General features: G+C 33.2%; 6 protein-coding genes and 2 long non-coding RNA genes across 8 annotated transcripts; 4 read left to right on the top strand and 4 right to left on the bottom strand.

The window, feature by feature from the left end:
• Positions 1–2754: 2754 nt before the first annotated feature.
• On the bottom strand, positions 2755–28278 carry LOC133173875 (uncharacterized). The gene is made up of 18 exons (XM_061308945.1): positions 28036–28278; positions 27544–27623; positions 27289–27431; positions 24990–25038; positions 24822–24841; positions 16213–16261; positions 16026–16036; positions 15885–15933; positions 15572–15582; positions 10841–10889; positions 7344–7363; positions 7093–7162; positions 6854–6876; positions 6592–6655; positions 4095–4775; positions 3929–4002; positions 3789–3846; positions 2755–2932 (listed from the first exon to the last, which is right to left on the bottom strand). The coding sequence occupies exons 2-18, from the start codon at positions 27608–27610 to the stop codon at positions 2904–2906; spliced, it is 1467 nt and encodes a 488-aa protein (XP_061164929.1). The 5' UTR covers positions 27611–27623; positions 28036–28278; the 3' UTR covers positions 2755–2903.
• A 4594-nt stretch (positions 28279–32872) lies between these two features.
• Positions 32873–41978, bottom strand: LOC133173874 (uncharacterized). The gene is made up of 16 exons (XM_061308944.1): positions 41776–41978; positions 40684–40946; positions 40459–40507; positions 39789–39811; positions 39616–39664; positions 39490–39500; positions 38784–38835; positions 38492–38502; positions 37234–37282; positions 37000–37031; positions 36851–36902; positions 35669–35700; positions 35501–35549; positions 34386–34411; positions 34086–34134; positions 32873–33984 (listed from the first exon to the last, which is right to left on the bottom strand). Exons 1-16 carry the CDS (start codon positions 41876–41878, stop codon positions 33515–33517), a joined length of 1320 nt encoding a protein of 439 aa, XP_061164928.1. The 5' UTR covers positions 41879–41978; the 3' UTR covers positions 32873–33514.
• A 5299-nt stretch (positions 41979–47277) lies between these two features.
• Positions 47278–49366, top strand: LOC133173432 (uncharacterized). Its single transcript, XR_009719045.1, has 3 exons — positions 47278–47363; positions 49132–49182; positions 49304–49366. It is a non-coding gene; the product is annotated as an uncharacterized LOC133173432 (long non-coding RNA).
• A 4307-nt stretch (positions 49367–53673) lies between these two features.
• Positions 53674–54114, top strand: LOC133173375 (uncharacterized). The gene is made up of 3 exons (XR_009719035.1): positions 53674–53724; positions 53951–53986; positions 54076–54114. It is a non-coding gene; the product is annotated as an uncharacterized LOC133173375 (long non-coding RNA).
• Positions 54115–54119: 5 nt separating this feature from the next.
• Positions 54120–64816, top strand: LOC133173873 (myosin-11-like). The gene is made up of 15 exons (XM_061308943.1): positions 54120–54130; positions 54488–54550; positions 55081–55146; positions 55259–55318; positions 56113–56217; positions 58681–58731; positions 59484–59561; positions 59879–59929; positions 61471–61557; positions 61954–62004; positions 62172–62243; positions 62393–62594; positions 63148–63237; positions 64270–64350; positions 64471–64816. Exons 1-15 carry the CDS (start codon positions 54120–54122, stop codon positions 64729–64731), a joined length of 1329 nt encoding a protein of 442 aa, XP_061164927.1. The 3' UTR covers positions 64732–64816.
• Positions 64817–75217: 10401 nt separating this feature from the next.
• LOC133173871 (uncharacterized) lies at positions 75218–81978 on the top strand. Its single transcript, XM_061308942.1, has 5 exons — positions 75218–75245; positions 77674–77842; positions 78809–78909; positions 79010–79141; positions 81206–81978. Exons 1-5 carry the CDS (start codon positions 75218–75220, stop codon positions 81976–81978), a joined length of 1203 nt encoding a protein of 400 aa, XP_061164926.1.
• Positions 81979–82258: 280 nt separating this feature from the next.
• On the bottom strand, positions 82259–91443 carry LOC133173732 (procathepsin L-like). Its single transcript, XM_061308755.1, has 8 exons — positions 91361–91443; positions 91071–91210; positions 90583–90688; positions 83824–83970; positions 83563–83680; positions 83257–83357; positions 82812–83086; positions 82259–82604 (listed from the first exon to the last, which is right to left on the bottom strand). The coding sequence occupies exons 1-8, from the start codon at positions 91361–91363 to the stop codon at positions 82505–82507; spliced, it is 990 nt and encodes a 329-aa protein (XP_061164739.1). The 5' UTR covers positions 91364–91443; the 3' UTR covers positions 82259–82504.
• Positions 91444–96336: 4893 nt separating this feature from the next.
• LOC133173730 (procathepsin L-like) lies at positions 96337–103071 on the bottom strand. The gene is made up of 8 exons (XM_061308754.1): positions 103011–103071; positions 102774–102913; positions 100500–100605; positions 98377–98523; positions 98012–98129; positions 97782–97882; positions 96881–97155; positions 96337–96443 (listed from the first exon to the last, which is right to left on the bottom strand). The coding sequence occupies exons 1-8, from the start codon at positions 103011–103013 to the stop codon at positions 96344–96346; spliced, it is 990 nt and encodes a 329-aa protein (XP_061164738.1). The 5' UTR covers positions 103014–103071; the 3' UTR covers positions 96337–96343.
• Between the last annotated feature and the right edge of the window lie 295 nt (positions 103072–103366).

The following is a 103366-nucleotide window of genomic DNA, read 5'->3' as shown; positions in this document are numbered from 1 at the left end:
TTAAATTCGTTAAAACGAATTCGACAAATTGTCATAACGAATTCATATATATATATTTTCTTTAGGCCCTGATTGTTGAATTTGATTTAACGAATTTAATTCGTTATAACAGATTTTAGAATTTGTTTAAACGAATCTAATTTGTCATAGCAAATTTTAGAATTCGTTTAAACGAATTTTATTCATTATAACAAATTTTAGAATTCGTTATAACGAATTCAACAAATTAGTTATAAGCGATTAAATTCGTTATAACGAATTCAAAGAAATTGTTATGACGAATTAAATTCGTTATAATGAATTCGACAATTCGTTATATCGAATTCAAAAAGAGATCTAGGAGAGAGAGGGAGAGTCCTCATGGAGAGAAGCAATAATTGGTCAAGGATATTCTATGAAGCACCAACCACACCAATATATTGAATCTTCAACGAAACAAACATACCCCGAAAGCGTACCACGGCTTTTAAGATAATGGCCTTATTATTAAAATAATTCAACTTTTTCCGATTCTTTCTTATTTATAAGTATCTATTATTTTATTAACTAAATGAAATGACAAATGCATGCTAAATTATAATATAAAGGAATTTTTTAAAATTCTTTTCTAAAGATTGTAACGATAGTATTCACTATATATTAAAAATAGCAAATAGTATGAAGTTCAATCAAAACATTTATTTCAAATTTATTTAATCTATGTGAAGTTATGATCTGATAAACTGAATCAAAAATGTTTTTATCAGATTATGCTCTCACGAAAAACTGGAATTTCTTTTGATCACTTTAATGTAGAGCTTTGCGCCTATATTGTGGTCCCACCCTACCCTTAGAACTATGATTTTATCAAAGTATCTGAACTACCTGAAATTTTCGATATGATTTATCATGGCCCTCCATTTCTTATCCGATTTTAACTTTAATAAATATCACGGCCCCAAATCACCCATTGGGGGAGATGAAACCGCACTACCCGAAAATTTTGCTTAATCATGACGTCCTATCAACATTATAAAAATGGGTTATTTACTACTTTATTCTACCCTATATATATTTAAGAATTGAAATGTATGTGGTATATGTACTGGGCCAGAAACGATGAAACTTGCAGGAACATTTTAAAGACCACAATTTACTCATTTTAAATCATTGTACGCACGCATCCCAATGCTGATTCAAATTTTATTCAATCACGGACCCGACAGCCACATTAAAAGATCAAATACATTAATAATTAAATAAATTACATGAGGGTATATGGGATTTAAAAAAAAGCAGTGTAACACTAAATCATATTGATATATATGCAAACATTCTCGCTTCATGTGGATTCAAGTAGGTCAGAATTAGTGATGCTGAGCTTAGGCTGAAATCATGAATCAAACTTCACATTATAATACATAGGGAAAATCTTTAAAATCTCATCCAGACCATCAGGGCTCCTTTCGAAATTTTGATTTATAACCACTATGTAGTGTGGAATCTTGTTTAGATCTTTCTTATGAGAGACTATGGAAAGGAAAAGTCTGAAGAATAGCAGAGGTAAATATGGTGAGCGTTGTGGCCTATGGGTCTCTTGTTTTCCTTTATTTTCATATGACCACGTACCACGGCCCTATTCAACCCCAAACCGTCTCAATGTTTCAATTCCCAGACCATGGTTTGATGAATTGCCAATACGCTGGAATGCTCGCATGTTAATATGACAAATCTTGATACTGCTATTTTTGACTTAAAGAGTTTTAAAGTTTTCCCTTGTAAAATTTTAAAAATCCCCAACTGTGACCTCTCCCTATCCCATGGGGTCATGTTATGAACAATATGAATCTGCAATAACTTACAATTCTTGCACTATGAATAATTATGGTCGTGCTGTATTTTGAGATTTTTTCTTAAAAATCTTTATGGATAACTGCTAGGGTGGTGCTCAGTTTTGACACAATATAACACAACTCATTGTTAAGGAATTGGAACGGTCATTTATTTAACTAATAAATGACAAAGTAATATGCCAAGAAAAACATATAAAACAGTTAAAAATACAACAAACTAAAAGCACAATACCATAATTCAATAGAGGGATTTGTGGCTTGTTAAAAATTCCAAAAATGCCACAACCCTAAAAATAGAATATAAAAAGTCATACACACAGTATTGTGACTAGAATAAACCTAAAGTTATAAGACAAGATAATTTGGCAAATTATATATATAAAAAGTGTCAAAGATGGGGTATCATCTTTTTGTAAAATTTGGATCTCCTATTGTGGATTTACACTATCCACAGAGTGTGTGTCATGTTATGAACAAATAAGAATGCATGTCAGAAAGGTTCTAAATGTTTCATCTTTGCTAGAGCAAATGTTCTTGAGAGCAAAATTTTCAACGGCTTCACCCTGTTTTTGTCTCTTGTTGATAATTTCTCTTTGGAAGGGGATGTGACCCTTTATTTGAAGACTTTGCCCAAGTATGCTATGTGCAAAGTTTATGTGAAATTGGCACAGTTGTTCTAGAAAAGAAGTTAAAATGTTACAAGTTTACACTAGTATCCGGTTTTCATTGAAACTTTGTCTAATCTATACAGTAGACTATTCCTTACTTTGGCCGTTACAGTTACATTATTATACCCTGTATATTTATTCCAAATACGATTACCACTTAGTCAGGGGATGTCCTGTCGAAGATCATTGTCCACTGCGGAGGACGAAGTGCTGTTAATAGTTTATTATGTTTGCGGATGAAATCACACGAAAAGTTTTTTCTTTTTAATTTTGTTTATTTAAAAAAATAACAGGAATAACAATTTCTTTCAATATTTAGTTATATAAAACCATAACAACTTTTTGTCATATAAATTAAACACTTCTAGACATTACTTTGTAGATGATCTTTCTTTGTAAGATTTCAAGGTATCCTTGCATCCCCTGTATTTACTAAAAAACAAAATATAGCAAAAGAATTAAATACAGATAATATTATGTGTATATCTTTAATAGAGTAAGACTAAGCTTTATACTGTAAATATGGTCCAACAAAGCAAGGGGTTAACTAATGCACACAACATAAGGATGCTTCAATACCAGCATGACTAACATAGCTCGTTGTTCTGGAGAAGAAATATTTAAACTAATTTTAACCCCAGCTAGTTTAATCCTTGGGCCCAAAACTTAAAAAAAACAGCTTCCTAAGAAAGTTTTTAATGATACTATTGATATATTGTTTTCATTTTTAAATTCATTTATTTTTATGTAAATTGTAATACCCTTTTGTAGCTCCATACTAGCCATAGTGGACATGATTTGAACAAACTTGAAGCTACAATAGGGGATCAAAGTTTTACTTTGCAATGTTTAGGAAAATATAATCTTTTTAAGATAGCAGAGCTATGCTTAGTCATCTTTTGGAAAATGCAAGCATTCCCATGTAGTGCAAGATTCAAATATGTTCAAATCCTCGCCCCTGTGAGTAGGAGTGTATTCAGAATAGGAGATCAAAGTTTTGCATAGGAATTTTTAAGGAAAAGCGCCTGTGTAACCCCTGGTAAAGTACTTCAAGTGATGCTTTACCTTGCACTGTACAAAACTTTCTATTCATGTCTCATAATAAATGGTTTTAACCCGTCTATCTTCAAGTATTGAATTCCCCATGTCCGATAATGTTTTTTGCTTAATTTGTTTTTAAAATAAACTGTTACAAAAGTAAGTCATAGAGACAAACAGACACACGTGCATCCAAACTGATCAGAGAGGCTTGCTAAGGGAAGTTAACATAGAAATACTGCATACATACCACCCATACATGTAGAAGTTACTGCGTCGAAGCAAAACTCATTCTCAAAGCATGTCAGCTAAAACAGAAAATCAAAAATAGATGTAAATCATTCTAAATGTGTGTGTGTGTGTGAGAGAGAGAGAGAGAGAGAGAAGTACCTGTCCACAGTTATCGCCTCTTCCCGCTGTATTTTGTGGAACGACTGGTCTCGGATTAAGTCCAACGTTTGACCCTTAACAAAACAATCATTAATACTTCAATTTTTAACTTAGACATCATACTGCACGAAATCATATTTTTCAGCTATATATACATGGTACTTACCAGGTGAAAGTGGCGCCCCGACACAGTTATTACCCTGGCAAACCTCCGCAATATCAGGAATGCGGATCACGTCTGCTACAGGTCCTGGTGGAATGGGCTGTTGGGGAACCGCCGGTTGCGCAGGTCTATTCTGTATAGGAGGAACTCCACCACCGGGCAGCAAATCACTTAGTGGTGGAAGAGACATCCCTGTGCCAGATTCTGATGTACCACTCAAAGCGGAAGTTCCAAAAACGCCACGTGATTGAGATTGTGGCACAGCTGCTGGTACATTATCAGTCATTGGAAACAAATCTGTGTCGGAAATAGGATTAAGATCAATAGGCCCGGAAGAACCTGGAAATGGTGAGATATCAGAAGAGGAACCAGGTCTTATTATGATTGGTGGGGGTCTTGCCCATGGCACCCTCGAACCTGACGAATCTCTGACGTTCCATCTGGAGTTAGGATCAATAGATGTCCTCGTATTTGTCTGACTGTTTGGAATAATGGATGAAAAAGGTCCATTCTGTGTGTTTCGAATTATGGGGGATATTGGTCTGTTATTTGGAACTACAGGTATTATAGACGCAGTCTCTGAATTTGGAACAAGAGGAGATATTGAACCAGTCTGCGGAAAAAGTACATTTGGTATCGTCTGCACAGGATTGACTGGGCGAACTTCGTTCGGAGTTACGGCACCTGTGTAGAAGAAAATATACCATCTTGTTTTATACGATTTATTTTCGATTTAAATATCATCATAAAGGAGGAGGGGATAGGGTTGTGAGGAATATATTATCGACGGCGACATACGCCTTATTTCCCCTCTGCAAAATTGACGACGTGTGCAGCGCAATTTTGCACACAATATCGCCGGCGACAATGTGTGCCTTGAACTTTTGAACATATTGTCGCCATTTAAATATTCTTAGCAAGCCATTCTCTGTAAGACTTAAATTTATTTGACTCTTAAACTTTTACTTTTTGGAAACATCAGGCGCAATTAAATCTTTACCCTTCAAACTTTAAGCAATGAATATTTGGTTGCTTTTCTGTTTCCTCGACAATGGGCCTTCAAATTTAAAAAAGAAATAGACATAGACATTTTTATTTCCTTGGTGTGGCTTGATGAATGGTCATGGAGTTTAATGTGTAAGAATGACATCATATTTAAAAGATGTTACGAAAAATAAATAACGAAAAAGAAACAACGAGGAATCAGCGTGAAATAGGTCGTGCATGTAACTTAAGTTACAATTAAATAAAATCTTGAAAAAAAAAATTTGTTATACCTTTAAAAATTTGTTCCTATATAAATCAATACTAATAAAAGTCTAACATTTCCAATGTTTTACTGAGTGGGCATAAAAAAATCGATGTTTGACCGCGGAGTGAGATATTGGACCGCTTGTACACGTCACATAATGGGCAGGGTCAGCTAAATCTCATTTGCATTCATTGGTGTTCGACATACATGTATGTCAAAAAATAATAATAAAATAAATAAATAAAAGGTATAACAAAACATTTATTGACTGTGTTCTCGGGCAACATGCGTTTTATTATATATTTGTTCCATAATACAGGATTTTTGCATCCCTGATATGAACACAGGCACGCGCCCTGTATTACACACCCTGTATCAGCACCCTTTATTTTACCCTTTATCACACCCTTTATTACACCTTTCCGGAACATCTCTGTATTTTTCATTCAGAGTACCTCGGATCTTTTTCTATTAATTGTTTATAAAGTTTATTTAAATTGTAAATTTTCATCAGATATTTTATGCTATTCAAAATAATTATTTGTTTAATTTATAATTATTTCATTTCTTATCACTGTATGCATTGCCTTTGGAAAAAAATAATGAGAAAGGAAATTCAACGAAAAAAAAGAACATATTCAATTATTAAGAATTAATTAATTTACAGGTTTATATATATGATTTTTTGACACTATTTTCAAATATATAATAAAAACAACAATACATGACAAAATCTGTATCACACCCAATATCAACCCTCGACCAATATCAGCCCTCTGGCCTTCGGCCCTCGGGCTGATATTGGAGTCTCGGGTTGATATAGGGTGTGATACAGATTTTGCCATGTATTATTCTCTATTTATCGACCCCTCGAACCAAACTGTTTGCCTTCGGCCTAACAGCCTCAGGCGAACAGTTTGGTTCTTGGGTCCGACAAAACGCATGTTGCCCTCGAACCCAGTCAATAAATATATAATACTGAACGAGTAAAAAGATCAAAAGAGGATTAACACCTAAAATTCTAAAACGGAATCAACAAATATAAATAACTTTCAAGAGGATTTTACGCTATGATTTACTCAGTGAACGGATAAAATCTATAGAGGTCTAACTAACGCAAGGATGATTAGATTCTATTTATTTGATAAAATTGGACAAATATTTCCTTTAGTAACATAGAAATAATTTACTATCCTGACCCTAATACTGAATATCCTCAGTATTGTTGTATCTTATATGTTATCTTACCGACAGTTAAGGCTTCTCCTGTACAATGACCATCTATACATCGGGAGTTTGGAGGACATGGTCTCTGTAAGATGAAATTATAGGGAAAGATCAAGTCAGTGCAAAGGTCCATGAAACTACATGTAGCTGTGTTGAATAGTTTTTCAGACCCCCAAAAAGTTTGAATGTAAAAAGAAAGAATTAAAAACTGTTCAAGAATATTATAACTTGAATGCATGAAATATTATGGAATCTGTTCAAAACTGTTGTTCAGTGTACTTACATCACAGGTTTGATGTGGCCTAGCTACAAAAGGAAAATTGATAAAATGAACTGTAAACTCAGTCATATGGAAACAGAAATAAAAAAAAGTATTCGAAGAGTTGTGCTGGCTTTTTCACGATATGATCGTCTTTTAGCTGTATTTAACTTGTACACACGTTGTGTTTTAGTTGAATTAGTTCCATGTAAAAAGGTTTTTCTTGAAGAAAACAGTGAGTATGGATCAGGGTATAGACGTACCATTCAAACTATCGCAGTGACAGTCACCACGGCTATCACAATGACACACGTAGCCAGGGGGACACAAGGGCTGTCAACGGAAAAAAACTAATAAGTAACGGACCGATTGGAATATTAATATAGTAACAGATAAAAAAAACAGATATAGATTTCTTTTATTTCAAAGAAGGAATTTCGCAATATTCGGTAAGTGCTACCTGACACTTTTAAATTAAAATAACAGAACAAAAACAAAGTATTATAATACATACGCTACACTGAGTACCTCCGACTGAAAGGAAAGAAATGACGTCAAATCAATTTAATTGATATGCTGAAATTCTAACATATATACGTAATATAAAATATAACTAGATAAAGTAAAATGCATATATAAAGAGGGAAAAAAAGAAAAGATTACTGAGAACCATGAATCTAAATTATTATTATTTGAATTAACACCGTGTAATGGGGCAAATGGGGGGTTACGATTATGTATCATAGGGGGTTTCAACTCCGAAGCGGAGGTTTTTCACGTGAGAAAAGTATTTTTGTAAAGATTCTTTGCTACTGAATTCTTGGAGGCCAAACAACATGCGCACGGGTTGTAAGAATGTATTGGCGTTCAATTTAGTGCAATAGTCTGTTTGAACGCGTTACGGATTTTGCTAACACCTCTGGAAAGTTCAGCAGACTGGGAAAAATTCTGGTTCGCCGACATTCTTTAACAGCAAAAAAAAAAAAAAAAAAAAGGAAACAAATAAACGGAGGTTTAAAGCCCATTTTAAAGATGATGAATAAAGGTTAATAAAAATACATCATTTGAAGACATCTTTTACTTGTAACAACTTTTATTTCTGTTAAAAATAGAAACTTTTATGGCCAAATTCAGATGCGCCTAACGGGGTTTAAAAGTTTGGCACCAAACGGGGTTTCAACTGAAGGGCTTTTTCTATGTTTAAATCCCTGGGTTTTTTTTTTAAGAATATGGATTCCCAGTCCACAAGGAAGAAGTTACTGACCATGTGGAAGGCGAGAAGTTTGTCATCTGTGTGCAAAGACACATGCAGAAATGAATGATCACTCAAAAAGCACACTGCGTCTCTTGCACAAGGAAATAAGTTTCCCTATAGTACATATAGGCAGGAGTTTTCAATGTTGCATTTGTTAAAGTCGCACAAGAGGCGAAACACCGTGAACCGCAAAGAAATATGCTTTGTTCCATTTGCAGGACTTCCTTTGGAGGAGAACTTGAACAAATGCAAGAGTGATAAACGGCCAAAAACATGTAACATGTTCATTGTGTTCAAACTCTGTTTAAGACAACATACGGTAATTATGCATTATTTACACACTGAATTGTTGACGGATTTTTCCTTTATTTCCCGATCGTGACAAGAAGTACAAGGCGGGTGTGACGGTCGGCAGCAGGGGATGCTCACTCCTCCATGGCACCTGATCCTACCTCTGATGTTTTAGAGGTCCGTGTTTGCTCTGCTCCTTATTTGTATTGCTTGAATGGACTTTTGAGCTTAAATACTGTTCGTTGTCAATATATTTCCCCCAAAACTTGGCGTTTGTTCTTGACGCAAAGGGTGTAATTTTAAATTTTCTTTTAAAACCACCAGAAAAATGTAATTTGACGGCTACAAATCCTCTATTACCAGTATATTCAAATTATTGTAAATGGTAAAGAGTATTTTTGATCCCATTTTTTTATTCTTCTGGTATGTCGACTCTCTTGGGACTCATATATGTCATGTCGCAGCTTTTTGTTGGCCTTGTAATATTGTGATTTTGCCTTTTTAAAATTACATGCAAATTTTGCTGACAAATATTGGTTTGTCTATCATTCTGTAGATCTTATATGTTCACAAATTTGATATGAAACTTTTTCTCCAGGTAGCACTTTCGCATGTCATCGTTTATGGACGCAAGGGAGGAAAATGAAGTCCTGCAAATGGAACTAAGCATAAATGTATGCAGTTCATGCTGTCGCTTTTCATGCGTCTTTAACAAATACAACATTGAACACCCATTCCTACATGTTCTATACGGTAACCTATTTCTCTGTACAAGAGACGTAATTAATTTGCCTCTTGAATAAGCATTCATATCTGCATGTGTCTTTGCACGCAGGTGACAAACTTCTCGCCTTTCACATGGTCAGTAACTTCTTCGTCGTGGACCAGGAATCCATATTCTTAAAAGAAAAAAACAGGGATTTAAACATAGAAAAAGCTCTTCAGTTGAAACCCCCTTTGGTGCAATCCGAATTTGGCCACAAAAGTTTATATTTTTAACAGAAATAAAGGTTGTTATAAGTAAAAGATGTCTTCAAATGATGTATTTTTTATTAACCTTTATTTATCATCCTTAAAATGAGCTTTAAACCTCCGGATTTTTTTTTTTTGCTATTAAAGACCACAAGTACGTTTTCCCAGTCTGTTAAACTGTCCAGAGGTGTTAGCAAAATCCGTAACGCTTTCAAACAGACTATTGCACTAAATTGAAAGTTAATACATTCCTACAACCAGTGCGCATGGTTTTTGGCTTCTAAGAATTCATTAGCAAAGAATCTTTACAAAAATACTTTTCTCGTGTGAAAAACCTCCGCTTCGGAGTTGAAACCCCTATTATACATAACCGAAACTCCACATGTTCCCCTTTACACGATGACTAAGTTGTGAAATGTTTTTTAAACAACGGTTTAATATCGGAAACCGTGATTTTATAAGTAAACTGTGCTAGAAATACTGCTCCATATTGAAAAAAGTGAATGTTGCCTAATTTCAAACACCATTAAATTACATCATTTTCTGATAAAAAAAATTACGAGTTGCATTTTATTGGAAAAAAAAGCAGCTGTCTATGATGTAAAAAAGCGTGGACTTTTATATTCTTACGTTTTAAAATGTAAATGATATTGGTAAAAATTTGTGATTTCAAATTTTCTAAAAGTTCCTTTCAGTTTTTTAGCATCTACATCTGATTTACACTATTTCGCGAATACATTGTTGTACAGTACTCCTGAAGTTTCTCCTTCACTGCTGTTAATATTTTAGTGAGGAGTAAAGAAAGAGGCTGTTAACTTAAATAAGTCGAATGTTGACATAAATATCTTGCATGTTAAAATAATTATCTTGCATGTTAACATATATAAGTCGCATGTCAACACGATTCTGTAGCAGCTTGCTTGTATGATGTCGTATACAGGCGTTAGTAAGTAAGTTTACCAACATTAAAATTAGATTCTCAAAAAAGATTGGCAACTTGCATGTTAACATAATTATTGTGCATGTTGACATAATTATCTTGCATGTTGACATGCTTCTCTCGCATGTTAACATAATTTATCTTGTATGTAGGGGGCAGAAATATGCCACCATAAAAAAATGGATTGGAAATGATAAAAATCAATGTTTAACAATATTTTCTTTTAAACAAGTAAATATTTGTTTGACGTCATTTAAATTGTAGTGGAAGCGCTCATGTGAGATAGACTATAACAATATTTATAGCGCTCATGCGAAACATTCTATAAAAATATTAAGAAAATAGTGGAAACACTCATGTGGAACAGATTTTAACTATATTTATAGTTTGTATAGATGTAGATGGATGCAAATACCTTTAAAGAAATCAAGATATTTTATAAAAACACTTATATTAAAAGAATTACAAAACGTAGAGGAATTAGTTACCCGTATAAAGAAATTGTGTTAGTTGGATTTATAAAAGACACCAGAATGATAATTGAAATACAAACCTTTTTCGCATATCCCTTTGTTACAGATTTCCCCATTCCTGCATCTAGGCTAAACAGAAAAATAAGTAGCCATTCAAGTTTCAAATGAACTATTTTTATCTATTTTATTGCCAAGTGCTTTTGACCTTTAAAGTGTAATATTGAGCCAAAATTATACAAAAGTGATTTGCCCTTGGTGTAAGATGAAATAAAAAGAAATATATAGTAAACGACACCACTTAAAATACTTGTAGATTGCATGAATCTTAACATAATAGAACAAAACTAGATGTACTGTGAGCTCACAAAATGATACCCCCGCTCCCATATGAGAATGATGACAAAGTCCCCTTTTTGCATTGGAAACTCAAATATCTGTCAGATCAGAACATAAAAAGGGGGTGCACAATCGCACTATGTAATGCAGATTCATTAAAAGTCTCATTAAATTTATTCAGTGGTTAAGGAGGAGTTGCGGATAAGAGATCTGTACTCTACATAGTATAGAAAGAATGGCAGTTTCCTTGTTTAGTTTTGGGAAACCCCAAATATATGTCCAATCAAACAGAAAAATGGCACTATATGATTAAGTTGATGAAAGTTTCATTAAATTTTATTCAGTGGTATAATAGGAGCTGCGAATAAGAGATCGGTATCCCATTGTGAGGGAAAGAATGACATTGTTCATGTTTTGCTCTTGGAAACTCCAAATATCTGTCATATCTAAATAAAAAAAATAGGAGGTGCATAATGGCACAATATAGTAAAGATTCTGTGAAAGTATCGTCAAATTTTGTTCAGTGGTATAGGAAGAATTGCGGATAAGAGATGGGTACTCCCAAGTGTTATGAACAAACGGAAGGATATACAGAATTACTATTACTGCATTGTCCCTGAACATTTTTCTTAGGAATAAACAAGAAAAACACTGTATGTAGACCTTTATATAATACAATTTTCTCAAATCCAAAAACGAATTATTTTTCATGTGTTGAGACCTTGAAATTTTTGAAAACTCTTTTTTGTTACCTTTGCATACTTAAGTTTATGTTTTACAAATTTACGGTAAAGAAGAATTTAGTGAGCTAGCAGAAGAGAATTTAAAACTAGAGGTACTGTGAGCAGTGAGCTCACAAAATGATACCCCCGCTCCTAAATGAGTATAATTGCAAAGTCCATTTTTTGCAATGGGAAAGCCCAAATATCTGTCCGATCAAAACAAAACGTAGGAGGTGCACAAATTCTGTGGAAGTACCGTTAAACTTTATTCAGTGATGTAGGAGGAGTTGCGGGTAAGAAATGAGAACCCCAGAAATTATAGAAAGACCGACAGTGTCCATGTTTTGCTATGGGAACCGGAAAATTGTGTCCAGTAAACATTGAAATAGGATGTGCACAACTGCACTGTGTAAGAAAGATTCTGTGAATGTATCATTAATTTTTATTCAGTGGTATAGGAGAAGTTGCAGAGAGCAGAGAATGGTACCGCCGATTTTATTTAAAAAAAATGGAAGTGTCTATGCTTTCCTATGGAAAACCTAAAATATGTGTCCATTCAAAAAGCAAAATAGGAGGTGCACAATTGCACTATAAGTATTAATAAAGATTCTGCGAAAATGTCATGCATTATTTTAGTGTTATATGAGGAGTTGTGGATAAGAGATGGGTACTCCCGACATTATAGGAAGAATGGCAGTTTCTATGTTTAACAGAAATATATGTCCGATCAAAAAGTAAAACAGGAGCTGCACAAAGGCACGATTCTGTAAAAATATCGTTAAATTTTATTCAGTGGTATAAGAGGAGTTGCAGACAAGAGATGGGTCCACAAACGGACGGACACCTCCATCAATAAACTCCCGCTTTTCAAACAGGGGATATAAACAAGAGGCCCATGGGCCACATCGCTCACCTGAGCACATTGGCTAGGCAAAAGCACAAATCAGTTCAGTATTGAAAAGATTACCTGGGGGTGGGGGGCTTGAATTTTAAATTACCTGATGCTTCCATGTCAATATAACAAATGGCTTGAGAATTCGAAGATTTTAAAAAAATTTCCAATATATTCCTTTGTAAAAATTTGATCCTCCATTGTGGCTCCTCCCTATCCCAGGGGTCATCATTTGAACTTGAATCTACACTACCTGAGGATGCTTCCATATCAATATGACTAAACATAGCTTTCCTGTTCTTGAGAAGAAATATTTTTTCTATATGTTCTTATGTAAAACTTTCGATCCCCGAATGGGCCCCATCCAACCCCTGGGGGTCATCATTTGAACAAAATTGAATCTACACTACCTGAGGATGCTTCCATATCAAAATGACTAATCATGGTTTGCAGTTCTTCAGAAGAAGATATTTTCCTATATATTTCTATTTAAGACTTTGATCCTCCATTGTGGCCCCATCCTACCCACGGGGGTCATGATTTGAACAAAATAGAATCTACACTACCTGAGGATGCTTCCATATAAATATGATCAATCAGGGTTTTGCTGTTCCTGAGAAGAAGATTTTTAAAATTTTTCCTATACATTTCTATGTAAAACTTTGATCCTCCATTGTGGCCCCGCCCTACCCCCGGGGGTCATGATTTGAATAAATTTGAATCTACACTACCTGAGGATGCTTCCATATAAATATGAACAATCTGGGCTTTGCTGTTCCTGAGAAGAAGATTTTTCCTATATATTTCTATGTACAACTTTGATAGTCCATTGCGGCCCTGCCCTACCCCCGGTGGTCATGATTTGAACAAATTTGAATCTACACTACCTGAGGATGCTTCCATATAAATATGACTCATCATGGCTTTGCTGTTCTTGAGAAGAAGATTTTTAAAGATTTTTTCCTATATATATATTTCTATATAAATCTTTGATCCTCCATTGTGGCCCCGCCCTACTCCCGGGGGTCATGGTTTGTACAGACTTGAATCTACACTACCTGAGGATGCTTCCATATAAATATGACTCATCATGGCTTTGCTATTCTTGAGAAGAAGATCTTTAAAGATTCTTCCTATATATTCCTATGTAAAACTTTGATCCTCCATTGTAGCCCCACCATACCCCCTGGGGTCATGATTTTAACAAATTTGAATCTACACTACCTGAAGATGCTTCCATATAAATATGACTCATCATGACTTTGCTGTTCTTGAGAAGAAGATTTTTAAAGATTTTTCCTATATATTTCTATGTAAAACTTTGATCCTCCATTGTGGCCCCGCCCTACCCCCGGGGGTCATGGTTTGTAAAGACTTGAATCTACACTAGCTGAGGATGCTTCCATATAAATATGACTCATCATGGCTTTGCTGTTCTTGAGAAGAAGATTTTTAAAGATTTTCCCTATATATTTCTATGTAAAACTTTGATCCTCCATTGTGGCCCCGCCCTACCCCCGGGGGTCATGATTTGAACAAACTTGAATCTACACTACCTGAGGATGCTTCCACATGACTTTCATCTTTCCTGGCCCTATTGTTCTTGAGAAGAAGATTTTTAAATGTTGCCATTATTTTTTCACTAATTCCTAATTATCTCCCCTTGAAAGAGGGCGTGGCCCTTCATTTGAACAAACTTGAATCCCCTTTACCCAAGGATACTTTGTGGCAAGTTTGGTTGAAATTGGCCCAGTGGTTCTTGAGAAGAAGTCGAAAATGTGAAAAGTTTACAGACAGACAGACGGACGCCGGACAAAATGTGATCAGAAAAGCTCACTTGAGCTTTCAGCTCAGGTGAGCTAAAAAGCAGAATAACACACAGAGACACGTGAAAGTGCAAGTGATGCATTTTGCAGGATACATACTAACACAAATAAAATAAGACATTTTTAGAATGCCTTCCGTGTAGAAATGTCTGATCAGTGTGTTTAGAATATTTTTCACCATCATCTCAGACATTCCACATTTAAAATTGATCTTTTTCAATATTGCTGAATAACCATTTGGTTCATGACCTTCAGCTTTGTGACTTTCAACGTTGTAAACCAGTAGAGCTCAACTTCTCCTTAGGGATACCAGAGCACAACGTTTGATGTGTGTTATGCAAATATCAATCAAGATATTGAGCGGACATTTTTCATATGTCCAAAGTAGTTTGTCCTTTGACATGGACCCAAAAATCAGTAGGGCTCATCTTCTTTTTGAGGTGGTACTAAAGTACGAAGTTTAATGTTTATCAAGCAAAGGGTTCTCAGAAGAGGTTATTGAGTGGAAATATCTCCTCATGTCCAGAGAGTTGTTTGACAGCATATTCTTAATTTCAGTTTAATCTGTGACCTTTGACCCTGTGACCGCAAATTAAATCATCTTTTTAAGTTTGTGTACCAGTATAATAAATCTGATGTATAGCAAGCAAAGGGTTTTCAAGATATTGAGCCGAAAACATTTGGTCTACCACCCGATCGATCGATATTCTTTAGAACCAACCTGGTTACCGGCAGGTGCAAGCAAATTTGCTCTCTTTTTTCTCAGGGGGGGGGGGGGCATAAAAGTACTACTAATTCTTTGAATAAAATAGGTCTAGATGTTTAAATTCTGTTATGTAGTCTAAATAAAAATCAAGGCGGGAATAACTTAATTTGAACTTACATTTTAATGAGTTCATTGTCAATTATCTGCATATTTTAATCGCAGTGCAGTAAGAAGATTTTGAATTAAAAAAAAAAATGGTTTTACTGTTCCTCTTTTACCGTTACCGTTACACAGCTTATTGTTTTTTAAATACCTGAATCAATGCTTACCTCACAGGGCTCTGTAATATAAAATCAATAGAGATTTTAAAAAGTTGTTCATAAAATAAAAAGTAAAATGCGCACATAATGACGCAAGTTTACAAAATAAAATAAAATAAAATAAAAAACTTGACGAGAAACATTTTTTCTATATATATATATATATATATATATATATATATATATATATATATATATATATATATATTATATATATATATATATATATATATATATATATATATTCCTAGCAGTGGAAAACAAATGCTTATTTAAAACAGCATCACTAAAATCATCGATATTTTACGTGAAAATTACTTACTGTCCTCGCACTTTCCATTTATGCATCGTTGACCATTTCCACAAGCAGGCTAAATTGAAAAAAAAAGAAACTTCATGAAAAGAACTACCCCATTTGACATCACATATTTCATAAACTGATATAAATGTATGAGCAACATACCCGGCAGGGCTCTGTAAGGAAAGAGAAAAAACAGAAATTAAAATTGGAATATTTAAAATTTAAGGTAATTAGAAATAAAATATGAACATTCAATATTTAGATTTTCTTAAGAAATTTTTTTTTTAGAATTATATAAATATATAAATTTAAAAAAATAAATGAATAAAAGGGACAATCTAAAACTTACCAAAATGACAGTGGCCATGGTGACAAGTCTGACTTTCTTTACAAATTGGCTAAAAATAAAAGGTAACATAAAACTCAAAACAAATCATTTTAAAGAATATCCGTCTCTCAGCTAGGAACTATAACTCTTGATATTGTTATTAATTTGTGTAAGACTCAAGCTTGAAATTGAAATCTTTTTGTACAACAATTTTCATTTTTATTCTCCTTAATACAGTCCAAGGTACACTGAAGCCTCTGGAACAGTCTTTTGAATAGTTTATATGTGATCCCCATAAAAGGACAAGAATTGATTTTTCTTGAGAAATCACATTTCCCTACTGTGGAATACTCCGTCTACTTGATCAATACATAGGGCTCACGGTGGGTGTGACCGCTCGACAAGGGATGCTTACTCATTCTGGACACCCTGTTCACGGATTTGTATTCTTTTATTGAATTTATGATTGATCACTATTCGTTATCATCACCTTTTATATTATATACAAATGCTTATTAGCATGAAAATGAATTGAAAGTGATCTTTGATATCTTGCAATGATATATGCTTTTTACATAAAGCATTATATGAGATATGAAGATGATAAACAAACTGAAACACCACATAATTATTACAAAAAAGCATGCAATTTTTTAAAATGCATATTATGCTATAAATGTTTGTTGATAAGTTTTAACTAGAGAATGCATAATTGATGTCTTTATTCACATTTCCTATAAACATATTCGAGATTTTGGTATTTCCCCAAATATAATATGATCTACTGTGATATTAAACTTTGAAGAAAATTGGGTAGAAGCACATTACTTTGTGAACTCGGTGACTTTTTTGTGAATTTACAGTTTCTTTTAAGGTATGTCATTTCTGAAATTGGTTATATCAAAGATTTTGAGAAGCATATTTTAGATATAAAGGCATATAGCATAGCTCAAAATCGCAAAGGAAATTTTGGGTTGGTGCGCATATTACTCAGTAATGGTGCAATTAATTTGACTTTTTTGCACTTAAAGCGACAGTACGGCTACAAAATGTGTGCTTTTTCATTCAAACTTACCCAATATGTCTTTAAGAAATAAGGTATAAAGTTGATGTAAGCAGTTTGAGAAACAGAAATATTCTCTACTCAAACAAAATTAACGTAATTAGAATCTGCCGGAAAGTCAAGGGTCATACGAACTGCAGCAATCTTAGATCTGTTTATTTGTACCACGTGAATTCTAAAACGGCACGTGCCTACAATGTAGAGTTTAAATATTATATACCCAACTGTTTGTCACTCAGTTTTACTGTTGAATTTATGCAATCACGTGACGGTGTGATCCGACGTTCCGGATCACCACACTGTGATTTTCTGAATCCATATCACCCCTCTCTGAAACTGATGACGTAGTACACAGATAAATGACGTTTTTACATTCTCGCGCATCAAAAAGTTCCTTGATAAAATGGTTTGTTTAATGGATAAAAGTTATGTAATTGATCCAAAAAGTTTCCTTTTATTATATTTTGCTAGTTGTTAAGGGGTATATAATAAATTTATCATTATAACAGTAACTTGATCCGAAGAGTCGTATCACGTCTCGTTGACAGGCGCGGATCATCAGATCAAACTCGACGCTTCGCGTCTCGTTTGATCTGATGATCCGCGCCTGTCAACGAGACGTGATACGACTCTTCGGATCAAGTTACTGTTATAATAATATATATTTATATATTTACATTTCCAATAAATTTTCCCTATGATTCTTTACAAAATAGAATACAGTTCATTTTCTCATGAACTACCATGGATGAGCATGAATATCTCCATTGTTACGTCATAATACCTTACTTGACGTCTAAAACTATAGTGCAAACTGTTTTGCTTTAAAAATGGCAGTTGAATGGCGTTATTTGTGGCAAATCATCAGAAAAAAAATAATGTAAATATAAGAAATGAATTTAATTTTTGAAAATTCATGAGGACATGAACTACGACGCTTCACGCCGGCATATTTCATGAAGCGCGTTAGATAATATTGATTTTATTTATTTGTCGGTTTAATAGCATATTCCTGGAGGGAAAAAAATCTCGATTATATACAACTTCTAAAAAACAAAATGAAAGAAAAACACCAGCATGATATAAAATGTTTTTAATTTGTAGGACCAACAGAAATTCTATTGTTGGAAGCATTCACAGTTATTAGTCAAAGTTACTGGTAAAATCTTTGATTTTTGGAGACTCTATCATTTGCAGTGATGACTTAGATTTTTTTTTTTTCCCGAAATAATTTGTAATACCCGCAGGGCCGCCTAATACGTCAACTAAACATGGGTAACGTCAATCAGTCATTCTACAAAAACATGACCAATTAAGATTTTTTTTATGTCGCTTACAAATTTACCGTTGTAATATCTTAACTATAAATTTAAAGGTCGATTTCAACTCTAAGACTTAACATACACACATGGTTTTGTAAATATTCACCGATATACATGCAGTTAAAGTTTTGATATGAACATAACGTAATGTTGAAAAACGTATTCCAGTGCAAATCTTAATGTCGCTTCATTTATTTACAAATTTCAAGATGAAATTTTCAGCCGTAAAATCATTCCGAATAGATTGCACTGAATGTAAAAAAAAATGTCTTTTATCCTATATAAAAAGAAATCAAACCACTTTTCGTAAAGAAATACATGGATCTCCTTTTATGCGAAATCATAAGCCTGTCGCTTAAAATCTATTAACTTCCGTACCGATTTTGTTTTAAATTTCAATCGTAGAATGCAGATTTCAAAAAGAACTGAAACTTATCTGAAAGTGACCACGGAACCTAATATCATCGATTCTAGTTGCGAGTCGGCTATTTTAGACGATTACATTTTCGACATAACAAAATGAATTAGACAAAAACAGTTGCCTCTCTTAAAAATTTAACTTCCGTAACGGTAATTCAGGAAAGTTTTTGCATTAAAGGTATAAATTTTTTTATTATTTTTGGAGCGAAATGCTTCATATTTTTGTTTAATATCCTAAAACAATCTTTGATTTTAACTATTGAAGAGAATTTTAACTTTTATTGCTGGGAATTAACTTCCGTGACGATTAACTTCCGTAACAATATTTTTCCCGAAAATTTAATTTGATTTCGGATTCATGCGAGACTTCATGAATCATACTTTAGCGTTCTTTACTGAACATCAGAAACGAAAAATTTGTCAAATTCAGCTTTATTTAAAAAATAATAAGGCTTGATGAAGCATTAACTTCCGTAACATTACCTTAAAATCAATTGTATCTTGAAATCGTTGTAAAAAGTTCACGATACTAAATGTGTGAACAACTCTTTCTTTTCAAGTTCACTGATATGTACTTTAGAGAATTATGATGTTCATTTTGCTATTTGAAACAATTATTTTTTTCATGTTTTATACTCTGAATCGGTCCATTTATCGTAGAATGACTGATGTATATCTAGGTGGAAAGTGTACAAGATCCTTATGATTTGGGAGCATTAAATTTTTGTTTTCAAATTCTTAAATTAAAAGCCCATGCACGTAATTCAATATATCGACAGGTATAAAATAATAAGATGAAGATAAATTTGATCTAGAAGTGATTTTTGGGAACGCAACTGCCGTGTACACTTTCAATAAAAAATGGACCTAAGAAAAACAACAGATAGTTTAAGGATTTTTATTTTCTTTAATTTTACTACGAGTTTAAACTGCATATTCTAAAAATAATTGCTAACATATTTGCATCATTGTGTTTACCAGTCATAACAATCAAAAATGACGTCATCGATACATAGTTCGAAACGTGCGGGTTGCGTGAAGTTTGAGGACGATTTTAGGGTATGGACGAATTTAGGGTATAGGACGATATTATAATAAATATTAGGTAAAAGCAATTTTCAAAAACAAATTATCATAACTTTCTGATAAAATAATCTAAAATAATAATCGTAAAGATTTTAGTCTGCATTCAGGCGAATTTAATAGAATTAAAAGTACAAATGTTGACGTTTTGTGTATTGGGGTCCGAGAAAGGAAAACCAACTAATCATACGTTATCAAATGTCAAACAAAATATTTTTCTGCACAGTTAAAAAAAATTAGCATTTCAAATGGCAACGATGTTTAGAAGTCAAAGATGTATTTTTATGTTGAGTTTACACTATTTTTTTTTCTTTGAAAGCGATGGAAAAATGAGAAATGATAACCTGTCGAATAGAACCTTCGAGAGCCCTGCGTGAGTGTCGCCGAGTTCCCGTTTCTTCCTTATCCAGCGATTATATTAATTCCCAAACTAAATTTTAGTCAGGAAAGTTGCTTTTTCAAGTTCTATTTTCAGTTTCTTTTTATTTTTGGTCGACTTTGTCAATGTAGCAGGCTTACCGGGCTTCCCTCTCTAACCATGCTGTTTTGTTTATGAAAACTACGCATGCGCGCATAGCATGGAATGTGGAACCCCGAACACGTTGCGATGTATATATTTACGTCCCATAAATAACTATCAATTTTAATGAAATAATCCAAATTATTTAATTGTAAAAGTTGTAATTTTCTGAAAGTTTATACATTTATGAGTAGTAAAAAAATTCCAAATCTTGTCGGAAAATTTTATCTAGTCAGTTTTTTGATGAGATGCGCCGTACTGTCACTTTAAATTTAGATAAAAACTCTAACATATACGTCACAATTAGCATTTGGAAGGTCATGTGAGAAAAAAGATTTGTAAGATCTTTCTGCATGGAATTTCAATAATTCAAAAAGCATGAGTTTTAATTTTTTACATCACTTTTATTTTTAAGAAAAACACAGGGCAAGATTTGTATTGAAACCGTACCTTGTTCTTATTGTAAAAAAATATGATATTATTTTCTGCAAAATATATTGAATAATATATCATATTCTTGGGAGAATGCTGATAAATTGCGCGCGTAAATTATTGTGTGACATTTTAGCACTTATTAAAAAAAATCATGTTTGGGGTAAAAAAAAAAATCTAACCAGACAATAAAATATTTTCTTATATCAAGCTTTTAATGAACGGGGTACTGATCGATTTAAAGCATCTACTCTTGCATTTTCAAAACATGAAATCAAAAGTTGGGCCTAGCTGTTGATTTCAATTTATAATTTTAATGTTTATTTTATCTCCACTTGTTCAATATATCTGCAATTTCTGACAAAGCATGTTAAATAATTGTGTAATATTTGTTTATAAAACATCTCTTGAAACCTACGTTGAATATCCCTAGCATATTTTAACATAAAAAATTCTCTGAGTAAAAATATGTATGACCCAAGTTCCAACATATTAAATAAAACAAACGTGTAGATTTTGAAATTTTTCTTCAAAATATCCTTTTCCCATAAGAAATACTCTCCCCTTCTTTCTTATTTATTTTATGTACAGTTTTTAACATGAATATTGTGTAATTTGCATTGTTAAATTCAGTATTGTTATAAAAATTAATTGTTATCAATAATTTTGATGAAGAGACTCTGACGCATGCGTGAGTTTAGAGAAACACCGCTTCTTTTCAGAGAGAAAAAAATTCAAGATTTCATCCAAAAAAAGTGCATTAATACAGCCAGGACATACGTAAAGAAGGTATTTAAGGTGTTTACAAACAGTATAGAGCAGTTAAATGCCGAAATATTGTGTATTATTTTAGTATTTCTGATCTAAAATTGAACAATTCGGTGAACAATAAAAGGCACGAAGACACGATTACCATTCCGTCCTATAAATAGCACAGGTAAAAGTAAGGTGAATCTGTGATGCATGAGTGAACAGTATAAACAAACATGGCGTCGGACACGTCGAACATTATTGGTGAATGTAGGTCGGTACTATATGGCGATACACTACAAGAGCAAAATGAAAGTGGAGAATTCACTATAGAAAAGTTGTACAACCTGATGAAATCCATGGGGAATACTATGAACCTAAGATTTAATCAAATAAACACAAATTTTGAACAAAAAATTTCGAACATAGAAAGTAAACTACAGAGAGTTGATGAAATGTTCGAAAAATTCATGAGTTTATCGGCAAAAGTACAGAACATAGAAAGGGAACTCCATGAAATGAACAAAACATCCAATGATTTCCAAGAAAGTCTGCAAGGGTTAAGCAATATATTTGATGGCGTAAAAGAAGATGTGTCGAATTCCAGTAAACAATTACTAGACATGAAGTCTCGCATAGAAGAAATTGAAAACGATTTCAGTAAATACAGTTTTGAAAAAGAAAAAGAAGTAAGAGAAATCACAGAGAAAAACGAACTTCTTTCGGAACAAATCACAGACCTGAGATGCCGTTCAATGAAGTATAATCTAATTTTCACAGGCATAATGGAGGTCGAAGGCGAAACACCGAGGAGGTGCTGAGAGAGTTTTTCTTCCAACAACTCAGAATCACAGATTACATAGAAATCGCCAATGTACACCGATTTGGAAGGAAACATAGGAATAAGCCACGACCTATAGTAGCAAAGTTCATATACCAACGGGAATTGGATTTTATCATGAAGTCAGCGTATAAACTGAAAAACAAACCTTTCCAAATAAATAGGCAATACCCAGATGAAATAGAACAAGCCAGGAAAACTCTATACCCTGTAATGAAAGAACTGCGACAGAATGGCGAACGAGTGAAGTTAGTGAGAGATATTTTATATGTTAATGGGCATCCATACGATCCGACCGAAGCAGAGATGGAAGCTACCACAGGATCTGTGCAAGACAAACACGGGACAGTTCGAACTCCGGGGGCCCAGGGTTTCAAAAGAAGGCGTGTAGCATCATCACCGGAATGGAAATAGGGGCACGCAGGGGACCATGTAAGAAATGTCAATTAAATGAAATAGGAGATGAATTCCATTACATATTCAATTGTACGGCAATGACACGTGAAAGAAATAAATGTTTAACACAAAAACAATTACGATTCAAAAATACAATTACATTTAGAGAAATAATGAATTCAGATAAACAGTCATTTTTAAGAAAACTGTGTATATTTATTAAAAAAATTACTAAAACGTGCTCCCCAAACTAGTAAAGACCTAAACCTATAATTGTACTATTTGTCTATCCTCATACTCACGCATGCCATATATGTGTTTTCATTTTTCATCATTGTAGTTTACATTTATATCTCGCTATACAATTGTAAAATTGTGAAGAGATCAATAAAAATTCAGTTTCAGACCAAACTTTTTCAAAAGCTCACGAATGACATACCTTAGGTGTTAATTTTCAAAACCTATAAGGAATGGGACCCTTGAATCTATTGTTCATTGGTATTTTAAGTATCATAAGTTATCAAGTGGAGTAAAGAGCTAGATATTTGAAAAAAAAAAAATCGGCGATTGCAAAGTGCATTTTAATTCGTTAATTTGTAAATACATGAACCTCTTCCTTGGAACAGTGTTAAGTTAAACATTTTTTTGACAACTTCATGACTATGGCTGGCAGGAGTGTAACTCTCAGATCACAAGAATTAGGAACATTAACAAAATTGTTTCTAAAACAAAACTTTGATTGGGGCGAATATTGGTGGTACATCTTGAAGGTATATGTGTCTGTCGCGCATGAAACTACCTTTTGTGTTTTTCAGATTATACCATGGTAAAAACTAAGTTTAACTAAGTCTTCACTCTTGTATCATGAACTGCAACCCCATGCACGTAACATAATTTGAATATAATTGCAACTTTTATCTTCGGGTGCAATGTTCATTATGAAGAGGTTTAACTAGAAAGGTACCGTAATGTATATACACTCACTGAAAAATATTTCTTCACTGGACTCCACACACTGAATCATTTTAAAAAGATTATTACTGCAGTTAGGAAAGTCGTGTAGATTCAGTTGTTAAAACTTATCATCAGAAGTGATTAACCATGATATTCAGTCAAGGAAAAACAATGCCGAGGAATATGTCTTGAAAGGCTCTTTCTATAATTTCTGATTATAGACTGTCTGCGAACAGTCATCCCAATTTTATCGATATCAAATAATTTTTTACAATTTCGAAAGAAAATTATTATACATTGAAGTTTCATCAATTTCCAAACCAGATTTAATCAGATCAGATACACGGTGTTTTAAAGTCTACGGAAATATTGAAATTTTATACAATGTGAATTTTGTCCATTGCCGTCAAGCGCTAGGGAATCCGAGTGTGACGTACAATTTGATTCCCAACGTGTACTACATATGTTATTACAGCAAGCAATTGAATCCTGAATTGATGGCCGTTTTCGTATAATGTTAAAACCCCGTAGACCATGTCATTATACTAGTTGAACACAATGGTTGCTATGAAAGCAAGTATTTATGATTTTGAGATATAATGCAAAAATGATAATTTTGGTACCGTGGGAGAAATCAAAAGAAACCAGATATTACTGCACAATTTTTTTCAACAACAATAACAAAAATGAAAGCATTATACTTAGAAGCCTGCACGGCCCTCACTTCTTGTGATGTTAAAGTTGGAATACTTACCTAGACTTAATGCGATGGAGCTATCTTTTTTTTTTTTTATCTCATATTGTACAAATTCAAATCTTCTCTCTATTTCATATATAACAGGTACTCACATTACACAGGGAGGAACCCTCTACAAAATTGAAAGAAAGGTATAATTTGGAGAGATACATGTAAACTGAGGTAATTAATGTGTATGTATTTATATTGCATTGCTTATATCTCTGCAAATATTGATTTTTCAGAATGGTTTATTAAATTTATTTTTAGGAAATCCTTACTTCTTTGACATCCTCCACCATAACATACATATCCCTCATCACAACCACCCTAAAAAATAGTATCATACGTATATACATCAATTTAATCTTCTTATTTATGGACACTCTTCTCAAATCTTGTTCTACTCAGGTATCCTTGTCATTTGCTTGTATATATTACCTAACGCATCACTAAAGCCACATTTCTGAAGAGACAATTACATTTTGACGTTTATTAACTGATGACAAGTCTTTTAACTCGGTAACCTTCGACGTTACAAGAATTTGCTCTTTAATATATGGTCTGACACGTCTTACAAACTACTGAACAGTACAGAAGAGATTAATATTCAATTATTCATCATAGAGCCTACTCCCGTCAAATTAAAGACAATTAAATAGTTTTAAACAATGATTATAAGTGTTTGATATATTATACATTATCAGTGAAGTTCTTATCAAAAAGTATTTAAAATTTATTACCAGGTATTTACATTTACAACTTTGTCGACCAAAATTGAGTTGTAAAATAAACGGCTTTATCGTTGGTAATAAATAGTCTATAATAAGGCCCAAAAAAATAATAGTCTTGTTTCCTGCTACCAGCCTGAAAAAATAGGGTAGGTAGGTAGGAAAATTATTTTATTTTATATTTTTATTTTTTTTTTTTTCAACAGCATTTTTTGGATATGAACTAATAAAAGATAAAATTAAACACGTCAGAGGTAAATATTGTCTTTCAAAATTAAATTTCTTGTCTTTTTATGCACAACTCAAGTGGTATTTTATGAAAGTCCATATTTAGAACAAGAATTTCATGAAATGCTTATTTTGTGTTAACACAGAAAACAATTACCATGACAGAACAAAGAAATTCCGGAAATTCTTGATTTTTTTTCTTCCAAAACTTAAAAAAAACTTTAGGGTCGGGTGCAAAACATAGGGTAGGTCGGGTAGCAGGAAACAAGACTATTATTTTTTTTGGCCTAATAAAAAAAAATACTAAAAGTCTGGAGAATTTTAGGCTTCAATATCTTGGCGTTTTATTTGAACGTTGAGTTTGTATTACGTATTTATAAGAGTAATTATGCCCGAAACATTCCGAATAGCGTTCAATATTGAACGCCCCGTTGTAAACAAAAATGTCGTCTGGTCAACTTTGCAAAGGCAAATTTATGATAGGTAAGATTTGTTTGACACAAAATTGAAATTATTAATTAATGATTTAGTACGTATTAGCCTCAATAAAACCTCAATAAGCAATTCAGAACGCTTGGTAGGGTCATTTGAATGATGCGATATTGAACACTTACAGGACAGACGTTAAATTTAACTACGTACTGAAAAAAATCTTATTAAAATGAGTAATTTTATTAATATAAATCAATGGGAGATGTTTTAGCTATATAATAAAGGAGTACTTGAACTTATATTGGTGAATATTGGCTCTCGCAAGCTCGTACAATTGTACAACCAACTCGTGCCAATATTCACCAATAGAAGTTCAATAACCCTGAAGTTCATTTATGCCTGCAAAGAAAAGAACATCCACGCATTGTATAAGACTGCGATAGAATCTGACAACCAAAGAGGAATATGGTTCCCCAACCCTCAAATGAATAGTGATATTGAAATTATTAGAAATAATTATTTATCGGTTTAGTAATACGAGTTTCAAACAATACTCCGAAAGAGATTTCAGTCAGCCCTTACTGCTTTTCTCAGGGTACATTGAGGAATACCGATGTATTTCCATAGTATTTAAATATATGTTTGTGTGGTCATTGTATATTAAACATTTTCAAAATACAATGTAATGAGTTCATAAACATGTATAATTGCTAATTATCAAAACTCTGCCTGTATTTCAAAAGACCTGAGTTAAATTAAACCGTCCTAATTATTTTTTGCGAAGATGGTCAAAGGTCAAGGTCAAGTGGACTGTAACGCTAGTATTTTTCATTATGTTTTATGACAAACAGTGCACATGATTAAATAGCATGGAATTACCTCTTAACTGTCAAAAATATGCTGTATATCGGCACTATGAACTATTTTGAAAAGTAGGTCAAAGAATAAGTTCAAGGGTCACAATGTCGTAACCATGGTATTTTACAAAGTCATAGTGCCAGGCAATATATGTGCAAAATATCAAATCCTTACCTCTTGCAGTTCTCAAGATAAAAGGTGTGACAGACGGACAGACAGACGTCAGGTAAAGTAATCCCTAAGTGTCGCTCTGCTCTGCAGCAACACAATTTTACAGTACTTGAATTCCTACACTATTGTATCCTAAAACAAATGAACAAATCCAACATACCGGACACGGCGATACAGGAGGAGGTACCCTCCTAGAGACGGGAGAAGGGGATTGTGCTCTCCTTGAGAATGAAGGGGGTGGCCCTGGAACTCTTGGTACTATTCTCACACGAAATGGATTATGAAAGATCCGTGTCATTACATCTTTAAAATTTCAGAAAAGAGATGTTTGTTATTAGACAAAGATCACAAATTTATATCCTGAAAATTCCTCATTTGTTAAGGTAAAGACTTCATGAAAATCCACTTATCTTACCAGCCACTGATTGTTGAGCAGAACAAATGTGAAACAGGGAAGAAAGTATGCATATTGGTAAGTACATTTGACGTTGTTAACTGAAAGATAAAATGTATAGATATAATGCCATTCCACTGCTTCTATTGCGATTTAGATTGTAATTAATATTTCTGTCATAAACTAAGTATCTTTTTTCGTCTGGCACGCAAAGACACTTCATTGGTTCTGCCATATCACAGGCAATAAACAATAGAGAGTGTACGATAATATCAATATGAGAGTGGATTCAACGTTCCTTATGATGCCACTTTATATTCATATGTTTATTTTCTACAAATCCCCAATAAATTGATATATATATATATATATATATATATATATATATATATATATATATATATATATATATATATATATATATATATATATATATATATATATATATATATATATATCTCGATGTATCTGAAAAACAATCATACTTAAGAAAACTTGGAAACAAAATCATACCTTGATGCTAATTAAAGAATAAATCCTGTGAGAGTTCCTATTATTATTATTTTGATACCTAATAACTTGTGCTATTATGACACTTCCCTTGACGTCGCGGACCGTGTAGCATTGGTGATACCGGCAATCGCCAGGAGTCGGTCATTATTTATCACAATCCACATCAATCACACGCTTCAGTTCTTTGACAAATGTCGACGTCATAGTTACGTTGTAATTATCAGCTACAACAATGGTGACCCTTGACCTCCCACATAAACATCCGGAATGAATGGTGCGAATGTGACAGAGGAGAGAAATGTTTTTTTGTACACATGGAAATATGTGATTAGAAACACTTTTTTAAAAGTACAAAGCTTCGGAGAGTTAAGATCAAGGCGTTTTCAAGAGTTCACAAGCCAGGACTTGTGTGACGCCATTCGTGGTTTCTAAAGTCTTTGACACATTAAAATAAATCAGTGGTTTACCTACGATAAACCATTGATTTAATTAAGGAAAAGGAAGTATATTATACATCAATAATTACACTTAGATATTCCCCCTAAGTTTGTATCAGGGAAACTTTCTTCCTTGAGTAAAAAAGTTGCAAATGCAATACATTATTTCAGCATGTAAAAACTGAAAATTTCCCATTGAAAATGCATATCAAACCTTTCAGATTTTTTTTGTTTTAATAACTGTGAGTATAGGTACTTACAAGGTGTAGAAAGCATAAAGTAAAGATTACTGATGTTTTGCATAAGTTTACACTAGGGAACCTGCCAATAGTACAAACAAGATATTTTTAAGCATCTAAAGAGAGACTTACAAGAACAACTGTTTAAAAATCAAATATTACGATGATCTAACTACAAGCGCCAAAATCCTTCCTAAGAACAAATTCAATTGCATGATGACTGAGTATCTTAGTTTTCAGCCTTGGGCAACATTTTTGCCTTCAGGTTCTACGACTTATTTCTTGTATGGATTTCAGTCAATAGCTATTTTGCTATACTCTGGAAGCGACCTCTTAACAAATCTGGACATTATCAACATTATTGGACATCTTATTTGTATGATTTGTACAGTGAAATATTTAGTAAGTATGTAACAAACAATTTTGTGTGTACCTTGCAATGCTCATTTAATAAACGTTCTGAATTATTTACTGTTTATAAATGTTTCATGTTAAATTTCTATTAGATTGAATATGCTGCATGATTAAAATAATTTGATTCATCTACATACTATGTTAACAAGAGGCCCATGGGCCACATCGCTCACCTGAGCACACTGGCTAGACTAAGGCACAAATCAGTTCAGTAATGAACGGGGGGGGGGGGGGGGGGCTTGAATTTTAAACTACCTGATGATGCTTTCATGTCAATATAACAAATGAATTTGTTGTACTTGAGAAGATTTTAAAAGAATTTTCCCATTTATTCCTTTGTAAAAATTTGATCCCCCATTGTAGCTCCTCCCCATCTTAGGGGTCATCATTTGAACAAACTTGAATCTACATTACCCGAGGATGCTTCAATATCAATAAGACTAACACAGCTTTTCTGTTCTTGAGAAGAAATTTTTTTTTCTATATGTTCTTATGTAAAACTTTCGATCCTCCATTGGGCCCCACTCTACCCCGGGGGTCATCATTTGAACAAAATTGAATCTACACTACCTGAGGATGCTTCCATATAAATTTGACTCATCATGGCTTTGCTGTTCTTGAGAAGAAGATTTTTCCTATATATTTCTATGTAAAACTTTGATCCTTCATTGTGGCCCCGCCCTACCCCCGGGAGCCATGATTTGAACAAAATTGAATCTACACTTCCTGAGGATGCTTCCATATAAATATGACTCTTCATGGTTTTACTGTTCTTGAAAAGAAGATTTTTAAAGATTTTTCCTATATATTTCTAAGTAAAATTTGGATCCTCCATTGTTGCCCAGCCCTACCCCCGGGGGTCATCATTTGAACAAACTTGAATCTACACTACCTGAGGATGCTTCCGTATAAATATGACTCTTCATGGCTTTACTGTTCTTGAGAAGAAGATTTTTAAAGATTTTTCCTATATATTTCTATGTAAAACTTTGATCCTCCATTGTGGCCCCGCCCTACCCCCGGGGGTCATGATTTGAACAAATTTGAATCTACACTGCCTGGGGATGCTTCCATATAAATATGACTCTTCATGGCTTTACTGTTCTTGAGAAGAAGATTTTTAAAGATTTTTCCTATATATTTCTATGTAAAACTTTGATCCTCCATTGTGGCCCCGCCCTACCCCCGGGGCTCATGATTTGAACAAACTTGAATCTACACTACCTGGGGATGCTTCCATATGAGTTTCATCTTTCCTGGCCCTGTGGTTCTGGAGAAGAAGATTTTTTAAAGATGCTATTCATTTTTCACTAATTCTTAATTATCTCCCCTTGAAAGAAGGCGTGGCCCTTCATTTGAACAAACTTGAATCCCCTTCACCCAAGGATGCTTTGTGGCAAGTTTGGTTGAAATTGGCCCAGTGGTTCTGGAGAAGAAGTCGAAAATGTGAAAAGTTTACAGACAGACGGACAGACGGACTACAGACAAAATGTGATCAGAAAAGCTCACTTGAGCTTTCAGCTCAGGTGAGCTAAAAATGATACATCATATCACCCATGTATCTTTGTGCAAAAAAAAAAAGAATTTAAAATAAACCTTGGTATCAGTACAAGTCTAAGTGATTTATCAATTTAGGTAACAAGGATCACAAATGAACGACTTAATGTGCTTCACTTGCCAGCAATTTATGTCAAAGTAACATGTCAAGGGAAATTATCATAATAAATACTGCAGAGTTAATCATTCCAAAAATGAAACAGGATGCTCTTTTGAATAGGACACCATCAACATATTCTGCATAAATTATAAACGAAATGGATGCATTTGATCCAATTCGGAATGCCCGAAAAAACTCGGGCATTAAAGAAGTGCCCAGAAGCTAACTGTAATACTAAGCCTTACTTGTATTCTTTATATTTTATTCACAGTTTTTGTGCTTACTATAGTACGACTGTGATGATTTTTATTCTGTCATACTGGAAATTCCTGTCATCTTTTGTCTGTGTTGCATAGACAATGCGAGGTAAAGGTTGATGAATTTTGTCTTCTTCAATAATTTTTTGAGTGTGAACTATTCTCGGTATACCGGTAATATTTCACATAAATTCAAGTCGGGAAAACACTGATTCTTGATTGATACCTCAGTGGCCTTGATGTTTGACCCTGTAACAGGTACAAGTAACTGGTAAATAATTTCTTAATGTTTTTCTTATTCTGACCAGCATCTACATTGAGGTAAATCAGGATAAAACGTTTTAAACACTACAAGAAGAGTTGACCTTGATCTTTGACCTTGACCTTGATAATGAAATTGTTATCTCTATTTAGAGAAACTGTTCAGATACATGTCTCATCTTTTAACTTCTCGACTAAGCTGATCAGGATGGGGTTTTATTTCGAATACAGACATAAACTCGGAATTGACCTTGAGGAAAATAATGAAGCCGGTTGATAGCCTAACTAGATTATCTCTACTTAAACATAGGTGGAAGATACTGAAGTCGTTCCTTTAAAAAGTTTGTTATCATCACTAATAATACCGAGAAAGTTTTGGGTACCTGTCAAGATTTCTGCCATGCTTTCTTGTATATAGTTATTTGATTTCTTGATTTGTCAGTTGTGTTATCACTATGAAACAAAAATATGGAGCTGTAATCTTTAAATTAATCCTTTAAATTTATTATAGATTAATGAAATGTGTGGAGAACAATATTCGAGCTCAAAGTCCATTAAACATTACAAAATAAGAACAGAGAGCAAACACGGACCTCTAGGACATCAGAGGTGGGATCAGGTGCCATGGAGGAGTGAGCATCCCCTGCCGACCGGTCACACCCGCCGTGTGCTCCTTGTCATGTTCGGGAAATAACGGAAAAATCTGTCGACAATTCAGTGTGTAAATAATGCCTAACAATTAGTAAGAAAAAAGTCAGTCAGCATTTGATTTAATGAATGATTGTATTTCCTGACAAGATTATTGTATCGACCATAGAACTTACGAAATGGTGACTTTAAACGAGACTGCTGATATTCTTGTTTCATTAACTTGTTTGTCAATAACTTACCTCGTGTTAGAAATTGTTCATACGTGGAGCAAGCTCTGGCGTATCGAATCAACTGAGAGATATAGACCCCGTATGCAGGTGATAAAGGTATATTGCTGCATAAGAAAGGGAAGTTGACAATCAAAAAGTCAAAGTCATCACGTTTATCTTAAAGCTTGGTTGTTAGATTACCATTAACGTCTTTTTCTGTTAAAATATCCAAATATGAAACAGATGTGTCAGATTCTGTGGTATCTTTTATCTCAAGCTCAGCGGGATATATCTCGTCGACATAAGAATGGAAATAACCGTTGTTAATTTACAATACGTCGTCAATATATCTAAATGTCGAGTTGAAGGCCACAGCAAGTGTTTTCTTCTTTTCACGTAAAAGATTTTGAACAAATTCTGCTTCAAATGAATACAAAAATAGGTGTGCTAATAACGGGGCGCAATTAATAAAAAAATTGCTATTTATTTTTAAAAAAAAATCATTTTTTTTACATAATTTTTTTGACAATTTGTGTTCCTTATCATAAGTATACGAAGTTCTATTACTATTAGTAGAATTTGTTATAGTAGAAATATTTTAAATATTTGTTTAAACTTCAGACTGACGAACAGACAAACAGTTTCTGCAAGAGTGAAAAGTTCTAGTTCTTGTGTTCGAAACCAGTATATACCTAAAATTGAAAGCACAAACCTGTATAAAATTTTATTTGATATAAATTAATTAGGCATTGTACAAAAAGATTTATATTACAAAATAATTAATAACAAAAGAACAGAATATTATGTGATTGGTTATCTTGAAGGTGTACGACTGATCGAGAATACATGATGTAAATTAATTAAAACTTGTATCTAATGCATGTACAGAAAGAAATTTGTTGAACAGACAAATGAACAGATTTATATAACTGAAGACATTTCTTCAGATGTTATTGTCACATTTCCATGGAGCACTGAGATTCGTTTTCCACGCTTCTGGAGACTTCGGTTTAGAATGATGGATCTCTATCATCAATCTCTTGTATCTGCTCTAAATCTTGCAGTGAGGTTAAAGGGTCCTTACATGCACTTCTCTAGGTTTCATAACAATCTCCATGTTTTAAAAGTCTCTCAAACGATACATCTGGTAAGTTTTATATGTTTCAGCCAATCAAAAACAAAGGTCATATCCTGGGAAGGGAAGTAACACAGTGTGCTTTAATGATATAAATGGATTTCACATACAATTTTGGTGAATTTAGTCCATTTTCCAGCCAGCCACTAAATCTAGTTTACCATAGAGCATCTCTTTATTGGCCTAGTGACAAATGGCTTACGGTCACACATTATCATTTCAAGGATTAACATTTACCCTCTGTCCCGTAACTGGGTCCTGAAATAAGACTGAGCTAAGATCGATTCCTAACTGACTGTCTGGCACATTAGACTCTCTAAACTCACTGGCAATTCTAGCGTGAATATCTCCTAATCCGGAGGTTTCTTGGGTTCCAAACCGTCCAGCCTGAGTTTGTTGAGAACTTCCAGCAAAACCCCCTCCCTGGGGCAGTTGAGGACCTGCACCAAGCACACCCGGGGTTGATTCTCTGAATCTAGTGAAGAAATCAGTCACCTGTCTTCCAGGGACTCCTCCTGTCTGTCCCCCATTGTGTTGGTGATTATGGGTACCCGGGCCTTCATGATGGTGGTCATTGTGCCCCGTGTGGGTGTCATGGATTGGGATTAATTGTCCATTAGCCCCTGGTTGTGAATGATCATGCTTGTGATCCAGGTTAGGGTTTGTAAGATGTGTCAGGGTATGGGCATCTAATAAAACAATAAAAAATTAAAGTTGTAGAATCATTAATGGCTTGGTTAACTTTATATAAATAGAAATTCATTTTCTGGACTAAATTCTGACTTCTTACCGATTTCACAATGACCATTATGGCACACTTCGGGAGCAACACATGGAACCTGAAAAAAATTATTAGAGTACAATTGATACGTCCGGTAAATGTACTATTTTAAAGTATATGTTTATTGAAAGTTTGAAATTGAAGTTTTTTTTCAAAACAATAGTTAAAAAACTTTTCTCTCCATCTTTTGTAGAAATTCAATAAGATCATCTTTTAAGAAAGTTTCACAGTTCCAAGAGACAAAACACAACAATTTGTAAATACTGTACAGGTCTTTTTCTTAAAAGAAAAAAAAATCAATCTACTTACAGGACAGGTGCTTTGTGCTGCCTCTTCTGTAAACAGAGAAGTATATGCTTGTTATTATTTTGAAATTACTCACACTTTTTATGGCTAAGACAGAAATAAGAATAGGAAAAAAGGAGCTTCTCAAATTTGGCTTGACATTATGTTCTTCCTATTTCATAAATACTCAAGTACGAAGTGTGTGGGGTTTGAAGTAGGTTCATCAAACACCATAAAATAAATTGAAAATATTTTCATGAAGAGTTACACACTTATTATCTTGACATGGCAATAAATGTGTGATATATGATAACATCTCCCCACTTGGTAAATTTGAGAAGTTATAATCTTAAGTTTTCAACGCATCATTTAACAGTGTAGCTCCATTTATAAAATGGCATATTCAAAACATGAACAATAAAATAACCAAGTTAAACTTTGTTCAGGCAAAACAAAAAGTTACGGGCCTATCATACGGCCTAGATCAATATTTAGATTGAGGCAGGTTACTGACAAATAAACTGATGCAAAGTCAGCGTTTTGCAAATTCTGTGCATGGTCGTTATGTAACTTGTTTGCGAATACAACCTATCGCTAGATCGTGTTTTGATTGTTTCCTACCAGTTATTAGGCCTTTTTTTAAAATACGGGCTACTCCCGTTTACCAGATCAATACGGGGTGCTCTTGGCGGGTGTAACCGGTAGACAGGGGATGTTTACTCTTTCTCAGCACCTGATCCCACCTCTGTATTTCGAGGGGTCCGTGTTTTTGCCCTGTTCACGTTTGTATTGTTTAGAGGATTTTATGAGATTGATCACTGTTATCTTCGTCTTTTCAATCCAGACATCTATTTAATATATCAAATCCCAGTGACCTTGACTTTTGGGATATGACATTTAAAAAATATGTGTGTTCTCGTGTCATAGACAACAACATGCTAAAGTTGAAAATAGTTCCATCCAAAGATTGCAAGTTATGGTCCAGACACGATTTACAGGAAACAGCTAGGTAAACACGTTGACAAACATGCGTGTCCTCCTCTTGATGGAGGTGGGCATATCTGATTGGGTATCATCTTTGTATGAAAAGAGAGACAAAGAAATAAAATATATAAAAATTAAACTCAGCAGAATGATACCTAAATCACAATGTCCGTCGTGGCAGTAATAACCCGGAGGGCACGGCTCCTGTAAAAATTAAATGGGTATGTTAAGGGGCATGAGTAATTCAAAAAGCAATACATAACTGTATTTATTGTTTTTAACATCTGTTTGTAAAGTTTTGAAATAATATAAGCAACACTCACTACACATGGGGTTTCCACTTTCGGAGAAGGCACTAAAACAAAGAAGATAAATAAGAGTTTAATTTCATTGATTCAAATTCACTCTTTCTCTGATAGATTCATTTGTCGATCAATAACTGTTTTGCAACAATTTTTTTACATTAATTATTGTAAGAGCATCAATCAAAATCAATTGTTTGCTAAAGATAAAAAGAAATTGATGTGAAGTGGTTCATTAATATTCTACCCACAAAAAAGAGAAAAAAAAAATTAATCATTCAAATAATGAAATTTTTCTCAAATAAGAATTTGCTCGTTAGAAATTCACAATATTTGTAGTATCCAGATAAAACTTCTGCGATATTCACATACATGTGTAGAGCAAATAAAGTTTACAAAGAGTCATTAGTCTACACACAGCATAGTGAAATGAACTGTAATATTTAACATAGCAAAATACTATTTATAAGACACACTCATCTCTTTTATTTTGAGGGTTCTATTTTATACTAGATGTTTTTATTCATTCTTATGTATATATCATATGATTAACTTTTTTACAGTAACTTTTATCAGTATTGTCATTGGTTTGAACAGATTTTATTCTATAAATGATATACAAATGGTAATGTCATTCCAATGACTTCTCTTTGTTGTTACTTTATCAACAGTGACGTGTGTTACTAAAACATGTATCAGTAGCAACTGGTTTTTTTAGTGCCTTACATCACATTTAGCTAGTATTCGTAATTGCACCATTAGAACCTTCATTTAAACAATATTGGTTTTATTCAGTGTAACGAGAATCAGTGTCAAATTGTATCACTATTGCATTAGTGACAATTTGTATTACTGTATATACAGAGATATTTTCGCTCCGTTTTATTTTTGCCCCTTCAACCATCGCCGCAAGTGGGCAAATTTAAAACAGGACGAATTCAAGAACAGCATTAACATGTTGACACAACTTTGCCTGGGCGAATTTAAAACGGGGCAAAATTGTTTGCAAGTGTAAAAGGTCGAAAATAACCCTGTGTTCATCTACTAGTAACTAGAAGTATCGGTGTTTTTTTTTGTTTTTTGTTTTTTGTTTTTTGTTTTTTTTGGTATCAGTGTTAGTTTTAATCAGTTTCACTACTTGTTTCACTACTATATCAATATTGTCTTGTAACAGTAGTTACTTTACTCAATAGCAATACCGACCTTTATCACAATGGTGGCCATTGTGACAGACGTATCCCGGCGGACACGGTGGCTGAAACATCAACAAAAATATCGTTAATACACTTTTATATAGCTAAAAACAAAACAAAAATAAGAACATTCTCTCTGGCTTATATTTTTATACTTACATTGCACTGGGGCTCACGAGGCACTTCATTTTCTGGGGGAAAAAATACACAAAATGTTATGTCATAGAGTTTTCTTCCTCGTATTAAGTAGAAATACAACAGTAATATAAAATTGATGAATATATTACAAAAGTCTGCGGAACAATTCCAACGGTTAATCTCTAGTAACTAAATGACAGAAGGTATGTGTATGTGTGAAGGTGTGTGTAATCATTTCAGTATATTTGTGTGTACCTGCCAGACACCTTCCCCGGTAACACACCTGTCCAGGACAACAGGTAGGCTGAAATAAACAATACAACAGGTGTACAACAGATGTTCAAAAACATATCTATTTCTAGACAAAATGTAGGCTACGACAAGACAATACATGTATATACAATAGAAGTAAACGTGTTGCAAAAATATTTCTACTTCCGGGAATCATGTAGGCTGAATCAAGACAAAACTTATATACAAAAGGAATACAAGAGGTGTTACAAATATATGTATTTAATTCTGGAGAACATGTAGACTGAAACAAGACAATATACAACAGACAATACAAAATTATACAGTAAATTTAGGTCTTTATTTAAATATTGAATACCTGAACACATTCTCTGAGAAAATTCTATGAAGTCAAATCAGTTATAACGTTTAAGCTATAGTGCCATCTATCTTAATGATGGATGTGGTATTCTACCAAACTAAACATGGGGAACGCCTTTTTTTTCATAAGAATCTTTCTTTTTCCAAATCGTCTATTCATGGAATTTACATGTAAATATCTTTGCTTTTATAATACTTTTCAACCATCAAAAGTGGAATTTTAAATATTGAATCAGTAATTTAATATGCCCTTGATATTTATTTGAAAACCATGCGCTGATCAATTGGATTCTGCTGCCCAACTTTAATTTCTGGATGTAAAATTTGTTCTTTCTGCATGTATTTAGTTTTTGGCACTACCAAAGAAATATATATCTAACCACATCTAACTATAAATAAGCCTTGTTTTTAGAATATTTTGAATACAGAGAATAAGTGCATCCATTATTTGCATTATTTTAATATCAAAACCCCATAATTTGAATGAAAATAAAATGTTATGAATAAATTAATATATTCCTAGTAATTCTTGTATTTCAATGATAAAAACTCTGTTACTCTAAAATAATGATAATGAACTAATTACGATGGGAATCTGTTTTAAAACATCATATAGCTACAAATGATATTCTTTGATTTACACATTCAAATATAAATTTAACTAAAATAAAATTTTACTAAATCTTTTTTTGACAACTTTTTGTCATGATTTATAGGTGATGTTTACTGAGTTACTTCTTCATTTCAATCACTTTTACTTAAACACTTACACAGTAAAATCTAAGTTTTCATTTCATGTTCCAAGTCATTTTACCAGGCTAGATATTCAGAGTGAAGATTTTGTCCACACAGTAAATGTATTTTTAGCATAAAGAATACATGTAGATAAAGTTTTACAAACCTGGCAGCGACCTACAATTAAAATGTGAACATTAGACATTTTATGAACATCTATAAGCCACTCAGAATATCTATTTTCTAAAGCATAAATGTTTATCACATATATTGTCCCGAAGAAGAGTTACTAAATAGCTTTAACAAGCAGTTCCCATAATTTGTTTCTCTTCAATAAAAGAGAAAACAAAATGAGAGGTTTAAATTTGGCCGAAAAATAAAGCTAAAGTACTTTGAAAGTAAGATATTTTTTAAAAAAATTATGGCAATCATATCCCATTACAAAACGGTCATCTTACCGACATCCAGACATTTTCCATCACGACATGTTAAGCCATTGGAACATGGATGCTGCAATAGAAATATTTATATCAGTATTGCAAAGGCTATTCAGATGTTTTAAAGTAATTTAGGTTGTTGTAATATATAAGGTCAAGCTATGCTTCTTACTTGGTAAAGTGTTATGATAAAAAAATGGACAGAAATCATTATTTTCCCCATATGATAATAATACTTTCTTATAATGACATACATATGATAAAAGCATTTAAGTAATTTTACGTCTTTATGTTAAAATATCTATCAACAGTACATCTTAGAATAACTTAAGAAAATTCCGCTTGGTGATTTTTGTAATTCTTAACTGACGTTATAATTTATGAGATACATATGGTAGACGCAATGTTCGGGGGGCTTTCACTCAAATTATTTATTTTGAGATTCAATTTAAGGAACTATGTCTTTTTTGTCTTTAATTATAATATTGACGTTATTTGTAAGTATAAGATGACGCTAGTTATAGTAACCAAAAATAGCAGATAGATAGGAAATAACCATATAGGTCAATTTTTTTCATGTATATACATATTCATGCACCTAGCAAGACAAATTGCAGTGACTCGACAAAAACTATTTGGGGACATCCAAACTTTTGTGGTTTCACGTGAAGGAAGAGGATCCATCACACAATGTCGCGGTTAACTAAGGTAGATGAATCATACTTACACTACAAGGAGCTGAAAAATATAAAATCATTCAAATAAATTTATATTAAGGTTTTTGAATTGTTGATATTGAAACTTCAAAATTTTAACAAAATATTGATATCGGTTAGAAATATTTCAAACGTACCCGGCACACAAGTTCCATGATGACATTTATATCCCTGAGAACATCCAGGCTGAAAATATTAAAAGCTGTGTAAAAATGCTTGAAGTCAAAATATGCATATAAAACTGATGACATATTATGTGAACTTTAAATAGAAAGAAAAGAAAACTATTTGAAAAATAGAAAGAACTTACACTACATAAAGAATCTGCACCTACTGCAAAATGGAAATAAGAAAATTAGATAGATTTAAATGTATTTTCATATATCTACCTAATTAATACAGGAACATTTTGTAATCATAATACAAAAATGGAGTGCATTTAAACTAAGAAAGTCTATTTTTACCAAAAATAAAAAGAAGAATTCTTCCAATGTCTCATTATAAATGTATTTTCCGGGGATTTTTTTTAATTAATGATAACGTACATATACGTATTTATGATTAAAAATAATGAACTTAAAAATAAATATCAATCAAAGGAACATAACATAAATGTACTCATTTTCCGTCACCAAACACTGTTTATATGTCTTATAATTAATCAACATTACATCTAAAACTCTATTTGTATTATTTACCAAGGTATTAGAAGGGAAAACCATTATATGATTCCCACTCTAAAATACCTTACCTCGTCAGTGTAATAAAATACAGGATCCCGATTAAAAAAAGCTGCGTTATTGTGAATGACATTTAATGCTTTTACTATACTTTGACACAACAAACACGTAATACTAAACAAAAAAATTGTCGTGGTCACAAGAAAACTTACAATGGCATTCTCCTCCAAAAAACACAAGGCCGGGGGCACATGTGATCTAAATTATAGAAATAATATCATGAAATCCCCCCAAACTTACTATCGTGGCATTCTTCAGCTACAAGTCTTAACCCTCGAGCACACGAAATCTAAAAGAATAAGATCACTAGGATGTAATGGTCTTGTTACTTTAAATGATTCGATATGACCTATCAAAATTGTAATATTATTCGCAATGATTTTACAATTTTTTTTAACATGGTGAAGTTATTTTAAATGGTAAACAGTATTCGCTGTTCAAATGGGATATCTTGAAGACATTTACATTGCAGACTGGCTGGAGCTGAGATATATCTGGTATTGGTCCAAAACTTCCAGGAAACTGAGGTCGAAAATTTCCACGAGGATTTTGGTTTCCGAATCTTGGGTTGCCTTGAAAAGGTTGCCACCTAAAGTTCTGAGGAAAAGATTGCTGATTTATACGGCCATTCATTCTTCCAAAAAGACGTTGACATCTAGGCATCCAAGGATAATCAAAACAACGCTGCCAGAACCAGCGAGATCTTATAGGACGGAACAGAAATGAATCTGTTAAATAAAAATCGTTAAATTCTATTTTAAAAGTTGCATGCAGTACCCACAACGTTTTTCTTGACATGATACAGGATAGGATATGATACCCGCACAAAATATAAGCAACATGAAATTATTATTATCTTTATTTATTAATTTATCTATTTATTGAATTCCTGAATGAATATATATTTTTTCTATACAAAATCTAAAGAAAACGCAACTATTCAATATGTGTTAAATTTATTTAAGAATTTGATCGTATGTACCTGGATTTTAATTATTTTTGCAAGTAACAAGTGAAGTTGCAAGCTTGTCATAATGCTCCCAATTTTCATAGATTTCGCTCAACCCATATATTTTGTTGTCTCAAGTTATATATATATTATTTTAGCGGAGATCTTTACTACTTTATAAAACTCAAAATATTAGGAAAAAACAAGTAAAACAATTTTTTTAAAAATGCCAATTAACAATGTTTTGTAAACTACTATTGAAATCTAGATTTTCAAGCAAACAAAGGACATGAGAATCCTGAAATATGTTACGATAAATACGAAATGTTACACGCATGATACGATATGATTCACGCACAATACGAAACACGCATGATAGGACACGATAGAATTGTAAAGAAAAAGGTTGCAGATACTGTAATTTTTAATTAAAAAGAGACATTATCAATGTTAATATTAAACGAGAAAAGTAAAGCAGAATGTTCGAACATGCACTTAAGCATTCTGCATATCTAAATGAGTCTAAATAAAACTTTAAATATTTAATTATAAATATGTAATGATAAAGTATTGAAAACAACTATTATAGATTATAACCATAAAATTACCTCTAAAGAACTGTGATGGCTGCATAGGTATTATACGAATTGTTCTAGAAATTTGTGGCTCCACGAAAGAGAAACATAACGTCAACAAAAAAAGAATTTCCATTATAAGTAGCTTATTATTTCACTGTAGAAAAAGAATTCAGTTCAATGTTTGTAACCAAATAACAAGATCAAACTTTGTTTCGTAGACTATGCTAGAGGAACGAGACCTGTGTCAATCTACTAAGGCGGTGATTATAAAATTAGCACTATGACGGGAGAACGTATTAAGTATATGACAGATTGATAGCTTTAATCAGTAGAGGAGGGGAATTCCACGTGCAGTTTGATCAGGCGTAACGGTACATTTCCGTCATTAATGTCTGACCAATGACAAGAAGCTGAAAGTGTTGATTACAAATTTACAGTTACGTGAATCCAAGAGCTAATTTAAATAAAAGGATATATGGACACGTGGGGAAATATGTGAATATCAATTGTCACAATTAACATTTTTTCACTCCATTAATCAAACCGATTTAGGACGTAAAATCGGCTTTATAAGAGTTCATTATGATCAGTCAAATACCTATAAACTTTAATGATAGCAAATTATATACACTGTATTTATAAGGATGACAGTTATAGTATTGAACATAATGATATATTTTTCTTTGTTGTATTGAAAACGTACATCATTAATCCGTTATAATGATGTTAAATTATACGTCTGAAGGTCAAAAGTTCGTCCATTTGTTTTTGCGGCACATGGAAGTTCAAAAAAATCTTTACAAAAACCGTTATCATGACAATGTATTAAAACCAAGCATCAAAAGGTAGCCTACTGACATATTCGTGGTTATATAGTGGGTGTTCAATAACACAGTTTGTAATAACGCCAGTATCTGTACTGTTAATGATTCAAACCGAGGAACAATTCAAGCAGAGGAACACAGCTGAATTGTTTGTCATACTAAACAGAAAAAGGAAGAAGTCACGATTTACAATCACATCAATCTGTTATTGGTTTTACAAACACCTCATTAAAGGAAATGTTGTTGGACCTTGTCTACCAACTAAGGTGTTGATTATTCATTTTATCAATTAATACTCTTATGTTTAGATCAATGGCTTCCTCTTTTTCAAACTGAATTAATTTTCTTCGGATTTTTCAGTTTACCCGATCATGACAAAGAGCAAATGTCGAGTATGACTGATCGACAGGGGATACTTCCTCCTAAATGGCACCTGCCCCGTGTTTGTTCTACTCCCTATTTCATTGTTTCAACCACCTTTTTAGTTTAAGAATTATTTTATTCATGATATACTCAGAAGTATATACAATGAACATGCATGGATTGAACAGCAGGCAAAAATGGCCTATATTAGTTCTCTCCATTAGAGATCAAGGTACATGTACAAATGTAACAAAAAGTATATATTTGTAGTTTTACGAAGCATGTATTTGAAATTAATTTTTAAGGGGATTACAGAGTACGAAATTGAAAAGAGAGGGGAAATGAACAATAACATGGAAAAATGAAAAGAAAACAAGTCGAACTTATAACTTGATTACCGTTCATTATCTTCATATTTTATTACTTATATGATAAAAACACTTTGTCATTACCTAGTTATACTAGTATATCAAAAATATTTTATGCTTCAATATTACTACGTTATGTTCACCTGCAAGTGGCCTTGCAGGTGAACATACAGGTTTATTTTTCTACATTTGACTTAAAATAAATTGAGAACTTCAAAATTGATACAAATAGTTCTGGAAAGTTATTTCACAGGCCCGTAGGAAGCAATTTCAGTTGGGGGGGGGGGGGGGGGCAGCCATACATTTTCAGTTGGGGGCACTATCAACTACCAAAAATTCCTTGACAAGCAAAAAAAAAAAAAAAAAAAAAAAAAAAAGGTCATCACACGTTTTTATTGACGGGGCACAAGCTAGAAGTAGCAAAATTTTCTATAGTCATCTATATATCAGCAAAATTATTGGGGGGGGGGGGGCACGGCCCCCCGTGCCTCCCCCCCCCCGGTTCCTACGGCCATGTTTCACTTGCACCTGACTTTCACTTAGGTGAACATTCTGAACAGAGCAAAAACGGACCTCCAAAAACATTATAGGTGGGATCAGGTGCCAATAGGAGTGAGCATCTCCTGCCGACCGGTCACACCCGCCGTGCGTGTGCACCTTGTCATGATCGGGTAAACGGAAAAATCCGTAGACAATTCAGTGTGTAAATAATGGCCTAACAATTAGTATGAAAAAAGGTCAGTCCGCATTTGAATTAATGATAGGTTGTATTTGCTGACAAGGTTTTTGTATCGACCATAAATCTTGCGAAATAATGACTTCAAGCGAGATGTTGATATCCTTGTTTCACCAACTTATTTGTCAACAGCTTGCCTCGTTTTAGAAATTGTTCATACTTAGAGCATGCTCTTGCGTATCGAATCAACTGGGAAACAAAATAACCCATGCGCAGGTGATAAGGGTATATTGCTACATAAGAAAAGGAGGATGACGATTTAAAAATTGAAGTCGTCACGTTTATCAAAAAGCTTTGATCTCAAAAATAATTGTATATTGTCATTACTTTCAAAATATCAAAAATACTGTATCATTACCTACTATCAAGTAAACCAAAAACTTTAATTTGTCGTTACCTTATAATATATAAAAATACTTTGCTATAACCTGCTACATGTATTGCAAGCAAAAACTATAAACTAATGATTTATTAAATATGCATTGGCATGATCTTCATATACAGAGGTGTTTAAGTCTCCACATTGATTCGGTACGCAAAAGAGAATATTCTAAGGACGATCAATTTAAAAACACAGATAGGCTACTGACAAATAAGTTGATGTTATAGGGTTTTCAACCAATCTCATTTAAGTAAGCTTTTCGCAAACTCCGTTATGATAATCTTGTTTGCAAATACAACCTACCGTTGGATCGTTTTTAGACTGTCATGTACCGGTCACTGTAGCCTAGTAGTAGGGCGCTCGCTTCCTGATCGGGAGAGCCGCGTTCGTAGCTCATTCGCCGCGCCGCGTCAAACCTAAGACGTAAACATTGGTAATGACTGTTCCTTCGCTATACGCCCGGCACTAAAAGTGAAAGTCACGGGTCTTTGGAATGAAACCTTAACAACCGAGGTCACGGTAGGCGTTAGCACAATGAAGAACCCTCACTGCTAAATGACCCTGAGTGCTGAGTATAGGTCTAAATTTGAAGCCCTTCATCGGCGTACGGTGACGTCTCTATATGAGTGAAAAATTCTCGAATGGGACGCTATACAAAATACAATCAATCAATCAATGCAATCGCACGCCGCACGCAATTGGCAGTGTGGTATAATAAAGAAAAATACTGTGTGTTCAGTCCATGAACACGTGATGAAAATTCAAAAATCAATATTTTTTTGACGTCAGACAGGACCATGTATATGCATATATACAACATATTAATACCCCCCCCCCCCCCGATGCTTCGTGCCCGCGTCGGCCAAGACTGAGTGGTTTTTCTTGGATACCATTCAAAGGGGTCTGTATTCAATTCTCATACAAGGTATTTAGAGATTCTCAATTCCTATTTTTTTTAATCCATTTATTACATTTTCCTAAACGCCATAGTTCTCCTTTAATTTTCATTATAGGCAATTATTTAGCTGGTTTTCATGGGTATGTGTAAAAAAAATTGTTGTTTTCCAAGGTCTGGACCAATAATTAGGCTTTTCTTTGAACTTGCTATGCCATATACTATTGAAAAAGTCAAAGTAGATATACATGTTAACTGTGTATTGAATTTTTCCTGCAATAATTGCAACTATTTGAAAATTCCCGCATTAACAAACAGAGACATATTTATCACAGGTGGACAGGACCTTGCTTCTGCGATGCACCCCCTTTCCATTTTAATGATTTTTATGACTATCTTTTCTTTATTCAATTTTATCTTATTTCTTATCTCTAACCACTTAATCTACATTTTCCTGATCAAATTACGAGGCAGGTGCAAATTTAAATTACATTCGTTACCCCTATATAGGGTTAACAAATCTTATCAGGATTTGAATCTGGATCATAATTTTAATGTGATTTTTTAACAGAAACATGTAGCTAAAGTGGTAAGAGATTAAAAAATAAAGAAAATTATATTTAAAAAAAATAAATTTAAGAAATCATTGAAAGGGGGGGGGGGTTGTAGAAGCAGGGCCCTGTCCACAAGCACCTGTGATGTTTATCAGTATAATTATTATAAAGCATGTAAAGTGGGCGAACATATGTAAAAGATCACATTTTAGATTCATGCGTGCATTTCAAAGAGATCTTTAAGATCTGTTTTAGCTAGTTTATTTATAAGAAATAAAGGAGGAAATATTCAGTTGTTCAGTGAATGTAAATATACATATTGTTGTTTTCGAAATTATCGTAAAAATTGTTTGCTTCAAATCATGTAGTGTAAAATATCCCAGATTTAAATTTACTAGCAAGAACACACTTACATGTTTGAAATTTAAATCACAAAGCATGGATGTGTATAGTAATTTAAATGTCTACAAGTTCTGACCTGATTCTACTTTCGTTTTAATAGTGTTTATCATCGTTTCCCGATCAGTAACGTTGTTAGGGCTTTTATGTATACAATACGCCGAGGATGATTTAAGGTAAGATTTTGTATTTTTACTTCTTTTATCTGAAAAGAAAAAGCACAATACATTTGTCCCTACGCAAGGACACCAGATCAAAATTTTTAGTCCCTACGAATCTCGCTGAGATTACAGTGTTCATTAACTGTAAGAAAATTTTCTCGTCTTCACTACAATTAGGATACTTAATACTGTTCGATTTTATTATAAATGTTATATATTTATTGGACATGCCTTACTTAATAATATTTTGATGTGAAGTGTTCTCATGTTTTGAAACTTTCTGTGAAAATGACTGACATATTATATCTATAAAACAAAGAGAATATTATTTTATAACCAATTTAAGGTCATGTCATAAGTAATGCATAATGAATGTTACTAATACATTATGAAGTTCATGGTCTGTATGTCCATGGTACAGGCCCTAGGATAGGGTTCATTTCGACATGGATTAAAAATACATCACATCTTTAAACATATCTTAATTCTAGATATACTCATGGAATTTAACTAGCAAATTGTTTCCATGCATGATTATTATAAATAATTAAACCTATTTCAAAATTGTAGAAATCAGGGCCAATTATTCCCGTTAAAGAATGGGACTTAGTTGGTCCTTTATGTAAAACACATTACACGATTCAGAATGGTTATAGAGTTCTTACCAAATTGTTAATATATTCTCAAGAGATCCGGTTGAGGCCTAAATGGTCACAATGCAGCTTGAGAAGCTCATGAAACTCTGGTGACCGCAAAGAGTCACAAGCCTTTTGTTCATTTTTATGTAAAAAGATAATCTAAATAAACTCCAAAGATATTTTGTAGCTCGACACATGATATGGCTACCAGATCCAAAGGAAAGGATAAACAAGGTTTGAACAAAACCAGACCGACTAGTTCGAAGAAGTCAGCAGCAGTTTCAACGCCCTCTCAGCCGTAAATTTATATTTTGAAAAATTATATAGTTAGGTAACTTAGGTTTACTCTAATAGTGTAAGCAACGTCTATGGTGGCATATTTCTGCCCCCTACATGCAAGATAAATTATGTTAACATGCAAGAAAAGTATGTCAACATGCAAGATTATTATGTCAACATGCAAAATAATTATGTTGACATGCAAGTTACCAATCTTTTTAAAGAATCTAATTTTAATGTTGGTAAACTTCTTTTCTAACGAAAGTATACGACATCATACAAACAAGCTGCAACAGAATTATGTTAACATACGACTTATTTATGTTAACATGCAGGATAATAATGTTAACATGCAAGATATTTATGTCAATATGTGACTTGTTTATGTAAACATGCAACATAATTATGTAGACATGCGACTTTATGGTGGCATATTTATGCCATCCACATAATTTTTTTGTCAACATAGCATATCATGTCAAGTGAAGATAACTATCTCATCAAGTCATGATAACTTTCTGGTTTGTCGACAAACACCGACTTTATATCTAGTCTAGTCAAGATAAGCTATCACATTTGTTGCGTTAGCTATCTTGACATGACGAGACAACTTATCTTGCATCATGAATAAAATAGATATCGCAAAAAAAAGATAGCTTATCTTGACTAGACTAGATATAAGGTCGGTGTTTGTCGACAAACCAGGAAGTTATCATGACTTGACGATATAGTTATCTTGACTTGACATGATATGCTAAGTTGACAAAAAATTATGTGGATGGCATAAATATGCCACCATACGACTTATTTATGTCAACATGCAAGATAATTATGTTAACATGCAACTTATTTATGTTAACATGAGACTTATTTATGTCAACATGCGACTTATTTATGTCAACATGCGATTTATATTTTAACATGCAAGGTATTTATGTCAGCATGCAAGATAATAAGTTGCATGTTAACATAAATATCTCGCATGTTGAAATAACTAACTCGCATGTTAACATAATTATCAAGCATGTCGACATATAAAAGTTGCATATCTACATAATTATCTTGCATGTTGACATAAATTAGTTATATGTCTACGTAATTATCTTGCATTTTGACATAAAAAGGTCGCATGTCTACATACTTATCTAGCATGTTAACATAAAAAGTCGCACGTCAATATAATCCTGTTGTATCTTGCTTGTATGTTGTCATATAATGGCGTTAGTAAGTAAGTTTACCAATATTAAAATTAGATTCTCTAAAGAAATTGGTAACTTGCATGTCGACATAATTATTTTGCATGTTAACATAAATAAGTCTCATGTCTACATAATTATGTTGCATGTTAACATAATTTATCTTGCATGTAGGGGGTAGAAATATGCCATCATAAACGTCGACGGAAATCATGGCTAGATATTCAAATATTAGTTCTCTGATTTAATGTCTGGTTTACTTAGCTAGTTGTATATTTTATTTCATATTTACGACAGATGCTACACTTAAAAAAAAAATGAAAATAACAACTGAATTTATGTTGAAAAAGTTTAGCCGCATAAATTTTCATTTTCATTTAAATTTCTCTATAATGTCCTTTAAATTGATAAACATATTGTAGATTTATAAGTGATGGCAAAAACCAAGGATAATATAGAAAGTTTACCATTCCTTATCATCCTTATTTTGATATTTGATACATGCGTCATTTACAAACAAAATCAGCCAAAAAATATATACCAATCCATGCATCCATTTTTTCGATTTTAATTTTTTTTTTTCAATTTCAGAGTACCTACTAGCGATTTTTTGAGTGAGCTTTATGATGACCAATTAAAAAAGTAAATACATTTTGTAATAAATGGATGGCTATAATCTGTGAGATTAATTCTTGAAAAATGTGTTAAATTGGTACAGTGTCTCGGAATATTTGTTTGCTATAGTTTTGCTTTTTAAATCTAGAGATGAAGTAAAAATCGACCAATTGAATGAGGAAATTAATCGATTAAACAGCGTTGTACAAAGGTGAGATTCAATTTTAGATAGATGAGTAAGTTTTAATATTAACACTCATAGAACATTATTTGAATTTTGTTGGAACATATATTTTAAATGGTTTATAGAAACACAAATTTGCAGTGGACATTTTTAATATTTCATCATAAGCACGCAGAAGAAGCATATATATATACATTCTTTTCATTTTAGACTCTCCTCTGAAAATGAACAATTAAAGAATGAACAAAATAAATCTAAGGAGGGTCTCACATCCAAAAGGTAGGAACATCAATCACTGGGTTTTTCGGCAAAGGTCACATTTTTTTTGTTCACCTTAGCTGAATGCTCAAGTGAGCTTTTCTGATTTTCTGATCAAATTTTGTTCGTTGTCTGTCATCGGCGTCGTCGTTGTCATAAACTTTTCACATTTTCATCTTCTTCTCCAGAACCACTGGACCAATTTCTACCAAACTTGGCACAGAGTTTCCTTCAGTAAAGGAGACTCAATTTTTTTTCACATGAAGGGCCACACCCTCCACACCTCTGCCAAGGGGATATAATTAAGAAATAGCGAAAATTGGGTTGGGTCATTTAAAAATTTTCTCAAGAAGCACCTGGCTAGAAAAGTTTAAACTTATGTGAAAGCGTCATTATGTAGATTGGAGTTTCTTAAAATCATGACCCCTTGGGGTAGAGAGGGGCAGCAGGGGGCGATCAAAGATTTTACATAGGTGTACGTTTGGAAAAAAAAACTTTAAATTTATTCTTCTCAAGAACAGCAGTCATGATTAGTCATAATGATTCGGAAGCACCTTCAAGTTGTATAGATTGAAGTTTGTTCAAAACATAACCCCGGGAGTAGGGTGGGGCCACAATGGGGGATCAGCGTTTTAGATAGGAATACATATTTCTAAAAATTTTCTTCTCAATGATAGCAAAGCCATGATGAGTCATATTTTTTTGGAAGCTTTCTTAGGGAATGAAGATTCAAATTTGTTCACACAATGGTCCTTTGGGAGGGGTTGGGCAGTCAAAGTTTAACATAGAAAAAATGGGAGAAATTTCAACACCTTCTCAAGAATAGCGAAGCCGTGATTAGTCACATGGAAGCTTCCTTAGGTAGTGTAGGTTCAATGAAATAGAAAGATAACGGACAGTAATTAAGCTAAAAGTCCATTGAAACAATACAAATTGGGATCAGAACAAACAAGGACTTTTGAAAACCTCAGAGGTGTGAGATCATGGAAGAGTAAGCATCCGGTATCGATCGATTGTTTTTGCTGACAGTCCTGTATCGACAATAGAACTTACGAAATGTTGACTTCAAAAGAAACTGTTGATATTCTTGTTTTAGAAATTGTTGGTACGTAGAGCATGCTCTTGCGTATCAACTGAGAGACATAAACAGCATTTGCAGGTGATAATGGTATATTGCTACAAAAATATGGGAAGTTAACGATAGAGAACTTGACTTCATCACGTTTACCATAAAGTTTTGTTTTTAGATTACCATTAACGTCTTTTTCTTAGTAAAATATGGAACAGACGTGTCAGACACTGTGCTATCTTTCATTTCGAGTTCAAAGGAATATATCGAATCAATGTAGGAATGAAAATGAACATTGTTAATTGATAGAACGACATCGATATACTAGTATCTAAACGTTGAATTGATTGATTGATTGTATGTTGTTTAACGTCCCATTCGAGAATTTTTCACTTATATAGAGACGTCAACGTATGCCGATGAAGGGCTTCAAATTTAGACCTATACTCGGCACTAAGGGCCATTGATCAGCGAGGGTTCTTTATCGTGCCAACGTCTACCCTGACACGGCTCCTCGGTTTTTAAGGTCTCATCCGAAAGACCCGTGACTTTTACTTCTAGTGCCGGGCGCTTGGCGAAGGAACAGTCATTACTTATGTTTACGTCTTCGGTTTGACGCGGCGCCGTAAATTCAGAATCGAACCCGGGCCTCCCGATCACGAAGCGAGCGCCCTACCATTAGGCTACCCTGACCGGTAACGTTGAATTGAAGGCCATAGCAAGAGATTTCTCCTTTTCACGTAGATTTTTTTTTTAAAATAAATCATGCTTAATATGAATACAAAAATTGTCGATCAGAAACCCGAGAATCTTTTTAATATCAACTTCGGAATACTTGTGTGTACAATCAGAATGTTTTTAACAAAATAATTTTGCAAATGATTAATGACAAATTAAGTAATTTTGCGAGTTTCGGTTTTATTGAAAAAGCAGCTATCTATGATGTCAAAAGACCTTGACTTTAATTCATCGTGGGGAATAATTGTATAAAGTGTTGAAAAGTCGTTCATTTTTATGTTACTGATTTTGGTAAAATATTATGATTTAAAATTTCCGAAGAGTTCTTTGGAATTTTTAAGTATCCACATCTGATTTACACCTCTTCTCGAACAAGCTGTAGTACAGTACTCTTTTAGTTTCTCCTTCACTGCTGTTAATATTTAAGCAAGGAGTAAAGAAGGAGGCTTAGTGAGAATTTTGAAAGCTTGACTCTGTTGTGGATTATAAAATTCTAAGATCGAACCTTTGTGATCCAAAGAGGAAAACATGTTTCATACTAATTGTTAGACAAACGTTTTAATGCTAATTAGCTCACCTGAGCCGAATTCTCAAGTGAGCTTTTCTGATCACATTTTGTCAGGCGTTCCTCTGTCTGTTATCACATTTTCCACTTCTTCTCCAGAACCACTGGGCCAATTTCAATCAAACCTGACACAAAATATTCATGGGTAAAGGGAATTCAATTTTTTTACAAATGAGGAGCCACGACTTCTTCCAAGGGGAGATAATTAAGAAATAATGGCATCATATATCTTCTTCTCAAGAACCACTTGGCTAGAAAATATGAAACTTATATCGGAGCATCCTCAGGTAGTAAAGATTCAAGTTTATTTATATCATAACCCCAGGGGATAGGGTGGGCCACAATAAATGATCAAATTTTTACATAGGATTTCATAGAAAAAATCTTTAGAAATCTTCTCAAAAACAGCAAAGCCATGCTTAGTCATATTCAGTTAGAAGCATCTTCAGTGTGTGTAGATTCACGTTTGTTCAAATCAAGACCCTTGGGGTAGGCGGGGCCACAATGGCCGATCGAAGTTTTACATAGGAATTCATAGGAAAGTCTTTAAAAATCTTCTTCTCAAGAACAAGACAAAATCATGATTGGCCATATTTATATGGAAGCATCCTCAGGTAGTGTAGATTTAAGATTGTTCAATCACCCCAGGGGATAGCATAGGGCCACAATGGTTAATCAAAGGTTTACGCAGGAATGCATCGGAAAAATCTTTAAAAATCTTCTCAGGAACAACAGTTCATGATTAGTCAAATTTACATAGAGGCATCCTCCAGGGGTAGGTTGGGGCCACCATGGACAATCAGAATTTTACATAGGAATTTATACATGTAGGAAAAATCTTCAAAACTCTTCTCATGAACAGCAGAGCCATGAGTATCTTTATATGGAAGCATCTCCAGGTTGTGTAGATTTAAGTTTGTTCAAATCATTACCCCCGGTGGAAGGGTGATGCCACATCGGGCGATCAAATTTTTACATTGGAACTTATAGGAAAAACTCAAAAATCTTTTACTCAAGAACAAGACAAAGCCATGATTAAGCTGTTTAATATACAAGCATTTTCAGTTAATGTAGATTCAAATATTTCAAATCATGACCCTCGTGGTTAGGGTGGGGCCACAATGGACGATCAAAGTTTTACATAGGAATTCATAGGAAAAATCTTTAAAAGTGCTCAGGTAGGCGATGTGGCCCATAGACCTCTTGTTTTCCTGATCAATACAGTGAGCTTACGGCCGGTGAACCAGTCGACAGGGGATGCTTATTTTTCATAGGTGCCTGATCTCACCTCTGGTGTTTCCAGAAGTCCTAGTTTTGCCTTGTTCACGATTTGTATTCTTTACTACATTCATGAGATTGAGGTACTAGTACTTACCTTCATCTTTTACTTGATGTAGATTGATTATGTTATCGATATTTAGTGATTCCCCCTCAAGGCATGAAAATGCGAAGGAGGAAATACAAAGCCTTAAAGGGCAACTTGATAACATGATACAAAATTACGAAGAGGAGAAAAAGAATTTAAAGGAAGTCCAGGAAGAAGTGGGAAAGTAAGCATTAAATGTCACTTTATTGTGAAGTTCATCTTTAACATATGTTCAGTATCCAAAGTTACAACGCAGATAAACGGATAAGCGTTCATAATCAACGAAAACAGTCGAAATTAAGAGAAAAGACTATTACATTTTTGCTGTAAATTTGCAGGTATAAATCCAAAATAGAAGAATTGAAAAAAGAAGTATCGGGTTTAGAAAGGTATCTGCTATAAAGATCTATATTAAGAAATGACCGATGTAGAACGTAATATGAAGTTTGTAATATTGACCATGTACTTGTATTAAAGCAATGCAGTGGTCACTTAACCAATATCCAGAATAGAACAAAATGAGTTATTTTGTATATTGTTTTGTTGAATAAAATATGATCAAAATAAATATGATATTAGCTGTCAAATTAAGAAAACAACTTATTTTATTTGCAGGCAACTAAAATTGACAGAGGACATGCATACAAAAACGTAGGTTAAATGTCGCTGACCAGCAAGTTCAGCAACTTCTGTATTTGTTTTTATAACGAGTGTGTAATGCCCAGTGATTTAAATTGCAGATTAAGAGAAGGGACCGGGACAGAAAATCAACCGATAAGGTATAATGGTCACGCTGTATCAAATTAGTTTATTTATTATTATCATTACCTTTGGTTCACAAATTAATAAAACAATTTAAAAAAAAAAAATAAATAAATATATATTTTTAAAAAAGGAATATTTTTCAAAATTTCAACTGTTTAGTTTACCAAATAGATAAAATAAAGATTTAAAAAAATAAACGTTTCCTTCTTTTTTGATACAGTAAAATTGCAGCGACATATGCTTGAAACACGTGAATAATGATATGAAAGATGCGCTCATTCTCAATGGAAATGGCTCCTATTATTTATTTAAAGAAATGTATTAGAATATTTAAATCCTACTCTATTTAGGCGTATATATCTATATAAATTTTTGACTGATTTTCAGTGAAGAGAGATTAAAAGCTGAACTGGAAAGACAAAAGACAGACTTGGAAAAGAGCTGGAAAAAGTAATGTGCTGCTAAATCTGAAATATTCGCTATATATTTTTAAAAAATTTCACGTTGACCTTTTCTCCATGATACCAATTGTATTAAAAAAAAGAAATCCTATCTCAATATATGTAATCCAACGCCTCGTGATGTCTTGAATATCAATGCAATACCTCTAATATATGTAGTTCCAAAGATAAAATCGATAATATAAATGTGCTAGTATAAAAAGAAGGAGCGACATAGTATTCACTATGTTTATTACATAAAATTGTTGAAATACGTGATGTTATTTAAAAAAAAAACACTTTTACCTTTATTTTAGTAGGTCGTTTTTCTAACAGACTTATATCATATACGTTGTTTTGACAGTGGAAAACAAAGACGGTATAAAAAGAATCACCAAAGTTTGTTTCTTTTTTTAAATTTGAAAAGATTTTTATCCACGTTCTTGGTCTTTTCTATCCTCTATCCAAGAACTGTTTTAATCATAAGGGTGTTGGCAGTCCAGCATTCTGGAATGGTACATATTCTCTATCTATTTCCAGAGAACTGGATAAATTAAAAGAGGAGCTGGAAACGAAACATAAAGAATACAAAAAGGAGCTCGAAAAGTAATTCTTTACTTTTACCAAGTTATCTTTTCCCCGAAAAATAATAGGTTTTTTATTTTAAAAAGTATATACTATATAGTATTAAATATTATGCTCTGTGTCTGTTTTTCAGAAGAGACAATACGATACAAGATTTAAGCAGCAAATTGGCAAAAAAAGAGGAAGAAATTAGGTTATTATGCATATTTTAAGAATATCTGTCTCAAAGGTTAAAAGAACTATTTCAACTGTCCAGTTATGTCAATTTCTCATTTAGTGCTTGGATTCTCAAATGCAGTTTTATTTAAAAAAAAAAAACAAAACAAAGATTTTTACTTATTAATATAATACTGCACTTATCTTAAATTTTATTAGTCCCCTACCGGTGAAACCGGAGGGGACTATAGGTTTCCTCTGAGTCTGTCCGTCCGTTTGTCTGTCCGTCTGTCTGTCTGTCTGTCCCTCTGTCTGTCTGTCAGTCTGTCCCACTTGGTTTTCCGCACCTTTTTCCTAAACGCTTGCAGATATTGAGCTGATTTTTGGTATGTAAGTGTATCTTGATGAGTTACAGATCAAGTTTGCATTTCGTTCCGCTTCATTGATTTTTGACGGAATTACGGCCTTTTCAATTTTTAAGGGTTTTCCGCAATTTCCTTCTAAACGCTTTCAGATATTGAGCTGATTTTTGGTATGTGACTTTACCTTGATTAGTTATAGATCAAGTTTGCATTTCGTCCCGCTTCATTGATTTTTGACGGAATTATGGCATTTTCAATTTTTAGCGGGAACCAGATTACACTTGCCGGTAGGGGAATAGTATTGCTAATGCAATACTCTCAGAATGCTTGTTTTTAATAAATGACGCACAATCAAGAAATATAAGCTGCCAAAATATCATATCAGATATATTATATTTGAACCAAAAAAAGTATTCTGTGAAAAGTTAATCCAATATTTTATTTATTATAAAAATTGTTCTTTTTTCAGATTAGAAAGCTCCTCATCGCAACAAGCCGAGGGATCAAAAGAAATGCAGGAAAGGCTAAATGAAGTAAAGAACGAGAAAGACCAAACTAACGAAGAACTCAAGCAGTGAATACCTTATTATTTATGTTTTTCAAGTCTACACTCACCATTGCTAAGGAGATAATTGTGCTTGATTCTAGTTTAAGTGTAATTCTAGAGTGATTATAGTTTAAGAGAAAAGGGTATGGGTTGGATAATAAGGAGATAAAGATAATCCCCCCCCCCCAAAAAAAAAAACTTTTTAACCTATCATGCGTTTGTGAACTAATTAAATGCAAATTTTGGAAAATAAATATATTTCTACTCAACAAAAGCACAGACAAAAATTTGAGGAATTTCGATTTTTGTTTAACCTTTGTATATCAATGATTGATAAAGTACTTCGTTGTACTCAGTTGTTCCCTTTGTTGGCACAGAATAAGGGCCTCACTACAATAAGGCGTTTTGTAAACTAAGTTTTATCAGAGCTTCTTCTGGAAATGAGCACAGTTATGGTTGGAATACCTTCCACATATCTTTTAATTTATAATCTGTTGACTTGTTTTGAGGAAGATCTGGTCTTCTTTATTATACCACCGTTTGAAAAGAGAAGGTATATAGTGATGGAGGTGTCCTTCCTTCTGAACGTCCGTAACACTTGGGGGTGCCCATATCTTATCCGCAACTCCTCCTATTCCACTGAATAAAATTTAATGAGACATTCACAGAATCTTTGTTACGTAGTGCCATTGTGCACCTTTTATTTCATTTTTCAATATGGCAGATAAATAGGGCTATAGCAAAATAAGGCCACTGCCATTCTTTCCATAATGGGGGGGGGGGGTGTACTTATCTCTTCTCCGCAACTTTTTCTATACCACTTAATAAACTTTAATAAAACTTAACAATTATTATAACATAGTGACATTGTGCACTCACTACTTTTTCGTATCGATCAGACAGATATTTGAGGTTTTCCATAGCAAAACTTGAACACTGACATTCTTTCTATAGTATTGGGGGTACCCATCTCTTTGTCGCCCGCGTGGCACAGTGGTTAGAGCGTCTGCTCTAGAGTCGCGGCATAAGGAGTTGGTCCTTACGTCGCGGGTTCGAATCCCACTGTGGGACGTGGAGACCGGTCCTTCGGATGAGACTGTATAAACCGAGGTCCCGTGTTGCAGTAGGTGCTGGCACGAAAAAGATCCCTCAATGGTCGTAAGTGCCGAATATAGGACAAAATTTGCAGCTCTCCACCGGCAAGTGGTGGCGTCTCCATATGAGTGAAAAATTCTCCAGAGGGACGTTAAACAACATACAAACAAACAAACCCATCTCTTATCTGCAACTCCTCCTACACCACTGAATAAAATTTAATGAGACTTTCACAGAATCTTTGTTACATAGTGCCATTGTGCACCTCCAATTGATGTTCTGATCAGACAGACATTTGGGGTTTCCCTTAGCAAAACACGGACTTTGTCACTTAATCATATGGGAGCGGGGGTATCAATATGTGAACTCAGTGCTTACGGTACCCCTAGTATTCTCTCAAGTGTTTTTATTTAGTTTTCATTCAGGACTGTTCGGTGACAACATAAGTAAAAAACTCAATTCGTCTGATAAACTTTCCTTGTGCTTTAAGTTTTGAGTTATGACATCCAGTTAAATACTAAATGAAAATCATTTTCTGGGAAATACTAAACAAGCACACAAGGTACAGTACTAACATCTTTCAGTATTCCCTGATGAGTACAACCTAGTTTCTAAACCGCAACGCATTTCTACACTGGAGCGGAGGGGAACAATCCCAATTGAAACTCAATCTAAAGCTTTAAATGTTATATTTACGGTGAAATAGAAGGATTTTGGTAAAAATAATTCAACGGCCATTAATACTGGTGGAAGACACTTCAATGTGTACTCATTCAAAGTACAAAAAAAGGTCTATGAAAACCTAATTCATGGCAAATCTAGTGACATTTTGGCTGTTATTTGTGCAAAATGGAGAGCAACTACGTTCTTTAAAGTAATTCTTTAATCGTTAATATGAAAACTGAAATAAAATTGTAAAATTTATCATATCTTTTGTTGAAATCTTTGTAGTAGCAATTTATTTATTTCCAAAATGTGCATTTAATTTGTTAACAAAAGCATGATAGGTTAAAAAGTTTTTGAGCTGTATTCAAGCTATTAATTGGTAAGTTGCGATTATTTAATTCGGCCACTGATTTCCACTTTGTTAGTAAAAATATCTTACAGAAAAAATGTGTGAAATCGTTACAGTGCTTTTTTTCATGTTATACTTTTTAGCAGAATATTTAAAACAAATCTGTCAATCAGTAATTTTTTTTCAATTTTGGCTGGAAAAACGATTGAGCTTGAAAGAATGACCAGTCGGCTGGAAGACGATAAGACTTTAAAACGTCCCCATATTAACGTCTTATAAATAATATAGATTCATAACACTGGTTTTTATTTGATACTTTTCAGGAAAATATTTAAGTTTAATCTGTCATTCATTGTAAACTTATTTTTACATTTCGGCAGAAAAACCATAGAGCTTGAGAGAATTACTATCCAGCTGGAGGAAGAAAAGAGGTCTGAACATTTCCATAATATTTTTTTTTATTAAGGTTTTTGTTTGAAATGACAGCTTTAGATGATTGATATCAATTTGGAAGAAAAGCAGATTTATTCATTTATATATTCCTATTCATAAAAGCAAATTTATTCAATTATATATTCTTATTTTTAATAGCAGATTTATTCATTTATATATTCCTAATCATATCTAAAAGTTGAAATCGAAAAAATATAAATAATTGTTACCAAATCTTGTTTTGTACAAATTAAAATACTAATTTAATTGTTTGCAAAGTAATGAGATGGAAAAAAAATTACATACTAATATGAATGTATTATACGAGTATTTAATCACAAACACAACAAAATACTAGCAATTACATAAAGTTGTTTTTGCTAAAACATTAATTAAATCAGATTTTAGCTGAAATATAGACCTCTTATTGATTTAGTACAGCGATTTCCAAGTAGTTTTCTCCAAATTCAGATTTAACTTTAATGCACTTTTTATCCTTAAAAATTGATTCTGTTTTAAACACTCACTTGTAAATGATAATTTACAAGTTTATTAAGAAAATTGCATGTGTTGTTCCACTATGTGGTATATTTTTGACTGATTTCCTATTAAAATTGGTGATTTTAAATTTTAATTTTATTTGTCGATGATAAAAACGCTAAGAGGATTTTGTTATGGAATTATAAAATAGGATTTCGTCACTGTCACTATTATACTTTTTAAATGAATTTTAAATGATACTAAATTGAAGAAAACACAGTGCAGAACTGGAAGAATTGAAAAAGAAGTATAATGAAGAAAAGGAAATACACGAAAAAGCAATTACAGAGTAATGTTAATAAAAGAAATATTTCATTGAAAGACACTTTATTGTATGCAAATTAAACAGAGAATTTTGATCAATATTGAACTGGTTTTTTTTAATTAAGTAATATATTTTTTGTGTTTCATTAAGAAAAAAATCGAAATATATAAGTCTCAGATAATTCTTTTTTTTTTTTTTTGGTTTATTTTTATGCTATGAAAGTAATAAGAAATTTATAATAGCAAACCTCTCTGAATTTCAAGCTTTAATTAAATCTCCGACAGAATTTTATCTTCAGCAATAAGATAAATTTTAATTTTCATCAACATAATTTTTGACAGAAAAACAGAAGAACTTGAGAAATTAGCAAGCCAGCTAGAGGATGAAAAAAGGTTAGATTCTCTTTTATTGTTCTGAGTCTGAATTAATTAAAACATTGCTTTTGTTTTTCGTTTTACTCTACTATGATAATTACACGTCTAATTATTCTAAACTTTAATTTTTTTGGATTTTAAAACACAAAAATAAAAACAACATCCTTAATCGGTTCCTATTTATTTTTCTACAATGTACTTTCCTTGCTTATTTTTTTAAATGGTCACCTGAGTCATTCAGATGACTGTTTTTGTCCATTATCGTACAGTTGTGCTTTTGTGTGTCATGCATAAACTTGTCACATTTTCAACTTCTTCTTAAGGACCATCGTATTCAGTAAATCCAAATTTAATAGTACTGATTGGGGTCGATATCAATAAATTATGACATGATATTGTCGGTTTCGACATTGAGTTAGTTCTTGGACATTATGGGGTCGGGGAGCAATAAGGGATGAAATATTTTCTTGTGAATATACAAGTAAACATCTTTAAAATTCCTTTTCTTCAGAAAAGCTAAGTCATGATATGGCAGCATTCTCAGGTAATGCAGATTCAAGTTTGTTCCAATGAGGGTCCTGGGGAAGGTCAAGGCCACGATGAGGGATTAAAGTTTAATGTAGGAGGAGGAAAAAATGAGAATTGTACCTTATAGCATATTTAAACATTTTATATAAATATTAGTACTGAGAAGTGATTCTCTGAAATCTCTGAAGTAATGTTTGTCTTTTTGAACATCATTAGTAAGAAAAACGTGGGATCAGATTGAAATAATTTTGTGCTATAGTCTTTTTATTTCCTATAAGGGTAATTAGGAATTTCTGAATCTCATATTTTAAATGAATCTTTTGAATAAAGTTGTCATTAATTAAAACGCAAGATTTACAGCTTCATATTTTCTTTTCAACATAATTCTTGATAGAAAAACGAAAGAACTTGAAAAAGTAACTCGCCAGCAAAAGGATGATAAAGGGTTTGATTCTTTTGTACTTATGTAATATTTTAAACCTTTGGTTCTTTAAAATTCATTTAAATTGTTAATAGTATTAAATGTGAAAGGTAAGATTACGAACAGTGATCGATCTAAAAAAAAAATCCACAAACAATACGAATATGTGAAGCGGGCATAATTAAGGTTTTTTACTTAAAAACTATGTATATACAACTGACATCGTCATTTGTAGAGAAAAATTGCAACTTCGTGGCAAGTACAATCTGTTGTTAGGTCGAATATAGACTAACGTCAAATTTTCTGTCATTATTTTCAAACTGATTTGACTACGAATTTTCCGTTTACCCAATCATGACAAATAGCATACGGTGGGTGTGACCGGTCGGCAGGATGCTTACTTCCCCATGGCACCTGATCCCAACTTTGATGTTGTAGAGGTCCGTTTTTGCTCTGAGCACTATTTCTTTTTGTTTCAATGGACTTTTGAGTTTGATTACTGTTCGTTATCTTCAATATATATATATATGCATAAGAATAAAACTAACCCCCCTGGAGCGTGAACGCACTTATGAGGATTAGGTACAAAGTACAAATTTTGTATTTGTAGGAAAACTATAGATAATAAAGGAGTTCATGAAGATGGAAATTTGAAGAAAATTAAAGAGCTAGAAAAATCCATAGAAGAATTAAAAACGTAGGTTTACGTTGTTTGAACTTCTTTCAAAATTTTCTAAAATACCAGTATTTAAATATATTCATATACCGATAAACTACCTACTCGGTGTTAAACAATAAACAGTCAATCTTTGTACTCTTTTGAATTGAATCATTGCACCACTATACTTGTAGGCAGTTTTGTAATGATTACTATTCTACCTGTCCTGTGCTGTTTCTAAGCTGCTAGAAAAATATACATGTTGGGGTTTTTTTTCAATGCATTAAAATGTTTAGATTAATTTACTTATATTTTCCAAAAATGTATCCTTTTAAAACTTATCACCCAGGACGGGTTTTATTAAACAGCTAAGGAAAATATTTGATTTATAATCAAAGGTTCTTTTTATAGAAATCATATTACTTGCATTTATAGAGAAAATAAAGAACTTCAAGAAGATTTTGAAAAAAGAATACAGTTAAAAAAGTAAGTTGTTTTGAATTGCATGCTTATAGATCGAATTTGATGCATTGTTATTTTATATATATATATATATATATATATATATATATATATATATATATATATATATATATATATATATATATATATATATATATATATATATATATATATATATATATATATTACAGACAACCAAAACCAACAAGAGCATCAGATGACGTATCAGCATTAAAAGAAGAGAATGAATCCCTCAAAAACAGGTAAATGTTGTCATAACATTATCACAGAATATTTATGTATGTTCATAACATTGCTTCAATGTGATGATTGATATGCTTTATATTTTTCGCAACAATGCTCCAGATGATATTCTGTGTGTTGTCCTTAACCCCTCCCTTTCTTCTTACAGACTCAGTCAGCTGGCGGGTGCCAAGCTAACAGAAGGAAATCCTAATATTGCGGACCTCAGCGACAAGAACAGGCCAATAAACTTAGCAGAAAAATTCTCAGAACTTTATGACAATGAATGGACAGATGCACTAGAGGAGCTAATGGATAGTGAAAAGAAGAGCGAAGAGGAAGGAATCGATATTCTGTTTCATATAGTCAAGGTGAATCTCAGATATTTTTGACTGTATACAGGGATATTTTTGCCCCTTTTTAAACACCTTTCCTCCTCGTCGCCAGTGGGCAAAGCAAAGAATAAGTAAAACACAGAAAAGAAATCTAAACTTTATTTTGATAAGTTATTTTACGTAGTATACATATATTGTTGAAGGCTTCTCATTCTAAATACTGAGAAATATCTCATATGATAAAATATGTTAAACCTTTTGGACTTATATGATTATTTTGAAGTATACATACAGAAAGAGTGAAAGGGATTATATTCTGCAATGTAAAGGTTATAGATACTCTATATACCCTATATACAGATACTCTCATTCCCCCTTATTAAATATCGGAGCAGTACAAAAAACATGGTTAATGTATCCTCATTTGGGTGCCACAGGACTACTTATTGGATAAATTGCGAATTCAAATATTCAATATCATTATATAGAAATAAAATTTGTCAAGAATCTTACTTTGGCTGAGCAGATCATAGATTTTGAAGTACAAAACAAAATGCATATTTTGAAAGAAAATACCTTATCATTTGAGGATGCATATGAGTTTTGCAGCAAACAATCCACTACGCTCTACAAGTCGATGACCAAAGGGATAAAGGACCTTGGATTATTAGACGAAAAGGTATGGATTGTCCCGTATTTCATGAGGAGATAATAATAAATAAAATGTGTTGTACCACATATATTCTTTCTGAGACACAAACCAATGAATCGAGAACACAGAGACAATTCAGCAGAAGAGACTCATAAAATGGAGTTTTCAATTTTCGTGAACAACTTTAAAAAATAACCATAAAGAGGAGAATCTAAAATCGGTTTAATATTATTCGAAAACACGCTATAATCTTAAGCCAATGAAAATCAGAAGATTCCTGTTACTTAATACTTATTATTCTGGTTGTTTTAAACAAATACCTAGGATTAGATTTAGAAGTCCGTATTTAAAGGACCAGGGCTGCTACCCTGTGCATTACTTCTACATTTTTGTATTTTATTTGATTTTGTTTTACTAGTATTTTGAATGAAATATGAATTTAACGAATAGTTATCAAGTTCAAAAATCCATTGGAACAATAAAAAAAAGTGAGTAGAGCATGTGCGGACCTCTAAAAACATCAGAGGTTGGATCATGTGCCATGTAGAAGTAGGGATCCCCTGTAGACCGGTCACACCTGCCGTGTGTTTCTTGTCAATTTTTGGGCAAACGGAAAAATCCGTAGACAATTTTGAGTGAAAATAATTCCTAACAATTTGCGTGGAAAACGTCAGTCAACATTCGACTACTTAACGATAGATTGTATTTGCTAATGAGGTCATTGTATCGACCAGAGTTTGAGAAATTAAAAGCAATCCTTGACAATGGATGTCCCTTTGTTCATAACAAGAAAAAATAAAACAATATTAAAAGGGCTTGATTCAGAGGTATAAATCATTTGGACATCACAGTATGTATGTAATGTTTCGATACCTGTGAAATACTTGGGATATCTGGGATAATCAAGTACGCACATCAAATAGACTTCATAGCAAATTTTACCAATGTATGCCAGTAAATTACAAAAAAAGTAAATAAATAATAAATAATGGCTAAGTTATAAACTTTAAATATAACTTGTATTTTCTATATAATTAAAGAAGATATATAAAATTATAGATGTGGCCTCAAGGACTGTCCAAACAGATTAAGGATCACAGGAAATCCATTTCAGTTTTAGTTTCCAATAATCTGAGTAAGGTATGATATACAAGCCACCATATGAAGACTACCTACTGCTTATACAAGATTTAATTTATATGGACACATAAATGTACGTATTTAATGTAAAACACTTTTTTTAAACTCATAAAATTGTAGGAATTCCTAAAAAGTCAGAAGCACACAGTTGGAAAAGCCACATCGAAGTATGCAGAGGCATGTGCTGCTCTTTGTTGGTTCATGTGTGTCCAGGACCCACCTGTTTACATGGACCCTAGTGTCCCGAAAGGGAACTTTGACACAGACAAATACAGAGCATACACAAAGACTGGAAAAGATTACAAATACCTTGTGTGGCCCCCACTTTACCTACATAAAGAGGGACCAATGCTCGGAAAAGGCATTGCCCAAGGAAAATAAAAAAATCCATTAATTCTGATGTAACATCGAATATGAAAAATGTATTATTTCAAATGAATATACATTTAAGTATTGATAAATGATACCTATTGATTTTATTGTAATTTAAAAAGTTTACTTTATTTGGATTTTCCACTGTCCACTTCTGTATTAGTAAGATAATATTTACCTAGTCATTAGCTCACGCGAACACTTACAGATCTGTTATCAATTCACAAAGGATGGATGATGAAAATGAGAATCGAAACATCCATTGTTCAACTTAGCACTCTCCTTTAAACAATACAATGTCAATCCCAATACTGGTAGACATATTGACATATTTAGTTTAATTTCTGAACTTAACAAATCGCTTTTGATATTTGACATTTAATCGGTATATGTCATTAAATTTTGTTAAAGCAATCGGGCTTGTTTACTGTTAAAAAGAGAAATAATCAGGCAAGCATCACAAAGTGCTCTTCCTGGGATATACCCATACACTGTGATATAAGCAAAACTCGAGGTACGTTTTAGTATTTCTTTTGTAAGACCCTCTTTTGTTGTAACTATTTGTTAAAAACCATTTAAAATAACTCTGTTTTTTGATGATCAGATAGAACTTTCCACAGAAAATCCTTCGAAGTCTATAATGAGGTGGTCTCTAGATTTTGAATGTTTTTGTATCTTTAATTAAAATTTGTGAAAAAAAGATTAATTTTAATGCCGTGATACTCGCATTACAAAAGTATGTTCATTTGGTAAAAACGAATTTATGAATATTTATTAGTATAAAGTGACATTTTTTTTAGAAAATGTTATAAATATTTTCCTCAAAGTACCACTCTTTTGTATCGCGGTATTCTGTTTATTTTAATCCTACCTAATATGCTAAAATGTTTTTGTTACTTAACATACGCATTGTTTGCTTCCATACATTTATTGATGTAACTAAACCGAATTTTAAAATTTCTCCTTATTTTCCATATAATTTAATTTGCATATTGCAAGTTTCCAAATGATCAAAACATTTGCTTTCTAAATACCATAAACTGAGTAACATATGCATTTTCCAAGTAAAAGGTCCTGTAGGCAATTGGTTACAGAAATTTTACAAAATGCCTTATGATAATGACCCAGTCTTCATTTCAAGCATGAAAATAAGATAACTTGTATTCACGTGTCCGCCTACATCCATAAAGCAAGACAACGCTTTCTTTGTTATTTATAACATGCAAATTTCGTGATATTAAGGATTTTAATTGAAACTCTAGCAAGTAATGATGTAAACATTCCTTTTGCACTGTTTTAACGAAGAGATGCCTCAGTGCTATAATTATTCCAAATAATGAAGACACTAATGTTATATTCATGTTTTATATATCGATAATTTTGATTTTATCACTATATTAATCTTTTTAGCCGAATCTGTTTTTTTACTATTTGGCTACAAAAATCAGTAAAATGAAACTCATTATTTACAAACTTGCAAAATTTAAAAACGAAATCAATAAAGTAAAATTAAATACGTGAAAATAACGGACAGTGATCGATCTAAAAACCTGCAAACAATACAAATCTGTGAACAGGACATAAAACACGGACCCCTGGAAATTCCAGAGGTGGGATCTGGTTCCGGGGCCAGAAAACTAAGATGAGCTCACTTTTGATCTCAGTCTTACTTTTATACGATTAATTCCTTTGGTAAAAGTGAGACTGAGATCAAAGTGAGCTTGTCTAAGTTTTATGGCCCCGGAGCCTGATGCCTAGGCACAATATAATGCAGCGACGCCCTGGAATGTACAAATAGTTTTACGTGAATCTGTACTATCAGAATAAATGAAAATGTCTTTCTTCCTTTGAGTACTTAAAGGGAGAGAATTTGCTGTCTATGGCTTCGTGCACTTATACTTTCCAACACAATCTTAAAACGTGCTGGGTGTTTATGGCTATTTTTAGACTATTTAAACCCCCAAGAAAGATTTTTTTGTTCGTTGTTTAACTCCCTCTCGAGAATTTTTTACTCATATGGAGACGCCACCATTTGCTGGTGGAGGGCTGCAAATTTATACCTATACTCGGCACTCAGAACCTTTGAGCAGTGAGGGACCTTTTACCTGCCAACATCTACTGCTTATTGGGTTTATAGGTCTCATCCGAAGGACCGGTCTCCACGTCCCGCAGTGGATTCGAACCCACGACGCAAGGATCAACTGCTTACCCTGCGACTCTAGAGTAGACGCTCTAGCCATTGCTCCACGCGGGCGACCCCAAGAAAGAGAAGAGCTCTGTACATATATAGAAAATTGCATTAAATATTATAGCTGGAAAGTTTGTTTTTTCACCAAGTAATGGTTTATGGCTAGAAAAATTATATATAAAGTTATATTTCATAATTTTGGCAAAGGAAAGCAAAAGCAAAGGACCTGCCCAGAGAGAGAGAGAGAGAGAGAGAGAGTTGCTGTTTTTGTTTGAATACAGTTTTTCCTTTTACACATGTAATGTTTTTGTCATTTGATTTTGACATAACGATTTACGTTTGTTCTTTTTTTGAGAAGAACCATTATAAAAGAGTTGTTTGTAGTAAATCTAAAATTTCATGCGATTTTTTTTTTAAAATATCATTTGAATTGATATTCTTCATGCAGACAATAAGTCTAAAACATCCGTATATATACAACAGTTTTCATTCACTCCTGTATATAGAAAAAGGAGAATAGTGGAATGTAACTTTGTTAGTAGGACAATTTACATGCAACGGAAACATGAGCTTAACAGTTCTTAAATGTAAAAGGTAAAGAAAACGAACAGTAATCGATCTAAAAAAATCCACAAACAATAAAAATGTGTGAAGATGGTATAAAACACGAACCCCTGGAAATTCCAGAGGTGGGATCAGGTGCCAAGGAGGAGTAAGCATCCCCTGTTGACTGGTCACACCCGCCGTGAGCCCTATTGTATGATCAGGTAGACGGAACTATCCGTAGTCAATTTATTACAAAAACAAAGGCCTAACAATTGGCATGAAACAAGCCAGCCCAAATTTCGACCCCTTGATAGGTTATATTTACTAAAAAGGTCATTGTAACAATCATAAAATTTCCGAAATGCTGACTTTAAACGAAGCTGTTGAAATCCCTGCAGCATCAACTTATCAGTGAGTAGTCTCTCTCGCGTAAAAATTGATCGTACTCGGAGCAAGCTCTTGAGTAGTGAATAAATACCAGGTGATAGTAAAAAATTACATAAATAGGGAAAGTTGACGATGGAAAAGCTAAAGTCATCTCGTTTAATTTGTCATACAATTTAGTTGTTAATTGGCCTTTATCGTCTATAGTCAGTAAAATATCTAAATATGAAACAGAGGTGACAGAATCTGTGGTGTGTCTTTTATTTCAAGTTCACTGGGATATATAGAGTCGACATACGAATGAAAACAATTGTTAATTGATAAAGCATCGACGATATATCTGAATGTCGAATTGAAGGCCACAGCTAGTGTTTTCCTCTTCTAATGTAGAAGTTTTAAAAATAAATTCTGCTTCATAGGAATATACAATGTAAAAACAGGTCAGCTAATAAAAGAGCACAATAAGTGCCCATCAGAATTCTAACAGTTTGTTGAAAAACTTGGTCTCCGAAGACTACATAAATGTTGTCAATGAGGAACTCCAGCATCCTTTTAATAACAACTTCAGAGTACTTATGTGTACAGTCAAAGTGGTTTTTAACGAAGTAATTTTGCTGATGACCAGTAACAAGATGTGAAAATTTCCGAGTTCCGTTTTTATTTAAGAAACAGTTGTCTTGAGTTTTTGAGGATCCACATTTGATTTACACCACTTCTAGAATAAGCTGTAGCACAGTGCGTCTGAAGTTTCTCCTTTACAGCAGTTAATATTTTGTAAGGAGTAAAGATAAGGGCTTGGTAGAGTATTTGCTGTACCCAGCAATGTATTTTTGTAAGGATTTTTATGAAGTGTAGAAATCCAGTATAGGTAGGGTAGATCGAACTCACCTTGGTTGACTGGTATATTAAAAGTATTGAACACTGAAATATGATTTTGATTTTGAAGAATATCTTCTTTGGAAAGTGAACTGTGAGTATATGTAGGATTTCCTGACGTAGAATTAAAACAAAGTTCTTCCAAAATACAATTATAATAATGAGCCCTACAAACAAAGACGATATTGTTACTAGCGTTTTCTGCTGGAACCATAACATATTTTTCGTGTAGTCGCTCAAACTCTCTCATTACTTCCGGTTTAGAAAAAACGGAAGGTTAGATGGTTCGCATTTTGCCTTTTAATTTTCTAATACGAATCTTTAATATATATTTCTAAAACACTTAATCCATTCTGACAAAGTGTTCAGGTCTTCCTTTTCATATTTAGCCTAACGTTTTGCAAACCGACTTTAACAATTACACAGATAAACACACATAAATTGTACATGTGTATATACAAATGTGTATACATATGATATCAGAAGACATACGTTTACCATTCGTATAGCTACAACACATTTTATTCATTCATGTATCTAGAAAGAAAAAAAGAAATTCGGAGAGTTAAGCCAGCACTAATATATTAAAAAAGAAATTAAGTAAATTATCAAAACATAACTAATTTTTGGAAAACCTGTTTTTGAATCATTTACTAATAGAAATTTGTCTTCTGGATAATGGAAAGAAAGCGAAAAATTTTATTTTAAAATTCAGTCCATATATTCAATAATTCTGAAATTATTTTTCTTTCCAAAAATTGTAGGGCAATTATCGGATGCTTTTCAGACTTCATTCATGGAATGTTTTAATTTCACAAATATGTGCATACTATTAAAGACAAATCCAGAATACATGTTTAGGATGTAACTACTTTTTTTGCAATCATATCAATCTGCTTTTTAGTCTAAGCTTTCATGAATGATATTGATATTAACAGAGGACCGTTTTATCCGTTAATTTCCAATTGGTAAACTTTTATAACTTCATTGGGTAGTTTCGAAACAGGTGCCCCTGCAAGGAAGAAGAAACATCAAGACAACAAACAACGTAGAGTCATGAATGAAAATACGAAGATACTCCTACTTCTTGTCCTAAATTTGACCAACGTTAGCGGTAAGTAAAATAAAATATCAAATCAGTTTGAAAATTGAAACAAATTTATTTCCACAAACAAATTTTGATATTGTGTATAATCACGATTGAAAAATTATTTAGATAACAGATAAAAACTCGCAGGGTTTTCAAAAGTACTAACAATAAAGCGTTTCTCTTCTAAATAATATAAAGGTATGTCACTCCTAACACGAGTTATATCAAGAATTTTTGAGAAGTATATTTTAGGTAACTACTCATATAGCATGACTCAAAATCGAAATGAAAATTGGGGGGTCGGTGTGCATCTTGCTGAGCAACGGTACAATTAATCTGATCTTTTTATACTTAAATTGTTACTTTCAGGTTAATCACTTTAACCTTTATTATATTCATGGCATAAATAAAATGTAGAATAGCTTGAATAGTTTTTATTATTGAGAAAAATCTGCAAAATAATGTGTGTAATTTATTGTGTATCCCTGTTACAGTTGTCTATACATGTATGATATTTACATTTGAGTTTATATGGAGTTTACAAATCATAATAAACTAGTATGGAAAATTCAGGAATGATGTGTTATTTCATGCCATTTTGAAATATTGAAAAAGTTTGGAAAAATTTTACTTCCGGTCGGGAATTATTACGATTTTTCACTTTTTCCACTAAAAATCTAGTCCATGAATGTTCTCAGAAACTGTTAAAGGTAGGAGTCTCAGGTATGATAGAATTTGGTTTGTAGATGTGTGATGGAAACATTTAGTGTGTCGTCGTCACTTCCGGTCGTCACAGGAAGTTATTTAAAAAGGGTAATTTTTTGAACTTTTTCGTTTTTCATTATTTTTTTATGATGTTAATAAGCTAAATAAAGAGTCTTACAAGAATGCTAAATATGTAGTTTGTTTAAAAATTGATTAACCTATACTCTAAATATTTATCATTTTTCAATTTTAAGCGATGATGTTTGATAGCCTAATGGTTAGCATGTTGAATTTTCACGTGGGCGATCCGGATTCAATCCAAAGAATGTCCGAATTTTTTCTCACTTTTTGGGGCTCAAATATAACATTTTATCTTTAAGGGAGAGGGGGGGGGGCTATGTCGTTCGACGTCAGAGCAGCGGTGTTTGACGGCACAATATCAGCGTGTCTTTTTACTCCCTCATAAAGAGTTTGCAGTTGAATTTTGCATTAATTAATGTGCATAGATGCAATTGTGATATGACAAAACGAGGAAAACATGTTGGTACAAATGTATATGTAGCTAGATACCTATGCAATTGTATCATAAATTGGAGAGTTGCCGAATCGCATTTTGAAAGTAGAATTTATTGCTTTCTCATGTTGATTGAATAACATATAGCAATTTCAAATGAGAGAAAAATAAACAAATTCAATGATATTTTTCTTTGATTTTTGTAGGGCAATATTCCTTTATAGATGCAAGTTACTGAACATAATAGGTATCAGATTCCTTGAGCGTCATATGGCGAGACGTGTTTTGTTGCGAAACATTCCAGTCTTTTCATTAATGTGTTACTAATTGGAATAATCCACTTTGGGGGTAAAGAGGAATATAAAATGTGTAAGAAAACTTAGCGCTGCATTTATGTTACTTGTCCGTATACGGTATGTTATATGTACAGTGTAATAAATATACATTCTATCTTAGGCTAGAAAATCAGGCTATAGCAACATATTTTTTTAAAAATGTCATTGAAGCTATCACGTACACTTATTCAATTGAAGACACATTCCAAAGAAAAGGCGCGAAGATTTACTCGTGACGTTTGGCGCGAAGTAATTATCTTGACCCGCCTTTCACAAATGGTCTGATGCAGTAGTGTAGAAGTACAGAAAAAGATTACACGGACATGTCTGAATTTGGAATTGCATTGAATATAAAGTTGAATGCATAAAGAATAAAGGAAGTAAACACAATAGTTTTTTTTAGTTTTTATCAGTAACAGATTATTTTCTCTGCTATCAGTTATTGTTTAAACTCAAGTAACAAATCCGATGTAAATCTACTAGTACTTGGACAAAATTTAGCTGGCTAATTTTCATCCTATAATTCCACACTATAAGAAAAAAAGATTAACCTGCCTGACACTCGTTACTTCAGGGAATGAGTGCAAGGTAAACATCGGTGATGACTGGTACATTGCGCTAGTGTAGTGGTTTAAATATTAAAGAACAAGGTTCACTTAGGGCCTTTTTTGGCCCTGTGAATTTCAGAAAAACTGGAACTGCTTGGTTTTAGTTGACAATGCATTAAATATCATTTAGACCTTTGATGACTGCGTATCTATCAAAAATGACGTAATTTTCTGGCTAGCCAATGCATTATGTCGTCATAAAATGTGTCATTTTTTCTTCTTCAATATTTAATATAGAGCGTAACCTCTGATCTTAAATATGCAACTATAAAATGATAGAACTATTTCTGAGGATTACAAAACCTGTTTTATTTTTTAGATCAGAGGGTGTGCTCATATTATTTCTCTTCTGTGAAAGTATTCTAATATACTTATTTTCATTAAAATTTAAGAACATTGCAATTTCATGAGCCCTGTTTTCCAAGACCTTGGCTATAAGGAGACATTTTTTTAATAGGAAATGAAAACACTAAGTCTCTACTTTAACTTGTTGTTTAAAATGGAACATAAAGTGTTAGTCAATAAATTGGTATATCTACAGGGCCATTTTATGCATAAAGTGAACCTAGCTCTTTTCGGGCAGCCAATCTTGGTTTAATCCCGACTATATCTGAATTTTTTGCTTAAATTTACGTTTTCATCTTTATCAATGATGTTGAACTTTGTTTTTTCTCTTTGTGAATTCTGTGCTCTTTTTATTTTTTTCTTTATAAATAAAAAATCTTTTTAAAGACCCATGTTAATTTTTTAGGTGTCTTTACAACGAGCAGATATAAATGTAATTTTACGTGCAAAGAATATCAAAGTTAAGGATGGTTATTCGGACGGAAGACCTCTCGTTGCTCGCAACGAGTATCTAGTTGATATTGTTTTTACATTTCTGGTGCCGATTTGAACATTGATATTGTTTTTACATTTCTGGTGCCGATTTGAACATTGATATTGTTTTTACATTTTTGGTGCCGATTTGTTCATTGATATTGTTTTTACATTTCTGGTGCCGATTTCTTTAATGATATTGTTTTTACATCTTTAGTTGCTGATTTGTTCAGTGATATTGTTTTTACATTTATAGATGCCGATTTGTCCAGCGACATGACTTTACATTTCTGGTGCCGATCTGTTCAGTGATATTGTTTTTACATTTATAGGTGCCGATTTGACCAGTGATATTGTTTTTACATCTCTAGGTGTCTATTTATTCAGTGGTATTGGTTTTACATTTATAGGTGCCGATTTGTCCAATGATATTGTTTTAGCATCTCTAGGAACTGATTTGTCCAATGATATTGTTTAAACATTTTCTCCTGCCTATTGTCCAATGAAATATTTTTTTACATCACAAGGTGCCGATTTGCCTAGTGATTTTTTTTTTACATTTCTGGTGACAATTTTTTCAATGATATTGTTTTTACATCTTTTGGTGCCGATTTGTCCAGTGACATTGTTTTAACATCTATAGGTGCCGATTTACTCAGTGATATTGTTATTATTTTTCCGGTGCCGATTTGTGCGGTGATATTGTGGGTTTTTTTTTTTTTTTTTTTTTTTTTTTTTTTTTTTTTTTTACACCTATAGATGCCGATTTTTGCAGTGATATTGTTTTTACATCTATATGTGCTGATTTGTCCAGTGATATTGTCATTACATTTCTACGTGCCGATTTGTTCAGTGATATTGTTTTTACGTCTCTAGGTGCCCATTTGTCTAGAGATATTATTTTTAAAGCTTTGAGTGCCCATTTATCCAATGTTATTGTTTTTACATCTTTAGGTGCAGGTTGTCCTACTGGTTGGACGCCCAAAGAAGACAGTGGGCTATGTTACAAATATTATACTTCAATAACAAATCATAGATTTGCCACTGATCAGTGTTTCCACGAAGAAGCCATACTAGCCACTCCAAAGAATTCTTCTGATGTTGATTATCTAGCCAATAACGTTATTGGGTATAGTCTTATTATTTATTTGTTAGGATATACGTTGATGATACTAGAGAATCTACAATCTCGTTTAAATTCAACATTTTGCAAATTCTTTCGAAAACTTTAGCAAATTTTATTTTTGCATATATTAATGGAATGTTAATCAAATACCTTTTCAAATTTTTGCATACGAGGATAGACATGTAAATTGACCTACTATTGTGAGACTTGTGTTTATCTGACAATGCAATAATCAACAATTAAACTTCATTCTACCATTTTATGATATTCCGTATTGGAAAAGCAAACAACACTACAGGGTTACTATTCTTATGCATATAATCTGTGTCAGAAGAGTCAACTTAGATTTGAATTTCTATTCCCTTATTTGAGATATCTTAAACTATAAAGTGGTCGTTTATAATGATTTTGGATGGCAAGCGATTCATTTTAAATTCCATGGTTTTTGCTTATTCAACAGATATAGTATCAATTAGGGTACAAATAGCAAATACCACATTATCTGAAATATGCCCTTATGGAAATTCAGATACTGCAATACACTAGTGTATCTTACAAAGTTTGGCACTTAGCTGTAAGCTTCATTCGCTATCGCTACAATATTTTTCCATAAGACGTACAACTTAGCCCTAGTTACCACATGCAGGCATTGATTATTATTCCTTAGTTAGGCCGTAAGTACACTGGAAATCATCGATGTTTACTTTCCCTCTGATATTTGTAGCCATATTTTAGATACGCTTTTGAATGCGGATAAAAAAGAAGAGCGTATTATCACATATCAAAAGGTTTGTTCAGTCAGCACCTTCTACAAATTTACATGAATGGATGTAATAAACTTAAGGACATACGCAACCTACCTTACCTACTGATAATTTTTCAGGATATTCTTAATTTAAGATTATAGTACCATCAGATGTTCGTAGACAAAAAATCAGTATGCATTACCAGGGAATTTGAAAAGATATCAATTGATGAAAATTCTTGTATAATTCAAAGAAAAATATACAAAAATTACTAAACATATATTCTAGATGTTTTGTTTATCCAACTTGTTTTAGAAGAAGTGTACAACAGCATATATAGACCTAAAATGTAGCACACAGTTCCTTTAAGTATAGGAACTCTTCAACTCCAGGGAAAAAGACAATAAAGTTCAAACTACGTTGCGTATGTCCTTAATTCATATATATGAATGAATCTCTTCCACTAGGTCTTTGTTTGAATATGTATGGGTAGGACTCGTCAAAAGATCCTTTATAGAACCCTGGACTTTCGCAGATGGTCCTCCGCTTAAATCGACAATGGCATCATGGGATTTATGGGATAATGGTGAAGTATTTTATTGTTATCAAAAACTGACAAATGCGTGAAGATTTGATAGTTGCATTCTCCTCTAAAGATTCATAATTTATGTGATCAAGAATTAGCATGGTATAAGGTATGATTTTAGACCATTCTTACATATATTTCAACTCGTTTCAATTCAGTAGGAGATATACTGGAATTCTTTGGTTACAAATATTAAAATTGTTGTAGGTATTATTGTAAAGGGTGGGGCTTATGGAGAAAGTCCTGCCCCCCCCCCCCCAACTCTTATGTCAGGAAATGAATATTCAAATATTGATATTTGATAATAAATGACGTGTATGATTATATTGCACAATTTATTCTCTATATTGGCTGTAATGATGGTCCCATGGATTGGATAAGGGATTAAGTTCAAACCATGATTGGATTAGGGATTAAGTTTTTGGCTAATTTCAAGAAGTCATATTTATATTTAACATGATGGTCTAACTTACTGTCCTTTAAAGTCAGATGATAAAATGGCAATATTTTAAGGGAGTCATAACTTTATAATTGAAAAACTAGAGTCCATACTTGAAGTTGCCAATGAATAAAAGGTGTCCTTTGAATTTGATTCAGTCTGTCTTAACAAGGTAAAGTCAGTGGTAGTTTGAGAAAAAGTTATAATTTATTTGGTTAAAGTTTTTGAAAAACGAAACATGAGAAGCATTTACTTTTTTTATATTTATGAATTTTCCCGATTCGATTAACACTTGGCAACTTAGGATGTATAAATCCTTATTATCTTCGGATTTACAATATTTCACGAATAACAGCTGCAATTATTTAACTTCAAAACGTCTTCTAGTTGATATTTTTCTTTCAATGCCAACTTTATAAAAAATAGTTGTATATTTTTATCTCAGATAATCAACGAATTAATATCGTGAAATAAATTTATGATTTTTTTAATATTTATTTTTAGGTTTTCCATCATCTACTTCTTCCGCCATATGTGTATATATGACTGCAACAGCTAATGAGTACAAGTTTAAAAATGCAAACTGTAATAGTGAATATCACTTCATTTGTCAGAAAACTATGATACAGCATTGTAAGTATAATTGAAAATATTTGGGTTTTAGAAGCATAGGTTGATCTTCAGTACAGTTCCTCATAATTAATATCATTAGAATGAATGCATTCAATCTTAAACTTTTTTATATATTATCTTTCAAAAGAATAGTAACCAAAATTGTATGTTTGTAAATTTTCTAATGTTTAAGATTCTTTCTGCAGAGAAATTTTAATTTGAGAAGCATATTTTATTCAAAAACTTCTAAATGAGAAGAAGAAAAAAGACTTGCTGTGGCCTTTAACTCGACATTTAGATATATCGACGATGTATTATCAATTAACAATATTTACTTTCATTCATATGTCGATTCGAAATATCCAAAAGGGCATGAAATAAAAAACATCACAGAATCTGCCACATCTGTTTCATATTTGGATGTTTTCCTTACTCTAGCCGATAAGAGTCAACTAACAACTAAACTGTATGACAAACGAGATGACTTCAGCTTTTCCATCTTCAACTTTCTTAATTTATGTAGTAATATCCCGCTAACACCTTCATATGGTGTTTACATACTCAAGTGCATTTTCCGAGTACGATCAATTTTTAATCCGAGGCAAGCTACTAACAGATAAGTTGATGTTACAGGGATTTCAACAACCTTGTTTAAAGTCAGCATTTTGTAAATTTTAAGGTCGTTATAATGACTTTGTTAGCAAATATAACTTATCATTGGGTCGTGTTTTTGCTGACCTGTTTCAAACCAATTGTTAAGCCTTTTTTATACTGATTTTTGACAACGGAATGTTCCGTCTACCTGATCAATACACGGGGCTTAGCCGGGTGTGACAGATCAACAGAGGATCCTCCTAGGCACGATCCCACCTCTGGAATTTCCAGAGGTTCGTGTTTTATGCCTTCTTCACAGAATTATATTGTTTTTAGATTTTTTGAGATCGATCACTGTTTGCTATCTTCACATTTTCATTTCCAGAATATCAGGGATATGTCGATTGTATTGGTATTGAAGCATGCCAATGTGTATGGAATCAACTCGAATTAAATCAGAGCTCCCTTAGAGCTAAATTTTGGTGCACGATTTGGAGTCTAAATTTTTATGAAAATAAAAGGAAAATCAAAACAAATCAGCTGAAGTAGAACAGAAGGGCCATAATGACTCAAATGAGAGTTGTGGCCCATTGACCTCTTGTTTTGTAATTTGTCCTTTTCTATTTTCTCTTTTTTTCTTTTCCGACTGGAAGAATTTACGTTTATGTTTGTTTGTAATTTGTCAGGTCTTATTTCCCCTTTCTGTCAGCTTGTTCTGTTGGAATGACTCTCCTAGGAGTTCCTGTAATTTGTCAGGTTATATTTTTCCTTTTTATCTATCAGCCTGTCTGCCTGGTTGGATTCACTCTCCTGGAGGATCTATTTGCTACAGAAAGTTTGGCGAGTCCTACTCTTACAATCAGAGTTTGGACATCTGCAACAGCAATGGTTCTTATATTCTGATGCCAGGAGACCCACACGAAGACATGTTCTTCAGCTGGTACCTTAATAAGTAAGCAGTAAGCTTTTTACGTGTAATACATACTTGTAGTGAATTTGAATATTATTATTATGTGTTCAAATTTTCTTCTTTCTTTTTTTAAAATATATTATTGTTAATTTTTTTCTCATATTAAACTTTCTAACGTAAGGGAGATGATAAAACCTCCAGTAGGTAATACATGTAATAGTTTCTAGTTCATTACACGTAAAAAAGCACCCGGGGACTTAAAAGATTCCCTGGTTTGACATTAAGCTTGTCTCAGTTTCCTTTATATAAAATCTTTCAGTTGTCTCCATTCAGTTCATAAATGTGTTTCATGTAAATTCTACTTTGTATTTTTTTTTTAAATTGACTTTTGATTAGCGTGTATATTGAAAATTCCAATACAGTGAAACATGTTCATAACGAACACACTTATAATGAATTGACGCTTACAGTGAAGTGATTACCATTCCCCGTGGATTTAAAATATATTGTGACTTTAACGAATCGCGTTTATTTTGTTTGTTTGTTTGTATGTTATTTAACGTCCCTCTCAAGAATTTTTCACTCATATGGAGACGCCACCACTTGCCGGTGGAGAGCTGCAAATTTTGACCTTATACTCGGCACTTAGGGCCATTGAGCAGTGAGGGGTCTTTTTCGTACCAGCACCTACTGCGACACGGACCTCGGTTTATACGGTCTAATCCGAAGGACCGGTCTCCACGTCCCACAGTGGGATTCGAACCCGCGACGTAAGGATCAACTCCTTATAAAAAAAACCCAAAATTATCCGTCCCTGGCACTTCATTAGGAGTGTTTTACTGTAGCACTTTTCACTTCGTGTAGAGCTTTATATTATGTCTTTGACTATGCATTACTTTGTTAGAGAAAGACTAATAAAGAATAAAGGTTGGACAAGACACATATTAATATCTCTTGATATAAGAGATGACTATTATGAGTACATTACTGACAATGACATTTTTCCAGGTATCAAAATTTTAAGAAAATTTGGATGGGATACAAATTGCAAAACTCGCATTTCATCTGGGAGTCTGGGAACCAAGCTAACTACACAGGATGGGAGGATGGTAAAATCATAATTACTTGATCATTATGAATAAAAAAAACTCTTAGATTTACAACTTTACATAATTTTGCAATCTATGTGATTGGTGTCATTATTTATAGATGAGCCACATAGCTGGGAAGATTGTGCAGTTTATGCTTCCAACGGAAAAAGTTTCCATCGCTGGTATGGACTTGACTGCAGTTTAACTGCTGCTACTTACTGTCAAGACACTAATTTCCTCAATACAATTGGTAAGCGGTAGTCAATTTACTCATTAATGTTATAACAAGAGTCCACACTGCTCACCCAATTGCAAATCACTGTGGACCTACTGTTTTTCATCAGTAGATTCTCCCATGTATTCCTTAGTAAACCGTTGATGCCTTTTGTGGCCCTACCCCCCCCCCCACCCCCCCACAGGTCATGATTCGAACAAACTTGAATCTACACTACCTGAGGATAATTCTATTTTGATATGACTAATCATGCCTTCATTCCTGAGAGGTAAATGTTTACAGATTTTATCCTCTTTATTCCTACATAATAATTTCGATCATCTAACGTGGCTCCAACCTACCCCAGGTCATTTGAATAAACTTGAATCTATACTACCTGAGGATGTTTCAGTATCAAGATTACTATTCGTTGCCGTTCTTGAGAAGATTTGTAAAGATTTTTACTATGTATTCCTATTTAAACTTATATCGCCCATTGTAGCTCCACCCTACCTATGATTTGAACGAACTCTAAACTTTAGCTGCCATTTGTGGCCCCACTCGACCCCTGGAGGTAAAACTTGATACTACACTATACATACTACACTGAGAATTCTTCCATATCAATATGACTTATCATTCCTTTGCTGTTTTGGAGGATTTTTTTCTATAGATTCTTATGTAAAACTTTGATCGTCCATTGAGGCCTCACCCTATCCCAAGGGTCATGATTTGAACAAATATGCATCTACGCTATGAATTGAATCTTTCACACAAGTTTTTAATATTTTGGGAAAGTGGTTCTTTAAAGAAGAGACTTTTTAAAGATAGTTACCTATATATTCCTATGGAGAACTTACAAAAAAGAATCTATACTAATTGAGGAAACTTTCATATAATATTCAGCTCTTCTGGCTCATTTGTTCTTGAGAGGAAGATTCTTAAAGATTTTGTCTGATAAATTCCTATGCAAAAATTTGATCGCCTATTGTGGCTCCACTCTAGTCCCAGGGGTCATGATTTGAAGAAACAAACTTGAATCTACACTACTTGAGGATGCTTCCACACAAGTTTCATATTTTCAGGCGCAGTGGTTCTTGAAAAGAGTTTTTAAAGATAACATTAAATTTTCATTTGAATTTCCATCATCAAAGGATACCTGTGGCAAGTTTGGTTGAAATAGGTCAGTGGTTCTTGAGAAGAGGTCAAAATGTGAAAAGTTTGCAGACAGACAGACAGCTAACTTGAGTCTTCGGCTCATGTGAGCTAAAAACTATAAAACTAGCGCCTGTTCTTTCTACAGAAATGATTAGAATCTGTGTACGTAGGATGTAGACTATAGACTAAGTATTAATTGTTGGATAACATCTACATAGTCTTAAAAATATATAACAATTTATTTCTATATTTTATTGGCTTTACTGATTCCTATTGTAGATCCCAATTGTAATTCACGACAAAATATCCTTGATTTATAACCACTCCTGTTTACACGATACAAATAATTGTCACCTATGTAATTTCACAACTAAACAAGAAGAATGGTGCTAATCTAGCAGTCTAAACCTAGACACTGATAATAAACATCCATTGCAATTGACCGTTTTGATTTGTGTGTTTTACATCTCAGTATGAGTAAAACATTCTCGATGGGTTAGAGGGCTGAAAATTTAGACCTGTGCTCGCCACTTACATCTTTTGAGCAGTGAGGGATCCTTAATCTTCGTGCCAGCACCTACTGCGACATCGGACCTCAGTTTATATGGCCTCATCCGAAGGACCGGTCCCCTTGTCCCGCAGTGGGATTCGAACCCGCCAGATAAGGATCAACTTCTTACTCCGCGACTCTAAGCAACCGTTCAAACTACGCGGGGCGAGTGTTCTTTTTGATAAGAGAGCTCAATACATAGATTTTTTTCTGCAAACTCTGGCTTAATAAACAACCCTTAAATAATCGACTTGGAATTTTTACAAAGGTTATAATAAAGTACATATGATATGGCATAAGATTAGGTAAAATTGTGATTATCATCTGTAATATGACTAAAAAACATAAATACATATTGATGTTACAATAATCTAAGATAATTATTTATGTAGATACCACTACAGTTCAGGACACAACGGTGTCTGATTCACAAATGACGACACTTGTCACAACAGAGACAACACCAGGTACCACCCAAACAACACCAGGCACTACCGAAACAACACCAGGCACCACCCAAACAACACCTGGTACCACCCAAACTACACCAGGCACCACCCAAACAACACCAAGCATCGACCAAACAACATCAGGTACCACCCAAACAACATCAGGCACCACTCAAACGACACCAGGCACCGACAAAATAACATCAGTCATTACCAATTCTACACCAATCACCACCCAGACAACTCCAGGCAACATTGATACAACTCCGGTTATCACCCAAATAACTGCTTTGTCGTTTGATGCTTCAACCCAAAGTGGAGATAGTACAACAGTGTTTACTGAAGCACAAACAACAAGAGAAAGTACACTAACATCGAGTACTTCCCAATCTACAACTGCTTCGACAACGATGATCTACAGCAGTACATCCTTTACAGATTTATCTTGTGGTTGTCTCTGTTATGGAAATAAAACAAATATTACTACAGAGGAATTACAGGAGATATTGATACAAATAAAAAGTAACCTTACTGTCGACACTAAAACATTGTCGTCTGCAATTCGACAGCTCACGAGCGCTCACGACTCACGGGTATCTTCAAAAAGCATCGGAAGTGTAGGAGTAGCTGTACTGGTGTCAGTTATGATTTTCTTGTTATTTCTAGATCTTGTTCCTGTTAAAGGTGACTGTGTTTTGATGAAAAAAGGAAAATAACCTTAAATTGATATCACTTCTCTTTTGGTGCACTCTATAACACTGGCATTATTATTTTACATAAAAAGAGTGAAAAGTCGTTTAAAATAAATTGCAAAACAAAAGGTCAGCGATTGGTATTTGAGAACAGAGTATTCTGAATCTGCAAGGACTAGTGAAAATAGTGAATATAATATAAGTAAAAGTGAATGCGTCCAAAATAAAAGCACGAATCTGTGCATTTCCATATCACAATCAGCACTATTGCTCAGAAAACAATGAAAACAGAAAACAATGAAAACACATGAAGATCAGTATTTAATAATGAAATTCAGTGTTGATTACCTTAGCGAATTAAAACTTTAAACAAATGAATATTTAATTTTTAAAACAGTAGAAAAACAAAAGAAAAGAAAACAAACGACCAGACAAACAAATGGAAATAAGACAAGTTGATAAAAAGTTATGTCATTTCTTTAACGTAAATTCTTCAGTTAAATAATCTTTATTTCAACAACATATGCGTAAACTCCAAGGGAATATGTTGTCAAACCGTGGGATACATGGCTTCACTTGCGATTCCACACTGATTGTCCTTATTTCTGGACATCATTATGTAGCCGTCCATACCCCAAGATTTGCTCCAGCTGAAATTTGTTGAATTTATGTAATAAACTAAATCAGCTTGAAAGGCATGAAAACTGTTTCTCTGCAAAATTATATTTTGGCTCATTTGAATGACCATCTGATTAACCTTATAAATTATCTTTTATATTTCACATTTTCACATTGTCTTGTCTCAATTCAGCATGTTTAAACATTTCAAAAAGTAGTTGTTGGCGTACAATACTTGCCTGTTTTTTACAAGCCAATACTCATCTCCTTCATAAACACCGTACCCAACAACTAAGACGGCGTGGTCAAGCTGGCGTGTACTACATCTCTTTTCATTGTAAACACCCTCTTTGTACAAATGGAATGTCTTCACACTGGCGTCGATAGCAACCGAGATCGGGCCAACACTAGCCACTGCCTTCTGAAGCTGGAGCTCGTTACCAGAGGGAATATTAACTATGCCTGTACATTTTGCCCCAACGTTTGACGGCCTGAACTTGCATTTGAATTGATTCTTAAATTGTGAAATAAAAAAAATAAATTTGTCTAAGCGTATACCAATTGCACATTATTTTCACATTATTTGAAAAAAAATACATACATAATAGTATGTCATATCTAAAAGAATAATATTGTCAGTGTATAGTGATAGAAAACAAGTAGATGATATAAAATGCTTCGAACCTTTCCGACATAAGGGTAGGATTCTTCTGTGTCAATTCCACCGTTTTCTTTGATGTATTTGAAGGCCTCTTCTGGTAACCCCCCTTGACATCCATGGCTTTCTAAGTTTTTTTTAAAAGTTTTACTTAAATTTATAAACAAAACTTGAATGCATTTTGATATCTTATAAAGGGAAACTTTATAGCGGAGCAAAAACAAAATCAAAGTCTACTAGTTAAGTTGGAGTTTTTTTGTGCATGAATAATTTCAGAAGAATTATATAAGCTTTGCAATATTTTGCAAGGTCTATGATAAAAGATACTGTACTTTTGTCGCAGTCTAGAAGATTCTGTTCTGATAAAGAAACTAGTTTTCTTGTTTTCCGAAAGTGTTGTCCCTCCAGCGCACCAGTGGTTGAAAAAGCCCAGCATGATCCACATCTACCCTGTAAAATAAATCTGCTGACGCTTTACTTAAAGCCATTGTTGTGCTATTGAACAGCAGCGAGCAATCATATACATGTATGTGTATATTATGTACTCCTGTAAAAAAATCATTTTAGGACAGCTAAGAACATCAACAGCAAACCTGGTCTTTAACAGGAGTAACATAGCCCTTTGTTCTCCAGTCTACCGTATCTGGAAGCCTCAGGTTGTTGGGTGGTAGAAAAGTACTCCCATTCATAACACTAAAGCCCCTGGCTCCATTTAGAATTGCTGACACTTCTTCGCTGGTCTAAAATGCATACACAATACGACTCACATAGCGAATCTAGAGGGGTGGAGTGGGGTCGGGGGTCCGGACCCCCCCCCCCCCTGGAATTTGCAGAGTAATTAAAAGTATATACTGAAACAAATAAAAAATTACTTTGGACCCCCCCCCCTTTTAGAAAACGTGGAACCCACCATCACCACCACGGAATAGGAGTTTTTCACGTTTGGGAAATGGAATTTACGGGGGGGGTTGTTTTTTTATTTTTTGTTTTTTTGTTTTTTGTTTTTGTTTTTTGTTTGTTTGTTTTTTTTGCTCGTCAAGAAATTTTTGGGTTGGAAATTTTTTTACTAGGATGGACCCCCCCCCCCCTGGAAAAAGTTCCTGGATCCGCGCCTGACTCAGTCTTACCTAATGTACAGGTTGAAAGTAGAACAAACTCATTTTATTTTGAAAATGTCCAATTCAAAATTCTCCGTTTATTGTTAAACTCTATCAAATTTTCTTTACTTTTTTATAATGTCGTCGATATTTTTATAGTCATGTATATATTGGAACAGCTATTTATTATTCTGTTATCTTTGAGTTGTCATGTACACTATTAAGGATGGTGTCTAGTAACATGTTGGTTATTTTTCTTGTAATACTGATTTTCTCAAGTTCGCAAAACAAAATTATGGAATGTTTGTGAAACAGGAAAAAAAGGCATGTAACATTGGCTTCTTTTTATTGCCAAAGTGTCTTAACAGCTATCCTATTTTCTGACTTATCTTCCAATAGAGCTGTGACATTTTAGTATAGAACACTTAAATCGTCCATATCTGTTCCAAAGAGAGTAAACTCATTCTTTTTTGTTTAATAGAAACCGTCTTTTTTTTGTATTTATTTAAATTTTCCTGTAAGGAAATTCCTAATGTCTACAAATTTAGAAAACTAAGAAGAAGTATATTTTACCTGATTTCCCCTCATTATTTTCGAAGTTGTACATGCATATTAGCACACTAGTACCTCATACTCTTACAATATAAATTACTGTGTGGAGGAACATATTGACATAAAGTAAATCTGATCAAGAATATAAGAAAGAAATAACAAATTTCCATCATAAATAAGTAGAAGGTTGGAGCATCTTAATTTGCCGACATGAGAGAGACAATTAAAATTTTGCAAATCTTTGATGATTTATCTCTGGTCAATGGCGAACAATTTATTGATATTTCATTTTAACAATACTTTAGATAAAAATATAGTTTTCTCAATTTTATAAGATTCAGAAAGTCATCTGCTATATGAGTTTCATTTTGTTAACAAAGACAAGAGTATTTTTATGTTTTGAAAATTTAAACAACAATACAAAGCATATGTTTATTCTCATTCTCTTTTTCCCAACTTTAAGACTTTCTCTGTAAATCTCAAAAAAAAATTTAAAAAATGTAGGGCAAATACTTAGTCTGTTGTTCTCTATGAAATAAGAAGACAACAAAGAGTAAACAAACTCAAAAGTCCACTGGAACAATTCAAATTGGAAGCAGAGCAAAAGTCGGAGTTGGGATTCGGTGCAGTGGAGGAATACCGTTCACCGTTCACACTGACCGTGTGCTCCATGTCATGATCGGGTAAACGGAAAAAAATTCGTAGACAATTCAGTGTGAAAATAATGTCCTAACAACAATATTGTTGTTAGGACATTATTTTCACACTGAATTGTCTACGAATCATTCAACGTTCGACTTAACGATAAATTGTGTTTGCTAACAAGTCATTAAATAGAATACAGTATATTGTTATGTAAATAAGGGAAACTGACGATAGAAAAGATGAAATCATCACGATTATCATAAAGTTAAGTTCTAAGTTTTTCAAGTGTCTTTTTCTAGAAAAATATCAAAATACAGGCCCGTAGGAAGCAATTTCAGTTTGGGGTGCACAGCCATACATTTTCAGTTGAGGGGGCGCTATTGACTACTAAAATTCCTTGACAAGCAAAAAAAAAAAAAAAAAAAAAGTCATCAGACGTTTTTATTCAGGGGGCACATGCGTATAGTAGCTATGTTTTCTATAGTAATCTATATATCGGCAAAATTATTGGGGGGCACGCCCCCCTGTGCCCCCCCCCCCGGTTCCTACGGCCATGAAATATGAAGCAGATGTGTCAGACTCTGTTATGTCTTTTACTTTGAGTTCAAAGGGAATCAATGTAGGAATGAAAATGAAGATCGTTAATTAATAAAACGTCGTCGATATATCTAAATGTCGAATTGAAGGTCACGGCAAGAATGAATTCTGCTTCATATGATACAGAAACAGATTTAAAAAATAACAGGACGCAATAGTACCATGAGAATTCCAAGAGACTATTGGAAGACTTGATATCCAAAAAAAATGCATAGATATTATCAATCAGATACTCAAGCATCTTTTAAGTACCAACTTCGGAGTACTTGTACATTGAGATCTTTCAAAAGGTCGAGAAATTGTAATTAATTGCAATGATAATTTAAAACATTTGAAAGACAATATATACTAGTACTTTGTACTATATTTTTTCACAACTATCTAGAACTTAATGAAAATATCGATGCCGGAAATACTGTTTTGTTCCTACATTACGATTTTGAGTATTGCGTTATTCAAACTAATTGATGACGGAAATATTGCTATGTATGGAAGGGAATTACCGCCAAAAGTCTATTTATCTTGCTTTTATTCTTATTCTGCCTACTTCTTTATTCTTTGTTATTATTGTAACTATATGTCACTTTATTGTTTTCATATTCGTCTTTATATATACATTTCACTTTGAACTTTTTCATTCTTCATTTTGTCCTTACTTCTATGTTGCTTTATTCTTGTAAGTTCGTTCTTTTTTCTTTTAAATTGATACAGTTTCTTTAATAAATAACTATGATCATCTCTATTACAAATGTAAATTCAGTCACGCAAAGCATGAAGCGCATTCAACGAAGACGAATACAAGTAATGCGAATTTAATGCGGCATTATAACACTAGGTGACAGGCAATGTCCTATGCAGAGTTATCGTTCGTTCCTCTCTCAGACACCTCTGCAATGTATGAGCCGATGGTAGAGAGTGGGTGACAGGGTGTTCGCTGCGAGTGTTGGTAAAATTAGGTACGCAAACCCGGGCCGAGGTTATTCGAGATTTTTCAATTTTCTGCTATAATACTTTATCAATCGAACCCAAATTTTCAAGTTATGTTAGTTATAGGTTTATTTGTGTACGCGGTAAAATTGCTCCGAAATGCTCAATACTTTAGATTTTCTTGAAGAAAAATAATTGATTTCGAAGTTTTTGGAAGGCAGTATCAAGCTGACATTTTTAGTGGGGGTTTTTTTGGACAAAAATCTAATAAATTTATAAATTATTCTGGTGCTAAACATTATATTTTAACTATTTTAAAGCATTTCTTCTTTCAAATGTGCTTTTTTTGCTTTCAATAACACGTTTTAAGAAAATCTGCGTCATGAAAACTCCAAAATAATTGTGTATTTTATGTCACCTGAAAAATATAAGTAACTCTATTCAAGTTATTTGTTGGATGATTGAATTTCAGTTTAAGTGATGTAAAAAATATTAAATTTTTGATAATTACTAGTATACCCTTATAAATTGAGTTGTTTTTCAGGACCCCTATATATTCTTCCACTGAACTGACATTTCTTTATTTCAGGATAATAACTGTTCATACGCAGTCGCGTGATTTTGGGGACCGCGGGGCTAGTTTGGTTTCGGCCAACCCATAATGCTCTGCAAAGTAGTGCGGAACGTCATGGGTAGGCGTGGCCGGAACCAGGCTAGACAGGGGCATACTAGAAACTTCCCCCGGTTTTTATGAAAATATGTATTATTTTTTTGTATAAAAATAGCACTTTTCAATTAAGAAATAAATATCTCTAGTAAGCATACAGTGTTTGACATCAGAATAACTCAAAAAATTATTTTGTCAATGTCTCGTTTGACAAAAAATACGTAAAATGTCGGCTTGATATTGCCTACCCATCTTAGCAAAGTGGAAATCAAAAATCGCCAAAAAAAATCTAAAATATTGAGATTTTCAAAATATGAATACATGAATATAAATATTGGCATTTTTACAGCGAATACAGACAAAACTTAGAGACGTAGCATTGTTTTTGAAAGGGGCAGCCAGAGAAAAAAAAAATAACTTACCTAAAAATCTTGACAAGCAAAAAAAAAAAAAAACAAACAAACAAACAAAAACAAAAACAAAACAAACAAACAAAAAAAAAAGAAAAATTCTTCAAACTCGAAAATTCTACTTTGGGGGAGGGGGTCCAACTTCTTTCAGTACCAAATTTTACTCATATGTCAATACGTACATGGCCCTTGTTTGACTAAACTGCAACAAAAAGTGGGGGGGGGGGGGGGAGGGTCAACCAGACTTTCAATGAACATTTTCATTAGTAAAAAGTTATGGCTAGAAAAATGTTTGGTGGCCAGCCCCCACCCCCACCCCCCGCTACCGGTGTCATATAGTGAGACTTACCCCATAATGAGTCTTTCCCCCGGAAGTCTGACTATATAGTGAGACTTTCCCCTGGAGAAGTCTCACTATATAGCTAGTCTTCCGGGGGAAGTCTTACCATCTAGGCAGCCTTCAGGGCGAGCGACACCGGGTACATGTCTGAACCTATAACATACATCATTTGAAAATTTGGGTTCGATTGATAAAGTATTAAGGCAGAAAATTGAAAAATCTCGAATAACCTCGGCCCGGGTTTGCATACCTAATTTTAACAACACTCGCAGCGAACACCCTGCCACCTAGCGTTATAATGCCGCATTAAATTCACACTACTCATATTCGTCCTCGTTGAATGCGCTTCATGCTTTGCGTGACTGAATTTACATTTGTAATAGAGATGATCATAATTATTTATTAAAGAATCTGTATCAATTTAAAGAAAGAAGAACGAATTTACAAGAATAAAGCAACATAGAAGTAAGGACAAAATGAAGAATGAAAAAAGTTCAAAGTGACATGTAATAAAGACAAATATGAAAACAATAATAAAAGTGACATATAGTTACAACAAGAAAACATTGATGTAACCATCAATTGTCGCCCGGGAAATAAATAAAGTAAACGATGGAAATGAGTCTTGATCATCAAACCGCTTCGATATGTGTGAAAAAGGCATGCGTCTAAATGATGGCGACGATAGTAGAGAATATTTTGAAAACTTATAGTCGGATGAAAATCGAACAAAAACGATACCCTTTTAAACTTTATCAATTCCTCAAGTAAATGTTGGCTGCATAAAATATAATTTGAAACCAGACACATGCATCACCTATTTTCAAAAATGTCTTTCACTTTAAGATTATACATGTAAAACACGAACTGTGTGAAATACGTTTTTACGTTTTTATGCGATAAGTAAAATTCGATGTTCTAAAAAAAAGGACCTGTCGTTTTTTCGATAGTAAATGATAAGCAACTTTATATATTAAATATGAAAAACATATATATTTTTACAGATTCACTTTATGGAAGTAAAATTATTGTGTATCTCGTAATTTATAAAGGGAAAGAACATTCTGATTAACAATCTTTTTAATGTTTAGAAAACCTTTAATTCTGAATAACTTCTCCCACCTCTATCCCCATATACCAACACTTAAACTTATATGTATAGAGCAGCCCGGTCCTCCGGGCTGCAATAATAACAAAGAATAAAGAAGTAGGCAGAATAAGAATAAAAGCGAGATAAATAGACTTTTGGCGGTAATTCCCTTCCATAGCTATGTTTCTTGTAACGATCTTTTAAAAAATGCAACATTTGAAATTTGTCGTAATTTATGAATATATATTAATGGTACGACGTACTGCTACATAGAAAGATGAGCTGCTGACGGGAATTTTTAACTTATATTTCACATGGATAAAACTATAAAAAGAGAAACAAAAAAATCTTTTATATGAATTTCACTTGTTAGTTTGCTTTGTATTGTTTGAGAATTTTTCACTCATATTGAGATGGCCCCACTTGTCGGTGGAGGGCCTGTACTCGGCACTTACGGCCTTCGAGCAGTGAGGGATCATTTGCGTGCCAGCACCTATAATAAGACACGGGACTTCAGTTTTAACGGTCTCATCCGAAGGACCGGTCTCCACGTCCCACATTGGGATTTGGACCCGCGACATAAGGATCCACTCCTTACTCTGCGACTCTAGAGCAAACGCTCTAACAACTGCGCCATGCGGGTGACTGAATTCTACTTATAAAGTACACTTCAGTGAAATTAATTTTCGCAAGAATTTCACAGGAATTTCTCGTGAATTAAAAATAGTGCATGTGAAATGCAAGTGAAGCGCAATCGGACGTATTGTTCCCTATCATCATATTTCAATAATACAAAAGATAAGTATTGTGATAATTAGCACAGTACTGATTTTAATTCTTAAACTAAAGCTTTAAGTTTAATTATAGCTTCAATTAGAACGATATAAAAAAAAATCTTCAAAGTTTATATATTATATAATATATATATTATATAATATATACAGAAGTATTTATATATTATGTTTCAGGATCTCAAAAAAATGAACTTTTTGATGTCAAACATTTCAAAAACAGAAATATTAATTACCATGTCGCCATATTTATTCATTCCCAGTCTATAGCTGTGATGTCCCAGGTCAGCTTCAGTGTTATGTTTATTGATGAAATCAATGTTTTCTTTCCAAATCAACTTTCTAAAAAAAGAAATCAAGTACAGCAAATACTGTACGTGTACATAAATTGGCGTATTCAAAATTTAGCGCAATCACTGGGTATGGAGTTGTTGGCGAAATCATGAATTAGCGCTTTTGATGTCCGTGCCGTATATTGTATTTATAAATGATTTAGCGGTATTCATGAATTAGCGCATCGTTGTCTGCGCCATAGCCGCTAAAATACGAGGCCCGCTTTTTTAAGTACACATAAAGTAAAAACATGTCTTAATGAAATCGAGAAACGGTGCGTCAAAAAAGAAATATAACTATATTTAAACCAGATATAATATCAGTATATCAGTATTATTACAGATTTCTTTCCTGTGATAGATAAACATAAAACTAATAAATTTCCTCCAACCTTTCCTGTTCCTCCTGCTGAGAGTAGATTTTCCCATAGATATGTTTAAAGTCCTCCCATTCTTTATCCAGGAAGACATCAGAAAGACTGCCGTAGGAGGTACACACTAAGAACACGACGATCAGTAGACTCTTAACCATCTGTTTAAAAAAAAAAAAAAAAAAAAAAAAAAATTATGCATAATCCGTGCGTCTTATTACTCAGGTTCACTGGATAAAATAAATTAAATTCGAAATATCATAAATTAAATTAACTATTTTCAGTTCAAAGCCTCAGCTAAGGCAACTTACCATATTTCTACTGAAGAAAATGTGCAATAATGTGAAAAAGGGTGAATTTGTCACAGTCTGGTTTATGGCTGTGTCAATGTTGAGACTTTCAAGGCGGAAGTATATTTTACTTCACTATTTTCCCTACGACACCAAAAATTTCCGTCTTGTAATACCCTCGATGATTGCTATATTTAATACTGTCACATGACGACATTATTCAGTTAAAACCAGAAGATATTTACATATCTTATTTAGTCGCCCGTGTGGTTAGAGCGCTTGCTCTAGATTCGCGGTGTAAGGAGTTGATTTTATCGTGGCGGGTTTGAATCCAACTGCTGGACGTGGAGACCGGTACTTCGAATGAGACCGTATAAACCGAGGTCCCGTATTGCAGTAGATGCTGGCACGAAAAAGATCCCTTACTGCTAAATGGCCCTGAGTACCGATTATTGGTCTAAGTTTGCAGCCCTCCACCGGGAAATGGTGGCGTCTCCATATGAGTGAAAAATTCTCGAGAGGGGCTTTAAACAACAAACACTTTTTTTATTTACAAATAAAAGGGGGATACCTATGATTTAGCTTAAAAATAACCAAGTAAATCTAATAATCACCCCATTTTAAATTTTAAAATAGGACTTATATACAACATTGTAATGTAAATAAAAATTACATTGTAATGTAATAAAAATATTATTACATAAATTGATATATTTCTAAATAGAATGCAGAGGGGGCACTCGGGCATTTTGACCCACACTTTGAAAACCCGGGGACAACTTTTGTGTTTATGACCTCACAATACATTTCTCGTCTCTCCATTCTTAATGACATCACAAGTAACATTTGACGTCACTAATATTCGTTAAACTAGCAATTAACTTATGTAATAAAGATTTTATGACCAGAAATTTAAAGATATTTCTTTTGTATGAATTGGAAAAATAAATTAATACTACTAAAATATGTAATTAAAAAGTTTATCAACTGATATGGAGAAATATGCCCGCCCTCGGTCTTTCTGCAGATGCGAACTTCGCAAACGTTATCGCACACGAACCTAGGGTGGGCATGTTTCCCCATATTCAGTCAATAAACTTTAAATCATATAGAAGTTTTTATGAAATAGATAAATAACGTTACGATGTGATTATCAACTTTAATTTCACGAAAAGCTTTGCGTAACTATCACCAAGCTGATGTTAAGCATGCAAGTAAACCATGCTTGAAAAATACCGAACATATTCTTCAACATGTGCAAAGTATGAGGTCAAGTGATTTGAACGCACATTGACGTAACAATCCACCATAACATGCTTGACAATGAAAGAAATTAAAAAAATGCAAAAAATTAATATTCAAAAATATGTATATACATGTATAATGCTTTTTATTTCTCGAATCAGCTGACTTTTGGACAAGGAAGCTATAATATATTATGAATGAGGAAAGATTTTTTTCCATCTGAATGGGTTTTGTTATCTCTACATCAATAATGTAGTCTTTTTAGTATATGCTCTTAACCTAAATTATCTTTATATATGTTTTCAATGATTTCCATACATTATCACATTATTCTTCTTCTTAATTCCCTTTTATGCAATGTAAACGTTATGTGATATTCTCTATTATTTTCTTTTTGACGGTCATTTTGCCGAATTACAACGCAGACGTAACATATACATTGTAACATATAATCGCAAATTCTATGGTCGATACACTGACCTTGTTAGCAAGTACAAGCTGTTATGTCATTATTTTCACACTGACTTGTCTCTGAATATTTCAGTTTGCCCGATCAGGACAAGGAGTACACGGCGGTTGTGACAATTCGACAGGGGATGCTTATTCCTTCATGACACCTGATCCCACCTCTAATGATTTAGAGGTCCATGTTTGATCTGCTCTAAATTTTTATTGTTCGTATGGACTTTTGATCCTGATTACTGTTTGTCTTTTCATATCATTAATTTTTAAAAACTTTGTATAACCAATCCTTATGATAAATTAAAGAGATGGCTTTTTGATATCAAAGACACGATAAATTAAAGAGCTGGCTCTCTGACATCAAAGACAACCTTTTTCAATAAAAATGGAATCCAGAAAATTTCATCTCTTGTGATTGGTCATCTACAATCTTACTTCAATCTCGTTCAAAGTCAACATTTTGCAAATTATATGGCAGATGACCTTTGCAATTACGGTCTGTCTTTAGTTCAAATATATTGGCTGATGTATTTAATACAAATTGCTAGGTCATTTTTTAAGTAGTGAATTTGACTATCGATTATTTTGTTTACCGGAGCAAGACAGAGGTTACCGATTGACAGCGGTCGCTAACTCTTCCGTGACATCTGATTCCACCTCTGGTATTTTCAGAGGTCGGTGTTTGCTTTGTTTTAAAACTGATTGCATTATTTAATTGAAGTTTTGGCCATAAATACTTTCCATTATCTTTCATAAAGCTATACTCATCTAAAATTGTGAAATCTGCATTGAATTTCGTAAATATTTGATTTACATGTAATAAAATATATTTTCTCTCTTTATTTCAAATTCAGTATACTATCTTTGCAAAAAGCTAAAGCTCTGTAGTGGTAGACAAGTAGCTGATTCCCTTTCCTCATTTAAAAAAAACGCACATTTTGCGTTCCATGAAAGATTTTAATACTAATATTAATGCTGTCTTATGTTGTTTGACGGTGAGTCCTGTCTCTTCTTTACTTTTGCAAATATGTGTATCATTTGCAAGTTAAGGCAAAGGACTAAAATCATCATGCCCAGAAATTAGGATTTGAAGTCCTGATATTACCACTTGTACATTCCAAACTCCAAAATGGTTCATAGCATAGATATTGAACTTTCTATCAAGAGGATTAATCAGCTTTTCCAACAAACCCTGATATCATAAATTCCCACTACCTACCTTACAATATACATGCAGGACTGGTCTTTTTTTTTCAAAAAGAGAAACAGTGACTAATCAATGAATGTGAAGATAACGTACTTTGATCATGCTCAAAAGTCCATCAAATATATAAATTGCACTAACACAGACCTTTGCAAGGCTAGATTTAGGATCGAAGTCCTAAGTAAAGACAAAGTTAACTTTACAATCTATAGTGTTACCAGATACCATATTCCACAGCATTATTTGTGTATTAATATTTCGATATCTGATATATAAGTGTTTTCAAAGTTTACTAGCATCATAGACCAATATTCCATTTCATCTTTACAAACGTTTATGTTGGAAGCTAGGTATGTTTAAGAAATCCCATTGGTCTTGTTCGACAATTTAGTTCATATTTTTATTAGAATACTGCATGATACCTTCAGTGGACAAAGAGTAAGATGGAATGAAATATGGAAATAAGGAACAGTATTCAAGCTCAAAGTCCATTCAAACAATAAAAATCGAGAGCAGCGTAAACACAAACCTCCATAAATATCAGAGGTGAGATCAGATGCCATGGAGGAGTGGGCATTCCCTGCCCAACGGTCACATCAGCCGTGTACTTCTTGTCATGATCGGGAAAACGGAAAAATCTGTAGACAATTTAGTGTTTAGATAATAGCCTAATAATTAGTATGAAAAACATCAGTCAGCATTTGTCTTAAAGATGGATTGTATTTGCTTACAACGTCAGTGTATCGACCATAAAACTTGCGAAATAATGATTTCAAACGAGATTTTTGATATCCTTGTTTCATCAACTTGTTTGTTAATAACTTGCCTCGTTTTAGAAATTGTTCATACGTAGAGCATGCTCTTGCACATCGAATCAACTGGGAGACAAAAATTCCATAAGCAGGTGATAAGGATATATTGCTACATAAGTAAGGGAAGTTGACGATTGAAAAATTAAAGTCATCTAGTTTATCATTAAGCTTTGTTGTTAAGTTACCATCAAAGTCTTATTCTAGTAAAATGTTCAAATAAGATACAGATGTGTCAGACTCTGTGATATCCTATATTTCAAGCTTACTGGGATATATTGAGTCGGCATTTGAATTGAAGTAACTATTGTTAATTGATAATACCTCGTCGATATATCGAGTTAAAGGCCACAAGTGTTTTCCTCTTCTCATGTAGAAGTTTTTGAATATTTTCTTCTTCATATGAATACAAAAAAGGTCTACTAATAAGGGGGCGCAATTGGTACCAATGAGAATTCTAACAGATTATTAGAAGACCTAATCTCCAAAAACTACATACATGTAGATATTGTCAAACTTAAACTCAAGCATCTTTTTTAATATCAACTTAAGAGTACTTGTGTGTACAATCAGAATGTTTTTAACAAAATAAATTAGCCAATGACCGATGACAAGTTAAGTATATTTACGAGTTCCATTTTCATTGAAAAAGCAGCTGTCCATGACGTCAAAAAGCATTTAAGGACTTTAATTTATCGTAGGGAATGGTTGTATAAAGTGTTGAAAAGTCGTACGCTCTCCATAAATTGCAGGAATGATCGACATTTTACAATTTTTCAATCAGTCTCTTTGATCATTGTGATAAATGAGAGACAATAGATAAATAAATGCTTTTGCTTAAATGTGTTATTTAAAGTCGCAAGATGGAGAACAATTGCTTCATCAACTCCGATCAGTGTGGTGCGATCTCCCTACTTTACATCTATTCTTTCTTCCGCTTTGTTTCGTGCAAAAACAATTCGAATGAACATCAATATGACGGAGTATATTAAGTTATATGAAGCAAATTAGTGAACTTTTTTCACTTGTATTCCATTTATGCATTTCAATGATATAAATGTTGATAAATGTTGAGACTTTAATTATTATCTAAGATGGATAGAAAATACACATTTACATACAGAGATCCACACTTTTTTAATTTCACAAATTAGTCCTTTTTCACCATACGTTATTTTAATTTTTTCTTATTCAAGAAAATAAACATGCTACAAATACAAAATGAGATCCTTATTAATAGGTAACTCTTCACATATCATCACTCCTCCAACAGTCCCGTTTTCTTCACACAGTTGGATACACGGCATGGTTTGCAATTCCACACTGATTGTCCTTATTCCTGGACATCATTATGTAGCCATCCATACCCCACGATTTGTTCCAGCTGAAATTCATGATAACTTTTTTTTTAATCAAAATGCTTGTGTCATGAATGACATGTATACTTTGAAAAGTATGGGATTTTTTTTCGAATAATTCATTCATATATACCTCAACTATCTATTCTCAGCTTAAATAACATACTGAATTATACAATCTTTGAATTTCGTGAAGTTCAACTTTCGTGAATTTACTACCTATATGAACGAATATTTCATATAGGCCATATGTTTCATTAGGAGATTTCTTCAGATAATGTTGATCATCCACGACAACTGTACTCAAGGATTAAGATGATTCCGCAGAAGTCGAATGCATGCAAAATTAAGGAACATGTCACTTTAAGTTCCATTCTCTCAAACTTAATGAATTTATTCTTTGATTGGCAATAACTATTTTCCCTCACCCTCTCTCTTATTCCCTTTTTTCTCAAATACTTGCCTATTTTTTACCAGCCAGTAGTCTTTCCCCTGGTATACGCCATACCCAACAACCAACACAGCATGGTCAAATATGAGGCTACTGCAAGTGTCATCATCGTATACACCTTCTTTGTATAGATGGAATGTTTGCTTGCTTGCGTCAATACACACTGTGATTGGACCGACACTGGCCACTGCCTTCTGGAGGTTCAGCTCATTGCCGGGCGAAACCTGAACAAAGCCCGTACAAGTAGCCCCGACTTCTGACGGTCGGTATCGGCAAGTGTTCTTATCCTAAATATATAAAATTCTCATACTGTAAATATCATACTGTTATCATAAATTATCATACTGTTAATGTTAAGCATGTTTATGTTATCTTTTCTTTTTATTTGTGAAATATAAACAAAACATTAAGTCACATATAAATATATTTGGAAATATCAGAGGGTCATTGCCATAGCGCTTACAAAAATTACATTTCAGTTTAAAATTAATGCAAATTGAATCTAAAACAGGGATCTTCATTTGGACCCACCTAAGCTTAAGGACCGAGTCTTATCTCTAATCTTTCATCCAGTTTTTTTAAACACATTCTACTGTAATTTTTTATTCTCTGTTGATCCGTTTACTATTAATTTGATAACGAAAAAACTTGAATTGCTAATGCATGTAATATTTGAGAACGTATAGTGTCACTGTTCTTGATATTATTTTTCAAATATTCCACTGCTTATTCTTATGAAAACTTAAAACCCTATCTGTGCCCCCCCCCCTCCCAAACTAAACATAATTTAACAAAGTCAGACAATCAAACAGACAATGGACTCATTTCAAACAGATCAGCTCATTAAAGCTTCAGGTTTGGTGTATTAAGGATTATAAACAAATTGTCCATTTTCCATTCGTTTTATTTATACCGTTCCTTGGTATGGATAGGATTCTTCAGTATCAATTCCTCCATTGTTTTTAATGTACTGGTAAGCTTTCGATGGAAGTCCTCCACGGCATCCCATGTTCTCTAAATCATTAAATCATGCGTAATTTTTGTCTTAACCCAAAAGAACACTAGAAAATGATGTGTTTAGTATTCACATTTATATTTTCCAATTTTATATAAATAAAATAAATAAATGTACCCATGTGATACCTTTGCTACAATCAAGAAGATTCTGCTCGGACAAAGATACTAGTTTTCCTGTTTTACGAAAGTGTTGTCCCTCTAACCCACCAGTGGCTGAAAAAGCCCAACATGATCCACAATTACCCTGCAGATAAGGAAATTGATATGTTTTTCACAATTCTGTCATTTATTAACTATCTCAGGTTATTGTTAAAATCGGCATTCTAAGAACTCTTAAAAATATGTAAAAATATGAAAAAAAAATTTCAACAGAACAGAATCTTTTTGTTTCACATAATCTTTATTCTATTCTGTTTTGAATACATGCCTACATTTTCAAAATGGGAAGATGTACTAGCTGAATAACTTCCATTTAAAAATCAACAGCGAACCTGGTCTTTAACAGGAGTAACGTAGCCCTTTGATCTCCAGTCTACAGTGTCTGGAATCTTCAGATTGTTAGGTGGTAGGAATGTACTCCCATTGACAAGGCTGAAGCCCCTGGCACCGTTCAAGGTCGCTGACACCTCTTCACTCGTCTGTGAACCGCAGTGACAAAGATTTGGAAGGCATGCAGTGAATAAAATATTGGTAGAATGAAATTACAGTATAGAAATCATGCTTTTAACTAGTAATTCAAAATAACAGCCTAAAAAATAACTAAAATAAAATGATTTAAATTTTTTTCACTGGAATATTATTGCATTAGTTTATAGATTTCTCTTCATTAGATCGAAATTTGTCTTTGTTTCCTGTTCCTTACTATATTAAACACGTTGAATTCGACTTATTTTTCAGCAAAGATGGGCGAACAAGGCGAGCGGAATGCCTTTAGTGCAACATACATGAACGTAAAAATAAAATTTCAATTATCACCAAATTTTCTTTGATATTTCATCTAACATTAAAGTATACTTTATGTCAATCTCCACAATTGCGAAAACCGCACAAAAATTGAATGCAAAAAGGGTCATTTTCTCGTACTATAACACAATTTTTCGATATGAGTGGGTCTTCGCTCCATTTTTTGAAAGATTTTCCTCTAAGTTTACAAAAAATATATACATTTTTAGTATAAAAAACATGGACCAAAGACCCACTATACCTTAAAAATACACTTTTATGACACAAAATTCGCATCTTTCCTAGAAAAACTGAGTCCATTCAGTCAAGCGTCATATCACAAAGATGATTTATATGTCACTATTTATTAGGAGCTGTGTACCTTAGTGGTTAGCGTGTTAGTCTCGAAGGAGAATGATATTCAGGATTTCTATTTCTAGGAATGGACGATCAATGTTTTACAAAGGAATACATAGGGAAAAACTAAAAAAATCTTCCTCTCAAGAGCAGCAAACCCATGTTAAGTCATATTGATATGGAAGCATTCTCAGGTAGTGAAGATTCAAGTTTGTTGAAATCATGACCCCGGGGGATAAGGTGGGGGCCACAATGGGGGATCAAAATTTTTTCTAAGAATATATAGGGAAAATTTTTTTTAAAATCTTCTCAAGAATGGCAAAGCTATGATTATTCATTTTGAAAAGGAAGGATCCTCAGGTAGTCTAGATTCAAGTTTGTTCAAATCATGTTCCCCTAGGGGTAGGGTGGGGCCACAAGGGGGGATAAAGTTTTTACAAAGGAATATGTAGGGAAAAATCTTTAAAAAGTTTCTGCTCAAGAACAACAAAACCGTTTGTTATATTGATATGGAAGGTTTAAAATTCAAGTCCCCTCCCCATTTAAACTTTTCAATACTGAACTGATTTGTGCTTTTTCCTAGCCAATGTGATCGGGTGAGCGATGAGGCCCATGGGCCTCTTGTATTAACAATAGAATAATTTTTACCCAGAAAAGTTTTGTTTCATAAATTTCAATAACGAAAACTTTCAGATTGATATATCTGAAGCTATTAAGCATTCTACACGCCTTGTTCACCAATCACCTTTCACACTGACGAGGTTATTATGAATAACAGCGGGAAAAGAAAGTGGAACAGTGCACGTATGCCCATGAAAGGTTAAGGATTAATTTTACTAGGTTGACTGAAAAAATCTCGAATTGTACAAGGAACAAGAAACATTATCCTACACAATGTCTTTCAACACAACATCGTTTATCTTTAATTAAGCCTTAGGGATAAACTTTAAAATTATTTCGTGTCTATGGTTCTATCCCATGCAATTTTTCTACCTTATGAAGTGATTTTATGTGTTTTAGGTGTAAATAAATACTTTATATCCTCAAGGCAAAGCACGTCTAATAAAATTTAGAAATCAAAACAAGATTGGAACACAAAGTCCATGTTTTAGTAGAACTAAGTTTGTTTAGTACTGCGTAATCAGAAAAAAAGTATTTTTTTGATACTTTGACTTCAAAATCAAAAGGTTAATTGATATATTCACTAAATATTTATTTAAGTGTGTTACAAAGTTCGGAGCAATTTTTAAAATAACAAATTTTCCTGAAATGAAAACTCTCTACATGCAGCAGTACGAATGAAATGGAAGATTACCATGTCGCCATATTTATTCATTCCCAATCTATAGCTATGGTGTCCCAGGTCAGCTTTAATATTGTGTTTATTGATGACATCAAGATTCTGTCGCCATATTAATTTTCTATGAAAATAAAATTAATTTATTAAAATTTGATCCATATAATAAGAAAAACAAAAAAGAAATCTGAAAAATAAGATTTATTATACTCCATACTCCCCAAAGTCAATTCTTATGTATACCAGAGCAATGCTTTAAACTGATGCAGTTTGTTTTTAGAGTGCATATTTCTATAAAGAAAAATACTTATAGGTGTAAACGTAATTTTCTTTCTTGTCAAGATATGGAGATTTGATATTTACAAAATTTAATATTTCAGATCTCGTGGGGGAAAAGTTGAAATAAGTAATTAAAATAAAATTTTGCGAACTTGTTTTGTACCTTGAGACAAATACTTTTGGCATTGGATAAGAACGTGTGGAATACATTGTATAAAGTTGAGTCTAAAGTGAAAATCGAAGCAAAGAAAACATTAAATATTCTTTTCTGTTAAAATTTTAACATTATATCTGATTATGGGAAATCTTAAAGCTTTCAGTCTGTGCAGAATTTACTTCAAAATATTTATATAAGGTAAAATAAATAGATGCAAAGGGGTTATATCGCACCCTGTCCGTGTAACCTCTTCAGTTTCAGTTCTCAAGTCATGTATGGAAGCAAATTTAAAATGCTCGAGTATGATGTCAACATCGTTAAAAGAAAATCAAATGTCGATTTTAAAAACTCAAAGAACTTTCCAAAAATTAAAAAAATCACATTTTTTTAAAATCAGAATATCAAAACGTATAACTTTTCTACACTTTATACAACCATTCCTCACGATAAGTAATAAACTATACTTTTCGATATCATAGACAATTCTTCAATTAAAATGGAAATTAGAAATTTTCATATCTTGTGACTGGTCATCAACAAAATTACTTTGCTAAAAAGAACTCAGGTACTATGAAACTGTTATTAAAAGGATGCTGGTGTTCCTTATGTAGTCGCTGGAGACCAATTCTTCCAACAAACTGTTGGAATTTCGATGGGCTCTTATTGTGCTTCTATATAAGCTGACCTGTTTTTATTTTCCTATGAAGCAGATTTTATTCAAAAACTTATACATGAGACAAAGAAAACACTTGCTGTAGCCCTCAACTCGACATTTGGATATATCGACTACGTTTTATCAATTAACAATACTTGCTTCAATTTATTTGTCGATTCGATATATCTGTTTCATATCTGGATGTTTTATTGACTAAATAAATGTTAATGTTACAGGGATTTCAACAACTCCGTTTAAAGTCAGCATTTCGTAAATCTTATGGGCGTTTTACTGATTATCTTAGCAAGTATAATCTATCAGATGGTCGTATTTTGACTGAAACATTTCATACCAATTGTTAAATTTTTAGGCCTTTCTTTTTATACTAAAGTTTGACTACGGAATATTTCGTCTACCTGATCAATACATAGGGCTTAGGGCGGATGTGACCGGTCGACAGGAGATGCTTACTCCTCCATGGCACCTGATTCCACCTCTAAATATTGAGGTCCGTGTTTGCTCTGCTCCAAATTTGTATCATTTCATTGGACTTTCGAGATTGAATACTGTTCGTTATCTTCATATTTCATTACTCCTCCTAGGCACCTAATTCCACATCTGGAATTTTCGGGTGTTATGTCCTGTTAACAGAACTTTTTTTTTACATGATCACTCTCCGATATCGTCAGCTTTTTCATTCGACATGAATAGGATTAAAAGAGATTTCACATGACGCAAAGTCGTTGTCGTCTATCAACATATATCTATAGGTAACTACAAGGCATCACGTGGTGATATGATTTATAAAATCATATGCACTATTAATTTATATATAATCTTTCCTGTTGCTATATATTGTTATATTTTCCACAACATAAAGTGCTATATGCTATTCACTAAGGTCTAGGACTCACTTGCCGACCTGTTTGTAAGGCACATGAAGTACATATATGTTGTTAGCATATATTTGTTCTGGTCTGTACTGTATAATGCTGTCACATTTTAGTCATTATTATTTCGTTGTTCCTTTTTCCTCCCCATATTTCATTTGTCTATATTTTTACATGTGACTTGTCGACTGCCCTGCAGTGCATACTGATATTACAATCTTTAATGAGGTGTTCATGAACTCAGCATGATTAAGTCACACTAAAATTGCTTTTAGCTGGACTATATATTGTAAAACACGAAATCAGCTTACCTCCTGTTTTCCTCCTGCTGAGAGTAGATTTTCCCATAGACACGTTTAAAGTCCTCCCATTCTTTATCCAGGAAGACATCAGAAAGACTGCCGTAGCAGGTACACACCAAGAACACGACGAGGAGTAAAAATTTAATTACCTGTAAATAATAACAATAGGAAACCTAACACCTGTGTGTTAATTAGAGATATATCACAGATTTAATTGATAAAGGAATCTTCTCTTTTCTTACTTACCATGCTGTTTAAAACGAGGAAGACTTAGATTGAAACAGGAAGTTTCCTGTCGATCTGTAATAAAGTTTCGGTCACGAGTCAAAAATATTTTGACAATCGAGGATATATTACACTAAAACATTTAAATGAATCATCGTAATTGAAAACTGCAATGTCAAGTTTGTTAATCTTTATAGACAATAAAGCCTGTGTTCATTTCTTGGTTAAAAAAAAAGAATGACATCTTACCTGTTGTAGCTATTGTTAAGCCTGATAAGGAAATACTTCTCTCCCGTTTAAATAATTCTGAATGTACTTTGATAGGCATTGTTTATTAATAGGACAACTTAAGATCTCAAGTGCTCTAAATATGGCAT

The sequence above is a fragment of the Saccostrea echinata genome, unplaced genomic scaffold, assembly GCF_033153115.1.
Source record: "Saccostrea echinata isolate AGI-Se365-2 ecotype Australia unplaced genomic scaffold, CSIRO_AGI_Sech_v1 ptg000056l, whole genome shotgun sequence".
Classification (NCBI taxonomy): domain Eukaryota; kingdom Metazoa; phylum Mollusca; class Bivalvia; order Ostreida; family Ostreidae; genus Saccostrea; species Saccostrea echinata.
Note: the sequence above shows the minus strand (reverse complement) of the source record. Positions and strands in the feature narration are given on the sequence as shown.

What these genes read in the sequence shown, in the direction of transcription:
- LOC133173875 (XM_061308945.1), bottom strand. Translation starts at nt 27,610, where the DNA reads ATGTACTTACCAATATGCATACTTTCTTCCCTGTTTCACATTTGTTCT. An exon ending in TGGTGGAGGATGTCAAAGAA is followed by an intron (nt 24,842 to 24,989) that starts GTAAGGATTTCC and finishes TCAATTTTGTAG; the next exon opens with AGGGTTCCTCCCTGTGTAAT. An exon ending in GAGGCGATAACTGTGGACAG is followed by an intron (nt 3,847 to 3,928) that starts GTACTTCTCTCT and finishes TTTCTGTTTTAG; the next exon opens with CTGACATGCTTTGAGAATGA.
- LOC133173874 (XM_061308944.1), bottom strand. Translation starts at nt 41,878, where the DNA reads ATGGAAATTCTTTTTTTGTTGACGTTATGTTTCTCTTTCGTGGAGCCA. An exon ending in GCCATCACAGTTCTTTAGAG is followed by an intron (nt 40,947 to 41,775) that starts GTAATTTTATGG and finishes TTTATTTAACAG; the next exon opens with ATTCATTTCTGTTCCGTCCT. An exon ending in GTGCAGATTCTTTATGTAGT is followed by an intron (nt 39,665 to 39,788) that starts GTAAGTTCTTTC and finishes TAATATTTTCAG; the next exon opens with CCTGGATGTTCTCAGGGATA.
- LOC133173873 (XM_061308943.1), top strand. An exon ending in AAAAAAGAGGAAGAAATTAG is followed by an intron (nt 55,319 to 56,112) that starts GTTATTATGCAT and finishes TTCTTTTTTCAG; the next exon opens with ATTAGAAAGCTCCTCATCGC. An exon ending in AAAAGAATACAGTTAAAAAA is followed by an intron (nt 62,005 to 62,171) that starts GTAAGTTGTTTT and finishes TATATATTACAG; the next exon opens with ACAACCAAAACCAACAAGAG.
- LOC133173871 (XM_061308942.1), top strand. Translation starts at nt 75,218, where the DNA reads ATGGCATCATGGGATTTATGGGATAATG. An exon ending in ATGGGATTTATGGGATAATG is followed by an intron (nt 75,246 to 77,673) that starts GTGAAGTATTTT and finishes TTTATCTATCAG; the next exon opens with CCTGTCTGCCTGGTTGGATT. An exon ending in TTCAGCTGGTACCTTAATAA is followed by an intron (nt 77,843 to 78,808) that starts GTAAGCAGTAAG and finishes ACATTTTTCCAG; the next exon opens with GTATCAAAATTTTAAGAAAA.
- LOC133173732 (XM_061308755.1), bottom strand. An exon ending in TGAATAAATATGGCGACATG is followed by an intron (nt 83,971 to 90,582) that starts GTAATTAATATT and finishes TATGCATTTTAG; the next exon opens with ACCAGCGAAGAAGTGTCAGC. An exon ending in TTACTCCTGTTAAAGACCAG is followed by an intron (nt 83,681 to 83,823) that starts GTTTGCTGTTGA and finishes TTTATTTTACAG; the next exon opens with GGTAGATGTGGATCATGCTG.
- LOC133173730 (XM_061308754.1), bottom strand. An exon ending in TCTTCTTGATTGTAGCAAAG is followed by an intron (nt 97,883 to 98,011) that starts GTATCACATGGG and finishes TTAATGATTTAG; the next exon opens with AGAACATGGGATGCCGTGGA. An exon ending in TACTGGCTGGTAAAAAATAG is followed by an intron (nt 96,444 to 96,880) that starts GCAAGTATTTGA and finishes CATGAATTTCAG; the next exon opens with CTGGAACAAATCGTGGGGTA.